The following is a 144,179-nucleotide window of genomic DNA, read 5'->3' as shown; positions in this document are numbered from 1 at the left end:
TGATGGGAAGTTTGAGCGCGCTCGATTTAATCTAAACAGTAAACAAAAAAGTTGTTTGACCTTAAACCGTTCGGCAATTTCATTGGTCTAATGAAAGCTTCATGCCACCAAAAAACAGAGCACGTCACAGAATGTGTTTTTTTATTTTTATTTTGAAAGCAGGAAAAATACATATATTAGCCGCTTCATTGTTTAAGCCGCGAGGTTCAAAGCGTGGGAAAAAAGTTGCGGCTTATAGTCCGGAAATTACGGTACTAAAATTATAATCAAATTTAAAATTAAAGCTAAATAGAAATATGAAAAAAAGACAAATAGCATATAAAATTGTTAAACTAAATTTAAAAAAAGATTAATAAATACTTTAATGGTATTACTAGATAAATTTTAACTAGTTGCCGAAGCAACATCTCTCATTTTTCTTTTAGTTTTGGTTGAAGAGCTAAAATTATTCAAATAAACTTTAAAAAAAACAAAACAATTACAGGCATATTTATATATATAAAAAAAAAAGAAAAAAAAAAAAGCTTAAATTAAAATGAAAATAGAAAATATAGATAAAATAAAATTGATCAAATATTTAACAAAAATTAATATTTCCAACACATTACTTTTGTAATACTTACAAAAAAAATGGCATCCTGAAATAAATGAGTTGACAGTTTTCCCAAATTATAATTCAGTATTCATAAAATGTTAGTTTGGTTCTACAGGTAGGTTTGTGAAGGAACTGCAGGACATTTTGGGAGTCCCTACTCTACATGATTAGACGTGACCTTACGATGCCTTGGAAGACGGTCTGAAAGCAGTTTCCTCAGCTTTCTGTGAAGTCACTGGCTGCCGTTGGTTTCGGAGACAGCCATGAGCGGCACTGACCGACTAAGCCAAAGCATTCAGCTCTACTGAGAGTTTGTGTGCAGCCTCCCGCTGGCTTTGACCTTAGAGATGCGATCTGGTCTCTCTGATGAGTGTGTCATTACAGCTCAACACATTCCTGACCTAATGAGCCATCTCCTCCGATCGCATCACATCAATCACTCGCAAAGACGCCGCTGAAGGACAGACGCAGCAGAAATCCACACGTAACCATCAACACGACATCCCTTCAGCTTCACAACACTGTTTATTTTGCCATAATGATCGGCTGATTGGATTTTGGGGTTCAAAATGGGTTCAGGATTACAAGTGCAACCACACATACACAACTGTGTGTGGACTTCAGTATGTTTGATTTCCCTTACTGTCAATGACGGCCTCTGCTTCAGCTCTGTGACTTCACTGTGACATCATTTCTCCAGAACCTGTAATAAAACACACGAGGAACAATTAGTATAACCGATAAAAAAAATAATAAAAAAAACACATTACTCCTCTTTTAAAGGTGAAATGTGTGTTTTTAACCCTGTTGAAAATCCAGCATATGCTGGTTAGGCATGTTTTGAAGCATGGCTGCTGGTTTAAGCTGATCATGAGCTCATCCTAAGCTGGTCCTGAGCTAAGGACCAGCTAAGCAGCAGCTATGCTTCAAAACATAACTAACCAGCATATGCTGGATTTTTCAACAGGGAAAATACATAAGGGATGTGCTGGTAAAGCGTAAATACGGCCATATTATTGCTCTGCTTGTTTGAGCATCAACATTATCTAAATTTAACTTTTATTTACGATATTTTGAAACTTTTACTGCCTACAAGACACACACACATTTTTTTGCTGTGCATTTGCCTCTCATACACTACAAATCAGACCATTTATACAACTTCCTCCTTGTCCTCCGGTCAGTCTGTCAGTTTCTCGTGAAGAAATACATGAAGCCACATGTATTTTAACATCTGTAATTAATCTTTCTTACACAAACCATTCATTTACATCTCAAAACTTCAGAGAGTAAAAATCACAAGGTACTAAAATCTTACAAGGTACTAAAATACTTAAAAGGAATAATTCAAACCAGAAATCCCACTCCAGACAACTACAAAAAAAAAAAATATCATCAGTGATAAAAATCGTGTTAATAATAGTCAATAGGGTTTCAAAACGTGCTGAGAGGAGACGGTGCAACCACAAAGACACCAGTTACAGAAGTGTCAACATCTTCATGAACTGAAAGAAAGGTTCTTTGTCACAATGTCTCAAGATGAAAAGTGAAATTTCTAGTGGGCCGAAATGCCTGAAGATTTTTTAAAGACAAGCTGAGCAAGCTGAACCTTCTCAGTTTGGATTTTACACACTGCCAGGAAAACATGACAAAACGGTACGCAAAATAACATTACACTTTATTATATTTCAGAAAGTATTTTTTCTACTCATTTTGTTGAACATTTCTATATACTCATGTGCGAGTTCAGGGTTTTGGTACTTGTAAATTTCATGGTTCAAGGTACTTTAAATATACACCGTGTATGTGTACGCTCCTGAAATAAAAGTTCAGAAAGATGTGATGCATTGTTTTTGTTAATATGACTCATCATATTGAGTCTCTTTTAAGGGTATAATCAAGTTTTTTTTCCATTGTCTAGTCTTTAATAAGCAAAAAAAAACAAAAACAAAAAAAAACAACAAATTGTAATATCGAATCGCAATAGTTATATATAAAATCACAATAATTAATTATCGTAATATACAGGGTGGGCCATTTATACGTCACGACTTTATATGGATACACCGTAATAACATGGGAATGGTTGGTGATATTAAAGTCCTGTTTGTGGCACATTAGTATATGAGGTAAGAGGTAAGAGATTGGTCTCTGACCATCATGGCCTCCTAATCATCCCCTTACACTGATTGACTTCATCACTCATTCTCCTCTCCACCAGTAAGCTGGTGTGTGGTGGGCGTTCTGGCGCACTATGGCTGCCGTCGCATCATCCAGGTGGATGCTGCACACTGGTGGTGGACGAGGAGACACCACCCCTCACAATGTAGAGCGCTTTGAGTGCTTAGAAAAGCAGAAAAGCGTTATATAAAATGTAATGAATTATTATTATTATTATTATTATTATTATTATGTGAGGGGGCAAACTCCTCAAGATGGGTGGTGACCATGGTGGCCATTTAGAAGTCGGCCATCTTGGATATAACTTTTGTTTTTTCAATAGGAAGAGGGCCATGTGACGCATCAAACTTATTGGTAATGTCACACGAAAAACAATGGTGTGCTTGGTTTCAACGTAACTTTATTCGTTCATGAGTTATTTACAAGTTTCTGACCACTTCAAAATGTGTTAAATGTGTTCAATGTGCTGCCCATTGTGTTGGATTGTCAATGCAACCCTCAGTGTTGTCAAATTGAAGAAGCTGTTCTCTTAATTTGCAGGTGTTTTTTCTATTAGCAATGCGTTGAGCTCTCTCGGCCACCGTAGAAAACAGATCTTTCTCATGCTGAGAGATAAACAGATGTACGTGTGTGACAAAATATCATATATAGTGTTAAAAATAAATAAATGACAGTGGATGATAAGAGCTCCTATTCTCTGTTTTTATTTAAGCTCCATTAGATGAGGCATGTTCGGAACATTCTCTTGCCGTTTACTGTTGCTGTCAGGAACTATGTTTTAGCGGAAGGACAGCACTTACTGAACTTGCTTAAAAAAAAAAAGCATAATTTCAATACATACATTTTTGGTTTTCTTCATTATGTTCATTTAGTGTGGAAATCATGCCTAAACTTAGTTTAAGTTTAGGATTTTTTTAAAATAAGTTAGAAAAACTAAAACACGTATATTTTAAAATTAATTGTGTTATTTATTTACATATTTACAACTACAGTAGTCAACATTTGAAGTGGATCAAAAAAGTTCAAAGTTGTCCTTGTTCGTGCACTTGTGCGTGGTCTTGCAATGACTTACTTCTTGGTTGTCATAAAAGTAACAGGTGTGCTAACAGGGCTTGCAGCAGGTGAATCAGTCATGCCATTAACGTCATCACTACACAATTTCTTAGTAAAACCAAATTTAATTAAACTGCCTTTGTGTTCTTTTTGCCATGGTGGCTATATGATGCTAACTGCAGAATGGATTTCAAGGACTGCTGCGCAGATCTACGGCCAATTTTGAATCTAAAGTTTATATTTTTTCTACGAATCTTTGAGTTAACATGCACTAAACATGAGTGGAATGAATTTGCACCACATCTCCCCCACACCTTGATGCTCATGACAAGAATAGCATGTATAGTTATCTTTATTGAAGTGAATTAGGTTTAAAATCGCCGTCATGCATGAATGAATGATATTTTTGCAGTTTTACAATAATCCATGAGTATCACATTACACAAAACTGAAACTGCACGTCAAAATAAGTCTATATTTTTTGAGACCCCCCCCAAAATTTCGCAAATCACGTTTTCAAGGGAGCCCATGTCTTATTAAGGGGAGCCGAGCTCCCCATAGCTCCCCCGTAGTTCACACCCTGTTGCTAAACACAAGCAGCTAGACATATTAGGGGGAGGGATATTTCCATCCTACAGAGCATTTCATTGGATAACTCATGCTGATGTGTGCATGACGAGCTATTAATATATTTGCCCACAAGATAAAGCATGCAAATTTCAAATTCAAAAACACAGCTGTTCATAAGGAGCTTGTTTCCCGTTAAGAAGCTCCGCATTAAGACAGGTCTTTACTGCCGGAATATGACGGAAGGACTCGGTTTCTTTTATGAAGGCCATGTTTTATCCAGTGCTGGAGGTCACTGCAAAGAAAAGCTCTTTCCACTAACTCTTTGAAGTGCAAAGTTAAAGACATGGTTTGAGTTACAGATCGCCTCGCTGCCATTGTTAAATCAGAAAGAGAAAGACACAGTCTTCTCATGAGACAGGACTCATAATGATAGTAAGGCACGGCTGTTGAGAAAAGAAAGACTTTCCTGTTCATCCACACCCCACCCACCTTTATCTCCAACAGACGTGATGGATTATGAGGTTATATGACTTCCTGGTGACACAGGAACAATATCACACTCGGACCTTTCATTTCAAGATTTTATGTTTGAGTTCTCCACCTTCACACCTGAATTGACCTGAAATTCAAGAATTCAGTGGCACTTTCACAGACAAGTGCATAAAAAAAAAAAAAACTGACTGAGAAGATCAAATATATTATGTTATGCACTCATTGATATACAGTGACACTACCAGATTAAGTCTCATTTGTGACCCTGGTCCACAAAACCATTCTCAAGTGTCAATTTTTCAAAATTTATACATAATCTGAAAGCTGAATAAATAAGCTTTCCATTGATGTATGGTTAGGATCGGACAATATTTGGCCGAGATACAACCATTTGAAAATCTGGAATCTGAGAGTGCAAAAAAAAGATATATAGATATAAAAAAAAAGATATAAAATAGAGAAAATCCCCTTTAAAGTTGTCCAAATGAAGTTCTTACCAATGCATATTAGTAATCAAAAGTTAAGTTTATATATTTACGGTAGGAAATTTACAAAATATCTTCATGGAACATGATTTTTACTTAATACCCTAATGATTTTTGGCATAAAAGAAAAATTTATAATTTTGACCCACACAATGTATTTTTGGCTATTGCTTCAAATATACCCCAGCGACTTAAGACTGGTTTTGTGGTCCAGGGTAACATTTGTTCTTCTGTTCACACAGAGTTTCTAAAGCTTGATGTAAATGTGACGGGTACCAGTGAAATACAGGCAAATATAAGAGGAGGTAGTGCCCCCATAGCACTGTAACTGGCTGATTAACCTTTCAAAGCCTCTCTATCAGTGTGTTATTTTAGTATACACTATAAAAGTTTTTATAGACTATTAAAATTTCAAATAACTTATGTAAAAATAAAATGTCAAGATATGGGTCAAAAACTAATGTTCTATCAGTGTACAAGACATTTATATAAAAATAAAACACTTATTTTTACCTGAACTTATTAAAACACATTAAAGAAAAAAAGTGATCAAACTAAATTGTATTATATTTTAAAATATCAAAAACTTCTTAGTGATAAATGCGTAAAAACAAGTGGTTTAAAAGGCAGTGGCAAAGACGGGTAAAGATTTAAAATCACAATTAATGTGTAATGTGTTGCTGCACTGATCCTTAGAGTCTTTTAATGCCATCTTGTGATTCTTGTTCTAAATATGGCTGACAAGATTTATTGCTATATAAAGTAATGTTACATTGAATATTTATTTTCTATAAATCATGGTAAAAATAATTTTTGCTCAGAAAAATTTAATTAAACAGGACACATTCTAATGTCAAAGAAATAACTAGGCCTAAATTTAAAGCTGTATTAAACTTTAATTGTTTTGATGCTTGAAAACCCCTTTTCATCTTTGACCCATAAATGACTATAAAGTAAACAACTCGCACTCATTTTTCTCCACTTTCAGTTACATCTACATTGAAAGACCCAGAAAGGGGACTTTGGCCCCTCATTTTCCACCACACGTCACTGGCTGATCATTTTGAGAGGATATCCAGCTTTCACACATTTCCCAATTGCTGAAATCTGGCAACCAAGCTGACATTTCTGGCAGATGAACTGAAAAGACCGGTGGTTATGAGCAGTGCGTCATCCTGTACTTCCATCTGGATTAACACTAATAATCACTTCATTGAAAGCAGGCTACAGATGAGCAAAAATGTTATTTTGCAATTTTGGATTATTCTGTTCTGCTTCTTCCATTTTATTACAACTTTTTTCTTGCCTGTCAACACATCAGATAGGAAAATAATACATCCCATAACTTGAAATATATAGTATATTATTATTATAAATAAGAAAACAAATTTTACACTGATCTTCAGCTCCATCTATATAACTGACACCAGAGTTAGACAGAAAATTTGATTGTGTTGACAAACATGATATTTTGCATATTACACGTATAAAAATGCAAACATTTGTTCGATGAGGCCTCCACTACTCTTTATAACCTTTAGGTTTCAGATGCATTAGTGGTGTTTTTTATTCTCATGCACGCACGCTTAAAAAGTAAAAATAAGGCACAATGTACTGCATTAATATGAATTTAAGATATAGATACGTATTGATATGAATTTTATATATTGATTTTTCTACAGGTGTTTTACCTGAACCTGTCTTTTAGTTATTGTGCACTGCGTTGTGTTCGAGGTTTTATTTTTAAAAGCAGCGTAATCTCTTTCATTTTGCATTTCACTGCATTTATTATGTTATTTATTTTAGTATTATTTTTATTTTATGTAAACTGCACATCACTTTATACTCCGTGGTTTTTAAAAGTAAAAAATAAATGTATAAATTGATTGGATATGAATTGCTACTAAAAACAAAATTTTAGTGATCATTTCTGATTAATTTCTAACTGGATATTTCCACTGTCATTAACTAATAGCTGGCAAAATTACTGGACATGCGTTACCTCATCCCTCGAGAGTCAGTGAGTTATAAATCAGATGACATGCTGCTGTAATCTATGGATAAAGACCTGTGTTTGTGTGTGGATGAGGTAAACAGCTCACGGAGATCTGCGGTGTAACGCCAGTAATTACGGAGTAGAATAGATCCGCAGTGAGCAAGGGGTTATTAACAGGGCCGCAAGCTTTCAGAGAGGAAAAACAAACAAGAGCAGCACATTTCACATACAGGTCACCTTCACATGAATCTCCATAATGGGACGTTCACACATGCAGCGATCTTATCTCTGCAGGTCTGTTCTTTTGGCAGTTTCTTCCTAACCTTAATGGTCATAAAATGTCAATCTGATCTAATAATCTATTAAAAATTTATATTCTGGAAGAGAAAGTGTGAATATAATTACAGCCATTCAAAATACTGAATCAAACTCACTTAGGATGCGCAGAATCAATTTCTGATCTTTTTCCGTGCATTTTTTACATTGTGCACGTGCACAGAGACTTGACTTTACTTTACTTTTAGTCATTTAGCAGACGCTTTTATCCAAAGCGACTTACAAATAAGAAAAAGTAACTAAAACTGAAAGTTAACACTCGTAAAATGCGGAAATCTCTCATATTTGACACTTGATTACAATATCAGACATGATTTAACGTGTGCTCTGTAGGGCTGAGGAATTTCAAGAATTCATAATAGATTTGCAATGATTTTTCAGGTGATATAAAATTACAAAGTCATAAATGAACAATATTATAATGTCTTTTTAATTTGCTCATTCGAGCTTCCTAAACACGGTGTCATTAGACTCCAAATGCTGAGGTGTTTCAATAGCATCTCAAATTTAAACATCAAAACTAAAAATAGCTTATTTGAACTAATAGTTTATTACCGTTTATTGCCCTTATAAACCAGCTACAATCTTATACATTACACAACAGTAAATACAAGTTAATAACAATAAAGGCTGAAAAATTCAAGATAATGAATTAAATCTAATAATACTACTACTACTAATAAAATGTATATTATATATTACAATATAAAGTATATATATAATTAAGAGTGAAATATCTTCACTGATTTTTCTTACCAGGCATTATTGCAACTGATAGCCTATGACAAACAGTGCCAAGTAATAAATAAGGTAAAAGAACTGCCTTTTAACATGAGCTCTTAACACCACAGGAAGCCTCAGTCCCTCCCTGAGCAAAGGACATGTGACATCCATTTACAGCAGATACTTAAGTGACAGACAGACTGAGAGAACAAGAGAGAAGGAAAAAATAAGTGTTAGAGGGAGATGGTCATTGACCATGTTTTTAATGTCTCATGCTGAGAAGGGTTGCACTTAACCTAGTATCACATAGCTAGACCTGTTACTAACAGCATAACATCTGGGAGGGCTGCACAATTAATCAAAATAATACTGAAATAATGTTATGGCTTTCTGAGATTATCAAATCACATGGGCTGTAATTTAATTAAATAAATATATGCGCTGCATGTTTCAGAGTAAAGTGCAGCACTGTGTTCATTTACACGCGAGTAGCTCATGGTCCACCAGTGCTTTCAGCGTCTCAGAACGACTTGTTTCACAGTAAATGCTGCTTCGCACAAACTCCATCTCTGCATCTGCACTGAGTTGGAGACGCTTTAACATGCATTTGGTAATGTAACATGCACCAGCCATCTTCCTATACTTCTAATGAGAAGCACTTTAAGGGCACCATGCAGTTTATCATCAAAATAAAAAAAAAGTTAGATTTTTTGACATTTGAAAATGAAGAAATTAAGACAGCTATAAATACTAGTATCGTAATTTTACAGTTGTAATGCAAAATAAAATTGTGTTTTAGTAATTTTTCTATTTATATTTAGTCAAATGTAAATAATATCAATATAATAATAATAATCATCATTAATATTAATACCATTATTATTTTAAACTTTGCAGATATTATTAGGCTAATTGTTATATTATTATACAGTCATATTCATATATAAATCACAAAAAAAATTCAAATTGTGAAGTCCTATAATGAAACACAGCAAACCTGGATTTAAAACCAAACAAACAAACATAAAAAAAAAAAAAATCACTATGACAATTTAGATCAATAAAAGAAAAAATAAATAAATAAATAAATATATATATATATATATATATATAAAAATGTATTTGTATTTTTATTTATTTAATACCATGTCAGCTGCAGGGCTATCATCATGGAAAAAACAGAATTTAAGGTTATACTAGACAACAACAAAAAATACATTCAGGAGATACCTCTTTAAATGCATCAGTTAAACATCTCTCTGGATAATATCATTGTCTATGCATGTAAAAACAAAAGTACAGAACATTTTTAATAGTCATTGTAGTTTGACAAAGGAAGGCATAATAGTGGCAATAACGTAACCAGATTATTATAAAAAAAAATTTTTACCTAAATTGTGCAGCCCCAACATCTTGTCCATTTATTCTGGTCAAGAACAGTCCACTTGTACATGAAAAGACATTCTGACTGACAGGTAAAGTGACCAAACACAATTTCTTTTGTGTTCACATGCCTACCAAGCACCTCAAACAAAACTAAGCATCTTCTGAACATTAAAAGCAAACCCAAACGGACAAACCCCAGCAATCCTGTTAGTGACTAGTGCACTCAACGCCTAGAAGTTGCTCAATGTCAGACAATCTGAGCTTGCAGTTTTAACAAGTGCTTTTCAGTTGTGTGCATCATGCATCAGTGAATAGATCATGGGCGGCCGTGGGTGTGCCGTCTGAGACTGAGACTATACTTAACTCACAAAAAGACTCATGTCATGTCTGCAACCTTCCAAAACATCAACCAGAGACAAAGAGGAGATATTGAATTATGCATTCAAAGCCGTGTCACATTTATTCTGCTGCACTGGGGGCCTAACTGCTGTCTTCAGACCCCCAAACGACTCGGCAGAAGACAGACCTCCCGATTCCCCCTGCAGGAGCCCAGCATCCTGATTAATGAGCGTAAGATTGTGGAAGAGCGAGCGAGAAGTGAAAGATGGATGGTGCATTGCAGACGCAAACTCGCATCAGGAAAACTGCCCTAATTACTGACGGCCCTGTGGTTCATTTGCTTTAAATGCACACAATATTCCCCCTTTTTTTCCCCCAATGACCTAATTTTCCACAGCACAACGATTAGTCATTCCCAACCAGTAAAACATGTACATGGACTTCCCCTCCAAGAAGACCTGTACACATGACAAAACGAATGCATGTACTATGTCGAAGTTAAATAAAGGGTCTGTTTCAAGACCAACCAAAAACCTAGTCTCACATAAAGACTTTTGACGACCTGTAAAAAGTCTTGTCCAGTTTGCAACTTTCTCTGGCCAAAAAAAATAAAAATAAAAAGGCTATTGAGGCTGGAGAAGATCACCTGACCAACATGAAAAGCAGCCAATCACAGTTTGTTTTCATATGCCGTTTATGACCTGGGGCCTGTTCCATAAATCAAGTTTACCAAATAAGCCAGATTTATTTCAGTTAGTCTGACTTATTGTAAGTTGATTTGGTTAAAAATAAGTCGGACTAACTGAAATAAGCCTGGCTTATTTGGTAAACTTGTTTTATGAAACAGGCCCCAAGTTTATTTGAAACTGCCTGCACAAGGGCTGCATGATTTGGGGAAAAAGTTGTGATTATATATCAATATAGCCATAAAAACAACAAAGTTTTTTATGTTAATCAAAAACAACAATAATAAATTATTAGTTTTATTATTATTATTATTATTATTATTACTACTACCACCACTACCACATAAATATCTAAAAATTACTAAACCAAAATAAAAAAAAATTACTTTACATTACAACACATGATCGATATAGGCTAATAGTCTCCATTCACTGCAACCACAAGCTGCAGTGTTCGTTCTGCACTGAAAATGCATGCGTGCATATGTGTGTAACATTTTGAATAATCAGAATCTGAGCAGTGATTCAGCTAGCATTTAAAAGTGCTGTTTCAAGCAGTATTACTGTAACCTTGAGCTAATGTTGTTGCCTGCCAGGAGAGCAGAGCCTGATAACATGCAGCACAATCAAATGGCACAGTGTTATTTTTCATTCCCTTAAATACCAGACTATGATGCAGAGCGGTTTGTATTCATGGGTGGTTGTTGCACTTTCAAGGATGGCAGTTTTGAATAAATCTGTGTTGACCTTCTGACTGTAACTCTGCTTTATTATTTGAACCTTTGACCAGATGAATTCACAAAACTGTCAGTATAATCTAATCTAACTCCCCCCCCCCAATCTCTGTAGGTCTTCCAGCTGTTTAAGTGATGCATTTCAAAAGCAGGACCCATCTGTGTATGTGTCTACGTGCTTTACATATTTAATTAGATTCACAAGTCAGTTAGGTTGTGTGGGTGAATCTAACGAAACCTATCAAGAACATGTCCAGGTACCAAATGGAGAAAAAAAAAAATATATATATATATATATATATATATATATATATATATATATATATACACACACACACACACACGCATGCCTTTTTGACGAATGATGTCATATTCATGACAATTAAGCACATAGGCCAACAAATGTTAATTACTGTAATGCAAATAATTTATTAAACAAATATTAATTGATATTACATTAATATAATATCAAAAGGTGCTTAATTGTCATAAAATTATTATTTCACTATACAAAAAAAACAAAAAAGTATTTTATTGGGGCGCAAAATATTTGACCTGAAATGATGAAGGATCTTATTTATAAAAAAATAAATAAATAAGTGAAGTGACATACGGCCAAGTATGGTGACCCATACTCAGAATTTGTGCTCTGCATTTAACCCATCCAAAGTGCACACACACAGCAGTGAACACACACACACAGCAGTGAACACACACACACAGCAGTGAACACACACCCGAAGCAGTGGGCAGCCAATGCTGCGGCGCCCGGGAAGCAGTTGGGGGTTCGGTGCCTTGCTCAAGCGCACCTCAGTCGTGGTATTGAGAGTGGAGAGAGCGCTGGACATTCACTCCCCCCACCTACAATCCCCGCCAGCCCGAGACTCGAACCCACAACCTTTGGATCACAAGTCCGACTCTTACCATTAGGCCACGACTTCCCCTAAATAAAGGTGACTTGACACGCTCTTAATTTTGTTGTTTGTGAAATAACTTCTTTTTTCCCCTTCTCATTTTGGGCAAAAAAAAAAGACCTAAAATGAAGGATCTTATTTAAAAAACTTGAGTCTGTTTCTAATGTTTCCGAAAGATCAGAACACCGACACCATTTTGGCACACTTTACTTTTATTACTTCTTCTGCTGTTGTTAGTTCTTGCATAATAGCATCTGTACTTCCTCTTCACCTCACTGTGACTAAACCTAATGTGTATTGCTATGCACGTTTTCAAAGGCCAAAAGATCAAGAAAAACGAAATTCCCATGAAACATGAATTAACACATAAAAAGAGTTGCTGAAATCAACAGTATATACCTTGCCTGTTCTACAATTAGGTCATGTTGATTTTATTACTTACAAAATAAATATACAATACAAAAAAACTAACGCAAGAGTTTCTCAAATGATTCTGAGAAATGCCTCAGAAACCGGTTTCAGCAGTGAGAATAAGAACCTTTATCACCGAAGGCTTTGTTTGTGAAACCGTGTTTTCCTTTCAAGTTGCAAAATAAAGGTACAACCACAAAACAAGTCCTGACAGCTGTAGATTCTTCCCGAAGCCGAGATACAACAAGTACATCACAGGCTGCTTTAGTGTTCAACTGCAGCTCTACAAAAAACCAACAATAGACATTTTGTTTGCACTACAAAACGTGAGTTTGAGAGAATGTATTAGTATAATCCATGTCTCCGACTCCGAGTGTGTGCGTCTAAGCAAGGGAAGAAAAAATGAAAAGAAGAGGAGGGTCTTTCTGTTCCTTTCAATTCATTTCCACTAATGGCTTCCAAGCATCTTCACACAATCAGGCAGCTGCTGCGAGGTCGATGCATCAGCATGGACGAGAAGAGATGCGCATTCCCAGTAGAGATGCAAAGAACAGCAGACACTCAGCAATACAGCTGCTCCCGTGCATTAGCTCAAAGACACAAATGCAGAACTGTGCTTTAAAGCATTTACCATCAATAACAACTATCCTGAACGATGCTCAGACTAACTAAAAGTAGCACTGCCTCAAACTTAAATACATATTTCAGTAGTGTGACAGTAGCTCAGCTGGCTTCTTTTTCAGCTTTTCAAACATGCATTCTAATGAGTCAGTTTGCTCAGACAGAATAAATAAAAAAAAAAGATTCACATAGATTATTTTAGATCTTCAGTGTCTTATGCAGCAGTGCCGAGACTTCATGCAGCTGGTATTGAGAGCTCAAATGCGGCGAGATTTAAGCTCATTTCACGGATCTCTTGTGGCTTACAGCACAATGTCATGCTGTTAGGAAGACGCTCGGATCTCTGGCGTCGTCCGTTCAGCCGGTGTCACCAAAGAGCGGAGCATTTGCAGAAAAGAAGAAAAAAAAAAAGGCAAAGACAAACGGAGAGGGAGGGAAACACACAGAGCGAATCTCACAAACTGGTCCAAAGTCCCAAAATCAAAAGGAAAAAAAAAGCTGAATTTTGACATTTTCATGACAATTCAGCTCCAAATTTTTATTACTGGACTTTGTAAATCCTATTATTCTCAAAAGCAATTCTCCTTACTCTAACCCAGTCTTATTTATAATAATAAAACTTTTATCTTTATGGCCAATGACAACAGTCTTGGTCACTGGACTGAATCTGAATCACGTCTTTGGCTTGTGAGATCTCAAGGTCTGATCACGTGTGCCATTGATTTCTCACTGTCGACGAATCTCTATACAAGCAAACACAAGTTCAAGAGGTCAACTGAACATTACAATAACAAATAACCATTTAAATAGCGATTATGGAAGCATGTAACACTTCACAAGTCAAACAGATCAAGGTGATCTGGCTCAATATGGAAACTCGTTTCAACAACGCATTGCTTGCAAGCAAGCATGCGGAAAAATGCATCACAATAAAACTGATCAGGTTACATAAACATGGCACTTTCTCTAATGCATGAATCAAATCATAAAAGACCAACATTTATTTTCAAGATACAGACAAGTTTTAATTATTCCCAATCGCTAAATTACGCATTAAGACATTAGAATATAATAGGCCTATCAATATCAAGACTTTATGCACCACCATCAGCTAAGTTTGAATTTATCTAATAAACAAAAACAACATCTAGGGAGGACAGTCATATATTGTAGATCCATGAAGGCTGAAACATCAAACCTCTCCCACCCAGCTGTTTCCTTTCCTTTCGACTTGATTGATTTGGCTAATGCCTCCATAGAAACACATACAGCAGCAGACCAACAGATAAACAACTTTCTGTCTGAAAGCAAAGCAGAGTATTGAATACTGTGCACAATTTCATGTTTCTCCCCTCTAACTGCAGTCGACATCAAAGATGAGAGTTAAAAGGAAAATAAACGTATTTTTTGCCTAATTCTTTTTTTATTATACGCTCTCTTTAATTAATAGACGCAATATTTGTACTTAAATACCCATCAGTCATATAAGTTAGCAAACTAGCGAAGACAAATTGATGTCTAAAATTAAACAGCTTAAGATACACACTTAATTACAGATTTCCCTTATAATATATTTCATTTCTGGTTTTGAATATGAAAAGCATCATTGACTTGTCAACTAGTTAACCCATTAACCAGGTGATGCTAGTTAACCCATTAACCAGGTGATGCTAGTTAACGTTACACAAAGAGCACTTGACATCCCTGTCATGACAGAAAACTACTTTAAAGCCGCGTTTTAATTGAAATACTTTGACAAGTTTGATATACAGTCTATACCCGATGACTTTAACAACAGATTGAGATCAATAAGCGATCTTTTGGTGAGTTTGTGACCGTTTTCAACCGGATTCAGCGCGCAAACAACAAACAGCAAGTAACGTACTAAACACAAACCAGGACGCGAGGTCTCCGTCAGATTAATGAAATAACTCACTCACCTTCTGCTTTCACTGTGAGATCAATCATCCAGCGACCTTGTAAAAGAAAACTGATAATTTCCGACCGTTTTCTGAGGAGTCTCTTGCTGAATCTTTAACGGCGCGCGGACTGAAGCTCTTCACGTAGAAGGAAGCGGCGTGACGTCACCAGAGCGCTTGTTCATGCAGAACCAAACCGAACCGCTTTCCGTTCATGACGAGTTCATATCACTGTTTATCACATTATGAGTTACCAGAATTAAATTGCGTCTCTCTATTGTAGGATTGACTTGGCTATTTCTTTATTATTAGTATTATTATTATTGTTATTATTAGCCTTTCAGAAACGGACGAAAACAACAATGGCAAAAAATAATAATAATCATTATGAATCTTTATTCGTTTATTCCTTTTGCATTTTAACCGACTTAAAAAAAAAAAAAACAATCATGTGACACAAATATTACTTTTTTCAAGTAACTAGTAAAGTAACGCATTACTTTTTAATTTACAAGAAAATATCCGAGTTACTTTTTCAAAAAAGTTACTTTTTTCCCATTTATTGACTGACAGTGCGCTGTGTGAACATGTTACTGTAGTTCTAGACTAAATGTGACTGAGCATTAATTCATCTCACTCACAAAAAACAGATTTAGTATTCATCAAAATTAAAACGGTGAAATGCATAATGTTAAACAACACAAATGTATCTAATCCCATTTTATTAACCAATGTCTTTGCTGCTGACCTTTAATGATCCAGTTCAACCATACTAATAAGCAAAAATGACTTTAGATAAATTAACAATTGTGCTTCATTGCTGAAGAGTGTTGAACCTTCTTCTCCTGTGTTCTACTGAGATTTCAGTTAGCAAAAAAATGGCCACGTGCTTTAGTTCACATTTTTGAGAGGGCATGGAGAAAAGAAAAGCAAAAAATCCTGGAGGGTATCAGTCAGATAAAACAGCACTGGATGTGACATATCATGCAGTGAGAACACCTGACTTAAACCAACCTGACCAGTTGACAAGTGTCCAAAACCCCTCTAAAACCAGTTTAGCCAAGCTGGGAGTCCAGCTAAGCATTTTAGAATGATTTAAAGCTGACTTTCTATAATCAGTTGGATTCATGAATAAAGGAACATATTATTAAAAAGCACCATTGCTTGGAGAGAAAAGAATCATGGCTGAGACTAGTACACCTTTATATATTTAGACTGCTTTACCAGCACAAAATGATGTGGTCGATATATTTTTATGAGAAGGTGAAAATTACCAAGTTAACTGTTAAAATATTGATATGGTGTTTTTATCCACAGGGCCTGTGATTTCACACCTCGCTCCTGTTAACAGTAAGAGACCAATTTACTGACAAAGTCACTCCTGAATTAAAGATGTGAAAAAAATCCTTATTCAGCTCGCAGAATTTAAAGCAGGTTTCCGTGGCTGTTCACTCTCCTGCGAGTTCATTGATTTTACCATCGTATTCTTTTCACTGAGGTTTGTGCGTTGCTTTTGGAGTGGCGTCGGGGACCAGCTCGCCTGTTTCTTCAGATGCATTTGTCACAGCTGCGAGATGCTGTGATTTTAATTGTATTGGGGAATCTTGATTGGGAAAAGCAGAGGGGGAAGCGAAACCTCAAAGCAAATTCATTACCGCAGAGGCCGTGCATACCGAGCTTTTCTGCATGCAGTGAAAATGTCAGCCTCACCTCGGTCATTTGTAAAGTAATAAGCAGAAGCACAATGACAGCAAGGCGCAGCAGAGCAACGGGGGGAAGGGCAAATCTGCCTGTCGCCTTAAAAAGGATTTTTAAAAGAGTCTTGATTAGAAAGTATAATGAGACTGAGAGCAACGCTGCACACTATCTCTCCAGAGGCTGATGGAAAACAAATTAATGTAGCTATTTTGTTTTAATTCCTATTTTTCCACATTAGTCTGCGGCGCGTCCTGAGGAGTTGTCATCATTGTCCACCAGAGCCCATGCAGCCAGAGTTATTGATTTTCTGTAGACACATCAAGGGAATGCAGAGAGTAATCTCTTTTTTTCCTGAAAAAACAAGAGCCATCCAGCATAAAAAAGAAAGGAGATAAAAGGGAGGGTTGAGGGAAAACATTGTATTCCACAGATGTATCATTCTGGTTCCAAACCTTTTGAACGTAGTGTAATTTGATCAAACAGGCATAAACCAACTAACACATCACAAAATGAATAAAAAAATTATCCTTTGATAATATGTTGCCATTTCCTGGAGGATGATGATATTGATTAACACAAGATGTTACTTAAAAGAATAGTTCACCCAAAAATGAAAATTTGATGAAATTTGATGAAAATCACTCTCGGACCAGATATGTAGATAAGTTGGTTTCTTTATGGGAACATATTTGGAGAAATTCCATCACTTGCTTACCAATGCATGCTCTGCAGTGAATGGGTGCCGTCAGAATGAGATCCAAACACCTCATAAAAACATTATAATAATCCACAAGTAATCCACACCGCTCCAGTCCATCAGTTAACATCTTGAGAAGTGAAAAGCTGCATGTTTGTAAGAAACAAATCATTAAATTGTTTTTAACTTTAAATCATCGCTTCTGGACAAAATACGAGTCCATAATCCATAACAACACTTCATGCAGTGAAAAGATCCTCTCCTATTGTCTCTGACATCAAAATCTGTTTTGGACAGTTTTTGCTTGTAAACCGTGCTTGATCTGTGCATATTTCTCACCTGATTCAGAAGAGATGACTTTTTCACTGGAAAAAGCAATATTTTGGATTATGGACTTTTGTGACCGCTTTTGGCTTCACAAAACATTAACTGATGACTGGAGTGGTGTGGATTATTGTGATGTTTTTATCAGCTGTTTGGACTCATTCTGACGGCACCCATTCACTGCAGAGGATCCACTGGTGAGCAAGTGATGGATTTCTTCAAATCTAATGAAGAAACAAACTCATTTACATCTTGAATGGCCTGAGGTGAGTTAATTTTTAGCAAATTTTCATTTTCTGTGAACTGCTCCTTTAAGATGTCATAAAGATGCTCACTAAAACAAGTTGTTTAAATCATTTGGATTAGAGAAAGAAAGGAATGACCCGTCTTCTTAAGCAGGCCTCATAGCAGTCACCAAAGAATTAAACAGTTGATTTCATTTGTAAAAATTTTGACCTAAAAAAGGCTAAATTAAGGAACACAATCACACCATTTGTTTGCTATTGAGCTATTAACCTGCATTAAATTAAAGACAGAGTAATTGTGGCTTTGTCTCACAGGTAAATGTTCTCTTAAATAGAGTAATTGCTCTTATTGCAGATGAATCTGACAGTGGCAGGAATGAATTACTGTCAGATTGTAGAGTGCGTATCATTTAGATGGGTGACTATTCAGCTGCTTGCTGACATGGAAAATATATTCAGATATTCATCTCTCAGTGGTGGTTTTGTGTTTGTTTTATTTAATATTTTTATTGGGAATCAAAGAGGGATGAGTGTGAAAAAAGAGCATTTGTTTAGTTTTTTTGATGGAAAAAATCATTACTCATTTATATTACCTAAAACATTATGTGAAACGCAGAGAAACCAGATTCTGACCTTGCAAAACTGACAGAAAAGAGATGTCAGGTTCAGTGACCTCTCAGACAAGCCTAATAACCGTCTAATTGTACTGATTTGTAAGAGAATGAACAGTCAGCCGCTCATATTCGAAACCAAAAGGTTGATCAGAACCTCAATGCACTAACCAAATACATAAATCAACAGTTGAAATGTCCTTACACTGAAAAGAAAATGGTAAGCTTCAAATGGTAACATCGAAATGAATTTTAAGTTTAAAAAAAAATAATAATAATTATATACAGTGTGTATGTATGTATATATATATATATATATATATATATATATATATATATATATATATATATATATATATATATATATATATATATATATATATATATATATATATATAGCTAAATGATTAAATGTAAATATATATTTATAAATTATGGGCTTTATCAGGTAGAAATAGGTAACAAGTGTAGGTTGCCGCTTTTTACGGTGTATTATGTGAGAAGAAAAAGGATGAGATGTGAATCTAGAAATAAAAACATGGGCTGCTTAAAACTAAATACAAAAAACAAGTGATGACATATAACTGACCTTAGGCACAGAGTGGCCACTGGTGGTGATGAATGTAGTGATATTTATAGATATACTGTATCATCCAGGACAGAATCCATTTTGGAAACCTGTGTTTGGTTTAATTTTGCCTTGAATAACCAAGCCAGCTAACAAAAAAAAATCTAAGAACATTTTTTAACGTTCCCATTAAGTTATGAAAACATTATTTCTGAATTTTATCTGAATGTTCACAACGTTCCGTTTTTTTCTTGGTTCCTTTTTAATGGAACATTCCATTTTGCAAACATTATGGGAATGTTACTTTTGAATGTTCTCTGAACATTCTGACATGAGCAGTAAGATCAAAAAAACCTTAGATGAACGTCCAACTAAAACATTTCAGAAAAAAACATCCTATAAACGAAGTACAGTAAATAATGAGTAACGTTTATAGAAAATTATGAAAGACCAGATATCTTTGAACAAACATTCTATTAATGTTACTGGAAGTTCATAACTTTAAGAGAACGTTCCCAGAACATTAGCCAAAGTTCAGAGAACATTCACTGTTACCTGGGAACACTCACACACAAAACTGAATATTATTGAGACAAATGACTTATTTAATCTTCCAAATCAAGAGAACAATCAAGCCAAGTGTTATCATATGACCCTGGAAAATCCCCAGCTTCTGTCAGACAACATTAAGACCCGAGAAGGAATGTTCCATTAAGGAAACACACATCATCCAGCAAACAGTGAGAACAGTGCTGATTTGACAAGAGGAATGAGTGCAGGATCACAGGACTTGTATTTTGGTTCCTTCCGTGGCTCCTCCAGTGGGCGGCCGTCTTAATGGTGCTGCTTGTTTTGGCTCTGTTAATTGGAGCATGTTCACAGATGAAGGCCATGCCGGAGATGGTAGAGCACAAGACCAGAACAAAAGGAAAGAGAAGCACTATTGTTAAGAAATGATCATCAGCTTAGCTCGACCAAACGAAACAAAAAGAAGCAGATGTGAAGGGAAAACTCACTTTGAATGATGTTTTAGATATTTTAACTTGTCCTGATTAGCTGTTTGTCCTTAAAGCAGCTGTGCATTTGTCAGCCTCAACTGCGCATTAGAGGTCTAAAGCCACAAATGTGTTCTCAATACATTTTGTAAAGCATATGTTTCCTTTCAATTTTTGGATTAGGTCTATATTGGTCTAAATCAAATTATTCTTGAACCTGCTCCGAAGTTCCGATCTAAATAAATTAATTCGCAATACGCACACTGTAAAAAAACTTAAAACTTAAAATTTTAAGGCAACCAGCTTCAGCAGATTTTTGAGTTCTCAACATCTTGTTTTAAGTTTATATGACAAAGTTGAGAAATAAGTTGAGAACTCAAAAATCTGCTGAAGCACTTTTTTTTTTTTTTTTTTTACAGTGCACTCCAAAGTCCCAATCTGAATCAAATAATTTGTGATACACACTCCAAAGTCTCGATCTAAATCAAATGATTCGCGATCAAGTCCCCATCTGAATAATGATTCGCGAACCATCATTTTAGATCATGACTTCGGAGTGTGCATCACAAATCTTTCTGATTTGCGAGCTCACTCGATCCAAAGTTCTGATATGAATCTAATCTAATAACTAAATCTAAAACAACTGATTCTTAATATGCGCTCCAAAGACCCGATCTTAGTCAAACAATTTGTGATACGCCACCGAAAACTCAAAACAGCGCTTCAAAACAGTGAATCGTTTTGCAACACAATAACTGATTCAGAGTTTTGAAAAGCTCAATTTCACCCATCACTACATGCTTTTTAAAACAGGTACAAGCAATATCATGTTGGAATTCGAACTCTTTTGATCTGGTTTTTGCTAGTGAATCGACTTTGAATCAATCTGAGCGGTTCCAGCGTATATGACTCACTCAACTGAATCGATTTGTCTGTTCCTCTGCTGTTTGCACCTTCAGCCATGTTTATATGACACTGTCAGTACTACTCTTAGCTTAAAAGGTGACCAGTTGCTGACTAGTGAAAACACTCCCATTAATATGACGAACTGCACCTCAAAGTACATGTTAGATGGAAACATTGTGCTTTATGATTAGTTGGTAACATACATTTTCAGCTATGGTAGCCAACATACTCATAATTAATAAAGAGCGCTTTGTTTTCATATTAATCGGACAATAATTAAAACTAATTTTGTTAAACCAATATTACATCAGCATCAGAGTGCTGGGTGTTTTAATTAGGCTGTTTATCCTATTTAGGCTACATATCATTTTATTTAAAATGAATGGGACCAATGACGATTCTGATAGAAAACACGGCCGGGACCCTACTGTTGCTATTGTTTGATCAAAGTTATTGCTAGAAACAATTTAGTAGTCATTGGATATTGGTATGGACATGTCCCTAGCATCTCTATTCAATTCTTCGCCCTTGATAGTTTTGCAGTGGTGTTTTTTGTAGGTCAATCCAGAAGTTCCCTCAACAAAAACCCAGTGGTACTTTTTCACTGGCTTTAAGAGTATTGCTGAAAATAAGTTTACCTCTTTGACGTGATGGCTCTGGTGCTCCTTGCATGGCGGTCAAACTAGTTTGATATTTTATTTAATATTTTATGGTACAAAGTTATATTTATGCAGTAGTTATAATCCATTTCCCCCTTTTTTCTTTTTTACTAACTACTTTTTGAGCACATACCTGAAAACGAAATTTACATCTTAAAATCGCTGTAAAAAATCATGAATGCTTTGGAGCAAAGACTAAAGTTTGGTCTCTTTTTAAAGTTTGTTATGAAAGAAAAAATTATATTTTCAAATTTTACATGAAACATTTTACAATTGGGTTGGAAAGAGGCTGAAAATTTTCGGTAAAGTTCCAGAAACATTCCAGAATTTGTGGAAACTTTGGCAATGGAAAATTTAGAAAATCTTTGGATAGTTTCCTGGACATTTAGCAACCTTTACCAAGTTTTGTACCATTCCGATGAAAAAAAAAAAGGCAAAAATGACCAAAGAGCACCAGAGGTTTAATGTCCCCGACAACCTCTGTAGTCCCATTTAGACACTTGCTAGCAACTGCCTTTTTCAAGACAAGTAAAATCTGTCATGGCGTTCTGTGTGCAAACAGCATATTGTCTTAACAAAGGATGTGAGAAAGCGGCACATGTCTGGTGGTGTGCACACAGCGTCTGGCATGCACATTTCCATGCCAGCTGTCGGTTTGTGTCTTGTCATATTAACACTGAACGCTGTCCCTTTTAATTAGCAGTGTCAGGTCAGCGCTAACCTTTTCTTCCTTCGTGCATCAGCATGAGAAAGCGAGAGATGTGCAAACGAGATTCCTTCTGTGTTATTTGATCAAAAACAGGTCATTATAGCCATAATCATAATAGTGGCAGCCTCGCCAAAATATATGCTCCTCTGTAACCATCCATCTCCTGGACAACAGCAAAGTAAAGAGGGAGACGGAAGACAAAAGCAAAGGTCTGTTTGAAAAATCAAGCGTCGTGCGACACCGTGTAATTAAAGCTGGTGGCATAATTTTAAAGGACTGACTTTTTTTGCATTTGTACCAAGAGTTCAATTAATCATGCAAATCATACAATTTGAGAAATGCAATACAAGATACACATCATACATTCATTTCCAATGCTGTAATAGTTAATTAAGCAGCAGGAGGGATTCATTTTTTCATAGTATGAAATGAATCAAACAGTGGAAGGGTCACCAGATGAGCAGTAAATCATCACAAATAAACAGCAATTTACTTAGGATGGAAACAGGAGTCAATTTAATGAATGAATCAATCAATGAAGTCTATTTTAGGCCAGTTAAATTTTTGCATTATGACAATTAAAACATGTTTGTTTTTTGTTTTTGTATTTTCCATGAGATTCTCTGCAATGCAGTAATTGTATGTTACAAAATTATTTTAATCATTATAAATCAAATGTAGTACATCAAACACTGTCATTATGTACACATTATTTGAATTATGAGTATTATATAGTATTTTTTCACATTACAGTAACGAGAATTAGATGGTTTTACATTATGGTAATGAAAATTTGTGGGGTTAAAATATGCTTTATTATTATGAAATTAATTAATGGCTGACTGATATGGTTTTTTAATATCTTAATGCCAATACAGAGAGAGCAGGATTGCTGATGCCCGTACACATGTAAAACAATATAATGATGACAAATAGACATACACAAAATTGTTGAAAAATGCACTTAAGTTTTACATTTAATAAGCATCGAAATTTGAATATTTAAATAATTAAGACAAATCTTAAAAAGGATTTATATAATTTTATATATTATAAAATGATTTATATTAACAATTTTAGAATTTTTTTAATTTAAGCAAAATTTTATTTCTTCTTTCATTTGATCATGGGGTAAAATATGATTCACTTTTGTGAGATTTGCCCTTGTAAGAATGCTGCTGCCCAGCTGAAATCTGAAAGAAAAAACGGACGAGTCACTCAAGGGAAACACTTCGGTTTGTCTATTGTTTCATTATTTGTCTATTGTTTCATTATTATTATTATTAGACTCTGTCTCTTTCTGCAGGAGGCTCCCCTCCGCACTGCCCATTTCTCTGAGAGCAGCTATTGTGTCCCTCTCTAATAAATTAGGCTTTGTTGACCTGGCTTTTGTCATGTCCTAAGAGCTCCAGACAGCAGGCTGAACCCTGGGAAAAGCAGAAACCAGTACAAATCCCAAAACAATCCTCAGCTGCCTGCAGTCTGACAGCATTTCTGCTCTTCACACCCACAAAACCCTAGCAACAGCATAGTAACATACTGATGACTACTCAGAACACCCTGGCAACCACATGGCAATTGCCTGGAAACCAAACAGAACACTCTAGCAACACACTAACAACCACTCAGAACACTTAGCAACCACATAACACCTTGGCAACCAAACAGCAATATACCGACAACAACCACAACAACCCCTGGCAACCACATAGCAATATACCGACAACAACCCCTGGCAACCACATAGCCACAGAATAATGACCACTTAGAACACCTTAGCAACCACATGACAACACCCTGGCAACCACATAGTGACACAAAAACAATCACAAAGAACACCTTAGAATATGGCAATACTCTGTCAACATATGGCAATGCTCCCAAAAACCCATAGCAACCACAAAGCAACACACCAGCAACCACTCAGAAAACTTCAGAAACACACCAAGAATCTCGATAAAGAAAACTTTTGAAGCCACATAGCAACACCCTGGCAACCACCAAGAACACCCTTGTGTAAGAACATAGCACCACACTTACAACCACTCAGAACACCCTAGCAACACACCAACAACCACCATAAAGAACACATTAGAAACCACATAGTAACACAAGCAGCCACAAAGAACACTAGTAAGCATATAACAACATACTTACAACCACTCAGAACACTTCAGCAACACACCAACAAGAGCCATAAAGAAGTTCAAGTTCAAGTTTATTTGTATAGCGCATTTTACGATACAAATTGTTGCAAAGCAGCTCTACAGGAAATTAAGTTTCCACAATATATTTATATATTGCAGAACCTTAATATATTTAACTTATGGCAAAATTTGGTAATTCTGTATGTTGTCTGAGCGTTGGCATCCTCTGAGGTCCTCTGAGGGGTTGGCATCATCTTTTCTCAGGTGTTCGGTCATCTCAGATCATTTAAGGGTTGGATCCAGACTGAAGCTTCTGTAATTCCTAGTTACCACGTGATGTTAATCAACAGAGAAACAAATAGAGACATAATTAGCGTAGCTGCTGTTCCATCTAAGCAAAAATTATTTGTTCAACCCAAGCTAAAGAATAATAATAATGTACATTTGATCAGATATAACTGCAAGATTATAAGATGAGTATAATCATCGCCCGGCTCGCGTCTTCCGCTGCTGGTGCACCCAGGGTCCGTGGTGTCCCGGCGCCGGAGTGAAGGACATCTGGGAAGATCGCGTCCTGGGTGCACAGGGCCTGTGCAGAGAAACACAGGGAGTAGAGGTGGTGGGAGTGTTAGCAGCATGCTGTATACTTACCCCAGACTTGTGAGCGTCAGCCCGGGATGTTTCCAGCGCGGCTCTCCGCTCTCTCAGCTGGGCCTCCTTCTCCACCAGGTCGCGGATCTGCTTCTCCACGGTCTCCAGCTACACCGAATGCCTGTGAATAGAGTATTAGCAATCTAAGCGAGATTAGCGGCAGCCGCACTGCCGATGTTAACGGGCTATGAGCTAATAGCAGACTCGAGAAATCAAAATAAAACTAGTGATAAGGCGCTCTGATTGTTTTTTTTTTTAGAATGCTATAGGGGATATATTCACACGTTATAGAAACAAAAATGATAGTGTATAAAATTGTTTTTAAGATAAAAAATAGACTATAAAGAATCAATTTGATGGAGCTCAAACTCAAAACACGCAGTCACAAATCAGCGCATGCGTAAAGAACACCTTAGAAGCAACTTAGTAACACCCTGGCAACCACATAGAAACACAAGTAACCACAAAAAACAACTTAAAAGCCACATACTGTATCAACAACCTAACAACTGCATAGCAACACCAACAACTACATAGAACACCTTAAAAACCACATAGCAACACCCTGGCAACCACCAAGGACTCGCTCGTAAGGAACATACTAACAACAACTAGCAACTACATGGCAAATTCTTCAGCACTGTAAAGCCCTGTTCACACCAAGCATGATAACTATAAAGATAATGATAAAGATATAGTTGTAAAAATCGTTCTCAACATTAAAGAATAGCACACCACAGCTATAAAGATAAAGAACAGAGAAACTATATTGTTTGAATCACTTTCAGAACAATTTTTTCCAGCTGATGAACGATACAAAAATTGACATCCAGTCAGAATCCATCCTGCTGTAAGGAGCTTGAGAATTTAAAGCGGAAGATGAGTGTGCACTTAGAATAAACTTATAGTTATCGTTCTTGGTGTGAACGGGGCTTATCAGTGAGTTTTGCACATGCAAACACCAAGTCTAGTGTTTTCTAAGGTTTCATAAGACTGGATACAAATGCAGGAAGCACAAACTAAAGTGTGTGTGTGTGTCTTCAGGTGGACTTTGCCCTGACAGTTACTTACAAAATGATCCACTAAACCACACAAGAGATAAGAACAGTGTTTCCCATCAGCACAAAGGCACAGTGAGATATTCAGTCTCTCTCATCAGTTCACAATAGATTCATAATAGAACAGCAGGACATGCCTTCTCCACGAGGAACAATACAGTTTTTGGTGTAGCTGACTAAATGTAACTGACATTTATTTTAATAGTTTGTAGTCTGAACAACAACATAATCACATGAAATATGATGAATCAGATTTCATTACTTACAAAATGAATCAGTCCTAAAGACTGGATTTGAAAAATAGATTTGTGTGCAGTGTGAAGCCTAATTACAGTCATTAATGTTTTGCTTATTTACCACAAGTGCAATAAAAATCAGACTTTGTGTCTTTCTAATCGTCATAGTTCCTCATTCCATCTTGCAGCTGAGTTTGGCGTTGTTGACGTGACTACAAGTCATTACTAATTCACCCAACATAAACATAAAACCCTAGAAATATGTGCAAGGTGAGCGCTTTCAGTTCCTGCCAACAGCAGAGTGTTTTATCTGTGGGAATCTGTGTGAAAGAGGAGTATCATTGGCTTCTTCTGAACTCTTTTACCCTTCACTGCGACCTGTGGACTTAGGAAAAAAAGACACAATGACACCAGCAGCTTCCTTACACTTCAACATCCTGATCCAGACTGGACACACATGACTAAAAGACATGAACTTTCACAGATAACTGCATTCTTTTTATGAAATGACCATGCCCTGAAAACCACATAAAATCACACCAACAACCACAAAGTACACCTTATAATCCATATGGTAACACCCTGGCAACCACCCAGAACAAAGAGCACCTTAGAAACCACGTCAATGCTCTGGCAACTGCACAGAAAACCCAAGTGACCACATTGCAACACACCAACAACCACTCAGAACCACATAACAATGCCCTGGTAACAACATAGTAACAAACCAACAAAAGATCACAAAGATCACCTTATAAACCACATGGCAATGATAAGGTGAACCCGGCAGCCACCAAGAATACCTCAGTAACCACATAGCAATACAACAAGAACCACTCAGATCACTTTGGCAACCACATAGATTCACATCAACAACCACAAATAATCTTAGAAACCACATAGCAACACCATGGCAACCACCCAAAACACTCTAGTAACCACAGATCAGCACGACACCAACCACTCAGAACACTTTAGTAACTTTTACAAATAAGAACTGCATTCTTATTATGAAATGACAATACCCTGAAAACCACATAAAAACACACCAACAACCACACCTTAGAAACCATATGGCAACACCCTGGCAACCACCCAGAGCACCTTAGAAACCATATGGAAACGCTCTGGCAACTGCACAGAAAACCCAAGTGACCACATAACAACAAACCAACAACCACTCTGAACCACATAGCAACACCATGGCAACCACCCAAAACACTCTAGTAACCACAGATCAGCACGACACCAACCACTCAGAACACTTTAGTAACTTTTACAAATAAGAACTGCATTCTTATTATGAAATGACAATACCCTGAAAACCACATAAAAACACACCAACAACCACACCTTAGAAACCATATGGCAACACCCTGGCAACCACCCAGAGCACCTTAGAAACCATATGGAAACGCTCTGGCAACTGCACAGAAAACCCAAGTGACCACATAACAACAAACCAACAACCACTCTGAACCACATAGCAACACCATGGCAACCACCCAAAACACTCTAGTAACCACAGATCAGCACGACACCAACCACTCAGAACACTTTAGTAACTTTTACAAATAAGAACTGCATTCTTATTATGAAATGACAATACCCTGAAAACCACATAAAAACACACCAACAACCACACCTTAGAAACCATATGGCAACACCCTGGCAACCACCCAGAGCAAAGAGCACCTTAGAAACCATATGGAAACGCTCTGGCAACTGCACAGAAAACCCAAGTGACCACATAACAACAAACCAACAACCACTCAGAACCACATAACAACGCAATGGTGACCTCACAGCATCACACCAACAACCACAAAGAATACCTTAGAAACCACATGGCAACGCCCTGGCAACCACCCAGAACACCCTAGTAACCACATAACAACAAACCAACAACCACTCAGAACACTTCAGCAACCACATAAATACACCCTGACAAGCACATAGCAACGAACACCTTAGAAACCACATATCAACACCATGGCAACCACCTAGAAAAACCTAGTAACCACATAGCAACAAGATAATCACTCAGAACACTTTAGCAACCACATGGCAACCACATTGGAGCACCCTAGCAACACACCAACAGCCATAAAAACACCTTAATAGAAACTACATAGCAACACCATGGCAACCATCTAGAACACCTTCACAAATCGCAATCACATGATAATTCCCCATAACCACATACCAACAAGTTAACAACCACAAAGAACACCTTAGGAACCACATATTAACACCACCATGGTAACCACATATTAACACACAAAGGTCATGTGTCCAGTCAAAGTCTACAATATTTTTGCACAAAATTAATCCGTTTCTTGATATAATCTAGTCAGATTAGACACATATAGACATGGACAGTTAGTGTGAACCTGAAAAATCCTGGTGATACCAGATCATTTAATTATTTCTAATTCTAGAATTTGTAAACTCCAGGTTTGAGAAGTGGCCTGAAATCTCCTCTCTGATTGGTGTACTGGCCTGCACAGTCTTTCAACAGGGATGATCTCATGAGTCACAGCGTCCTCTAGTGGTCATCAGTGACAACCTGTAATATGCTGATCAGAAGAGGAAAGTCAAATCTGGGTTGATCACAAAAAATACTGAACCTTAATGAAAGCACCTTCATGGCTGCAGATCATCTGGCAGTGAATTACTAGAGTGTAGGGTATACTTACTATTTAATAAATACATTTATACAAGTTATTAAACAAATACATTTAACTAGATAAATAAACAAATGCATTTAAATAAATAGAAATTACTAAACAAATACATTTAAATGAATGAATAAATGTATTTATTTAACAAGCCTAAATAATCTTACAAGTCATATTTTGAGGATTTTTATTATTTTCACCAGTGCAACTACTTTGGAGATGTTAATGAAAAGCATTATACAATTTAAAATTCTAATTTATAATAAAATATTAAGAATATATATGTTGCTACACTATAATAATATAAAAAAAGTAAAATAAATTTAAGAAAGCTTTAGGTTTTGAGAAGAGTTAGTGTTCTTCTAAAATAATTCTTATTTTGTATAATGTAATACTGATTGCTGAAGCTTATACTGTGTTTTTCCACCAAATTGATGACCGCGACAACTGGCTGGATGGAAAGTGACATTGAGGACACAGGAAAAACCTATAAAGTCGATTATCAACCCCAAATTGCGTGCCACGGTGGTTTAAATACAAATTTGTATGTACAGGCAGTCATAATGCAGCAGCAGTCATAACATGGCCAAACATGTGCATGCGAAGCAGCTGGAGATACTGAGGGAAACTGACACTTTCAGGGTAGAACAATGACAGTGAGCTATAAAAACCCCAGAGGGTAATTCATCTGCCCTCAATTAGCTGTCCTACTTCATCCTGATCGCTCTCTCATTACATAGCCAGTACACACATTTATCTGCAGCTCATCTGGACACAAACGGCTGCAGCAAAACCAGCATCTTCTGTTTATTTGCACGTGGAGAAACTGCGTGCTAATCACTCTGCGTGTCTGTGTTTGCCGACACGTCTCAGGAGAGTTGAGCCTGAATTTGCTCACAGCAGCATTCAAATCTGAGCTATTAAAAGGATCATGCATGTATTTCAGCATATATCAATTATTTTTGTGTTTGGTTGTGTTTTTGGTTTCACTAAAAAACAGAAAACTGAAATGTTTGACAAGTCTTTATTCATTTTGAAAGACCAACACTTGATTAGTTTCTCTATGGCTTGTTGTTCACATATGGACAAATAAAGCCTTAATGTTTACACAAGTAATTCATAACAATATAGATACAGAAGACTGTTAGTGGCAAACCCAATCATAAACAACAATTACAACATCATTAAAAAAATATTGCGATTGGCAATCATAAAGTATTTGTATCTACAAACTTGAGGTGCTTATACAGTGCTAGCAGTGACAAACACATATTTGTAACCTTTTCAGCTGAGAAAGACAGAAAATAAATACTGGTCCTACAGCAGAGGAAGAAATTAGGGATGCACGATATTGGATTTTTGCTGATATCCGATATGGCGATATTTTTCCTCTAATTTTGGCTGATACCGATGCCGATATATTTCCTTTTGTTTGGAAACAAGTCTCTCCTGTGCAGAAATTATAAGCAAAATATTTTAAATTTTGGTTAGTTTTTAACAAGAACTTATTTAATAGAATTAAATAAAAGATAATGAAGGTTTTTTGACAGTACATTGAAGCTTTGAAAATAACTATGAATAAACTATATCAATCACTGCATTTTTCCCCCAGGAAGTAACCCTAACATTTTTTTTTTTAAGATTTAACATTTGTAGATGGTCTAAAACAAGGGTTTAAAAAATTCAGAAAATCTTTTAGATTGATGCGTTTAAAAAATAAAACATTACACATTAATGAATAAACCAGTATATATATATATATATATATATATATATATATATATATATATATATATATATATATATATATATATACACACACACACATACACACATTTTTTTAAGTCATTTAATCATTTAAGCTATAGCTTCTGACCATTAAATCAAAACATTCTCATTATTTTATGACATCAATTAATGCTTTGTTTAATCAGAAACACAGGCTAAATGTTATTTGTGTTGGCTATTTTACTTTTAATTTAATTAGAAGTAGGCCAACAGCGCCCCCTACAGATTAAATATCTTTACTGAGCGGGCGTTAGGACCCGGGGGAGGCTGCACTTCTGCCACTGCACCTGCTATTACTGTTTATACACCGAACGCGTCATTCTATACCTGCTTTTACAGATTAAGTGCCGCAATCTAAATCAGTGAATCTAATTGTCATTCTGACAAAACTTTACTTAAAGAATGAGCCACACTGCTGACGTGATCTAATCACTAGCACACCCTGAGCACATGAATTAACCCATTCCTATTATCAGCAAGACTATCGGCATAATTTTTCATATCAGGCCGATGCCGATATTTACATTTAAAGCCATTATCGGCCGATTCTGATATCAGTCTGATAATATCGTGCATCCCTAGAAGAAATCTGACCAAACCTACCATTTTGTGAATCTCACAACAAAAACAGACAAATTTGGCACATACAACATTAACAAACAATTCAAAGTTTTGTGATGAGGACAAAATTAAACTGAATTATGACTGAAACTTCAGTCTGTTTCTCATTCAAATCTCACACAAATCAACTTGTAGTGCACAAAAATATATGGCAGCATATATGGCCTTTTCGGTGCTAGACAGTGGTCTCTATGAAAAATAATTTTATGGAAAAGAGCTGCAATCAATAAATTACTAATTATTCCTCAGGAAAAGTTATTATTATCTTATAATAATAATTATAATAATATTAATAACAATAATAAAAAAAATTCTGATTAAATTTTCAGGCTTGGAACAGCCTGTGGACATGATTAGCTTTAAGGACTCAATGAAACTTTTCATAGAAGCGACACGTTGCAGCTCAGAGAAAATATTAGTAAAGCAAATAGAGTCACTAAACAGCTGAGTCTTCAAGGAGAAGAAACAGATAAATGTGCTTAACTGTCCTGCGTAATAAAAGCCCAGCAATTTATTTCACACATGGCATTCAGACAGATCATATTTCCTCACACAGCCCTCCATTCCACCCCAGAGAAAGAGATAATTTTAGTCACGACTGCCTCGTTTTGTTCTGTGTGGACCGTCGCGGAGGAACCAGTGAAAAGGGAAGAGTTCACAATCACCCATGAATGCCTGCTGCTTATTCTCACCTGGGCACGGCTGAAAAACACTAAGGTACCACCTCGATTTCTTCAGCTTCTACCAAGCAGGCCTGATCGGAGGAAGGGGATCTGAAGGGTGGATGGTACTCGATCAGGTTCAGGATGGATGAGCCTGGGTTGTTTCTTTGATGAAAGAACCAAACCACTGCAGAAACCACCAGTATCAGCACCACACTGATGATGACCAGAGCTGACAGAAGAGGACTGCCCTCTAGAGATGAGGAAAAGGAAGAAACAGAATCATGAACACAGATGTTTCTGATGGTTTAGATGATTTACAATGAACATGCCCTCAAACTAATTTTAACACAATTATGGTCAATATCTCTTAGAAAAACTCAATTTTGTACAAGATCACAAAAAAAAAAAACACATAACAAAAATAAGATCATGCTTACTAGGTGGGCTTATCCAGGCTGCCTCTGAAAAACAAACCACAAAGAATGAAGGTCATATTACACTAACATTTTTAAGGGCAAAAAAAACCAACCTAAATGTTATGTTCCATAACGTTAGAAACCATAAACATACATGAGTATGTTCTTAAATGTACCATTTTATATTACTTTAACACAATTATGATGTTACATCATTCACTACACCTGAAACCTACGAAGGGCCGAATTACTCAAAAATAAATCATTAAATAAATATTTGCACATGTAAGAACTAGAAAGTCCAAATAAATTGAAGAATCGTTTGAAAGGTGAAGTTCACTAATGTCGAGTGACATGCCGACAACTGTATACAGTGCCCTCCAAAAGTATTGGAACAGTAAAGACAAAATTGATCTGTTGGCTGTGGAGTCAAGACATTTACAAATATGATTAAAAGATGAATATGAGACAAAACTACAGAATGTCACATTTTATTATTGGGTGATTCAGCACATAGATGTTTTAGCAGCTAAGAAGTTCAGCACTTTTAGAGTTCATCCCTCTATCTGATGTGAGCATAAGTATTGGAGCAGTTGCCTCACAGGTCTTTCTAAGTGATCAGCTGTGTCCTGTTGCATTCATTCTTCAGATATTAAAAGCAGGGAATGTGTCGTATCAGTTATATCCATTACTTCTGTATTCTGAATCTTGCATTCGATGATGACACACAAACCAGGATGAAGACAAGCGAGCTGACTTTGAGAGAAAAGCAAGCAATTTGGATGCTAAAAGAAAAGAGGAAGTCAGTTAGAGCTCTAGCAAAAACAAAGGGCATGAAGAAATCAAGAGTTTGGAAACCACCAGCGACCAACAATGACCTGATCAGGTGAGAAAACAACAGTAGTTGATGACAGACAAATCATAAAAGCTGTGAAAATGAACCCTAAAAGACGTGTCTGTAAAATCAGCAACAACTTCCAGAAAGCTGGGGTGATGCTCTGACAATCTACTGTCCTCAGGAGACTTTGACACAGAATTACAGATGCTTCACAGCAAGATGCAAACCTCTGACCAGCACCAAAAATAGAAAGGCAAGAGTAGAGTTTGCAAAAAAACACAAAGGTGATGTGTTTATGGACCGATGAGACAAAGATGAACCTTTATCTAAGTGATGGGAAAGCACTAATGTGGAGAAAAAAGGTGTAAAGGATTAGCCCTTATTTTAATTTAGATTTTAGGGAATCTATTCTTAAGATTCGATATTGATATTTACTTGATAAATCGATATTAATTAAAACGTCCAACTTATACCTTGTTAAAGATACCTCATTAACGACTTGTCCAGCAAGCGTTAAAATCAGTACGTTATCTCTTAACAATTCAGTTTTATTCCTGTGGCCACGATAATAACACAGAATTGATTAGGTAATTTTGAGCATAGGTAATGCAATCTTTGGCAAATAGTTTAAGTCTTGAAAATCGCATAGCACCAAAGATTTCTTAATAAATCAAAGTTTATTTGCTACTCTACAACACTACTAAGCTAAAATAACACAAAACAGAATACGTATACACAACACACACCTTGCAGCCAATGAACTTGAAGAAAGCTTAAACCAGCACTCTTTTGCTAGTTACTGAAAACTTTGCCCTGAGGGAATTTCAAACTGAAAACTTGTCTGTCTTTGCTCTTAAATTACTTCAACCAGTTTCCAGCAGAATTAAGGAGATTTGTTTGATATTACTTGCTTTAAGTTGAGTTTCCGTTCCTTTCCTGGTCGAGGGAACCCCGGGTGCGGATTGGCTGCTGGTCGTAGCGTGATGTCACAGGGAATGCCCTTTTGCAATTGGTTGGTTTCTCTGCGGAGTGATGACGCTCTTAGGAAGTTTGTTTCAGTTCTTACGGCTTCAGATGTTAAAGTTTCTTTAGAAGTTTGACTAAGTCTTGATAGTTGTTCAATGCTCGGCCAGATGTTAATGGCTGGGAGCGCTTAAAAGCACGATCAGAGGAGCCGAAGTTTCACCAGGTCAGCGCGTGAGCAAGCAAAGAGAGCGACGCACCAAAGTTGGGTGTCTGTCTTTATTGGGCTGATTTCAGTCTGCCCCTTTTGCGGTTTGATCCAATCACAAGTGTTTTTGTAGGGCAGAGCCCCACCACACACGGCTCAGTTTTCCATGCGTAAATGAAGAATATGTCCTAGAAGATCCCTATAAGCGTTTTAATCATACATTATGATGAGAAAAGTCAACTTTCATCCACACCGAATTATTGCTGACGCAACTAGCTTTCATTCAAAATCAAACAACAGGTATTTAGCATACACAAAGTACATACCTTAATTCTATATACTACATGAGTTAATGCATCGTTTAACATGCTACCTTCTAAATAATCACACCAAGTATATGAAAGACATAAGATACAACGTTATTATGTATTGTCTATTGAGTATATTGTTTTAATAGAAATATGAATAAAGGAATATCTGTTGGCAGAGTGTCAATAAAAGTTCGGGTGTTCTTTGCACAAGAAAAAAAACGCATTTGGGAGGACGAAAGGGGGAGCTGTCCGGGGGTCATGAGTGTCTCGTTGGGCATGTATCTCTGAGACTTCAACGCCCAGTCTCATCATAAAAACGTCTCTCCTGGTTGACACAATCATTGAATTACATGTGCTAATCGGTCAGGAGATCAGGGAGGGTCTCTGCTGGAGCCTTTCCAGATGCCAAGGTCTTCGTCCTGTTTATGGTTGAATTGTGCTTAAATGATAAGAAACAACCGTGAAGTCCTGTTTTAAATACATTCCAGATTTTTCCACACATATATCCTGTTTTAGGGGTCTCGTGAGACGTTAAGGAGAGCAGAGCAGGATGCTTGGGCGCGGTGCTGGTCGTTAATTAATTTTACGGCCACAGATAGTGAAAAGAGCAAATTTCTCCAGAATGTGCTGTCCTGTTAATAGGTGTGTGTGTGTGTTTTTGTTTCGACAAAGTTCTACAAAGGGAACTGCAATGATCCCAAGATTACAGCCTCATCTGTAAAGCATGGTGGAGGTGGTGTCGTGGCATGGGCACTCATGGCTGCCTCTGGAACAGACCCTCTCAACTTTACTGATGACTTAATGTATGATGACAGTAGCAGAATGAATTTGGAAGGGTACAAAACAATCTTGCCTACCAATATTCAAGAAAATGCCACCAGATTCATTGAGAAGTGCTTCATATTGCATCAGGACAATGACCCAAAACACCCTGCCAGTTCAGTCAAGGAGTTTATAAGGGCAAAGAAATGGAAAGTCTTAGATTGCCCAAATCAATCTCCAGATTTAAATCTGATTGAACATGAATTTCACCAGCTGAAGAGGAGAGTAAAGGCAGAAACGCCCCAAAACAAGAAACTATTGGAATTGACTGCATTAAAGGCTGGGAAAAGTATTTCAAAGGATGAGAGCAAGAGTCTGGTGATGTCTATGGGTCACAGACTCACTGTGATTGTGCGCAAGGGATCTGCAACTAAATAATAGCTTTTAATCTTTTATATCTGCCTTATGTTCAACTGTCCCAATACTTATGCTCACATCAATGAGTGGGATGAACTCTAAAAGTGCTGTTCTTTTTATTTGGTAAAACATCTATGTGTTGAAACGGCTAATAATAAAATGTGACATTCTGTAGTTTTGTCTCATATTCATCTTTTAATCATATTTGCAAATGTCTTGACTCCACAGTCAACAGAGCAATTTTGTCTTTACTGTCCCAATACTTCTGGAGGGCACTGTAGTCCAAGTGATATGTGAAAATAATGTTCACTTTTTCATAAAAGCATGAAACTTGGTAGACTTGTATAGTTTGCGGCCCTAAACATTTTCAGAAATGGAACCATCACAAAAACACCTCATGGTTGCCATGGCGACCATTTTACTTTCTGCCATAACCAAATTATGTATTTTGTGTCCTATCTCCTATAAAATAAACCAAACATGATAACACAGAAAAGGTACCCTATGTTTTGATGATCAAGGAATACAATGATACCATATACAAAAAGAAACTGTTCAGGTGAAGAGTTAATGGTGAAATTAGCAATGTGAGAAGAAAATCACAGTATCTGAGCATCACAGCATTTACAAAATTTCATATTATGGCTATTATTTGTTTTCTTTCTTTGATAATTAACTAATATTTTGTTCAATAATACATTAAAATATTGTTTTCAAGAATACTATCATATATTTCAGAGTTATTAAAAAAAATTATGTATTTTTGCTTACCTCTCAGAGTCAGGTAGCCGGTAGTGTGTTTCCAATACAATAGTCACTATTATTTGTATAGCGCTTTTGAATAAATTAATGAATGAATGATGCATTTATATAGCGCTTTATTGCTGTACACCCAAAGCGCTTTACAATCATGTGGAGGGGTCTCTCCTCAACCACCACCAGTGTGCAGCATCCACTTGGATGATGTGACGGCAGCCACACTACAACAGCGCCAGTGCGCTCACCACACACCAGCTACAGGTGGAGAGGAGAGAGTCATAGAGCCAATCAAGTGTATGGGGATTATTAGGAGGCCATGATAGACAAGGGCCAGTAGAGGGTATTTGGCCAGGACACCAGGGTTACACCCCTACTCTTTACGAGAAGTGCCATGGGATTTTTAGTGACCACAGAGAGTCAGGACCTCGGTTTAACGTCAAATCCAAAAGACGGTGCTTTTTGGCAGTATAGTGTCCCCGTCACTATACCGGGGCGTTAGGACCCACACAGACCACAGGGTGAGCACCCCCTGCTGGCCTCACTAACACCTCTTCCAACAGCAACCTAGTTTTCACCGGAGGTCTCCCATCCAGGTACTGACCAGGCTCAACCCTGCTTAGCTTCAGTGGGCAACCGGTCTTTTGGCTGCGGGGTGATTGATCTTGTAGATTGCAGGATCTCCAGTGGAAATGTCCTAACAGTATTGTTTCTAGCCCTTTTGTCCTCAGGTATAAAATTATATCCCACAGACAGAACTTTGGGAAAAGCTAGGATTCATACAAGGGTTAAGATTGTTTGAAGGAAGACATGCTAACGTCGCTATTGAAGAACTGCTATACTACCATCTTCAATAAATTCTTCTCCCCACAAAATGTTTTGGCCAAGCCTACTTAATTTTTAGTATTAGAGAAATCTAGTACATTGGTGAGCCACCCACAAGACTGCTCAGCAAAAATACAGTAAAGACGGGTTAAAAGGAGTAGTATGCACTGGCCAGTCTAAACAGATATGGTCTTGACAAGGAGTAAAAGTGGATCATAAAGTGTCAGTTGCTGTATTTACATCCAGAGATGAGAAATTGGTGGATGTGTGTGTGTGTGTGTGGGGGGGGGGGGGGGGGGGGGGGTGACACAACAGAGGAAAGATGGAGGGGTGAAAGGGAGTGTAGGTTTTGCATAAAAGTAACTGGTAGAGGAATTGGTGGCACACAGGTAGTAATATGTAGGCTAAATGTAATAAAATGAGCAGAGATGTCTAGGGGTTTTACCAAATGTTGTCTGTGATAAAACTGCATGTGTATATTAAGTCAAGCTGGTTGTCTGATTTGTTAGTGCTTGTGGGTGGAAAGCCTTTTGATATCAAATGAAGCTAGGAGTGGAAGTGGAAGTCTGCAGTGTAAGGTTTCTCCAGATGGATTTCAAAGTCACCAAAGACTACAAGTGGACTGCCATCCACAGAGAATGAGGACAGCAGCCCATCCAACTCCTATATAAAGATGCCCAGTTGATCAGAAAGGCAATAAAATATTACAATCTGGACTTTAACAGGAGCTGTTACCATAATAGCATGAAACTCTGAAATGAGAGGACCAGTACCCTTCCAACCTGATGGGGTGTGTGAGAGAAAGGGAAGTTGTTAGAGAGAACAGCAGTGGTTGATGAATCTTCTGGACGAATCCAGGTCTTAGTCAAGTCCAAGATACTAAGAGTAGACTGAGAAGCAATGGCCAAAATGAAGTTTGTTGAAAGCTGACTGACAATTCCAGAGACCCACAGAAAATGACAGAGGTGCAGCAGAAGAGGTGCAGATAGGACGCAGTTTAGCAAGATTGTGTTGCCGTCAGCGTGTGATATTAAAGCATTGTTGAGAGAGAACAAGAATGTATTGGAAACATACTACCGCCTACCCGACTCTGCCTGAGAGGTAAGGAAAAATAACCTTATATGAGATTATTTTTATTTTATTTCTCTGAAATAAATGATCGTATTCTTGAAAACAATACTATTAAATAAAAAATTAGTTATGCTGATGTGTGGTGGGCATTCTGGTGCAATATGGCTGCTGTCACATCATCCAGGTGGATGCTGCACATTGGTGGTGGTTGAGGAGATTCCCACTTCCATGTAAAGCGCTATATAAATAATTAATAATTAATTTATTAATTAAAACAATCTTTTATTGTACTATTGAATAAAATATTAGTTAATTATCAAAGAAAGAAAAAATGATAGCCATAATATGGACTTTTGTAAATGCTGTGATGCTCAGATACTGTGATTTCCTTCTCACATAGCTGATTTCACCATCAACTCTTCACCTGAACAGTTTATGTTTTTGTATATGGTATCATTGTAGTCCTTGACCATCAAAACATAGGGGTAGACATCACCTTTTCTGTGTTATGTTTGGTTCAGGAGATATGACACAAAATATATAAGTTGGTTATGGCGGAAAGTAAAATGATCACCATGGTAACCACGAGGTGTTTTTGCAATGACTCCATTTCTGAAAATGTTCAGGGCCCTAATCTTTACAATTGTACCAAGTTTCATGCTTTTATGAAAAAGTGAACATATAACTTCAAATTTTGCACATATCACCTGGACTAGTAACTTGAAATTTGAATGCAAACAAATGCTAAATTTATTTGGTCATTTCATAATTAATTCATTTTTTAAATGTTTTAATTACCCATTTAATTATTATCGTATTAATCATTTATTTAAAAAATGTAAACTTATTTTATTTAATCAAACCGCCAAAGCTACATTTCTCATTTTCATTTAGTTTAACTAGTAGTACAATAACTAGACTAAAATTGAAATAAAAAAATATATAGAATAAATAAATAACTATAAAAAAAAAATACTGAAACTTTTTAGTAATGTGAATGAAAACAGAAAAACAAAAATACAACATATAATAAAAAAAAAAAACTAAAAAGGTATAGTTGTCCTAATCCAGGAATTGTGAACTTACTCGTTTTACACACTACTCCGTTCTCAGGTTCATCTGTGCAGCTGACGTTTTCCCACTTCCCTGTGTTGGAGTGAAGAACGACACACGTGTCCAAAAGAGCCAGATCAGTGTCATCAGAGCTACCGTCCTCCCAGTTACTGTAGCGCAACACGCCGTTATCGTCATGCCACTTAAAGACATCTTCTGCAAGACACATAGAGACAGACATGCTTTTAATAAGACATATTATAAATAAATTATGCACTCAACAATAAGGATCAGTTCAGGATAGTTCAGATTTTTACTTGCCTTGCTATCATTTTCACAAGTTCATCTGCACAAGTTATAATGAAGGTAAACCCATGAGCTTGATGTCAAGACTCGACTTGATCACTAAAGCCAACCTGGATACTCAATAATGCACTAGCAATAAATTCTGAATTAAAAGGATTTGGATTTGGAGCAGCAGTGATGCAGGCAGCTGTTTATATATTCGTTATGATGCGTTATGATTGACAGGATTAGCTAAACCATTTAAAACTCAATTTGAAAAAACAAAAACAAAACATTCATGTAACAGCATTTTCTTTACCTAAACAAAAACTATATATAAAAAATATTACATAACTCGCATACACGCTTTTGCTGGAAAACAATGACGTAGTGACTTGTTTATCATTTTCAACCCATTCAAACTGATGCTTCCAATACAATCACAACTCATTCTTGCACTTTCAACAAAACCTCAACCTAGATGACATTACATTAATGACAAAGCCAAATGTTTAAGCTTGACACGGGATAAAAACACATGTAAACACCTGATGAATGAAACAGTGCAGCACTGGCCCGAATCTGTGTCACATCAGGTCATTCCTACTGATCCATGAACACATGATCAAAGTTCACATTGTCCTCTGGTTCATTGTTCAATAACCAAGTGAGGTCTTTCATCATGAAGCCTAAACAGACTGATGCAAACATGTGGCGTCTGGAATATGTTTCTATAGTTTTCACTTGAAAGCATCTGGGCTCTGGGTGTGGATGATGTATTCTTTGAATCCGTAACACCCCCCCAATCAGCCCCTAAAATAACAGGATTTCCTTGTGTTGTCCGACAACATGTGAAAACTGCACTACAGCAAGACATCTCAAAAAGTGAATGTGTGTTTACATGTATATTATGTATGGAAAACTGATTTAACCTGAAGATACAGAGGAACTTTAAAGGGCCATCATTTACTCACCATTTAAACCTGTCAATGTTGTCAAACCTAAACAGCGTTTTTAAAAAGCACCATTTGAATTGAGAACAAGCTCAAACAGCTTCTGCCTTAAATCTCATTTTGCATTTCATGTACAAAAGAAGAGCTCAGAATAACATGAGAATGAGAAATGGGTGCCAAAATGTTTCTTTTTGCATAAACTGACCCCTTAAAACTTAGAGTGTGCATGATTCACTCAATTAGAAGTAATACAAGCTGTCAGCAACTCCAGAGATAATGCTCAAATATAACTAAACAGACTGGTCAAGATTTTCCAGAGCACTTCTCCTTTGACGGTCTCAGCTAAAAGCACTGACAGTCTGGTAAACAACTCTTTTCCAAGGCCTCTGTTTTTAACAGATTAGTCAAGTTCAGCTGCATTCCAGTGTAGAGACGCTGGACCACGTCCAATAATCTGCTTAAACATGCACTGCATACCCATTAAAAAAAAAAAAAAAAAAAAGTATTAAAATATTTTTAGATTTAAATTAAATAGTAAAAATGTTTCCCAAACAATTAAATAAGATTTACCTACTGAAGAACAAAAAAGAAATAATGTACGCAGAAAAATACAAACATTTTTATGTAAAAATGGACATCATTCTTTCGAAAAACCTTTTTATGGATTTTTTGTTAATTCTGACATTTACTCATAATTTCTCATTTATATTTAAATTCCTAGTCAATTTCACACCAAAATGTTACTTTGTTGGCAAAAACAACACTTTAAAATCAAAATGAAATTGTATTTGCAACCCAATTTACTTTTGTAATCTGATGCATTTCTGAATAAAACAGGATATTCAATGAGGAAAAATTTAAGTCGGGGCTTGAATTTATTCAGGAAATTGATTTGCTCCTGAAAAGTGGGTGTTACTTTCCAGATTGAAAGGGGGGGGGGGGGGGGGGGGGGTAAAATGGATTTGTGACGTCAACCAAAAACTAAAGTTGTTTCAGAGGTGGAGCAAGTGATTACTGTTCATTGTGATGAAAGATTATGACATTTTTTTTCTGTATTGATGAAATGCTCACAATAACATGCTGCATTAGAAAAGCAAATATATCCAATTCTGAAGTTTAAAGATGGACATCACTAGGTTTTGAGACGCAGGCATGTTTTTGGATGGAAATCAAGCTTACCGTCGCTGTCGTAGAACATTCCAAGCCAGACACTCATTTTACCTTTCCATACCGAAGGACTGTACTTAACGATGAAGTCATTCTCCTCAGCACTTTTTACTGTCAAGAGATCTAAGAACATAATAGAGAAGGTTAAACTGTAACATATAGTGCATTGGTCTCAAACTCAATTCCTGGAGGGCCACAGCTCTGCACAGTTTAGCTCCAACCCTAATCAAGCTCTTCAGGATCACTAGAAACTTCCAAGCAGGTGTGATTTGGAGCTAAACTGTGCAGAGCTGCGGCCCTCCAGGAATTGAGTTTGAGACCAATAATATAGTGCATAAAAATAATACACAAGTTTAGATATTGCACCATATCCTCTGCACATGTCTTTTGCATTTTCAATGGAGTAGCTTTTGGCGACGTCCTCCGCTCCGTGGACGAAGTGATAGCAGTTGAGGCTGAATGGCAACCACGTGCGTCCATCTGCAGGACAGTCTGAACAGATAGGACTTTGAAGTTAACATCTCAACAAGAGTCCTAAGGCAACAAGTGGTAAAAGCTCTCTCTTCCATGCTAATTTGAGGTTTTGTTTGAACCGGCTATGAAATTAAAGAACATTTTGATGACATTTTGGTTCAATTCCGTGCACGTCTTGCTGAGTAGCTCTGCCCACAGTGAAAGAATCACTGAACATCACATATGTACAGTAATAGTGTGACACGCAGAATTTGAGCTCAGCAAAGACAGAATATTTTTTTCATGGACTACATAAGACATTTTGATCTTAAACAACAATTCATGGTGTCATTTATCAAACACACACACACACACACACTTTAATCCATATGAGTTATTTACTATTTCCCCAAATGTTCTGAAAAAATAAAAATAGCTTTCATATCTCTCAAATCAAATATAGTGCCAGGCAATAGTTTTGAATAACATTTGGTAACAAGAAACGCAAGAACTAATGATGTCTGGATAATGTCATTAGGTCTAAAGTTATCGTATGACTTCAGTAATATAGCGCAAACGTCGTATGGCAGCATACGGATGCAAGTCAATTTATGTAAATTTAATGTAAATAATAAGTTTTCATTTTTTCATATAACTATAAAAAGATTTAAAGACTGCAGTCTATTACTTCAAAAATAAAGACTTAACTCATTTCAATTACGTTTGCATGCATGAAAAATCATAATTTCTCGAAAAACAATCTCTGATATTTCCAGAAAGTTCTGTCTGTCACCAAAAACAATTAAAAGTGACAGAAAACTTAAAGAAGCTCTTTAAGAAATTCATTATGGTTTTACAGTATTGATAATTGTAACAAAACAACATGTTTTGCTCGTGACAGTGATGCAGACATGAAGTGAAGCTATGATATTTAGTTCCAGAACCTTGAAATATAATTCAAAATAACAATAAGCAATAAACAATCTGTGTTTTGTTTTTCATGGTGAGTACGCGCAACTCAGTAACTCGAGCACGCGCTGAACTTCACTGTTGTTTGCATCGCCAAACCGTCACGAGCTTTGCATTAAACACTAACCAGATCAAACACTCGCTAAAACAAACCACTCACCGGCCGTGTCCTCTCCTAGCGCGAAATTGCACGTAAGAGTCAGAAAAACGATGTAAAACAGTGTAAAACGACAAGAACTGGAGTCCATGTTTTCAACACATTCCACAGATCATGGCTGCGCGCGCTCGACGCGTCACATAGACACAAACGTGCACGCGCACACACACAATGACAACAAGAAAGTTTTATTTTCATCATTATTGGATTTAACTTGGCGACATTTTCAAAGCAAATAAACCACGTACAGTACATAAATAGACCATATAGAAGACAAATAGGGAAGGGTAAATAAAATAACTAAAAAAGAGAAAATGTAAAGTAGAAACTGCGCGGCTAAATACATATTTATTTACTATGTATGAAGTATTTTTACACCTGAAATTAGTTATTATAGATTTTAGGTCGGGGAAATTAAATAAATAAATAAATACAGCCTAAACTGGTGTGGTAGTCTTAGTTGGTTTTAGATGACCTCTATGATGACCCATGCTGGTCTGTGGCTGTTCTAGCTGGTCCCCCAGGTTGAAACCAGCTATCAAACCATCCTGACTAGCAAACCAGCTTTGTTGTTGTAGGTTATATGATGTGTTTTTGTTTTGTGGTGTATTGTGCACATGCAATCTGAGACTTTGTGCATGATTGAGTTTTATTTCTGTATATTAAAGTACTGAGAGATGACTGATGAGCTTTTAAATATTATTTTGGCACTGTTAACTAGTTTAAAGACTCCCCAGCCATCAAATCCCACAGGAATGTGTATACGTGAGCACTGAGCCGTGTCTCCTTCATTACACTCCACAACACAAGAGCTCACACGGATACAACAACCTGCCAGACCTCCGAGAGAGATCAGACTCTTATTGTTTGTTTGCCTATCATTTTTAAATGTTGAGTAACTAAATACAGAAAATATAAGCCATACAAAATGAATGAATAAATAAACAAACATTAGAAGAAATGTTTATTGTTCTACTCAATCCTAGGGACATACAGATGCAAATTCTTTTGTAGGTGTTTACCATTTTGAATTAACTTGTTTAAAATGAAATGAGAGTGGATAATGCATTATAATTATATCATAAAGGATTACATTTATTCAAGTAAAATGACAAAAATGCATTATTCATATGTTCGATTAGTGTCACTCCAGTTTCGGGGTCAACTGAAACAACAGCACAGTTTTGACTTGTAACTTACACAGATTAGGGACATGCTTGAGATTTTAAACTAAACTTTACTGAATAAACTTTCATTTGAAGCAGACATGGAAATATTATGAATATTATATATCAAATCTGAGATATGTAGTGCAAAAATAAGCAGAGTTACAGTCGTTTAAACAAACTGAAAGACTCTCGTTCACCAGACGTCTTTAGAATAATAACAGGAATAAAATAAATGTGTGATCATTGCCAGCTCAGCATTACTAATACAGTATTGTGGTGAGAGCTTCTTCTTCATCTTTTTTTTTTGAAGAAAGGTTTTGAAGGAATAGTGTAGACCTTGTGTAAAACTGGGTGGTGTGTGTCTTTGAAAACCTGCTGATATCAGAGCATTTATAAAAGCAAATGAAAATAGTGTTGTTGGTTACACTTTATTTTAAGGTGTCCTTGTTACAGTGTAATTATAGATTTAAGTACCGAGTAATATTTTGGGGGCAGACCTGACCTGTTGAAAAGAGATGGTCTTCATCCCTCCTGGGGTGGTGCCGCTCTTCTCTCTAGAAATATGGCACATAGTCTTAGAGTTTGTTCTCGACTAACTGGGGCCCAGGTCAGGAAGCAGACAGACTGGCTAAACCGACAGTCTGCTACCCACCTCACGTCACAGAAGTCAGTTAATTCTCAGCACATAGAGACTCTTTCACCTAGATATCACACTATAGAGACTGTGTCTGTTCCCCGAACTAGAAAATACAGAAAACGTCCAAACCAAAGTAAGAGTAACAATTTAATTGATGTTCAACAAATAAAAAACAGATATAATACAGATAAACAAATGATAAACTTGGCCTATTGAATATTAGATCCCTTTCTACAAAAGCACTTTTTGTAAACAATATGATCAGTGACCATAAACTAGATGTGCTTTGTTTGACAGAAACCTGGCTAAAACCAGATGACTACATTACTTTAAACGAGTCTACCCCCCAAGATCACAGTTACAAACATAAACCGCGTCTAAAAGGTAAAGGTAATTGTTGCTATAATTAATAGCAATATTTTCAGTATTTCTCAGAGGTCGGGTTTCAAGTATAATTCGTTCGAAGTAATGGTGCTTCATATAACGTTATCCAAAGAAACAAGTGTTAGTGATAAATCCCCTGCGATGTTTGTACTGGCTACTGTATACAGGCCACCATACAGACTTTATTAAAGAATTTGCTGATTTTCTATCTGAGGTAGTGCTGGCTGCAGATAAAGTCTTAATTGCTGTTGATTTTAATATCCATGTTGATAATGAAAAAGATGCATTAGGATCAGCATTCACAGACATTCTGAACTCTATTGGTGTTAAACAACATTCTGTTAGTTTGCTTCGCAAACCTTATCATCTACAGTGCATAACATCATCAAAAGATTCAGAGAAACTAGAGAAATCTCTGTGCGTAAGGGACAGGGCCGAAGACCTTTGTTGGATGCCTGTGGTCTTCGGGCCTTCAGACGACACTGCATCAGTCATCGGCATGACTCTGTCATTGACATTACTAAATGGGCCCAGGAATACTTCCAGAAACCACTGTCGGTAAACACATTCCGCCGTTCCATCTGCAGATGCCAACTAAAGCTCTATCATGCAAAAAGGAAGCCATATGTGAACATGGTCCAGAAGCGCCGTCGTGTCCTGGGCCAAGGCTCATTTAAAATGGACTGTTTCAAAGTGGAAAAGTGTTTGGTCAGAGAGTCCAAATTTGGCGTTCTTGTTAGAAATCACAGACGGCGTGTCCTCCGGGCTAAAGAGGAGGGGGACCTTCCAGCGTGTTATCGGCGTTCAGTTCAAAAGCCAGCATCTCTGATGGTATGGGGTTGCATAATTGCATACGGTATGGGCAGCTTGCATGTTTTGGAAGGCACTATGAATGCTGAAAGGTATATAAAAGGTTTTAGAGCAACATATGCTCCCCTCCAGACAACGTGTATTTCAGCAGGACAATGCAAAACCACATACTGCAGCTATTACAACAGCATGGCTTCGTAGTAGAAGAGTCCGGTGCTGAATTGGCCTGCCTGCAGTCCAGATCTTTCACCTATAGAGAACATTTGGCGCATCATTAAACAAAAAATATGTCAAAGACGACCACAAACTCAACAGCTGGAAACCTATATCAGGCAAGAATGGGACCAAATTCCAACAGCAAAACTCTAGAAACTCATAACCTCAATCACCAGACGTCTTCAAACTGTTTTGAAAATAAGAGGAGCAGCTACACCATGGTAAACATGCCCCCGTCCCAACTATTCTGAGACCTGTAGCAGGCATCAAGTTTGAAATGAGCTCATTTTGTGCAGAAATTTAAAAAAAAAAATCAGTTTAAACATTTGTTATGTTATATATGTTCTATTGTGAATAAAATATTGGCTCATGTGATTTGAAAGTCTTTTAGTTTTCATTTTATTCAAATTTAAAAAAAACGTCCCAACATTTCTGGAATTCGGGTTGTGCTTACTATATGGTTAGGGTTAGGATTAGGGTTTGGTTTAGGGCTACTTGCATGTAATTATGCATAGTAAATTGTTGTTATAATAGTAAGTACATGTAACGTGTAACAAGGACATCTTAAAATAAAGCGTTACCGTGTTGTTATTTTAAAAGTGTCTTCAGAACAGTTTTTTTAGTATTATCTTTTTATTTTGTATTCTTTGTTTTCATTTTAATTTTAATGAAAGTTTGAATAATGTTTTTGTTTTTTTGTTTTTATAACAAAAATGTGTCTAGATAGTTTTTATTCATTTTATTCCATTTTTAAGTTTTATTTTTTTAGTACATCAAGTTAAACTAAATGAAAATGAGAAGTGTAGCTTAATGTAGCAATATTTTTTAGATTTGGATCAAATGTTTTTTATTTTTTTCACCTGTAATAACCCTGACTTAGATCTCATGTGAGACACTAAAAAAACGGTGGATGTCATGTAAGTCCTGTAGATGTCGCTGCATGGATTGATGCAGTGCTTCTCAAACTTCTCCATCACTGCACAGTTTCAGTGCTCCTCATCAGACACACCTGATTCAACTCTGATTCAGCAGATCATTAGCAGAGCCTGCACTTTGAACTGGGTGTTTTCATATCATCCCTCGAAGCAACAGAACATTTACTGGACTGACTCTTCGAGGGTTGATATGAAAAACACCCGGTTCATCTTGCAGTCTCTGCTAATGATCTGCTGAATCAGTGTTTGATTAATTATTTACGATCAGCAGTGAGTCTTACAAAGCAAAGTTCACATAATTCTTGATCATTTTGCATGAAAGACATTTGCAGCGCTTGTTCTTCTGGCACCTGAGAGCAGAAGAAGCTGAATTACACTCTTTATTTTCTCTGTTTATTCTCCAGTTGTTCAGAATGCAGCACTGCATTGTGGAAGTGCTCACAGTATCAGTTCCAAAAGTAAAGTTCATCAAGTTTTGCAGAACAAATAATTATTTGGAGGAGTTTTTAAGAGATCTAGGCCTTGCGAGTTGGTTGCTGTGCGTTCTGGCTTATTGTTAGGGTCATGCAAAGTGTTTACTTGGGTGTTCTGGTTGATTTTTAAACAGCTCTGGAAGGAGGTACAGCCACTGATTTGAACAATTTTCTATATAGATGAGTGGGTAAATCAGATATACAGGCAAATGTGATTTTACAGATTTAGTATATTGATTTTGATTTCACATACTAAAAAGACTGTCAACTCAGTTTAATATGTTATATGTTTAAATCTGTTCCAGGGTTACACAGATTTTTCTCACATTCATTCAGTCATTTGTTTGTTCATTTATTTATTTTACGGCTATTGTTTGGGGACAATTTAAATCTGAATCTAAAACTAAATCTGCAAAAATGATAAAACTACAATTATTCAAGATAATTTTCGGTAATTGAAATAAGGCTGAAATAAAACAAAATATTAACATTAGATTAAAAACTTAAATTAAAAAAAGTTATTATTAAAAATGATAAATATTGCCTTAGCAAATACAGTAATAAAATGAGTTAAAAAAAAAAAAAAAAAAAAAAAAACTACAACTACTAAAAGCTACAAAAGCACAAAATCAAATTACTAAAACGTAATAAAAAATGAGAATGAAAAATAAAAGCAAATTCAAATTTTTTTTACTGTCATATAAAGATAGAAATAGTATTAAAATATATAAACATTTCTAAATATTATATAATTATATAAATGTATATTACTAAAATAACATTTATATACAACAACCCCCCCCCCCCCCCCCTCCTCTTCAACTGATTTAGACAAAAGGCTGGTTTTGGCTTTTTTTGCATGAAACACAAGAATCGGATGCAGAGAAGATGCTGTGTGTCAGTTTCTCACTCCAGACATTCACAAACCACGCCAGAACTTCTGAAACACACACACACACACACACACACACATACACGCACGTTGGTTTTTGTGGTTTATGGGGACTCTCCATAGGCGTAATGGTTTTTATACTGAACAAACTGTGTGTGCTATTGCCCTACACCAACCCTACACCTAAACTTAGCCCTCACAGGAGACTTTGTGCATTTTTAGATTTTCAAAAAAACACCATTTAATATGTTTTTTAAGCCTTTTGAATTACGGGGACATAGGCAGTGTCCTCAGAAACCACCTTCATATTGTAATACCTCTGTCATACCCATGTCATTATACACATTTGTGTCCTCATAAACCACATAAACATGCACACACACACAGTAGAAATACTATGATGTGTTGAGTATGGGCAGTTTACGTGATTTCATCAACTATTTTCTGTTGTTTTGAACAGCATTGAACTTCTGTTTGTTTTGGAGTCTGAAAATAAGAAACGAATGGAAATGGGAAATATTTTTCAATGGGAAACTCCAGATCTGAACTGCTGCTGTAATTCTGCATCAGAAACAGACTTTAGAACAGACTGAAAATGAAAACCTCTGGAGGACATGAAAGAATTATAAAGAGAGAGAAAGAGACCGCTAATGATAGAAAAATACCACTTTCTTTGATCAATTAAAAAGCACAATGGCTTCTCTACTATATAGTGGGTGTATGATTTCACAGCCAATCCCTTCACAATATTCATGACAAAACTCATCATCCCTAATAACAACCTCTTATTTCTGCCTTAATAATTATATAAGCATTACTTTCAATCACATCAATCACTTTGCATCTAACAGTAACAGTGTTATTTTAGTATTATTTATATACTAGTCTTTATTTTTATTTTTAGTTTAAGTTTCAGCAATTTTGACACTGAAAACAAATTATGCTGTGAGACTTTTGCTAAAACACTGACACCTGCTGGTCGAGATGAGCTACTGCTGATCACCAGGCAAACAGCAGAAAAATTTATTGAAAATTTATCCAAAAATTGACTCAACTTATTCTGTATTCAAGAAATTCCAATAAATGGGATTAACTTCTGTAGCATTATCGATTTAGTTTTTATTGCCCAATTGATCTCACCTTTTGTTGATTCTATAGAGCATAATTCCAGTTTAGCTCAATATAATAATATTCAAAGAAAAGGTTTTGCGCGGTATGTTATTGTCAAAAATGTATTTCTAGATGACTGGTACTTTTTACTTCTGAAACCCGTCTGCTGTGCTGTATAAAGCAGAAATCATAGTGTTTCTCATCTTTTTATAACTATGCAACAGAATAAACCTGTGAAAATCCCAGCCGCACTCGAATACTGACAGAACTGGACATGAGCTGCTGAGAAAAACCAATGCAAAAAATCACTTCCTGACTGAATACAATCATCCTGTCAGTACATCTGTTCTGTCATGCTTCAGGTTAAGCGCTTTATGTGACATATTATTGTATATAGGAAAGAAAATAATATACATATTTGTATGTTTCTTGAACACTTAACTATGCATGCATACATCAATCTAGAGAAATAAATTGTATTTCAAGCTACAGACAGCTAGAAAAATATTCACTACAGGAACGTCCATGACTTTTTAGTATTTTAATCTCCATGATATTTTATTAATCTCCATATCAGATATTTTAAGATCGATGTGTTGAAAATAGATTTTTCTATTTAAATAAAATAGAAAAACAAGATATGTAATATGATTTTTAAAAATGTAATGCTAAAATAAAGACTACACTATAATGTCTACACTATTTCTAGATCACTTATGCAAGTAAACCAGTGTCACGTGACTCTTTGTAGAGAAGGCCAGATATTCTTTGAATCATCTTAAATGATTCTGGAGAACAATAATCACGTTTCTGTAACAAGTGCTGCTATCATTAAAGCAAAAACCACACACCAAATACTGACACCTTTTTTTTAATGCTAATAATATAATTTCTAATGTATTAAATCAGACAGGAATGTTCTCAAACGTTTGGTCTGCAATGAAAGACACGACATGAATAAAACAAAAATGTGTTTTTATTCAAAAGTTCTCAAAGAAATGAACAGAAATAAAGCTTAATTAACAATCTACTAGAAACAAAGGGGAAAAAGCTTTTTTTGGCTTAAACACTCAGAAAATAAAAGAAACAAATACAGAGGAAGGTTTCTGATAAACCAAACATACGAGATACCACTGGCAAGTGCGTGGCACGTAAAACAAAGAAATTACAAAACCAACTCTCATATAGACATCTCTATGAAAATCTTTTTATTGTTTGTATTTTTTTTTTTTCAAACAGTCTGTACAAAACGTCTCTCTTCATAAATTATTACTTTTTTCATATAACTTAATGGCTGTCTAGTACATGATTTTTCATATTCATGAGCAATTTCTCTCTGCACAACAAGTCTTTCCAACTCTTTGACCCAGACACAGATTGGCACTTCGGATTCGGATGTTACTAGCAGCATGAGCCACACAAGAACTCCACAGAAACACACACACACACACACACACACACACGCATGCGATGCGTCAAGAATGGACTCGGCTGTGAGCCGAGCACCGCGGATTACGCCGCTAAAAGTCTGTCTGGACTCGGTCTGAAAGCAACAGTATGGAAGCTGGTTTCATACACGGGATAAAAAAAATTAAAGGAAATTGCGATTTTTTCTCTCACATTTTATATCTAACAGTTTAGACTTTTTTCTTGCAATTGCAAATTTACAACTCACAATTCTTTTTTAGTTCACATTGTTCTAAACTCATAATTGCAAAATTGCAATTTCAAAATTCTGACTTTTTTTTTCGCAATTCTGAGAAAAATGTCAGATTTGTGAGATCATTTATTTTTCAATCCATGATGGAAACAAATTATGTCTCAATTCTGGGTAAATAACATAAATGCAAGGTATAAAAGAATTGCAAGACAAACTCAGATTTCCAAGAAGAATAGTTAAAATTGCAAGATGCAAACTCTGAGGAAATTCTGAGGAAAAAGATAGAATTACGAGAATTAAACTTGCGATTTTGAAAAAAAGAATAGACGGAATTGTGAAAGTCACAATTACCTTTTTTATCTTTTATTTCCTGGGAGCGGAAAAATAACAGTTCTGAGATATAAACTCAAAATTCAAAGAAAAAAGTCAGAATTTATCATTTCCCAGACAGCAACATAGTTTTGGCCCAGATCCGGCCCACATCTGGCCCGTGTGAAATCCATGCGTGCCAGATGCGGGCCGGATTTGGGCCGACACTGCTTGCTGTCTGGGTTCTAACTACAAGATATAAACTTGCAATTCTGAGAAAAACAAATCAGAACTGTGGGATAAAAAAAAAAATTCAAACAGTCAAAATTCTGAGATAAAACAGTTTTGTGAGACGTAACTCAAATTCCGAGGGAAAAAAGTCAGAATTGTGAGAGAAAAAGTAGCAATAACCTTTTTTTTATTTGTTTTATTCTGTCAGAAACGAGCTTCCACACAACAGTGGTGTCTCTGGAAAACCGTTTTCAGCATCGCTGTTTCTCATTGGCTCCTTCTCTCTCTCGTGCGCACTTTCTTGTCTACTTCCTATGGACTACTGGAATATCTTGATGAAAAGCAGCAGTTTTTTTGCTTTTGAAACGATGCATCTGAATGCTAAACGACACGTTCAACGCACAACTTTCCTTATAACAATAAGAATAATAAAAAAAAAATTCTGTTTGAAGAAGAAGAGGATTAAAGTATTTAAAAACAAAAACCTGAAAGAAATCAAGTGTACGTGGGCAGCTCCTGAGCTGGCCGTTTGGTCTGGAGGGGCGGGCTGAACCTGCTGCCCGACCAATCAAAACAGAGGACAACAAAACTCTGAGGTAGATAACCGGTCAACAACACCCACCAGGTCAAAAACACAGTCTTTTGGAAGACAAATTAATGAGTAAAGCCTTAATAAACTATATTGTGAGTTTAAAAGAAAACAAAACCTTTTCCTGTAATGGATGCGATAATTATTTTAAAAGCCGTGTCCTAAAATCTAGTGAGCTGCCAAATGTATTTTTCAGAAAATCATGTTTTTGTTAAATTGCCTGAATCATGTATTTATATATATAACAATTTATATGATGCAATTAACGTAAAGCATGCAAAACATGTTTATAATGAATGTTTTATACTTAGATTTTTCATTCCTCATCTGAATTTGTTGTCTGAATTCTTACATTATTTCTCAATGTAAGAATAAAACTGTGACTTATCTGTCTTTTTTCTCTCAACAATGCAATTTTGACCCGGTGTGACTTATATATACACCAAAACAACTTATATAATGCAGTTACATAATGCACCTGTATTTTACATTATTTCAGAACGTAACAATATAATTGTGAATTATGTGTTTTTTTCCCCTCTTAACAATGCAATTTTGACCCAGTGCGACAAAATACGGTGCATAGACAGTAAGTGCATTACTTTTGCCAAATTCTAGGGCAGCATCACACGTAACCTTCATGGAGAAGGCAAATTCATAACGCATTTCGAGTGAAAAATCCATCCAAAAATTCTTATAATTTATTCAACACAGAAAAGCAGCAAAATAGTTGATTCTAATTAAAAACTCATGTTTTTCTGTGCTTTGTACTGTAATTTTACTGCAAACGTGCGAAAGCAAAAGTCATGTAGAATTAATGCGTTATGATGCTCCCTTAGAAGGCAGCAGACTATGTTGGCAGCTCACTAGGGTTTCGGAACGGAGCTGTCGTTTCAACCTGTCCTCGTTCTGCGTTTTAGTTTCAGTTGTCTCCGCTCTGTAGTGATGTCTTCGTTTAGTTTGTGGCACTTGCTGGGTCCAAATCGTCCTTCAAATCGGTGTCCGCACCTCACCAACTAAAGACAGCTGAATGCATATGTACAAAGAAGGCACATTCTCCACAACTACAACCCAGTCTGTTATAAAGTCTCAGCGTGGCCCGCCTCGAGAGAAAACGACATCACGTCTGCACGATCCGCTCGCCGACTGTCTTTGGTGCAGTAAGAGCCGAGATCTGTTTGCCTGCTATAGTAAAACGAGCACTAAAATCTACACGTTCACCTCTCCCGAAGAAGCCCGCTGGCTGCTGAAAGTTGTCACGGGAGGTTGCACTCTGAACGATATTCGATCTGACTGACAGGCCACGCCTCCCTCCCGCCCCCTCATTAGAATACGAGTCAAAGCTCCTCCCCCTCCCACACGAGTTCATCTAAAGCTAAGCTACAACACCGAGATTTATAAACGAAAAGGCAATTATCAAAAATGTGATCGTTCAGCAGAATTTCTACCACATTCAAACAACCAAAGACTTGTGGTCGCCTTATTATAAAAACATTAAATCCTATTAAAACTCCATCAACGTTATCACTCGAAACGGTTTGTACTCTAAAGATCGGAAAAAGCAAAAACACCGAAATCCAAGCGCTGCAGAAATGTTCCTTTGCGAGATGCTAAAAAAGCCCTATTCAGCTGATTTACAAGGCAGCAGCCGGACGTCTTTTCTTCGGCTACTGTACGGGAAAGAGTTTAAGGCAAATCGTATAAGACGGACAGATCGGTCAGACCGAAGATGAAGCACACAACAAAAACACATCAACGACACTCACACCGCAAGCACAAACGCAATCTTTCTCAGGATGTCCGGCTGATAAATCTCTAAAAACTAACGTCTGTTTCAGTACAAAAGAAAAGAGACAGAGAAAACAAATCAGAAATCATAAAAATAAGAAGAATCCTCATGCACGTCGAGTCGCATGATGAAGTTCCTGCATCTATGTGACGATCCTTGGTAAAAAATAAGCGTTGTTTCCTTAGTAAAATAAAACTTTTTCTTCCCATTTCATTTGTTTTTTCTTCGTTAGCATCCTCTGATGAAATGAATCCTTGATTTGCACCTAATGGAACTTATACCAAAATAGTTGAAGTAGTTTATTATAAAACCGAGGAACTCATCGTAGAACCTGTGCAAAATGTCGATTCATCGGTAGAGCCGGTCCTTCAAAGGAAGCTGTTATTGATTTAGCAGTCGTCTCCTTCTCTATCGAACCACGACAACCCTATGATAGAAACAAGAACACTTTAAATCAATTGTGTGTCCAAATGTGAACATTTATTCAGCAAGGATGCATTAAATTGACCAAAAGTGACCGTTAAAATCATTTATGATGTTAAAAAATTAATTTTAAATAAATGCTGTTCTTTCGAACTTTCTACATATAATCACAGTTTCCATAGAAATTATGAAGCAGCACAACAGTTTTCAACATTGATAATAATCAGAAATGTTTCTTGAGCAGCAAATCAGCATATTTTGGAAGAATTATGTGACTCTGAAGACTGGAGTAATGATGCTGAAAATACAGCTTTGATCACGAGAATAAAAAAACAAAAAAAAAAAAAATAATAATAATAATAATATTATATATATATAAAAAATTGAATTCAAAATATATAAAAAAAAACTATAATAGTATACTGATACAAAATTACTGGATTTGAGCATTACTATAAAGATGTATATTCAAAAGAAATTTCCAGGCATGCGAATTCCAACTTTACATTTTTTTTTAATTTTTTTTTTCACTCTCATAATTCTACCCCCATATTTTTTCTTCTCTCTACCAGCCTTTATAAATGTTTTCAATTATGTTCAATTGAAAAACAACGCCTTTGGATGAATCACAGCAGGTTTTAAATGAGTCATATGACTAATTTAAAAGTTCAGTCTAAAGGAATAAGTTGTATTGACTATTTTTTATGATGCTTTTTGGATCTCAACAACATGATTCAGCGTCCATTATCACTGCACAGAAAAATATATCTGAAGAGAGAAAATAACACTAGTCTGGAATGAGTAAATGATGACAATTGTATTTTTTTTGGTGAACTATCCCTTTAATTCAGACACGACACACGGATCAGGATCAGAAAAGCAGGACTGCAGGTGACACAGAAGCACTCAAACTAATATCGCATCTGTTAAACCGGTTTACACTGCCAGACCAATCCTTTCAAACAGATGTAAACCAATAATGCAGCAACACTTGAAATGACCTCTAAACATTTAGATAAAAATTATGCACAAGGTTTCATCCTCCTGGAGCCCAGAAAGGCATTTTGATCTTCTGTAGAGGACATTTGTTTGGTGAATGTCTCTGAGAATATACATACAGTCCTGGTGCATCTTAAACAGGACATCCTGAGCTTTTCACATATATCAGATAGATTCAGTTTGACTTCTCTTTGGTTTTTAAAAATGCTGACAATTTCCAAAAATTCAAGATAAGAGGAACAGCAAGTTTATTATTTAGTCCTGAATGATCAGTATATATATATATATATATATATATATATATATATATATATATATATATATATATATATATATATATATATATATATATATATATATATATATATATTTATTTTTAAATATATTTAGGATTTTTGTAAAAACAGCTGAAATGTAAAAAAATGCTGTATGTTTTATTTCAAGCAACAATTTTTATAATGGTTTTATGTTTAGTTAACTATAATAACACTAGTCCTTATCAATGTTAAAATGGTTTATGGTTTATATAGAGCTTATGGTAGAATGACACACATGTGCAGGTATGTGTGTGGACAGGTGTGATTTAGTTACCTCCTCATCACTTGGCCTGCTGATAGGTATAAGGTGAATGATCATTGGACGATTCCACATGAGGTTGTGGACTGTTCTCCTACAACAAAACATGTGTATTACTTTCTCGCATTTATGCACCAAACTAACACAACCAGCATCATCAAAACAGAGATCTGCAGAGCTAATCTAATATAAGTCAGAAATATAAATAACTTAAAGTAGTTTTCTTCACATCTTTCAATGATTACATGTGCTATTAGGGATGAATGCCACAAAACATTCATATTTCACCCTAAAATAAGATACCATTAGATTTCACATTCAGTTTTTTTCTGTATTACTTTAAAACATACTGTAAAAATAAATAAATAATAATATAATAATTTAATTGCAATACTTCATTATAATAATTGTTGTTATTATTATTATTATTATGCATCAGAGGAATAAGGATTTGGGGAGAAAGTGCTTAATTGTCAAAAAATAATCTGGTTAACTGTAAAAATAAATGATTACAATACAGTAATTTATTTTTTAGCATTATATATTTTTTCATATTTTATTGCAGAAACGAATAGAAATTAAAGGTTCAAATTAAATAATAATTTACTGTTATTGTTACAGTAATGAGGATTTAGGGAGAATTATCTTAAGTGTCATGAAAATAATCTCTCAGTGTAAAACAATGTCATCAGTCCTAAAAATAAAATAATACTAGATTCAAATGGAGTATTTTGCTGTATTACTGTAAAAATACTGTAAATGTATTATTATTAATTATACTGTAAATTGTATTATTTTAATATTTAATATATTATATATTAGGCAATGCATGAACTATTACCATAATGTATAAATACTTCAATTTAAATATTACTATTATTGTTATTATTATTATTATGATGCATCACATTAATGAATATTTATGGAAAAAGTGCATGAAAATAATCTCAGTGTAAGAAAAAAAAAAAAAAGTTCTTAAAAATATTTTCTTCCAAAAATTCTATTTTATTTCTTTTGTTTGATTTAGAGTGAAGTTTAGTGATTTAGGGTGATTTAGAGTCCAGTTCCCTGGAGATGTTCTTCACAGGTTTTGTGCGGTTCACTCCAGAACATTTCAGCACAGTTGCACAAGCCCAGTCTGTTCCTGAACTTTTCTCCATTTATGGTTCTTCAGTTCTTCAGTGCAGGATGAGGTTAAATCTGTGTCTGGGAAAGAGTTTTTCGTCATGAACCCACCTCTACTGAGACGGCGGTGGTCTGCATGTGAGCGTATGGAGAGATATACGGCCCCTGGAGAGCTGGACTGGCTGGCATAAACTACACAGAGAGATGAGAGAGATTCACATGAACACACCAACATATGCTGCTACAAATCTGCACACACTGTGTTTTGTGCTCTCATTCTGTCAGCAGTTTTATATTTGCTTGCTTTTGTGAAGTGACATACTGCCAAGTATGGTGACCCATACTCGGAATTCGTGCTCTGCATTTAACCCATCCATCGTGCACACACACACACAGCAGTGAACACACACACACACCGTGAACACACACACACCCGGAGCAGTGGCCAGCCATTTATGCTGCAGCGCCCGGGGAGCAGTTGGGGGTTCGGTGCCTTGCTCAAGGGCACCTCAGTCGTGGTATTGAGGGTGGAGAGAGCGCTGGACATTCACTCCCCCCACCTACAATCCCTGCCGGCCCGAGACTCGAACCCGCAACCTTTGGATTACGAGTCCAACTCTCTAACCATTAGGCCACGACTTACCAAATAACTAGCACTCCCCATCGGGGAATCGAACCCCGGTTTTGTGCATTTCTGCCGAGTTGTGCATGAGTCATGTGTTGCCTGCATGTGTTTAAATGTAAACATTTTTGCAGCCTTTGTCCAATATATGCACAATGATCTGTGTGTCTTTCGTAACAAAAATATTATTACACTAAAATTTCCAACATAAAACTTTAAATTTTTCATTATGTACAGAAAATGTTTTTCCATTTTCTGTTTTAATTGCAACTTGATTATTCACCAGTAGGTGGCATTCAAGTTGTCATGCAGCTTGCTATAAATAGCATACTAATTCTGCAGTATATAGTATGCATACTGTGCACAGCATGCAAATTTGTATGCATGCATATTTGGACCTAATGCATTTGCCAAAATGTGCAGTATACAATAACACAGTGCACACTTGACAAATAATATCACAATTGAATTTCAATATTTCTATTCATTATTTGGGGTTGCCAAATGTTAGGAAATTAGGAAACTTTAGGAAATTAAAAATGCAAATGAAAACTATCCCTGCATACAAAGCATAGAAAAACTCTCATATGCAAAGCACTCACTTGACTCAATGCATTTGACCTTTTAAAATGTAATGACAAAAGTAAGTTTGCATGTGTATTTTAATAATTCTATTTTGATTCATTATTTGGGTTGCCAAATGTTAGGAAATTAGGAAAGTTTAAGTAAAATGCAAAATAACTTTTTATTTAACAGCAATTTACCATACTAATTTTTAAAATATATTATATGGTGCCTACTGTTTCGCAATTTAAAAAAATTGTAGGCAGTATGCAGTGTATACTGCAGTATGCAAACGCCATTGCATTCTGTCTGTATTCACAGACACAGACTTTAACAGCTGGAAATGAGTTTGCTGATCTCGAAGGAAAACAACACATATGTAAGCACTCAAGTGTTGACTGTGCTCACCGTTCCTGCGCTGCCCAGAGAGAGGTGACCCATCTGCTGAGCAAGAGGACCCATCATGGACGCCTGTTGCAGAGACATGGAGTGATCTATAGAGGGCGATATCACTGCTCCCTACAACACAACGGGAGAGTTACAGTACATTTATTCATTTAGGAAGAAAAAGCAAGAAAGGCACATACATACATTTCCTTTTAGAACTGGCCAGTTTGAAATAAATCAAAATAATTGTGATTATTTTACTCGATATGTGTGTGTACTAAGTATTTTCAAGCATTTGCAGTAATGTGAATGCATTTTCCAGTTTTGTTATCGTTAACTCAAACTATAACAATTTGTTGTCATTAACTGAAATAAAATAAAAATGATAAATATTAGATAAAAAAAAAAAACAGACTTAATGTGTTGTTTTGGCTAAAATAAACTATTTTCTATTTTCAAGCATTTGCAGTATGAATATAAAATAAAACGAAATTTAAAAAAAAACCTAAAAATGAAAAATATTGTTTGAAAACTAACTGAACAAAATAAAACAATAATTAATAAGTATACTTGACTATTTTACTCAATATATGTATTATGTATTTTCAAGCATTTGCAGTATGCTGACGTACATCTTTTCAGTGTCGTTATCGTTCTCTAAAACTATAATTATTTAAATTGGTTAACATGAACTGAAATAAAGCTGAAATAAAATATAAAAGTTATATAAATATAAATCTTAAATATTTGGCAAATGATTGTATAAAAAATAAAATAAAATTTAAAAGAAAAAGGTTGGAAATAAGCAACTTAATAATTGGACGCATTTTTTATTTTTTTTTTGTGAATATTTTTTGCTTATTTCACTAATAAACTAATTCTCTGTATTCACCAAAAAAGTACCAAACTAATACTAGTAATACCATGGTATCCTTTGATATTTGGGATAAATTATGCTTGTGATGTTTAATATGAAGTAAATGTGATTTATTTGAGCGTTCACGTGCCCTATGATCTCTTTTAACATGGCCATGGTGATGAGTCCTGGTTTCTTACGCTGAGTCAGATGCTGTAAATCTCTGAGCCATCAGAGCCATTACTCGCCTTTAAATGCCACAGTTTCCTCATTTCTGATTAACGACACTCAGCTCTATACGTCCTGACTCACACCAGTCATTATAGCACACATTACTGAAATACGTTACACACCCTCTCGAAAACAAACAAACACACACACACACACACAGAGTCTCACTTAGACTCTCCCTGTATGACAGAGTCATTCATGCAGCTTCACTTATTACCATCGCTGATCTCACACACACAGTAATCCAGTATCTGGGTGTGATTCGGTGTTAATGCATGTATGCAAACACACACACACACACTCACACCAGTGTTTCCTGCACAACAGTGACGCTGCTGATCTTCAGATGTAGGAAACACACGTCCCTTATCAAGGACAAAATGTCAACTGTTTCATTTTGTTATAGGCAATGTTGCTTCTAAAAGCAGCTTCTCAAACAATGAAACTACTAAATGAAATATATATATATATATATATATATATATATATATATATATATATATATATATATATATATACACATACATACATATACATATATACACACATATATATATATACACATACACACACATACATATATATACACACACATACATGTATATATACACACACATACATATATACACATATATACATATATACATATATATATACACACATATATACACATATATATACATATATATATAAAATACACACACGCACAGTGCCTTGCGAAAGTATTCATACCCCTTTCATTTTTTCACATTTTATGTTGCTGCCTTATGTTAAACTGCTTTATATTACTTTTTTAAAAAGTAATATAATATATTAAAGCTTTGCAAATTTATTAAAAATAAAAAACTTAAATGATTCCATTGCATAAGTACTCATACCCTTATCTGGGACAGTTGGAATTTAGCTCAGGAGCATTCATATTGTGTATGATTTGGAAAGGCACACACATCTTAATAAATGGTCTAACAGCTGATAATGCATATCAGAGCAAAAAACAAGCCCTGGGGTCAAAAGAACAGTCTGTAGAGCTCAGAAACAGGTTTGCATCAAGCCACATATCTGGGGAAGAGTTCGGAAAAAAAATTCTGCTTCATTGAAGGGTAACAGAAGCATGTAGTCTCGGTTACCCTTAATGGAAGAAGTTTGAAACAACCAGGATTCTTCTCAACTGATGGAGAACTCTTTGGTTAGAGTGGTGATGAAGAACCTGATGGTCACTCTAGTTGAGCTCCATGATCATATGTGGAGATAGCAGAAACCTACAGAAGGACAAACATCACTGCAACACTCCACCGATCTGGGCTTTATGGCGGTGGCGCCAAACTCAATCCTCTCCTCAGTGAAGACAAAAGAAAACACACTTGGAATTTACAAAAAAGCACCTAAAGGACCCTCAGACTCTGAGAAACAAGATTCTCTGGTCTGATGAACCTCAATTCCAAGCATCATGTTTGAAGGGAACCAGCTCTGCTCATCACCTGCAGAGTACCATCCCAAAAGTGGAGCTGTTTTTCAGCGGCAGGGACTGAGAGACTCATCAGAATAGAAGAAAAGCTCAATGCACCAAAAATATTGAGAGAGCCTTAATGAAAACCCAGTCCAGAGCATTCAGAACCTCAGACAGGGCAGAAGGTTTACCTTCCAACAGGACAGTGACCCTAAGCACACAGCAAGAATGGCTTATACATAATGCTGTGAATGTCTTTCAGTGGCCCAGCCACAGCCTGGACTTGAACCCAATCAAATATTTATGGAGAAACCTGAAAATGTGCGTCTGCCCCCATCCAACAAGCTTGAGAGGTGAAGAGGTGAGGAGACAAATGGCAGATAATTGCCAAATGCTGATAATGCTGATAATGTCGCATCAAACAAAAAAAGACTTGAGGCTGTAAAGGTAATTCAGCTAAATATTTAGTTAAGGGTATGAATACTTATTTGAATGCAAAGTACTTATTTGAGTATTTTATTTGTAATAAATTTACGAAGTTGTGACAATTCTGTTTTTGCTTTGTTAATATGGTGTATGCATGGAGTGTAGACTTATGTGGGGGAAAAAAGTAATTTAAAGCAGTTTAACATATGGCAGCAACATAAAATGTGAAAAAAATGAAGGGTTATGAATTCTTTCACAAGGCACTGGTTGCTTATACGACAGCCTATAGTTAAAGACACATACATGAGTTTTGTTGTTATGGTATTTTTATCATATAAAATAAATGCATTTTAATTTATGAATAAGACAAAAATAATAAAACACAATAAAATAAAAAAGTAAAAAATAAAAAAATAATAAAATATAAATAAAATAAGAAATTAAAAAAATAATAATTAATTAGTATAGCCAGTTATTATATTAATACTGGCATGTAGAAATAAAAAGAAACATTTCTTTATAAATGCAAACTTCAGACTCTTTATTCTGATTGCATGCATACCTTTGCACATTCTTAATGATTTTATTTGGCATAAGATTCATTCTGATTACTCCGAATGAATCCATAAATTGCTGTGGTTTCTGCTTTAGTATGTCTGTTTGGACCCTCTCTGTGCCCGTCGCCCACACTCTCAGTCTATGAGCAGTCATGATGTAGTTCAAGTGAATTTCTCCCACACAAACAAACAAACAAACAAACACTGCTCAGGACAATCAGAGACGGGCAGTGCTGAGACTCACCGGATGCTGCAAGATGTAGGGCTGATGGGTGACCCAGGATGGATTCTGTACCTGAACAATAAAATACAGATTATCAGTGTCCCTTAAGACAGTTCTGATGCATCCATCTCTGAGACTCCTTCGGTCTGTGAGCAGTAGAGTTTGATATTACCTGGTATGTGGACACAGGGGACATGTATGGAGAAATGGGGGTCTGTGTGATCATTCTGTTTGTAATACTGTAGGCAGTCGGATAGAATCTGTAGAAAGATAAATTCAGTATATTTAAGCAATAATTTATGACAGGTTGTAAATATAGCATGATAACCTTGAGTATGATTAAGCTGCATTCTAAGATATCTTGTTATGTAATTATATAAATATTAATACTTCTCAGTATGGAATGAATTATAAGTACTTAATTATTTTACTCAATATGTGTGTGAACTGGGCATTTTCAAGTATTTGCAGTATGAATCTGTAGATAAATCTCTTTCTAGGGTTGTTATTGTTAACTACAACTATTAAAACTAAAATTGTTCTTATTTATTGAAAAAAAGCTGACAATAATGAAATGAAACATTTAAAGTTTAAAAAATGTGTTGCCTTGGCAACTAACTTAAATATACTAAAAAATAAAATAAAATATACCCTTTAAGAAAAGAATAGAGTTGAAAATAATGAAACAAAAAATGTAAAACTTAAATGAAAGTTAGAAATGTTGATTTGGCATCTTAAAATAAGATAAAATAAAATAAAAATACCCTCAAAGAAAAAAAATAGAGTTGAAAATAATGAAATATTTAAAACTTTTTAAAAACTTAAATAAAAATGAATAGAAATGTTGCTTTGGCAAACTAAAAACAAACAAACAAATAAAATAAAATAAAATAAAATAATAACAAATAAAATAAAATACAGTTGGAAATATACAATTTAATGACTGGATGTTCCCAATTAAAAATACTAAAAATTTATCAAATTACTAAAATCAAACTACATTTAAAATTGAACTAAACTAGTAAAATTTAATTTAAAATAAAGCTGAATTAAAATAATCAAACAAAAAATTTTAACCTAAAAAATTTTACATGCAGAAGCATTAAAATGGCTAAAATAGAAATAAAACGCATAAGCTAAATAGAAATAACAAAAATAAATAAAGCACATAATAATAGCTAAAACATTAACTAAAATTAAAATGAAAAGAAAATATATAAAAATAAAAGCCAATTAAAAAAAAAACAAAAAAAAAACAAATCTATAAATACTACAATAGTGTATAAATAATACTACAATAACACTGGCTCTTTCTCAGCTCTTGTTGTCTCGTACCCATTTTGCATAGCAGCTGTGGTGGGGTCATACGTAAGTGTCATGCCAGCCTATGAGAGAAAGAGAGAGAAATAAAACATAATTATACACCATCCAACTCAAAGCTGCTTTTGAAGTGTTGAAAATGAAGTCAAAAGTGTTGTGCCACTTTTAGCTTGTGAATCATGTGAACCTGAGAAGAAATGACTTCATATATCTTTAACAGAAACTAAGCAGAAATGACGTTAGTTTAAAAGTTAGTGAAGAAAAAAAAAGCTCCTGCAGCATTTCAGCACAGATACACACTTGCTTTGATATTTTGTTATCTAATGCAATGAAATTATGTCATTAAGTGTGGCGCAAGTGTCTTTTTGTGGCTATGGTACTTGTCAAAAAACATAAACCTGAAAACAAATGACACTACAACTTTTCCCTCGAGTCTGTAGCCAAATGTTTAATGCGGTCACAGCCATTTCAACATGTGGAAAAGCTTTTAATATTTCAGAATCCGACACGTCTGTCCAGTCAAATTCTGTGACATGCGCGGATAAAACCTGTGAAACTGCTTAATGAAAGTTTAATGAAATTATCTGGCGTGACAGAAAACACATCGCGCTGTAATTACATGCTGTCTACGACCTTCTCTCTGCGTGGCTTGTGCATGATAAGGAGAAATAATGAAGTAATTTTCATTAGAAAAAACACAGCATTGACTCAATGAAGTGATGTGATGTGATACATTTTACTTCTGATTTTCTTTATGAATGGTCATGTGACACTGAGAACACAGGAACATGACTCTGCTCCAAAACCAAGGCTATACAGGCTGTATTTTAAGGCATCATATCTAAAGGCTGTTAATGCTTTGTTTTTATCTATTGCAATCCCAGAATGCATTGTGACAAAATCAACTGAATAGCAGATAAAGCAAAAGAAATGTTGATAATAAATATGGATAATTCCATAATTCAATGAATATATATATATAATTTAGTGCTGTCATTATTTTTTATGTATATACAAGTACATATATAAATACATGCTATATTTATATATTAAATGTATTTATATATATAATATAAATTATATGAATATATACATGTAAATATTTTCTAAATATATACAGTGTGTGTTTGTATTTATATATACAGAATAAATATACACAGTATACACACACATATATTATGTAAACAAAAACTAAAAAGTAAAAATTAGAATAAAATAATAAATAACAATAAATTAAAATAAAAAAATAGGTTATTATATTAATACTGATTAAATCACCTCAAGATGTCAGACAAAGCAAAATAAATACTGATTATAAATACAATTAATTCAATCTCAAAAAGTAGTGATCAAAACATTTACAGTTTTACCCAATATCTGTGTGTGCTATGGATTTTTAGACTTTTTAGACTAGTATCACACCGCTACTAAAATCTTCTGAAATGACCTCTCCCGTCACAAATCAGTCACTTAATAAGGGTACATTTCAGTTCCCTAGGTTTTGGAACAGCATGAGTGTCATGATGGGAAATGACAGGTGACTAAGCAGTTTATACACACACACACACACACACACACACACACACACACCTCAGTATCACCTCTGTGGTTCACATAATATATGACTTTACTGGTGTAGCTTGTATAAACACACACACACACACACACAGCCCTGCTGTCCATGTGTTCACTAACAAAGCTGTGGCAGGTGATATATGACCGCAAAAAGCGATACGGGCACACAATATGGTGGAGAGAGGAAAAGAGCAGTACTCACAAGTCTGGTCTCTCCGTCTCTGGCCCAGGCTCGTCCGTTCTGCACATATTTATTTTGACTCTGACGCCTCTTCTGGCCTCCGTCCGCAAACTTGCACAGCAAGGGTTCTGACGGGGCTGCAGACACACACATGAACTCTCAGCATGATGTTGACTGCTCGCTCATAGACAGCAGAGCGGAGCGCTCTGACCAAAGCCATCATAATGTGACAGTAGAAATGGCTTGAAATTTTGTTGAACCCTAGCAGAAGTGCTTTATGTTATTTAGTGCATCAAACATGGAGGGAAAATACAGAGCAGGACGCGATGCAAGACATTTTAGAAACGACTTTCCTTTTGGATGACATCACAAATGCCTCTTATTTGTAAGCCCCTCCCCCTCTCACTCAATTCTGGTACTGTACGGTATATAAAGCCAACTTTTCACAATCTGATCAATTCCTGATAGTGATGCACAATATTTCAGCACCATGTCTGGTGAATATGGCCATTGATTGATTTAATTTGTTTCTGCTTATTTTAAGATTTAAGATTAATTTTCTAGCACTAACTTAAAGTGATAACGACAAAGACTTAACCCTTTAAGATTTTAGTGTTACATGACGTGCTCATAAAAGGAAAGTGCTTTAGTAAGTTATTCCGCCACATAAGAAAATATCATGCTTTGGTAAATCATAATTATGAGATTAAAAATCCATAATTAGGAGATCATTTGTAATTATGACAAAATGTCTACATTTTGACTATGTCATAATTAAGACTTTTTGGCAATTTTGACTTTTTATCTCCAAACTTTGACTAAAAATGTCATAATTTTCATAATCATGCTATCATAATTTAGATTTTTGGACAAAAATTACTTATTTTATCTTATAATTTTTTTAATCTTATGTCATAATTTTCACATTTAATCTCATAATTATGACCTTTTATCTCATAATTTTAATTTTTGATATCCTAATTATGAAAATTATGATTTTTTTCTTGTGTGGTAGAAACTACAAAATTATTTGAAGTAATTTTTTATTATGTTTTAATATTTTGTTCTTTTACAAAACAAGACTTGCAACATCTCTCACTGATTGGTTTTCAGCCATACATTCACTGTCATAATTTTGACTTTTTATGTAGTAACTATGACTTTTCATCTCATAATTTCAACTTTTTATGTCCAAAGTATGTCATAATATCAGTGTTTTTTTCATATGTGGTGGAAATGTCCAAATAATATATTGTTTATAATGTTTCATTAAGTTATGTTTATATTAAGTTATGTCTTTTTAACAAATCCACATATATTTACAATATCTTCCATTTATTGGTTATCAGCCATAACCATAATTATGACTTTTTCATTACTATAACTTTGTCATAATTATGAAATTTTATTTCATAATTATGACTAATTAAAAGTACTTTTTTCTTATGTGGCGGAAATGGTTTTTCATAATTTTAAGTTTTATTGTCTTTTATTAAGTTATGTTTTCTGTGTCTTTTTCAAGATAGATTTGCAATATCTGCTAATTACTGGCTTTCGGCCATAACATCTAAATAATTACAGCATCAGCCACAGTTTCAGTATTGGAGCATCCCTAATTTCTGTCGCATAAAACCCAGTATTTTTCCACACTGAATACCAATGTTGCATGAAAAAAACCCCCCCATCTAATTATGGGGTAAAATGGGATTCACACATTGCCTTTAATTCTGCAAATTGCGATGTTGCTTTGCTGCTAGCTGAGCAGACTTGTTCTATTATATATTTTCAACTTTATTCTATGTTTCTTTGTTGCTCATGTAAATATGTGACTCTTTCTACCACAGCATAAACGGCCCAGCAAAATCTCCACCAGTTATATGCCGTCATCTCAAGACCCTCTGAGGCTATCTGGCCCCATCCGCAATGACTTTCCCACAATGCTTGGGGAACAGGCATCTAATTTGGACTCTGTCTTCGTATAATCCCCTTCATTCCTTTCTGACATGGTCAGTGGAGACTATTTCAGTCTAATAATCCAATTAAAATGCTTAGAGAGGCCACGCCAGGTCAGTAAGAGAAAATTAGCACACATTGCTTTCACTTGAGCCCCAAACGAGCCTCCAATAAGCTGCATCATGCTCCTCCCAACTCTGTAATTTCAGCATTTCGTGCAGCGAGTCTAAATCTACATTTGTGCGAAAGCCGTTTGGTATGGCTGAACGGTTGCACCACATGCCCGAAAGCCTGTTTCCATTTAGACCCCATCCGAGGAGAATCATTACCAGAGAATGAATGAATGTGCTCGAACACAGCAGCGTTGTCTTTATGCTCAAACAAAACACACATTAAAAGGAGTAGTTCACCCAAAAATTACAATTCAATCATTTACTCCCATTACATGGAGAAAAGTGGCAAGGATATCCTTCAGAAAAGTACCCTCTCCTTTTATGGAAGAGAGAAAGTCATACAGGTTTGGAAACAACATGAGGGCAAGTGAACGCAGACATATTTGAATTTTTTTCATGAACTATTGCATTAAAGTAGATGTTAAGCATGCAGACGCACACTTACCCATAACTCCAGCTGGTGTTTTGAGAAATTTCCCATTGAAGTGAGAGATGACAGCTTCGCATTTCTCCGTCGACTCCATCCTAAAGAAACAGATTACCGGTTTAAAGGTTTACACATTTCACTCTCGGTTTGAGTATAAAACACCTTTCCCATCACATGCACCAGGTGTCAATGAATGAGAAACATGTTAAAGTCATATGAAGAATATCTAGGGGATTTTGCATTACATAAAGCATAATGCACTCATTTGAATGCATTTCATTTTGGCTGGTCATATAGTTTCATGATCCTTATTTTTCTTTTCCTGACAGATATTTTAATAACATCTCTCATTTAAACTTCAGTTAGAGTTGGTAAGTTTGATTCATTTCAGTGAAGTTTTAAGTTCATTTTAGTGAATCGGTTCAAAACTCAGATTCAATGATTAATGCGTGCACTCAAACATGTCTCTGCATGGTATTTTTATGTATTAAAATGTTTAGCAAAAATATATGTAGTGAAATATTGCTGTTAATTTTCATATTTTCTTATATTCGTGCGTATAAATCCTGATTCAGTTCATTTAGAGAGGAAAACATGTTTGGATCATTTTAAACTGCGAACAAATACATTGTTATCAATTTCAGAATAAATAGAGATTTGTACTGAATATCATCAAAAGGTGGTACAAAACTTAAATTTTCATAAATGTTTAGATATGTCGAACTAGAAAACCATTGTTTTGCCAATCTACTTTGTGGTTATTATTAAAAATGACTTTTTGAAACATATTTATCTGATTATACAGGAATAACCCTCGTGTTAATACAGTCAAGTAATCAAAAAAATTGACATTTTTGTGAATGTTTAGATTGCATTTATCAGTTTATCATGAAAATCTCTTTTCAATTTTTATATTTATGTCATTGATATTTGAAAAGGTACTTCTCGAAACACATTCAGCTGATTAGATGAACCAGTTCAGATTTCTTTCAGCGTTTTTTCACTCAAGTGCGTGAGAATAATGCTTCGGTTAGTACAATCAAGTTTTTACTTGTCACAAATTTACAAAGAGAAGTTCAGAGGGTTCAGTTTTCTGGCTTTGCCGTGCTGATATGTCAGATACACAGCTATATTTTCAAGGAACTGACTGGCACTAAGAATCATGGGAGGGTCTGAAGTGTTTGTGTTGCGGCGGGCAGAACGCCAGGGGTTTTCCAGGACGTCTGATTCCCTGACGGACGCAGCAGTCTTGAACCACGGTTGGTACATTGAGGGGAATTCACAAAGAATGATAGCATGACAACAGGAGTTGATCTGGTGATTCAGAGTCAGATACTAGACCCTCACCTCGCAAATCCGACCCCTCGGCTGGCTCCGTTGGTGTCCCGCAGGACACGAGTGGAGACGACCTGTCCGAAGGGCTTCAGCATGGCCTCTAACTCCTGTTCATCCATGGTCAGCGGCAGGTTAGATATGTACAGGTTAGTGGGGTCCTGCTCTTGTTGCTGTCGGAAGAGAGAAAAAAACAAAAAGTGAACTTTTTGCCATTTTCCTGGTGAAAAGTCACTGATCAATAGCATCACAATGAGCTTAACTCATACTGAACCTGGAACATTTGTGTAAACAAGAATAATTGCTGTTATTTTTAGCACAGGTAGGTTACACACCTGTAAAAACACCTCAGATGCCACACACTGCCACAGTTTATACACACTTTATCAGTTAACGGAAGAACACTTGGAGATCTGACAACAGAAATCCCTGACCATCCACACCTGCCAGTCAATAATTGGCCTGTTTCAAAACCTAGTGAGCTGCATGCATGGATGCCCATAATATAACCACAGCCAATCCAATCCATGCAACCAATAACATTTCCTGTCATAATAATGTATAATAGGCAATCTAGGCATTTGTTAATTAGACTAAATTTACATACATACTACATTTTTATACATATTATATGCTTAATATCTTGGGGAATTGAGTATACTAATATAAACAGCATAATAAGCACAAATATGAATCATATATATATATAAATACTTAATATTTATTTTTTTGTATTTAATTATATATATATATATATATATATATAAAATATACTATAATAGTCTAATATATTTAATAAAATTAAATATTTAATAATATTATTATATAACTATATGTAATATTTATTATATATCTGCAAAATAAGACCTAAATGTACACACACACACGTTTGTCTAATATACACAAAAATTTTAAAATATAAACACAAAATATTATATATAATATAATAACAGTCTTTTATCTTTGTGAAACTTTCACAAATTTCACTAATCACACACACACACACACACACAATATGAAATATTATATAATATAATAACAGTATTTAATATTTGGGAAACCTTTTCACTAATTTTGTCTAATGCATTATGGGATTGCAATCTCTGCAAATGATACCTTCAATGCTGCCTACCTTTTAGAACAGGCTTTGTGTCAATGCCTTAAAATGCTCTCTAGATAGGCAGCTCACTAGGTTTTAGTAGAACTGTGATTGAAGACAATATCTAAATACTTACATGGTACAGGTGAATTAAATTCATAAAAGAGGTTAAAGTGAAAGCATGTCTCCCTCTCCGGACTCGCCAGCTAATATAGGGTGAGCATTAATATTGATGAGCAGCTCATTTGCATGCGGCTCTCGGCCACCCCCCCCATCATCCAAGCGGTGAAACCTCGACTGATTTCCTGCCGTAGTTTCCCTTCCATCAGCAGAAACGGAAAGCCAAGCAGGCAGAGAGCGAGAGAGAGACTCTCTCCGGGGACAAAAGGGCCGCTACATTAATATTCATTAACATCCTACTGCCTTCAATCTCCACCCCTAAGAGATGGAGGAAAAATGAGCAGAACAAAGAGAAGACAAGGGAGAGGCGGGATTGGATTACTAAAGTAATACGCTGACAGAAAAAAATCAGCATAGCGTGATTAGGAAACAATGGCAGAGGGCCGGCGCTCAGCTGTCGAACCATCATGGGGAACTGATGCAAGAGCAAACAGGCGCTGGAGATCCTAGAGAGTCTTCAAACACGATGTTTAAAAAAATATTAGCTATTAGGAATGACAGTGTCCATAACTAAACTCTGAAGGACGAACGCTGAAGCTAATAGCGGGTGTTTTATGGGCCTGTTTTTGAATGGCAAATAAATTCACGATGTGCTTGGCTTGCTCCAGAGGGAGAACTAAAACGCTGGCGTGCTTTTAAACAGTCTTATCCCAACCGAAACCTAATACCAGAACCACATACCGGTGCTAGCCCTGCTCAGCAGGGTCAGGTTACAGCAGCCATACGCAAACTCTGGGAGCAAAATAGCATGGATTAAAATGTAATACCTGACTAAAATATGCTAAATTGAATTTTAAACATGCATTTAGTGCAGGGATGTTTTCAACTATTCAAAAGTGACAGTAAAGACATTTACTTTGTTACAAAAAAAAAACTATTTCATATAAATGCTGCTCTTATGAACTTTCAATTCATCAAAAATTCCTGAAAATAAAAATATTCCACGGTTTCAACAAAAATATGAAGCAGCACAACTGTTTTCAACACAAAATGTTTCTTGAGCAGCAAATCTGCATATTAGAATGATTTCTGAAGGATCATGTGACACTGAAGACTGGAGTAATGATGCTGAAAATTCAGCTTTGATCACAGAAATAAATTACATTTTTCAATATATTCAAACATAAAAGAGTTATTTTAAATTGTAATAATATTTCACAATATATCACTGTATTTTTGATCAAATAAATGCAGCCTGGGTGAGCAGAAGAGATTTTTCTGTACCAACTGAATATATATAACACATGAAAGTATATATTAATATTAAATCTATAATATTTGGATATATAAATTCAAATATAAAATATATGTGCATTTTGTAGACAAATATTAATTTCTAAATTTATTAATTTCTTCATAAATCTTACATTTTTGTTATATAAAAATTATCTAGATTAGCTGCAGTGTTCTTTAGTATCATTGATATACTATTATACTTAAGTTTTTGATTAATTTGATTTTTTTGTTTTCAATTTAATATGTGTAGAAGTCTAGCAAATGTATGGTTTGTCATTTTTAAACATTATTAGTTTTACTTATTTTAGTACTTCAAGTTAAACTAAATGAAAATGAGTAATATTGCCCTGCCAACTAGCTAAAATAAAATAAGTTTATTTATTTATGATTTTTTTTCCCCAAGTAATAAAAATGCTCAAATTTTCTATTTGTTCCAAGCGTGCATGATTTCCAAAATTTCATTATTTCATGACATTTTAAAGACTATTATTCAAAAACGTGCTCTAAAAAAAAAAAAAAAAAACATGCTACACCTAGGTTAAGTAATGCAGGGCTGGTGCATCTGGCCTCAGATTACCGGACAGAGCGAGGCTGCGCAGACATGGAAATCAGCTCAGCGCTGGAACGTTCTGACACTGAGCTGATTCAGGCACGCAATTCTGAATTACATCTCTCAGGTCAGGCATTAAGAGCTTTACGCTGATATCAGTGTACAGATGCTGAGAAAAGCGGAGCTTTTCCCTTTCTATCAATCTCACACATGCACATCCCAATCAGCTGATTACATTAGATGCCAAATACCAATTTCCAGCATGAAAACGCAACATAAATCAGTGAATCTTCAAAGAAATCAAGTGTTAAATATTCCACTAGACTAGTATGAACTAGAATAGCAGTGCCGCAAACATTGGTATCTGTGTGTGGGCTTGCATGTGTGTCACCTGCTAACAATTTACTCAACACGAACCATTTGACTTCGATAGAAAAAGCACACAATATGTGTGTGGAGTAAGTGTGTGTCAGACACAGATGGTACGAGAGAGAGTGAGAGAAAAAACTAAGTGTATATGTGTGAACGAGAATGCATGGGCATATGTGAGAGTAAGAAGAACAGCATCCCAATTCTACTATTCCTGCATTATATAGTATGCATGCTGTGCTCAATATCTATCTATATGCACAGAATATCTGGATATACCTACTATGCATAAATGTGCAGTACACAAGAGAAAACACAATGTGCAATGCAATGTGCTCAGCTTGACATTATCTTTAAAGCAATAGTTCACCCAAAAATGAAAAATTGTTGTTTATGTTAAATGTTTTTCACTCTTAGCCCTTTCAAGATGTAGATGAGTTTGTTTCTTCATCAGATTTGGAGAAATACAGCATCCATCACTTGCTCAGCAATGGATGCTCTGCAGTGAATGGGTGCCGTCAGATTGAGAGTCCAAACAGCTGATAAAACATCACAATAATCCACACCACTCCAGTCCATCAGTTAACATCTGGAGAAGTGAAAACGTGTTTGCAAGAAACAAATCCATCATTAAAGGCATTTTTTAACTTCAAACTGTTGTTTCTGACTAAAATATGAGTCCATAAGCCATAATAATGCTTCCTCCAGTGAAAGTCTATCACCTGTTGTCTTTGACATCACAATCACCCACATATTGGTTTAGAGTTGTTTTGGACTGTTTTTGTTGTAAACGGTGCTTGATCTGTGCAGATTTCTCTCCTGATTCAGATGAGACAACTTTTTCAGTAGAGAAAGCAATATTATGGATAGAGGACTCATATTTTAGCCAGAAACATCAGAATAAACTTTAAAAATGCCTATATGATGATTTTTTTCTCTCACAAACACACAGCTTTTGGCTTATCGAGACATTAATTGATGGACTGGAGTGGTGTGTATTACTTGTGGATTATTGTGATGTTTTTATCAGCTGTTTGGACTCTCATTCTGACGGCATCCATTGACTGCAGAGGATCCTTTGGTGAACAAGTGATGCAATGCTACACTTCTCCAAATCTGATGAAGAAACAAACTCATCTACATCTTGGATGGTCTGAGTACATTTTCAGCAAATTTTAATTTTTGGGTGAGCTATTCTTTAATGTATATTTCTTGACTCAATATTTGATTAAAATGCCAAAAAAGTACAATTTTTCCACAAAATTGGATCTAAAATGCAATTTTTTTATATGATAGCTGTAAATTAAACATGCAACGTCATGAAATCATTTAACAGCAGTGCAGTATAAGACTTTTTTTGCATTTTGTGTTCTGTGTGTCTCATACATATTTTTAAAACACAGTAGGAAGTATAAAGTACATTCTTAAAAACAAGTCAGTTTTTCCATTGCAAACAAAGCCAGAGTGCAGGGTTCAGACACAGTGCCATGTCACCAGGTTACTCCAGGGGCTTCCTGTCTGAGATATTAATGTCTAACCATCTGTTTATATCATAAACAAGGTGAAAGGAAGATACATCCAAGGACAACAAGCCAAGATGTCTGCGGCAGAAAAAGAGCATGACAAATGCATGCCTCTCGTCCGAGCAGCTCCATTTCTAATGCACCGTGCACGGAGGAAGAGAGACAAACCTTCCAATTTTTTAGGTGAAGTATTTCTTTAAGGCAAAGCCTTATTTAAAAATATAACTGAACTCTTATTTCCAGCCAAAAAAACCCTGTTAGTGCTGATACAGGTTATTTCCATGCCACTTAAAATCTACAATTCTATTTTAATTATGCACTTCCCCTTTAAATAAACATGCATGCAAATACTGCTGCTCTGTTGCTTTACAAATTTATTGGTGAATTGTCACAAAAGACCAAGAATAACAAGTCAGGGAAATGCTATTTCAGTAACACTGATATACTATTATAGTTTTTGTTAATATTTTGAGTGTTATTTTTTTTAAATGTATTTTTTTTTTTTTTTGATTTTATATTTTCACATATTTTTAGTTAGTCTTAGTAATTTTGTTGTTAGCTTTTGTCATTTTTATTGATGTATTTTTTTAGTTTATTTAGTTTGTTATTTTAGCACTTCCAGTTAAACAAAACAAAAATGAGAAATGTTGTCTTAGCAACAAGCTGAAATAAAGCTTTTATATATATATATATATATATATTTTATTTCAAGTACAAAATATATTTTTTATGGTTTTGGTTTAATTTAACTATATATCACTATAACAATAACCCTAAACCTCAAACTATAAAGTCAATATGAGTTCTTTGCATTTCTTCAACAAAAAACTCCAGACTTAAACTCTAGGCACATATAACAAAACATATTATATTTAATTGGAAATAAATCTGGGGTAAGAAGGAGTGAGGACCTTAAAATGCAGTGTATGCAGGCAGCTCACTAGATTTGAGAGCAATGAGACACACCCTGACCGAGGCTTTTATAGGGCCTGATCGTCATGGCTTCAGACAAGCCGTCACCATGACGACCTCCAATTATATACTTCCTTTTCTTCAGCACAGAAATGCAATCCACACAACTGCAACATCTCTGCCTTTATATATACATTGTGCAATATGATATTATTTTCATTACAACTGAGATCATTTTATTGCAAGTTCTGCCAAAACAAATTCAAAAGTTGTTTTTTAATTTACCATTATTCACAATAGAGATTTCTAGTATTAATAATAATGAGCTTAATTAATATATAGTTTTTAATAATATCCAGTACTAAAATGATTCTGGAGGTTTTTTTTTTTACTGGCCGAACAACAAAAACATATATATTACTTTTTTTTATGTGCATTATAATCATGAGAATTTGGTTGAAAATGTGTTTTATTGTCAGAAAAATGTCAATGTCACAATGCTAACTATTTTAATGATCACAATTTTCTTTATAGAACAAATGATTTTTACATAATATATGTATGAGTATTGTGTTTATTTATTATGTATATATAAATACACACTCATTAAGTATATATTTTGAAAATATTATTACATGTATTTACATTTATATTATTATATTTAATATATAAACAACATATTTTTCTTAAATATATTCATGCATTTTGTATTTATATATACATAATAAATATACACAGTACACACTATACAGTATATTATGTAAACAAAAACTTATTTTGGATGCGATTAATCGTTGAACAGCACTAATAATTTGTAGTGCCATAAAAGAATCATAATTGTGCATTATGATTATTAGTTCTCAGTGCATTTTTTTTTATTATTTTAATGATATTATTTTATTCATTTATGCCAAATATTTTCATTTTTTTAAATCTTTTTTATATTATTGCCATTTTATTAGCAAAATATATTTTTTATTAGCATTAACAAGTTAAATAATTGTTGTTTATTTAAAAATTATTTCCAGTAATAAAATATTTTTTGGTTATACGATTCTTGGTTAAACAACAACAACAAAAAAGTGTTTAATTGTCATGAAAACATCTGTCAAAATATTAAATATCTTGATAATCTAGAAGGCGGTCTTCATTTACTCAGTGGACGATATAACTTCTAATAGAATTAGTTTGCTGTTGATTTTAGTGGTGAAATGTGATCTGGACAGGTTCCTGTTTGTCTTTCAGTCATTCATCCGGCTCGTCTGGATGCTGCACCTGTACAGGTGTGTCCTCCTCACACTCTCAGGCATCTGCCTCTGACGTCACAGTCTGCTGATGTCACATGACTCAGTGAAGCGTGTCAGACGGATCTGGCTGCAGGTGACAGCAGGAACAGGTGTGTGCAGGTGTGTTCTTACCTTTGCCATCTGAGCCTGAACTCCGCTGGTCTTCAGAGCGCTGACGGCTTTCTGAGCAGCAGCAGGGCTGTCAAAGTCCACAAAGCCATAGCCTGAGAGAACGACAAGCACGACGTCAGCTTAAATACACAGCACACATAAACCGAGAAGGGCAACACACAGTTTTGACCTGAACAAACAAGGTGTACTACAGCAATAGCATTTCAGCCCAAAATAATTATAATAATAGAAAAATAATCTAGAGAGCAAATTTTAGGACCAATAAATATTTTAGATATAATTTTTTAATTAATATTATGTATTATTATTAATATTTTTAAGTAAAAATTAATTCAATAAATATGTAATATATATTTAATAATAATAATAGAAAAATAAACTAAAGAAAGCACATTTTATCAATAATTATTTTAGATATAATTTTTAAATTAATATGATATATTATTAATATTTGTAAGAAATAAATAAAGATAAATAAAATTAAGCATATTTTAGGACCAATAAATATGTAATATATATTTAATAATAACAATTATTATTAATATATTAATATTTTATAAATGTTTTTGCATTACATATTCTGTTTTGTATATTTTTTTTCCCTTTAATTTATTTTATTATTAATAAAATACAATTTAATAAAAAAAATTAAATAAAATAGAAATTTAACAAAAAACCAAACAAAATGAAATGATAGTTAGTCCCTTCTCATGTGATCTTACATTAACAGCTCAAGTATTTATTTGATCTTCCATTATAAGATACTTTTGATTGTAGGACAAATTAATAATGTGACAAATACAGCCGTAAATTGAGTATTTTGTGTAAAACTTTTGTGTAATGCTGCATCCAACATACAATTATTTAGTTCACATTTATCCATGCAAAATGTTTTGGAAAGGGTTAATGAAAACTGAAACTCAGTTACTGAAAACGTAAAGGAACTTATGTAACAATAAATTATGTGATTTACAGAAAAACACAATTTAGCAGAAAATAAAAATGCAAAACTCAAAGGATCCTAAATGAAACCATCTAATGTGTACACTGATGTTTTATAGATGCACAAATCAGCAGCAGACACAGAGCCTCCCGTGAGAGTGTTGCAATTACAAAGTGTGTATTGGGCAAGTAAACGCAAGTAAACTTTTATATTGTTAGTAATATTTCAAGATGAACACTTACTGGACTGAAGTAACTTTTAACTTGTTTTTTAGAAAAATCATGTTCAAATTTGACTATGAAATATGATCGTCAGGCTTTTGAGGAAAGTTCATTTGTTCATCTCTCAATCATCATTGTATTGCATTGCATTAGATATTTTGATCATAAAACTTAGCATTTAAATATCACCTTAAGACATTATTGGAGAGTGATGGTTTGGGCCTCTGAATAGAACTGAGCTGTTTTTTTCTCCAAATTCTCACTATATCATACTATATGAGCCATAAAAGCCTAATGGATCAAATATGATACTTAACAAATGCACATGCAAACAATTTTGTCTAAATGTTCAATAAACTATTAAAAAAAATGACACTTTTCTGACTATTATTAACCAGACTTAACCAACTGAACTGTAAAACCAGTCCAAGCTAGAATCATTAATCAAACAAAAAGTTAATTTTTACATTTGCAGCAAAATCATGTAACTATACGAGCTTGAGCAGTTTGATGTGAAAGTGAAAGTCAGGCTCCGCTGGTTAAACTATGGGTTGGGTCGGTCGTTCAGTCACATTTAGATCATTTGCATTCGTGCATCACTGTGATACTCTGGGTTAATATTTTCCATCTGGCTTCTTTAGATTCAGCAGGGTAGAGGGGAGCCGGACTGAAGCCGCTCCATCAACACCCTCCTCCTCGGGCCCGACTGAAATTACTCAGCACATAAATAATCCACAGCGCTGTGACTAAGCCACAAGCTCCGAGGCAGTCGTGCCCCCGAGGTGCCAAAACCAGGAACGGAGCCAGATCCTGGACTACAGCGGCCTGGAACAAACCCCAGAGTTCCTCAGTCAAGACAGGGAGGCCAGGACAGGAATAACAGCGAGGGGTCTGGGAAGCAGTGACAGACTGACTGGATATCGGTTTCCTGATACACCCACGCCAGCATAGCTGCACAATGACGAAAAGCAGGGCGTGCAAACACACACACACGCACACACACACACACATAAACACTCACACAACACATAAGTGTGCTTACAGATGAGAAACTCGTATTTGCACGCACTTATATAATATATTGCAATGCTTTTGTTGGCAATATAAGGATACCTGTTTCTGCCACATGATAAAAAAAACCATAAAAAAAGGTCATTTTGACTTTTTAATCCAATTTTGACCTTCATTCTGTCAATTCGGACTTTTAATTTCATAATTATGAGTTTAAATCTCACAGTTACCAAATTGTAGCAATAGCACTGAATGTCTGCGCTCAGTTTCAGATCCGTGCAGACTGCATTTATAGTTAGTTAGACGTGTAACCAACATGAAAACCAGAGAGGTGTCTATGGGTGAAAAACGAGCAATTGTGAAGCTGAGAGAAGATGAAAAATCAATCAAACCATTGCACAAACACTGGCAATAGCAAGTACAACCATTTGGAATCTCATGAGGAAGAAAGAAACCACTGGTGTACTAAGTAACACCTAAAACGGGTAGATCAAGGAAAACATCTGCAGTAGATATCACGTATTTATTCCCTTTTGGGGTTCCATAGTAGGCTACACTGCATTTTCTTTCCGAACACGGTACTGGGATGCAGCACTTTGCGGGGGGGGGTTGGCGTGGAATCACAATGCCGGCTCAACAATATGATGTCTATCAGTCATCGGCGATCGGCCCAACCTTAATCCATACAATGTGATGATTCTGAATTTACTGAATTAAGCAGCTCTCAGAGGAATATGACATCTCATCTTAGCACAAAACACTAAACTGCACAAATTCTGAGCCACAGAAATCAGAACATACATACCTTTGCATTTGTTTGTGGTTTTGTCTAAGATGGCCTTGGTTGATACGATTTTTCCATATCTATAACAAGAACAAACAGAGATGGGTTAAGAATTTTGAAACACACACAGATATAAATGGCTCAGTTTGAATGTTAAACTATATGACCCACGGTTATAATCTAACTAAAACATTTTCATGACTTAAAACAGTTTCATTACAAGAAAATAAACATTATCTGAAAATAAATAAATATATATATATATATATTTTTTTTTTAATTGCCAAGGTAACATTTCTCATTTTTGTCTATTGTAAGTTGAAGTACTAAAATAACTCAAAATAAATAAATACATTTATAAATAATTATAAATAAAATAATTAATAAAACAAATCTTAATAAAAACTATACAGACTTAAAAACAAAAAAAAAACTTAAATTCAAATGAAAACTAAATATTATATAAAATTATTATATAATATTTCTATTATATTGACACTATAATAGCATATAAAATAAAAATACTGATATGTACTTGCATGCGATTACTGAAGAATGGAAACTGCACAATTAAATCATTCACAAACTGCTTAAATTTGCTAAATATATTGTGAATATATTTAATATGTCACTAGTTTGAATGCATTTCTCTATCACAGTTGCTAAGTGAACATATAAAATACCTGCAACAATATTTGAAACAAGAAGATGGTGAGCAAATGACCAAACTATCTCTTTAAGACTTTCTGCCTAAAACACTGAAAACGGAAAAGAAGTGAATCTTTAACAATGCTTCGTTGTATTCTGGTATATTCTGTACACTTCGAAGGCAGAAAGGAGCACTGCAGGAGGAGAACAGAGCGGGCAAAGGAGTCCTTGGGGGGAAATGTGATTGATTTATGAGGAGGTTATAAAAACTGCAGTGGAATGCTGTAAGGCACATGCGAGTGAAAACATGACCTTTGACCTCACAACAGGGGCACTAATACAACCTCACGAATCACAGCCACCGATGATGAGAAAAAAAGGGTCATTAAGTGCTTTTAATTAATAACCAAATAGGAAAGACTTCATGAGATTTGAAATCCAATTACAGCAGATGACTCTTAAAGCCTGTGCCGGTCTCTCCGGGGCCGCTCTGATTCTCCTGGGGGATGAAGGGTTTGCACCAATTGACCTGATATTAATCAATTACGAGGCTCTCGCATCTTCCTCGTCCTCTTCCTGAGCCGCTTATGGAAGCCGTGCTTCAATCAAAAGCTTGAAGGCGTGAAGTGGCGGAAAGAAAGTAATTCAATGCTTTTTAGGCACTCTGAGGAGACTTTTTTAATGTCTCGGTTCCGCAAGCATTTTTCCCATTGGGATTTAAAAAGAAAGACTTTGTTTCAGAGTTTCACAAGCCAAGATCCAAACCAACCAGCTGTGAGGAGATTTACAAAATTACACAACTTTGATCTAAAGCAAAAAAAGTGCTTGAAAATGTTATTTTGGCTATAATGTCATCTCCATCTAGAAGAGAAAAAATATTAAATAGAAAGACAAAAGGCACAAGACTGCTACAACTGTGAACTTTTTGATAACCACTATAAACATTCACTCCATATATATATATATATACACACACACACACCTAAACATTTTTTAATTTTATATTATAATATAAATATTTTTTTATAATATTAATAACATTAATATAATAATATTTTGCAAATGTACTGCACATTGATATTTTAATATTATATTATTTTACAAATTTATAAAATAAATGAATAATTATGTTTTACAAATTAGTCATTTTAACAGCGCATTATCATTAAAAAAATTATTTACAAATTTATAAAACATTAAATAAATAAATATGTACCATAAATATGTTTTGCTAAATGTTTATCTTAAACTACACAGTTATTTTTGTTTGACAAATAAAATAAATAAATAAATAATATGGCATATGCTTGGTTTGTAAATGTTTATCTTTGCCTACACATTGTCATGAGAATCAACAGTTTAAGTATGTTCACATTCATTTTGTCCATAGGGATTTTACAAAAGGTCTTAGTTAAAGCAGTAAAAACCATGAACCAGATCACAACATTACAAACTCTGGTTTGAAGCAAAAAGAAGTGTTTGAAAATTGGACAAAGACAAAGGCGCAAGACTGCACTTAACAGTTTTAGTGAGGGAAAGAACTACAATCCCATGCAGCACTGTGAATGACATAAACAAAAACAGCTAAATATATAACTACTGATGTAAAGATGTCAATTATCCATACAGAATCCAAACATTTTGTTTATATGAAGAATATAAACACAATATTTAAGAAGTTCTTTTTTAGTGTGATTTGCTTGTTTCCATGAAGATTTCTCTGTAGAATCATGGGTAATGTAGTTTTTCTGATGTTAAACACTGTTATTTAAAAAAATAAGCTTAAATAATGTGGATGATGGCTTCAACAAACGCATATACCATCGATTAACATCCTCGTAGCTGGGTCTGTCTTAATGATTTATAAGTTACTGTTCAAAATCAATTCTCCTGTGGAGAAAATTAATGAGATTTTTACTTCCAGAAGCTGACTGTTGCGCTCTATAAAAAAATAAAAAAAAAAAATAAAAAAATCACAAAAATATACAGCATCCACAAATATTGAATAACTACATTTTTCATACATAAACGCTGCATTGGAAATTAACCAAAGCAGGCATCTTTTGCTCACTAGGTTTTGTAACAGTGCGAACACGTTATGAAAAGTTGACAAATGTCATTCATTAATCTCGCTGTCCAGAGAGACGTTTATGGACCTTTTTATGTGCTTCATCGCCCGGTTTACCGGAAAACGACGAGGCCATCAGGAGGAAAAACCCGTCCTAATAGGCCGCCTCTCCATTAGCTGCCGCTGAAAATCTATTACAATTGAATTGCAGCGGCCAGACGGTGGAGGAGAGGCCGAGAAACGGATAGAATGTCGTTCTGAGAGGAGGAACAATGTGACTGGTGTTTCACCTGCCATTTCAACCCCAGTCTTGATCCCATTATCGAGCTCCAGTTTCCCTCCACCAGAAGCTTATTGATCTCCATAGTAAGAGCTCAGGGCTGTGTTTCAGAACTTGGCTTAAGCAAACATCAGAATGCAGTCTTTATATTGGTCATATAAACACATGCTGAGATTAACAAGAAATGCACAATATTTGGTGACCATTACAGTAATGGTATGTTAAATAAACAATACAGATTTACAATACAAATTTAATTTTAGGTCATTCACGAACACTGCATTAGGATTTTTTTATTTTAAGTATTGAGCTCAAATAGTCTCAAAAGTAATGCATTCACAAAATATAGAATTCGCAAATGCAGATTCAACAATCAATTCAGATTGTGAAACTAGTCAAATGACACCGTTTTTAGCTAACAGCACAATAAAATCAATATTCAGAAATGTGCAAACATACTCGCGTATTTATGAACTGTGTTTTGCATTTTTGAATTTTACTTTCAAGTCATATGGATTATGAATGTAAATTTGGTTTTGCATTTGCAAATTGTTTTTCTGAATAGTTTATGAGCTTGCAAATTTGCAGATATAAAAGCTTTTTTGTGAATGTGAATTAGCATATGGATTTTAATTATTCTTATTTTGTAAATACATAAATCAGAAAAATATTTGGAAAAAAATTATTAATTGAATTCACAAAATTTTTATTAAGGTAAGTGGTTGCAATCAATTTATTTTAGCTCCTTTTTTTTAATTAAATGTAGCTAAAATAAATAGTTTGAACATTTTTTTAAGGTAAGTGCAGGTCACAGTGTAAAATAGTTTTATATATATATATATATTTTATATATTTATATTATATATTATATATACACATACATACACACACACTTGTTGAAATAAATTTAAATATATTAGTTTTATTATTTAATATTTTTTCTCTTCTAGATGGAGATGACATTATAACCAAAATAACATTTCACTACAAATCCAATTATTTAAATCTTACGCTGTAAAGATGTGTAACAGTCCAAAAAGCGACATTCCATCGTGAACAAAACCATCATGAACAAAAACTGAGAAAAGTTTGGCTGCAGCATCCTTCGCCAATGCAATTTTTAGAGATGCATTTTTTACTTTCAAAAATCCTACTTTATTTCAAACTGACCTAGCTCTTTCCATATCCTCAACATCACCTTAAACATCATTATGCATCAAATGCTCTGCCAGAGCTTTCTCTAGTGTGCAAGAGATCTATATGAGATCTCATGACGCTGCAGAAGTGGAAACAAAGCAACCAGGAAAATAACCAGTCTATGGACAGGACAAGACACAACTCAGATGAACCAGGAAGAGTTTGCTTTTATCTAGTCTCATTATTGCACCACACAGTGTAAAGTGACCCTTGAAAATGGTTGAGGAATTTTTCATCCCTGGTTTTGGTTCATTTCTAGCTAGACAGCGTTTCCTTAAGGACAGTCTGCTCTAGTCTGGATATATGCAGACAATAGGATAAGGTGAAAGTGTCTTGAAAGCCATATCCTCTGATTTGCATGATAAATGTGACTTACAGACGCTCATGTTAAGTGGATTTCCTTTGGAGAGTAAAATCCTCTCAGCAATAATTCACAAGAATAGTTCTCATGCTTTTGTGCTATCTTCAATAACATTCAGGGTAAAATGAAAATCAAAAATTATTTTACATCCCAGCATGCTTTTTAAAAATACAGAGAAGCTGAATATAACAAAATAAATATTATCTATGCAATTGGGCTTTAGAGGACAGTAATGAAGACAGTATCCAAAGATTCAAGAAAATCCCCAGCAACACAAAGCAGACTAGACTGATTCCTGTAACAGATCATCTTCACACTGTGTGTGTTTTATGATGCCAGTTTCTAGGCTGCCAAAACATACATATTCAGCATATATAGCATCATGTGCAAAGAGATGCATCGGCCCTTCTGAATCTTGATTTTGGCGCCTTCTGAGGTGTTGCAACCAAAGCCTATGCTAACAAAAGCACCAAGACAAAAACTATCTGCATCCTATCTATCCATCCATCCATCTATAAATATAAAATGAGACAGACAGATAGATAGATAGATAGAAATAAAGGAATGATAGATGTTAATTTAAAATTACATTTTATTATATATAATATTTAGTATACTATTTATTATGTTTAAATAATTTATGCATTTATTCTATATTCCTATATAAGTACATTGGCTGGATTTGACTAATATTTGACATAATGAAGATCTATATTGAATTGAAATCTGTGGTCTCTGTAAAATCTGTTTTTCCCAAATTTTTCTAGGGTCCATTTTTAATTTGGACTGTTTTAATGGTTAAACTAAATTTAATTAATCAAAATTGAAATCATGAAATTTATACGAGTTAACAGCAATTTATTTAACAAAAAATATTTTTTTTAGGGCCCTATGACATGAATTTGATTTTTTTAAGTTTTATTTTTCCCTAAATTCTGTGTTCTCAATTTAATTTTTCTGGATTCCATTGGAATGGTTTAACAAAATTTTATATTATTTAATACATTTTCATAATTTTTTTTACAACAATAGGGCCATGTGTTTTTTGTGTTTGTGTTTTCTTATTATTGCTTGAAAATAAAGTTTCAATCATTTTATTAGTAGCAGTAGTAGTAAGACATACACATTCTACTGAGCAACAGTAATACATTTCTGTCACAATTTCTTCAAGTTAAATTGCACTTTTATTTTAATGGGCCGTGAAGAGGTGTGTGTGTGTGACTATGACAGTAGTTGAAACGGTCAAATGCTCATGAAGTGACTTAATTTTGCTGATATTAGTCATTTCATTTTCAATCTATTTGACAACACTGACTGTTTGACTATAATGATGGCTGAAAAACAAATCTTTTTAAAATTTCCGTTTCAGAGGAAATACATCAATATCGAGATGCAGAATATCATCAAAAGGCTGGAAAATACTGAAGCATATAAAACTATATTGCCTAGCAGGCCTTATAGAATCATGTCAACAGTCGTCTACAGCCAATGAATGGAGGATCGACTCACTCAACACACTGATGTTTCATGATCCAGCATATTATTTGATTCTCCATAAACCTGTGTTATGACAATACCTCTGACCTCATATCGTTCCCATTGAAGTGACCGGGAAAAGGTTACATCCGAAACGTCAAAGGGCAAATCGCTTTAGGCATCAGGATGAGATTAAGCTAAATACAGCAAAGGGTTAGACGATCACACCACTGAACCGCCGATGCAAAGCCCAGCACTAATCCAGAGCCTCAATCACAGCCATACATGAAACAGCTTTCTAATTAAAGACGCCCATTCAACTCCTTTGAGGACAAACCTGTGAACATCACATACACAAGACATACAGTCTGGGATCTGAAATTTTATTTGCGGTGATGCAAATAGCCAAAGCTGATTTCTCAAAGAAGCAAAGATACATTGACCTCTGCATTTAATAGTACTGATCCTATAAATGTGTCTCTGCTGCAGATGCTTGAGAGGCAGGACCAGGACACTTTAGGTCACTATTAATTATTCCAAAGAAAGACCACAGGCTTACAATGTGATGTGCAGAAGCAGTTTAGATTACTCAAGGTTAAAAAAATAAGGCCATGAGTACATGAATGCATGTAAAAGTAACTATTGCCTAAAAAATATAAAAAAATAAATAAAAAAGAAAATATATAAATAAATAAGCATGACATGATATACATCATATAAATATATAAATATAGACATCTATATTTTCACTGGCGAGCAACATATTTTTAGGTATATAACCATATTTGTTATAAAATGTATAATATTTAAATTAAAATGTATTTATTTAGCAAATAGGTTTTAAAGCTGCAGTCCGTAAGTTTTGCCATCTCTGTTTGAAAACCTGGAATTGCTTGCGTGGGGTTGAGAGTCGGCACGGCTGCAGCGCGGATAAATCTAATGTTTTGAGGAGTCTGTGTAGCTGTCAGTCACCGCACCGGTGTGGATGTTTACTGTACTTCACAATCACAGATTCTAGCATATGTCTTGGAAATATGACCCAAATAAGAATTTTCACCGTATATCGTCATCTGAACAAGCAAGTAACAAGTCTGCCACGTTTGTTCTGCCCAAATGAGGAAAGCATTACCATAAATTGTGCTACCAATGGTGATTAAATCTAACAATCGGTTAGCTCACATCACATCAAACCGTGCAAAGTATTATTATTATTATTATACTTTGTTCTCAAATTGTTAATGTTAACAACATCAGCATTGCATGACACTGAGTATAGTGTAGATTTCTGTTCAGTCTAATATCTAATTGTCATACTATTCGAAATTCATATTAATAAATTATTTTCACCCAAAAAGCAAACTATGCTCCCATCGAACAGGTTTTCTTCAAAAAAACAAATCTTGTGTAATTCCAGGCTATCGGTAAACAGAAGCATTTAAAACTGGAATAGAATTAAATTTCATTCACATGTGTTTCATAAACAGATAATACTTTCTGGATCAAAATCTGCCATCAAAATGATAAGTTTAATTATTCTAGCTGCTGTGAGAAAAGGCTATAAGCGATCTGCCACCTGCAGGATCCTCACATGTGATAGCCTACTAGCCGGGACAACTTCTTTATGTTTACAGACTTGACGTAATGACACAGCGCCATGCTCGAATTTCCTGTGAAAACCCGTACCACTCAAATTAGAAAACATTATTTTAAGCTAACCGTTGTGAATCGGGCTAAAGGAAGGCGATGGTTTTGAACATGGATGGTTATGTACTTGCTCAAATATTGATTTTGGATCATTTTTAACCCAAAAAAAGTTACGGACTGCAGCAGTATATATATATATATATATATATATATATATATATATACACACACACACACACACACTAGGGGTGTAACGATACGCATATTTGTATTGAACCGTTCAGTACGAGGCTTTTGGTTTGGTACGCATTGCAAACCGAACGATTCGTTGGACTAATCCTATTACCTTTGTGAAATATAAGTGCCACTGCGCTCAACAACGCAGCCCAAATCACGTAACAGGCATCATGCTGTTTGTCCCACGATAAAACCCACGATTTCAAAAACAACCCATTTAAGATGAAATACGTTTCTTCTCTTTTTTTCTTTTTTTCAGTATGTACGGGCCACAAGAGAAATATTAAGGAAATAAATGAAAACAGCTACACCGTTATCAGCATATGTTGAAGTAGATTCGTCTCTCTTTGGCTCTGAGAGAATAAGCGTCAGATGCTGAAAGCTCCGTCATTACTCCGTTTTTCCATTTTTACTTTCACTTTCTGCTTCTAGTGAATTGACTTAGATTAAGACGTTTACCAGCATAAATCTTGCGTAAAGTTTGCATGTGTGCAAATCCTGGTGCAAACGCGTGCTTGTGTGATATCCATTGGCTCGCATTCATGGTTTAAAACAGAAATATTTCCAACATTGCCCCGCCCCCGTATCGAAAACGCACTGAACCGTGACATCACTGTGTCGTATCGAACCAAACCATGAATTATGTGAACCGTTACACCCCTAATATACATACATACTGTATATAGTTACTTAATATTTAAATATTACTTTATTTATAATAATATAATAAATTAAATTAATATGTATTTGTTATTATTATTTATGTAAAAATATACTGGCAGGGAACCACAAATCTGCCACTATATAAATGTACACACACACACACACACACACGTATAGTTGAGTCCTGCTTTTGTCAGAGTTTTTCTAAGGTGTGTGTGTGTGTGTGTGTGTTTGTGTGCGCACAAAGTGGGAGGAAGTTTGATGAAGGGCTCAGAGGAGGAAAATGAGACTTCAAAGTCACATCATTGGTCTTTCATCCAGTCTCCATCCGTGATTCAGTAACTGGATCATTCTGTGCTTCTGCTACAGTGATGCACCAAAACAAACCAATCCATCTCTAAAGATCTTGCGCTTGTTCTAAAAGTTTGATCTGGGTGGGAAAATGGCACATACTGTACAATATGACCACAAAAACATTTTGATTTTGAAGACTTTTCTACACCCTTTACACCTTGATTCACTGACTGGACTGCTTTACGTAATTTACATGTGACAGCAAAGAACAAATATAGAGTACTCAAAAATTCAGAGCGGGACGCGTCCTAAATAAATCAAGAGGAAGAACTGTTGAGGAGTGTTTGAACTGCTCCTGTTTTATAATATTACTTTTATGGTTTTCAAAATCCACATCATAAGGAAAAGAATCAATAGACGAAGCAAGTTTCATTTGTAAATTACAAAATTGAGTATTTTTTTTATTCAGTAGTTTTATCAGGTAAAGCTGTTTTTGGACTAATTTCAGTCTTCAAATCCAATCAAAATATAAATTCACTTTTCATTTGTAAATTATATAACAGAGTATTTGCTTTTGCTTTTTTACTCAATCTGTTTAATAATCTAATGGCGTTTATGGACTTATTTCCAACTTCAAATCCAATCAAAATTCCAATAAAACTGAAAAGAATCAAATGAGAAAGTATCTTTCATTTGAAAATTATAAATTTGAGTATTTGGTTTCTAACTCTATTGTTTCATAATGCAAAGCTGTTTTTGCACTAATTTCAGACTCCAAATCCAACCAAAATACAAATAAATATAATAAAAATGAAAAAAAAAAAAATGAAATGAGACTAATCACCTTTCATTTGTAAATTATTTAACTGACTATCCTACAAAAATATATTTTTTATTTATTTAGATATTTTATTATTTAATATATAATGAATATTTAATCTTTTTTTCTGAATGATTCACAGATGACTGTGGGGTAGGATAGTCAATTAAATGTATGATTATTTTTAAATGAATATTTATATAAGATTTTCGCATTAACATTCAGCAAACATGACTAGCTACCATGATACACAGTTACTCACAGCATTTGGTCATCCCACCCACCCTATCTCAGACTCACAGCACCATGTTCTTTCTCACATTGGATTGTTCTGTTCTTAAGTGTCATTTCTGTCTGACTCTGCAGCAGTGCAGCATGGTCTATCTGTCAATCTTCTCACTCACAGGAGTCCTCTGAGGACCGGTCCTGTGATTCTGCTCGAAAATCACTTCAAATCATCCAATAGACTTAAAACGACACAGCATACGCCTCATCTTTTATTGATGGCATTCATCCCAGAACTCTTAGAGGGGAAAGTCACCCTGCAGCCCTTAACACACAATGACCGAAATATGAGAGTTCATTGAGCCACAGTGCCAGGCTGAGTGAGATTACAATACTAAGACCAAAGAGCGGCCGGTGGGGCTTTCTTTATCCAACACCGCCCCAGATTCTCCTAGAAAATCCTGCATGAGCCAAATGATTCAGGTTCAGTCAATGTGAAGGACTATAAGCAGCATTTGTGGCATAATGTTTTGTTGCATAATCCTTTAGTTTGTAAAACAGCATTACCTACATTTAAAGAAATTACAGAAGAAATTATTTATTATCTATTTAAAGAAATTACGCCTAAATGATGGATTTGTTTCTTACAAACATGCAGCTCTTGTCTTCTCCAGATGTTAACTGATGGACTGGAGTGGTGTGGATTATTGTGATGTTTTTTATCAGCTGTTTGGACTCCCATTCTGACGGCACCCATTCACTGCAGAGCATCCTTTGGTGAATCAGTGATACAATGCTAAATTTCTCAAAATCTGATGAAGAAACAAACTCATCTACATCTTGGATGGCCTGAGGCTGAGTACATTTTTGGGTGAACTGTTCCTTAATTTATTATCCATTTATTTATATATTTCGGTACTCTTAAGCGAGGCCTTCTGAGTATTCAATCTTCACATTTGGTCAATATAAGGAGGTACTCACGGCTGGCAGAGCTTGACCAGGTCATGGTCGGTGGTGGTTGGTAGTAAACCACGAATGTAGAGGTTTGTTTTACTGAGCTGCTCCCAGCCGGCTGTGCTGCTGCTGCTGCTGCTGCTGTGATTGGTGCTGCTGTTGGTTCCAGGACTGGGCGGAGCCATCGGGTAGGAGGCGGGGCCAACAGGAGGCTGGAGGGAAGGACACAAAACAAACTGCAGTCAGAGTAGAACAAGGTCAAAGCAAACAGGGACCACTTTTAATGCTATATAGCACAATTTTTTTGTGTAACTTTAATAAATATTTCCCAAACTTTGGCAGAAAATCACATGGAAAATAACAAAATGTATAAAACAGCTGAAATATGTATGTTAAAATACTAAAATATTTTACATCACAATAAATTAAAGATAAATAAATCAATATATTTTTCCTTAATTTATTTTAAAATATGCCTCGTTTTAATAAACAGTTTCCTACATTTTGAACAGAATCAAACGTGTAAAATAGCTAAAATGTGTTTTAGTCATTACTGAAAACTACAAATGATTCCCAAAACATAATTTCACACCAATGAGCCCAGCTGCATAACAAGAGACACATTTACATTTGTAGTGAACCGCTGAGACTCTGGTGACACACCTTGTGAAACTGGGATTGTCCCAGGGAAACTGGGACGTCTGGTCACCCTATTATGAGATGAGATTATGAGATATCAGAGGAACAAGAGTGTCAAAAGCTGCTCAAACCTCCTTCTTAAACAGTTTCAGCACATTTTAATGCAAACTCAGTGTAGAAATGTAAACATGTTACCAGCCTAGGCCAATTAGACAAGCTTCTTTTAACAGATTCTACAACCCTAACAAAGAGCAACTCCAAATCTGATCTGCAAGAACAAACACCAAGCATCAGCTTTATCTGAGGACTTATGCAGAAGATAGAATACTGTGAGCAAAACAGGAAAGTAGAGTGGTAGCTCTGATAAATCTGGACCTAAAGGAAGTGTTTACAGGAGTGATGGGAATTTACAGCCTCCTCACAACAGGATTCAATTTTGATTCAAAGAATCATGATCAGAATCCAAAACTATTCTTGATACATTTCAAAGTTTCAGCAACAGTGCATGAATGTAAATCTTTAGCAAGTGAAGATATATCGTATGCACAAATTTTGTAAAGATTGCAAAACATGTCAGATATAAAATATGTCTGTTCTGACACACCAACAGAGTACGTTTCGTTTTGCATATGTTTTCCAATAACCATAATTAATTTTATGAACAACACCCTTTCGGTTTCGTTTTTTGGCTAAATGAAAGCGGCAATTTTGGTTCCTGTAAATAATTAATTTCAATACATCATTACAAATAAGTGTTACTTTTACAAACTCTACAACCAATTCAACACCAAACACGAGCTTTATTCGAGAACTTATACAGAAAACAGAAGAATAAAAGCAAAACAGGAAAGCAATTTGGTCATTTTTAGGCCCCTCACAGCTGGATTTGATTTTGAAACCGAAACAATTCTTGATACATTTCAAATTTTCAGCAACAGTGCATGCTTAAAAATCTTTGGCAAGTTAATGTACAAATTTTGTAAGGATTGCAAAACATGTCAAATATAAAATAATGTCTGTTCTGCCCCACCTATATAACCCTTTTCAATAACCACAAATAATGACTAATTTTATAATTTTTGAGGCTCAAACGAGAATCATTTAAGGAGAGATGAATCAATGAATCGCTATAGTGTGCAAGATTTGTTTCCTGAACCTCCTCAGCTCTAAAGTTACACTGCTCATGTTTGTCAGTGCGAGGATGAGTATCTGGCAGCGCTGTGATCCATATCTGCAGTGCAGTCTCTTCTTCTTCAGAAAGCAGTTGTCAGCATAAAGTGGGTCCACAAGGGCCGGAAGCTCTGACCTAGGAGCACGGCTGACGGTGAGGATGCTTTGAGAATCTAAAGGAAGCGAATGTAGCATGGAAGGCCGAGGGGTGAGCGCTGAACATTTCTATGCGCTGAACCCTTTTGTTAAAGCTTTGTTCTTAGATGAGCTTGACATGCAACAGACCTAAAGTCAATCGTTTTATCTCAATGCATGTGAATTCTGCAGGTAGATCTGCAACAACTTAAAAGATAAATCATTATTCATATGGTAAAAACTCATTGTAATTTGCGCACACAAAGAGCCTATAACTGCATTTTATGTCATTTTGGGATGGGTTGAATTTGCAATATTCAAAACGTCCGCCCCGCTACACCGCTTGAGCTAGAGACTTACGTCCCATTTCTCACGGGAAACGAATACGCCTCAAGGACTCGTGTTATGAAATCTAAATATTCTCAGTATTTCACATTTCAGGTAAAACCTTCAAAAACTATTTTCTCATGAAACACTCATCCAAAGCATACAAGTCTCTTTATACATTGTTGGATATACCTTTTAGGCAAATTTTAAACAGATTTGTTGAGAAAAATATACTCCTTTTATTTTACATGATATTCAAATGCTGTGAATATCATAGGAACTTCACGTTTTCACTTGTCCCACGGACTTGTCACATCCACAAGAACCAAACCTCAACTCTATGAGGAACTGATAATAATAACCATTTCCTGAAGGGATGACCACCAGAAAAAGTCTAAAATCATCCACTTGAGTCTTTCTCTCCGGTCCAGACAACAATTTAAATTCAGTCATAAGTTTAAATAAAACGGATGCAATACTAAAAGATCATTTTTGATGAAAGCGATGTAATACAGCACGGCAGCTGTGAAGTACTACAGTCCTGTTGCAAAAGACAAACTTGAAATAGAGAAAAAAAGTATTACCTTTTGAAACAGCTTTTATACAAATGCAAAATTTGAAAAGATTTGTTGATATTTCATAGATCTAGAAATTAAAACCGGAGACCATCAATGCAACTGCACAGACTGTAATATTAAATGTTATTTTAAGAAAATGTTTTCTCTGGAGTCTTCGATTTCACCAAAAGCCATAAACTTTTGCATTTGCATTTTTTTGGTATACTCAAGATATTTTTGACTCAATTTGAATCGATTTGTTGAGATTTCATGGATCATGGATCAAATTAAAACTAAAGACCGTCACTCTATAGATAGACTGTAACATTAAGAGTAACTTCAAGAAAACATTTTGAAGTGAGTGATGCTCCAATCAGAGGCTTTCATTTTACCACAATCTAAAAAAGCACACAAACAGGATGCCCTATACTTTAGCATTTTTTGGTTCTCAGGGATGCAATAAAGATATTTTTAGTCATAATAGTGGTGAAAGTGTTATGGTTGTCATGCATGTTTGGACAAAATCCAACAATTCTCTGAGCAAAAGGGAAGAAGTAAAACAAAACCCTACTGCACAAAATACTCAAAACACTGATAAACTGTTGCACAGTGAGAACGGGAACTTTGGACTGATTTGTCACAGATAGATATTTTTGGTCACAATAGTAGGGGAAAGTGTTATGGTTTATCACGCATGCTTCATACACATGCAATATCCAGCATTTGCTCATGGCAAAAGTGAAGGAATATGAAATAAAACACAAAATACACAAGCCCTATCAGGTATGAAAGAGTGCGATTAGTCATTGTACAGTGAGAACTGAAACTTTGGATTGATTTCTCATGGATGAAATAACTGAATTTAATACCTGATATAATAACGGATTTGAAATAACTGTTTTTGGTCATAGTAGTAGTAATAAAAAAGTTGTGATGTATCATGCATGTTTTGTACACATGCTAAATTTCTCAGAGCAAAAGAGAAGCAATATGAACAAACTGAAACAAAAGTCAACACAAAATACTCAAGCTCTATCAGGTATGAAAGTCTGATAATATGTACAATGACTATTTTGGATGGATTTCTCAAATGGAAACACCCAAGCTCCACTGCTACAAACATCAAATAAATGTTACGCCGATCCATACCAAACTTCTGCCTAATCAGAACAATTTAAACCCAAAATGCGAGGCCAACGGCATTGAAAATCGTCTGGAATTTCTGAACAGGCTGCGGATCTGTTGAGCTCAATGCTTTGCTGGCTTCATTCTCCGTGCTATAAAAGAGTTCTTGTGTGGTAAAGACATCACTTCCGTCCTGTTTGTATGGACACAGATGTTCTGAGCTGCGGAGGTCTTCCTGCTCAAGTGCCCTAGCAGTTCAACTGTGATTATCCCGCTCGCTCTTTTGTGGAAGTAACAAGGAGGAGGAAGCGTTCGGAATCTCTGGTATGCAGCAGTGACACAGTTCACTGGACGAGATCCAGAGAGAGGAAAACGGTCCTCCAGTGTTCCCATCCTGCCTTTTACGCAACTTCTGAACCACAATAAAACTAACAGAAAGTTCATTGTGAAAATACATTCCATTTGTTTTATATGGTAGTGCACATGATATTATTTCACGTCACATGGACTCATCATCTTTCTATCAACAAGGATCTGATCTGAAGGCATAACCTTGTTCTGAAGGTACATTGAATATTTGGTGTTGGATTATAACACAATGCATTGAATTAATTGAAATTAGAACGACTGAGATAGTATATTTATAGTTCCAGTAATCTTTGGGAACTTAAAAAAAAATATTATTACAGACATCAATCTTCCGCTTCTGTCTTTATCTGCAGTCCTGAGATCCATTTAAACTCACAAATAAGTTTAGTGCAATTGATATTTTTCAGTCACGTGACCGGCTCGAAGACTTTGAGGGCAAAACATCTATAGAACTGCTGCACAAGCGTGTCCATTTGTTTCCCAGCCACAAATATTTAGATCACCTCTCAAAAGAATAAAAGATATTTCTGAACAAAATGCAGGTTCTGGCCATTTGCAATCCATATTAAGCACCCGCAACAATATTTCAATCATAAACAGTGCGACAAAACATTGTAAAAACACTGAAAGTGCCATAATATATTTAAAACGGTAATATTAAAAGATCAAAGAAAATGATGCATAGTTTACATAGCCAAGCAAATGAGGCCGGAATATGAACACAATCCGATTAACGGTTCAGTGTTTTCCTTCTAACTGTTTTATATGGGAAGCAATTTAATGTGAAACTTTGCACATTCTGTTAATATTCTGGCTTCATTTTCTTGCCAAATATACAAATATACATCATCAATAAGGTTTTTACTGAATCTCGCCTTTAAATATCTGCATTTTACTACATTATTACTTGATGCAATCTGCATAAAAATAACTGGCGGTCAGTGGAGCAAAGCTTCGTTTTGCCCTCCAGGTGGACGTTCCTATAAAGGTGTGACGTCACGTGAAAACTATCAATAGAGGCAATATTTGATTCAAGAGATGTATAAAATAATCTTAGCATGATTATTCATAGCATGTTATTAGGTATCATTATGATTCAAAATAAATTGTAAATATAATTAAGTTTCTAAAGAAATAAACATGTAACATGACCTGGCTTAGCAGAAGAAAGTCATTTGGGAAACCAGTTTTAAAAAATTTTCTGCATTATGCAGTTTATATGCAAATACAAGATTTTCATTAGAGAGCAAAGGACTCTAAATCAAGTTCAACACTCATAATAGCATATTAACATTGTTTGTACTTCATATGAGGCGTATAAGTCAATTTAAATATTGGGAATAGTGCCATGGGTTTGTTTAGATGAATATTATTTTATATTATGCTGTCACTGAGGATTGCTGTTTACATCTATTACTTTGACTCACATTTAAAAGAACAACTCACCCCAAAATTACAATATTATCATAATTTACTCACTTCTAACCTCCATGGACTTCTTCCATGATTAAAGTAGTTTATATGATATATGTGCAACATTTTGTTTTCTGAAGTCATGTGATACTATTTGTAGTTTTTAATGTTTTTTGTGTGTCTTTTTTAGGAGTGCGACAATATAAATCACCATCCACTTTCATGATTATGGAAAACAGAAGCTTGGATATATTCTCCTGTCATGTTTCACAGAAGAAAGAAAGTCATACAGGTTTAGATGGACATGAGGGTGAGTCAGTGATGACTGAACTATCGCGTTAATTCCCACACAAAAGCAGTGAAAATGGCCAAGATTGGCAAGTGCTGAAAACCACAGGCCTGAGCTCCATGAAATCCAGTAGTGCTGAACAAAATATCATTTCATTAAAGGTTTACACAACAAAGCCAGCATTTATGGGTCAGGACAGAGTCAATGTTCTATTGAAATGGCCTGGCAACCCTTTGGCTGCTCTTTCTGCTACTGTCTAACGCAGTTGCGTAAAGACGTGAAAACAAGACTGGATAAATAAGACAAGCTTGAGTTTAAAAAGGCAGCGGTGGATTATTAAAGGTCAAAAGCTGCACTAAATCTCCCTTGATATGGATTCCTCCAACACTGCTGATACTAAACATTTAAGAGGGCGATAAAGGCCTCTATCAGTGGTGTGTTGTGACTTCTGAAAGTCTCGTGGTTTTACATTCTGGTTTAAGGGCATAAGGAACAATTTTACACATTCAACAAGCAACCCATACTATGCATTTTAATCCATGATTACATCCCTGTTTCTGAAAGCCATTTCTGCAATGTATCCTGAAAATTTCTTTTTTTTTTTTTTAATGTTTTAAAAATATTCTCCTCTGGGTTCACAAAACATAAGGGAACATTCCATTATATCATTCTTCTAATATTACTTTTGAATGTTCTCGGAATGTTCTGAAACAAGTAGTAACATTTAAAAAACTAAAATGTTTAGAAAAAACATTCCAAATAATAATAAATAAATAACAATTTGTGCTAATGTTTTGAGAACATTAATAAAGACCATATACCTTTGAACAAACATTGTATTCATGTTACTGAAGATCGTTTCTTCATACCTTTGAGAGAACCTTGCTAGAACGATCTGAGAAAATTCCCTGTTTGCTAGGATTAAAGTTAATCAAGTTTAACTCAAGTTCTTATGCACTTCTTGCATTGCTTCAAAGGAATTGAATACAAGAATGCAGTAACAAGCACAATCGGTCCATTTTAGCCTGTATTCACACCACACTAATTACATTTGCTCACGCTAATGTGAAAATAATGAACTAAAGGCGGCAAGAGAGATGATTTACTTGTTAGTGTCACAGTGAAAATCGAGTAATTATATGGTTTTTGCTTTATTCGTGTACTACTTTTTACTGTATTATTGTAGTTTATTTTTCGGAGCATTTGACATGATTTTAAAATTCCGTATGTTAATATAAACATTAATAAATGCATAGTACTGGGTGCTTGTTGATTGTGCAATGATGATTTCATTTTGGAGCTCACATTCTCATCCAGTTTTTTTCTGAGAAGTCACTGCCTCCCTGGCCTCGGAGAAAACGCCTCTGATTTCTATTTTAGATGAAAATAAACTCGTCATCCTGTAAAGCACAATGAATGCTATTAGTCAAGTGTTCTGAGAGGATACACTGGAAAACGGCACAGTTAGTCACGTTGCCGGTCAAGCGGGAAGTCCTTGAAGCGTGCTAATCTCTTTAAACGCTCACAGGATGAATAGTTTAGCAGCATCATATTTGGACATCCCAAACTGCACTTCATGCCACATGAGATTATTTTGTCGAATTTTTCCTATTAGAACGAAAGCTGTGCCACATTTCTATTTATTTCAAACAAATATTGAACAACATGCACTTTCCAAGAAAACAGCACGTCTGTTTTTCGACTTCAGGACAGACCTCAAAAACAAAACAAGACAGCTCATCTGATCTTTGCAATGGAGAAACAGCCGTGCAAACAGGAAATGAGGCACAAACACGGCCTAAAAGTGGACAAAGAACATCTTTGAGGACGAGAAGCCAGTGCTTCCCCTCGAAGGTCCTCTGCCCCGACTGAAACCCACACATTCCCAGAGTGGAACGGGCTTTTCTTAGGAACTCAAAGCCTGTTTGTATCTCACATCTGTTTGACTATTCAGCTCTGCAGGGAGAGACTGGCTTCTTATCAGAGCACCGCAGACCTAGTCAGCCCATCATATCCGTGCTGGAAATACGCTGAACTTCCAGTAACCGCCCTCACCCTGTGAGAGATGCTGCTCTGCTGCTAAACTGCCTATGAATATATGCATAATCCTCTCGAGTGACAACCAAACCCTTCCTCTTCCTCCCCCCTCACCTTCCTCTTCTATCAAGAAGTCATTCTCTTAGCGTGCTGCTGATAAATAAAATTTCATCATTAGGCGACACGCTATAAGCGTGCCATTCGCAACACACGGCTCATCAAGGCTTCCGCCGATGCTGCAGGTCCAAACAGCGACACTATCTAAACCCATCATGATGCGCTGATATGACAAGGTCACCTAATCCCATCTAAACCAACCTCACAGTCACCTGTAAAAGAGTGAATCGGATGGAAACACCAGCAGGTCATATCTGACCCCAAAATCATCTTAAAAATATACTGCATAAAATTCATTGAATGCAGACACTACTTTGCAGCTCCTTTATAATTCCTATTATTCTTATCTGTGGTATATTAATTCTATGTTAATGTTTTAATGCATTATTGTGGGAAAGTGTTCTTTAAATTAGTTACAACAAATACTAGCATGAAATATAAATGTCATTGCTTTTTGGCATTAAAGTAATGAGAATCTGAGAGGGAAATGTGTGTAATTGTCATGAAAATTTGCCATTTTCTTTATGCAAAATCTAAACATATGGCTGAAGTATGACTGGATGAATCTTGTACGTTCTCGTCATTACAACGTGTCATTTTCTTTATGCAAAATCTAAAAATAAAATGACTTTGGAATGATGATTTTCACCTGTTTACAAATATGTAAAATTCTCACTATTTGGCCAGAATTGTCAAAAATCATCCCGGGGGTTGAATAAATTTCTACCAAATGTTTCCATCTTGTATGTTCTCATCATTAACATTTGTAATTTTCTATATGCAAAACCTAAAAATACGGCTTGGATGTGTTCTCTTACAAGTTTCACCCATACGATTTATAACTGCACAAATAACCATGAGAACCACAGTTTAAGTCAAATAAGATTTTTACCTGTTATTATGCAACGTTCTCACTGCATTGCCAGAATTTGTAAAAATCATCCACAAACAACCGATTAATGAATAATCTTTCACCAACTGTTTCTATATTATACATTCTCATTAAAATGTTCTTTATGCAAAATCTAAAATTAGGCTGAAATATGACTTGGACATGTTCGATTATAGGTTTCAACCAAAAGATTACATTACCGCAATTTAAAGAGCAAATAACCATGAGGGCCACAATTAAAGTCAAATATGATTTTCACCTGGTCATGATTATGCAACATTCTCACTGTGTGGCCAAAATTCGCAAAACAAATAATCCTCAGCAACTGATGGATGAAAAAAATGTTTCTGCAGCAAATGTTTCTGCAGGTAGTGCATGTGATAAGCATGTATGGAGTGAGATTAGGAAAGGCTTTAATGAAGAGTGTCATATGAGAGGGTGCATTAATTTAGCGCTGTGACTTTTGACCATTACAGCAAGGTAAAGTAGATTAACCACTGAAACCGAACACTCCATCAGAAGAACAGACAGGCAGGGCTGTGAAAGTATATTCCCATCAGAGGAAAATGCAGTGACGTGCATGAGACACGTAAAAACTTGATCAAATAGAGGCCTATTTTTAAACTGGTGGGACGGGTTTGATCGGGAGGGGGGAAAGGTGCGATAAAATTGTGAATGAGAGCCGGTGCCATAACACAATCAAATGAAACGCTAGCACAACAAAAACACACCCATCAGAGGGGAGCGTTTGATTGGAAGGGAACCAATGACAGCTATTCTTTATGGATTAGTTTCATGGAAGTGCTGCTTTTGGACACAAGTAGTCTTTCATCCGTCGATCATCATTCGAACGTTCCATTTATTGTTATTATCACAAGAAAGAACAAATAATAATTTCCACAAACACATTAGCACAGATCATTCTGAATTAGGACTTTAAAACAACCCTTTAGACAACAAATAACCATGAGGGCCACAATTCATGTCAAAGAAGATTTTACCTGTTTACGATTATGCGACGTCCTCACTGTGTGACCAGAATTTGCAAAAATCATCTTCAAGAACAGAATATCCACCGACGGATGAATAAATTTCTACCAAATGTTTCTATCTCGTACGTTCTCGTGTATCCAGGAGGGTAAAGTTGTATCTGTGGCTCTATAAACCATAGAGACCGAGCAGAGCTGTCACAGAGTCTCACTTTGATGTATCTTTAAGACCGAATCGTTGCGGGGGAGAAATAATAGGTGTTGCAGAAGGGTGAGCAGCATATATCCCACGGACGCTCCCTGTAGTCGGCTTGCCCAGCCCGTCTGTTTCGCTCAGTTCATTGATCTGCGGTGACTTCTCCATAGAACTACACCTCCCACTATGGAAGAAACCACTGCGCTCTGTTTAGAGGGGGGGGGGGCGTGCACACAAACAACACTCAGAAACATCACAAATCACTCTTCACTCAAATACCAATGCATATTGCATGTAAGGCAAGTATGCATGCATTTACACGCACCACGTAACATGCACAATGCTCTGGTTTTTAAGAGAGAGGATATTACATTTCATCAACTCCCCTTTGGCTGCTCTTGGTTTCCTTTGGCCCGAATACTTCACATTCTTGAGTGAGGCCATCAGGTTTTGTGGTTTTACAATTTCATGTGTGCTATACGGACTGATTTAACACTGCGTTTAGAACGAGAAGCCAAAATGAGTGTAAATGACGTAAAAACAATGACAATGAAATAAACATATATTCCAAAAAAGGCCATTTTATAGCTATCCAGTGTTATCTAACTGCAGGAAGAGCTGGTATGTAAACTGACTCTCCTCTACGGGTGGAAGATCTGGCTGTGTAGTTAGGGTGAAAAGAGGGAAAACATGTTCAGGTCAAGCTTAACCTTGTAAAGAGAAGGAAGAAACCAGAAATTATATTTTGCATGAATTAAATGAAGCGTATTGTAGGACTATTAAAGCTTATTTGCATTGTGACAGAATTTTCATGACAATTAGACACAGATTTTTCACATTTATTTTAATTTAAGTGATTTTATTATATGATAATTATTTAAAAATACTTATTTTGCACTACATTTAATCAATTATAAAAAATATTAAAATTATATTATATTTTACTATAATCTTATTTTTATTAAAAGAAAAATAATAAAACATTCATATTAATGTTGAATATATATACACACACACACACAGACACACACACACACACTATGCACACACAAACACACACACTATACACACACAAACACACACACACACACACACACATATATATATACATATATATAATAAAATAATTTACAATTTATATATATATACCTCTATGGTATCGTGTTGCCACATACTTTATTTTAGTTTTTTTTTTAGTAAATTGAGACATTTAATTGATAAATAATATCTCAGGGTAGTAAAACTCAAACACTAATCAATGAAAATATATATACATATAGAAGTATTTTCAAAAACTTTACATTATATCATCAAATGTATTTTAGGAAAAAGACATTCGCTTTTCAAGATGCACTATATTTATCTGATCTTTGACACAATCGCGTGCAGCAGTGCAAAGTTGATTTTGTGCTTATTTGATCTATTTTATGTTGTTTTTTAAAAAATGTTGTAGCAAATGAGAATCGCTAAAATTAATGCATATACAGTATTTTGAGACAAAGGTCTTCATGATTTTCAGTTTTGTATAAGATAATTAAAACAACAGTTTTTAAATAATGAAAGAATATGTAAAAGTATGGTATTTGCGGTAAGAAGCACCCCTGCTGTTGGGGCTAAAGGCGCAGTAATTAACATAATAATTAATAGATTGCAGACTTTTCCATTTGTTGACATGACATGGTTAGATTCAGATGACAAATATCACATATTATATTGGGTGTCCATATTAGAGATAATCACCATGTTTAGAATGAAACCATCATGATATTAAAAACATGATATTAATCATATCATATAATAAAATATAATTTGTTGTTACTACTGTAAATATATATTCAATTAATATTAGATCTCCTTCAGAATCTTTACTTATTAAAATGATTTTGTTTCTGTATTTTAAAATATATTTTTTATATAAACATTTTAATGACAGTATATTTATTGAACAAAAATAAATGTTTATTTTTCAAAATAAGCAGAAAATAGTAAAAACTTTGCTAAAGTGATTGTTTCGAACTATTATTACTTTAATTAAAAAAAACAGCAACATTATTTTAGCTGAAGTATGTGTATCAATACCGTGTGCCTTTTACCCCATGCTGGTGAGCCTTGTACTCCGTGTGTGGGGTAAAAGGCCCCCCTTGACACCGCATACATTTATACGATTTTTAAACAAAATAAACAACTTGAATGATTTATTTTCACACAAAATCTGTTGCTCCATTAATGTTCAACACAACATATATTTTTTCTGCAATTATACATTTTAGGTGCAGCGAATAGCACATTTTTTCTTAAGGTGGGCCCGATACATACACACACACACACACACACACACACACATAATAATTTAATATATATAAAATATTTTAAAATTTATTTATATAAAATCAAGTAATTTGATTAAATGATATTCAACTTTATTAAAAGATACATATTTAAATAATTCAATATTATTTCAATAAAACATTATTATTATTATACATAATTAATATTCTATTATTTATCTGCCTCAACATTAAAAATTAAGCAGATGCAAAGTTGACATTAAATGTTCACAGCATAAAAATTGTTAAATCTTTAAATATAAAACTGTTTCCAAGCCTATCAATTAAGAAGTTGATGTTTCTGTAGTACTGATATCAAGACTTATCTGTCAAATGTAAAGCAGAGATTCAACACACACCAGAAACCACATTTTAAATTCTGACATAACAGATCAAAGGAAGTCTGGGAATGATGTAGTGACCAAAACATGTAACACAAATGCAAACTCTCCTATATTATATGAGCTACTTCCAGCTATTCTCAATCTGGAAATTCATCAACCAACTTCATCCAGTGCATTAATGAAGGAGGACCATGCATGATGAACACTTGATGATGCTTGTTCTTCACTGTCTGCTGCTACCCATCCATTTATACACAAATAGAAAGAAATGTAATTTTCTAAACACACAGCACGTCTTGTGTTTCTCTGTCGCTCTTGCTCGGTTTCTGAGGCTGTGATGAATGTAAGGCTCGTCCTCACACCTAAACACTGCATTTCCTGTTGTCTTCTTAAATAACTTCCTCTGAGCTCATCAGTTTTCGATTTCACTCTGCTGTTTTGAATATAAATTTGATCTTAGGAGCAGTGAAAACACCTTGTGGTATCAATAATCCCCAGCTCTGGCTGATCGTGCTTAGAAAGCAGTTTACATCAGATAGTTAGGATGTAAACAGGTCATTTACAATCCCACAGAGAGCAGGAGTAAGATCTTTGCCCTTGGATCCTCTCCTTTTCCTGTTTGTGACCAAAAAATCAGACTGGAAAACATCTGCTATTCAGGACAGAGCAAACATGAGTGTGTCAACACCAGCCACAGATCAGATGAGAAACAAAGCAGTCAGGCATCAAAGATTTGGCTCAATTACACACAAAATAGCTTCTGTCAAAGCTACGTCAGAAATAAACCAGTTCTCAGAATAAATGCCACAAAAAGAGATAAAATCTGACTAAATATTTAAAATACGGGGGCAAAAGGGTCATTGTAGTCATTTGATGCATTTGAGACATCAAAAGCATTAAAAGTATTTAATTTAATACTTACACAAGAAAGGATGCATAAAATGTATCATAAGTGACAGTAAAGATATTTATAATGTAATAAAAAATCTATTTCAAATAAATGATGTTCTTTTGAACTTTCTATTCATCAAAGAATCCTGAAAAATAATATTTTTTTGCTGTTTTTTGCTGCTGTTTTTGACACTGATGATAATCAGAAATGTTGGTTGAACAGCAAATCAGCATATTAGAATGATTTCTGAAGGCTCATGTGACACTGAAGACTGGATGAATGATGATGACAATTCAGCTTTGCCTCACAAAAATAAATTACACTTTAACATATATTAAAATATAAAATGGTTATTTTAAATTGTATTAATATTTCACAATATTACAGATTTTACTGCAATTTTTGATTAAATAAATGCAGCCTTGGTGCAATCTCATAATGTATTCTAGCTAGGGATGCACGATATTATCGGACTGATATTGGAATTGGCCGATAATGGCTTTAAATTCAAATATCGGTATCGGCCTGATATGAAAAATTCTGCCAATATGTCTTGCGATGTGTCTTGCCGATAAGAGGAATGGGTTAATTCATGTGCTCAGGGTGTGCTAGTGATTAGATCACGTCAGCAGTGTGGCTCATTCTTGAAGCAAAGTTTTGTCTGAATGATGATTAGATTCACTGATTTAGATCACTGAACGTAATCTGTGAAAGCAGGTACAGAATGACGCGTGATAGAGTAAACAATAATAGCATGTTCAGCTGCAGCAGTGGCAGCAGTGACAGCCTCCCCCGGGTCCTAACGCCCACTCCGTAAGGGGATTTAATCTTTAGGGGGTGCTGTTGGACTACTTCTAATTAAATTAAAAGTAAAATAGCCTACACAAATAACATTTAACCTGTGTTTCGGATTAAATAAAGCAGTAATTGATGTCATAAAATAATGAGTATGTTTTGATTTAATGGTCAGAAGCTATAGCTTAAATGAAAAAAAAAAATCACAAATATGACACTTGTAAATTAAATAATTTTATATATACCGATTTATTCATTAATGTGTAATATGTTTTATTTTTTAAACAAATCATGAGCTCTAAAAGATTTTCTGAATTTTTACAACTCTTTTGTTTTAGACCATCTACAAATGTTAAATCTTAAAATAAAATGTTAGGGTTACTTTCTGCATCTTTCTGGGGAAAAAATGCAGCAATTGATATTTATTTATAGTTATTTTCAAAGCTTCAATGTACTGTCAAAAAACCTTCATTATCTTTTATTTAATTCTAATAAATAAGTTCTTGTCAAAAACTAACCAAAATTAAAAATTATTTTCTTATCATTTCTGCACAGGAGAGACTTTGTGTTGTTTCCAAACAAAAGGAAATATATCGGTATCGGCATCGGTCAAAATTAGATGGAAAATATCGGCATATCGGCAAAAATCCAATATCGTGCATCCCTAATTCTAGCAGAGCATTAATTCTGTTCTGCGACCTTGTGCATCCTGACCCTTAGCTTAAACATTCTGACATTTTCAAAACAGACAAAGTGATACGGATGAATTTGAAAATGTTACATAAGAAGAGAGGTGGAATAATGTGGTTTTCTGCACTCAAAGGACACTCGGGGTCATGATGGTGACCTGCTGGCACCTTTCGCTCTGCCGTGTACGTGCTTGTATGAACGATGGCAGCATGTCAACAGGCAAATGAGGTAGCAGAAAGGGCTGATTCAGCTAAAGCAGAGGGTCAGAGTGCAAAATTAAATGAGAAGGCAACAAAAGAGAGAGCAAAGAGGCTAACATAATATATATATGTATGTATATATATATATATATATATATATATATATATATATATATATATATGTATGTATATATATATGTACACACACACAATAAATAGTTTAATACAATAAATGCAATTATATATATATTCACATGTATACAAATGCAAGTTAATGGCACATAAATGCTTGGTCCCAAATGGCACACCTTTTCATTTGCAACCATTATGAGCCAGTTCGGACTTCAAAATATTGACTTAAAAATGCTAAATATTGAACAAAAACTCAACTAAAACTACTCTTATCTTTCTTTTATTAGCCTTTAACTTCAGACATTTAAACACTTAGTGGGATATTTCTTACTGTATCAACTTGCCATTTTCAGCAAAATTGAAGAAAATAAAAACATAATTTACATTATCAGTGAAAAATAATTTTCACTGAGGAAAAATACAAGGCAGGAACTGATTTTATCTGCCAGCAAACGACTGCATCGTGCATCGAGAGCTGAAATAAATGATCTTGGTGACATCATCCAAACTGGAGAGTCGTTTTAGAAAAAGTTACATTTAGATAAAAGATTAAGAAGTCAAATGTATTTGTATAGTGTTTTTCACAATACACATTGTTTCAAAGCAGCTTTACAGAAAATCCAGATGTTTGTTTATTATATCCTAATATCTTCACGCCTTATATGTGCGTTTAGCAGATTAGAGTTGGGCGATAATATAGTTTACAGTTTGCAAAGATACCAGCAGAGATTTGCTATATTATATATCGCTTTATGTAAAAATACTGTATATATGCAGAAATAGTTGAACATAGGCCTACTTGTAAATCCAACTTTATTTTAAAGAGCTGGACGATACATGGAAGACTGTTTCTATGATGGATATAAAAAATAAAAAAGGTAATTGCAACTTTATCTTATAATTCAGACTGTTTCTCTAAATTCTGAAAGGAAAAAAAAAAAAAAAAAAACAATCAGCGATATATAGACAGACATAGGCTAATTGCAAGATATCAGCTCACAATTATGAGAAAAATACTGAATTATTCTTGCAATTCCAAGTTTTACATTTTTATTCCAAGATTATATGTTTTTCTCAGAATTGCAAGTAAAAAAATCTGCTAAAATGTTATGTAATTACATATTTATTTTAATGACCTTAGTGGAAACGGGGTTCCATAGAGATAATATAGTTACATTTTGTGATGATATAAACAATCACGCAGCTGAGATTTGCTATATAGTATATCTTGCTTTTCCATGCATGTACTGCATATGAAGTAGGATACACTTGTAAAGTACCCATACAAATATTTATCCTTTGGAATAGCATGTGAAATATGAATTAGGTCGATATCAGGACATTTTTGTTGACATTGCATGATAAACATCAGAGTCCAGAAGCGAAACCAGTTAAGAACCGCTGGTTTATAATAGCAAGGATGTTTAACAAAATCTAGAGGAGCTTTAAACCTACAGGAAAGCAGCCCACAAATCAGCCGTAAAGTAGCCCTGCTTGACATGGTACAGCTGTCCATGCTGAATGTGCAGAGAAAACAAATGAAGAGGAAAGCGTTCGCCTCCCCCACAGGCGATCAGAGCGACTATATATCACACTCCAACCTGCCAGCATGTGAGCACACATGCATGTGCATAAATCCATGCACACTCATGCACACTGTCTCTCTCTGTACTGTAGTTACAGTGCCCTACAAACACCTTTGACTGGTAAACGAGAAGCTTTTGAACTCCAATGCAACTCTGAGACGTCTAAAGCGCCACGTTACTGCGAGCGTGCAACTTGCCCAGACCACATTCTCGACATTCTCCCTGCCTTCCACCGTAATGGAGAACTGTGACTTCCTATCTTGTTCGGTCTCGGTCCATTTGCTCTGTATAAATAAAATGCTGCAATTTGCACGCTGTTGAAACAGTGCCGTCCTACGTACCTTCCTGCCTCTGCCGTCTGGCTCGAATCGAGGGCCCCATCTTCTTGGCAGGGGCCACATTGTAGTCGTCAACAACGACAGCTTCGAGTTTGTCACGGCAGGCACTCGCGCACTATGAAAGCAGTGTGTTTACATGTGTGTGTGCGTCTGTCGCACAGGAAGACGCCTCTTTCACACGGATGAGAGAGAAAGAGAAAGAGAGAGAGAGAGAGTTTGGATGTGTGCAGGGCTGCTGGGAATGAAACACTAGCTTACTACTTACTGAACTTACTGCACAGTATGCACTGTATACTGCCTACTATGATTCAAAAATAGTGCATTATGCAATGCTAAATGTTGACCCTGGAGCACAAAAGCAGTCTTAAGTCGCTGGGGTATATTTGTAGCAATAGCCAAAAATACATTGCATGGGTCAAAATTATCGCTTTTCTTTTATGCCAAAAATCATTAGGATATTAAGGAAAGATCATGTTCCATGAAGATATTTTGTAAATTTCCTACCGTAAATATATCAAAACTTAATTTTTGACTAGTAATATGCATTGCTAAGAACTTAATTTGAACAACTTTAAAGGCAATTTTCTCAATATTTAGGTTTTTTTGCACCCTCGGATTCCAGATTTTCAAATAGTTGTATCTCAGTCAAATATTGTCCGATCATAACAAAACAATACATCAATAAAAATCTTATGTATTCAGCTTTCAGATGATGCATAAATCTCAGTTTCGAAAAATTGACCCTTATGACTAGTTTTGTGGTCCAGGGTCACAAATATTTAGGTCTCATGAGCTCATCACGATGCATAACCTCGATGAGCTTATTTTGTATAGAAAATACATTTACGTTTATGCATTAAGGAGATGCTTTAATGCAAACTGACTTTTATTGCATATAAAGGGATAGTCTGCACAATAAAAGAAAATTCTGTCATTTACTCACTCTATTTTTCATTTTTGGGTGAACTCTCTCTTTAAGGTACACAGTTCTATTATTTCTTGCTTTCCCTGGAAAAACACTCAACTTTTTGCAGTCCAAGCAAATGAAAAGTGACGTTAAAACCATGGCTATATTTACTTCCAGTTCATTCACATCACATTAGAAATGAAAGGTCAAGTTGAGGGCATTGCATTGTGGGATATAGTATCCTGTGCATTATGTATGCTTAAATAGCAGCCGTTTTTATGATATATATAGAGAGAAGGTTACCAATATAATGCAAAGGCTTCAAAATTTTATGATCCCTGCTAGATTTTAGCCTTATTAAAATGAGTGAATTTTACTGTGAATTCAGTGTTATTAAGAATGTAGTCCAATCAAAAAGAAGATTAGAAAACGAGTAGACCAGAAGATCATAATGCTCAGAATTTATATGTGTAATTTATTTGCATATATCATAAGACGGCATGCTGAGACATCTCTGATTATAACAGGAGTGATCTAGTTTCATTCAAATACGGCATGGATGTTGTGCGTGTTAGGTTGCAATCTTTGGTGTATGATTTTGTCTAAATTGGAATTGGAATTGGGCTCTGAGAGAGATTCAGTAAAATGAGATCCTTTAAAATTCATGACTGTAATATGATTTGTGTATTTGCATGACACAAAACAACATTTCGCTCCCGCAACCCACACATGTAATTTTGAAAAGATCACAACACACAAGACATTTCTCCAAAGTACAACTGGAGATTGAAAAATTATGAGAAGGTGATTATGAAGTTTTTTTGCAATCACAGCATTAATATTCCCGCAGTCCTATGAAATATTCATATGTATACTGGTTATTTGCAGAAAATGAGGGTATGTAAATTGCTCTGAGGGAAACACTGTGACATGTCAGTTGTGATGCTTTCATAAACTCTGATAATGAATCAATCATATATGGATAATACAGTGAATTAAATACTTCTTATTTGATCATTTTGTCTTTTAATTGGAACTTAATGTACCAAAAAACAAACAAACAAACAAATTATTGATTATCGACAACAAATGAATGAAAGTTTTGATATTTGGGCAACAACAGCTTCACATAATTTAAATAAATAAATAAATAATAATAATAAACAATAAAACTAATATATGCAATAAAACTAAATAGCTTTATTTTTGATTATGAGCAAATTAAAATGAATTAAATACTTATTTTTTTGAAAAAGAAAATTGCACAAAAGCTTGATCTGACATTATGAAACACTTCAGTAAAAACAAAAACAAAAAAACATTTAAGCTAATATTATAAAACAAGATCAGCCTGTAAATTCTGACTGAATGAGCCTCATGTGATAACACAAAATTTTACAGTAATAAAGCTTCAATGCCATCACCCGCTAACGTTAATGCTTTGTATTGTTGTTGCATCACTTTTCTTCATCATTCCCACATGTATATGGTATAAAATCATCCTGTCCACTGATACCCACACAAAAATAACTTCCGCTATAGCAGAAACTCAACCGGCTGTCAGATTTCACTATATACCGTCATCCGACAGTCTTCAAATAGCCTCTTTCATAGCGAACCTATTTTTACCCCATTGGGTCTTCACATATTTACTTACACATTTACTGAATTGCCTGTTTACACAAACTAACAAAGCAGGTCTATTAATACCAGACGAGTCTGTGTGGCTCTCATTGACCTTGTCAGTTAAGCTGAAGGGCTTTTTCCAGCTCTCCGCCTGTGTTTGTGAGACAGGCCCTTGGCAGAGCGCTTCACCGCCGTGGTGGGTATTATTGTGAGCTGCTCCCTCATTTTCCTCATGTCAAAAAGTTCCCAGAATGACTATCATAGGAGAACAATTGGAATTCTTTCAGCTCGGCACACACATAATGAGGCCGCCATGGTGCTGGTTAATTGTGTACATTCCGCTGCCAGGCAACTCTTCAGACTTTATTGTAAACATTGTATAGGGCTTTTTAAGGCCCTTCACAATGGCTTTGTTTGCAGGCTCTGTGTGTAATGTCCAATGGCAGTTAATGTGCTAAAACCCACCCCTCGATCACAGGCTCATGTTGACACGGCCAGCCCACCTACACGGATGAAAAACTGGTGCTTTTTAATTATTATTCATATTAACGATGCATTTTTGAACACTGGTGATAATGCACCAGCACATCTCTCTTGACTTGTAAATTTAACATGAATAAATTGTTACAGTTCAGTTGCTTCTCAAAGAGCTACATAATTCCCAGTCCATTTCATGCATTCTCAAGAAATTGCATACCGCAATCTCACTAAAATATGTCTGGGTTTAACATCAAAATGCTGAGGGGAAAAAAAGGAATTATAGTTTGCATAAAGAAAATTAAGCTTATTTTACTACCATTTATATTAGTTGCACATAATTTTCATTACAATTACAGTATTAAGCAAAAATTCCCCCACATTTCTCAGTCCCATAATGCAACTGAATATACATTTGATATATACTATTTACTTTTGCACAGACTGTGCACTTACCGGATTATGTTTCCATTTTCATATACATTTTTAAATCCTCATGCACTATACTGACATTTGTTCAATGACAATAAATTGAATTTAATGCAATCTAAAAATGGCAATAAATGGCTGTTGCACAATAACTTTTATTTTAATCAGCATAAATTAAAAGTAAATACTGCTATGCATTACAGTAAGCATTATTTGGCAAGAAATGTGCTTAAAAATAATATCATAGTGCAAAAGCTTAATCGTCCTTAAACATGCTCCATTTTCTATAAACAAAATATAATAGTGTGATATATGATAGGAAGATTTTGACCCTTTTGACACATCAATTAATTATATTTTCATCTGCATATACTATTATAAACTAATATTCACTGACATTTGCTCAGAGTAAAACGGATTTTTTTGTCATCTAAAAAATCTATTTTCTTTAAACAAAATATAATAGGGTGAAATACAGTATGATGGGAACATGTTTTTGACAGGTTTTGACCCTTTTGACACATCAATTTATTTTATATCTATTTGCATATACAAATATTTACTGACATTTGTTCAACGACAACAACATAACATTTAATGTAATCTAAAAATGACTATAAATGGCTGTAATACACTATTTTTTATTTAAAACAAAAAATACTGCTATGCATTGCGGTAAGCATAAGTTGGCAATAAATATGCCATAATGCAAAAACCCCAATGGTCCTAAAACATGCTTCATTATATGCAAAATATAATAGTGTGAAATATGTGTTTTTGACAAGTTTTGAGAGATTGAACCTTTTGATACATAGTTAATCACAATCAAATCTGCTCAAATTGAGTGCATATGATTTGTTTGTAGCTTAAGCTGTACATTATGCTGTAAACAGTCGGGTAGAACGCCATATAAATGTGTTCTACCTCTCCGCCTCTCAAATAAAGACAAAAGCTGTTGGCTTCCAGCCTTGAAAGAAACCAAGCTGCTGTAATAATAAAAAAGGCCGTTCCTCCCTTCCCTGTCAAAGCTTATCTTACAAAAGCATCTCAACTTGTTCCAAGCTCCTACAAGGGCATGTGCCCAAAAATAGCAAAACAGTCGAAAAAAAATAAAAAATAAAAGACACTGGAAACTTTCTGAACCAGAAATATTCTAATTACAAAAATAAGAGATGATGGAAGATGAATGGTGTGGACTACAAATGTGGTCTATTTATTCTGGCCACTTCACTGTTGAGTTTATGGACTCTTTCCTGTATAGCTGTAAGTATATTACAGTGGTTTAGGACGCTTTTGTATATACTGCTGGCCCCACATGAAGTCAACATGCTATATACAACAATGCAAAGCTTCATAGCATCTCCTGTGCAAACCACATCTTCCTTGACTCTCTTCCACAGTAGAATGACTGATATCTTTCTATACTTCCATTTCAGTCAACTGGTACAAATTAATTTAAACAAATCAAAGATGCAACAAAATCTAATTTGATCATATTTACTTCCTGCTCTTTGTTGCATGTCGGGTTTTCTGTTTTCCCCTGTGACTGTTCCGTGTCGGGTTTTCTGTTTTCCCCTTTGACCTAGTTCAGTTTGATTAGTCATTGTGTTCACCTGTCCTCCCCAATTATCTGCCCCTTTATAAGTTCCTGTGTTTGTTAGTCTGACCGTCGGTTATTGTTGCTATTATTGATGTGTGTGCACTCCCCTGTTTGTATCTGCTCCTGGAATCCTGATTAAAAGAAGGACTATTGTCTATGCTCGTCGTGCGCTCTTTGTTCCGCACAGCATCATAACAGAATAACCGACCGAAACAGTAAGATTGTGGCGTGTTTTTTCCCCGTTTTGTTTCCCGTTTTTTGTCAAGTTTTTTATTTTTTATGGATCCCGCTGTCCTCGTCATCCTGCTGGAGCAGGGGGACCGCTCTCTCGAGGACCACACCGAGGATTTTTTGTTCCTGGCCAACTTAACACACTTCCCGGACTACTGCCTCTGCACGTTCTACAAAGCTGGACTGAACAACACCACACGTGGGCAGTTGTCCGGGGACGGTCCTCGAGAGAGCCTCGCCGCATTTATCGAGTGGGTGCTGGTGTCTTGCAGATCACAACTCACCGTGGACATCGCAGATAATGACACCAGCCCCACTCGGGACCCAGTGCCCAGTCCGCTACCACCCCGCAGCGCGGAGCTGCCCGAGCCCACCGCAGACGGAGAGCCAGAGCCTGCCGCGGTCGTTGAGCCATCTCCATCTGGAGCGACAGAGCTACCGATCGTCCCGGAGCCCGAGCCCCAAGTGTCTGACCAGGTGCGAGAGCCGGCAGTTCAACCGACGGTGGATGAAGCTGTGGAGATCGCGAGGGCGATGGAATGGAACGCCCCGCCCACGGTGCCACCGCTGAGGGTGAGCATGAACTGGACCTGGGAAACCTCATTGACTTTCACACTGACACAATCATCCTGAAGCCAGCTCCGGTGTTAGATTTCTGGGAAGTTATCCCACCCAACCTCCCTCTCCCACCGCCTCTCACTGACCTGGTCCCTACTCCATCACCCTCATCACTGGAGTTCGTCAGCCCCTCTGCTCACCCTCAGCTCACCATCTGTGGCGTGGGCTCGCCGCTGGTCTGCCGATCTCCAGTGCTGTTGGCGTTGAGTCTGGAGGATCCCTCGTCTCCGCCCTCAGCCTCCGAGACCCAGACTCCGCCTCAGTCCGGCGACCCTGCGGCTCCACCATGCCTTCAAGCTCCCTCGGCTCCACCGGATCCCATCTGCCCACCAGCTCCACCGGGCTCCCTCGTCCTTTCGGCTCCGCATTGGTCAGTCGTCCCCCTACCTGCACCTCAGGACTACTCTCCTTGGGCTGCGCCCCGTCCCTTCGTCCCTCCGGCTCCGTTGGGCTCCTCCTTCCCTCCTGCTCCACCTATGTCCTCTGTCGCTCCGGCTCCGCCGCGGCCATCCGGATCTCCGCCTGCGCCGAGGTCGCCGAAGACATCTGCTCCGCCTTGGACCTCCGGATCTTCTGCGTCACCCTGGCTCTTCGGCTCTCTGTCTCCACCTCGGGCTCCACCACCACCTGCTCCGCCGCCGTTGGTCGGCCCCATGGAGTCGGCGGTCACTCCTCCACCATGGCTCCTCCCTCCGTCGGCTCCCCCGTGGGCCACCATCTGGACTGTGGCCTGGGTGTTCATCTGGCCCCTCCTGTTCCTGGATCCCCCTTGGCTCCTCCCACCCTCCACTCCCCCATGGACTTATTGTTTGGATTCTATTTTTTTTTTTTTTTTCTGCCACCCTCCTGTTCCACACCCTCCTCCAGAGCCCCCACCCTCCCTCCTCAGTTGTTATGTTACGGCGTGAGGTCACGCCTTGCCGGGAGGGGGCGAAATGTTACATGTCGGGTTTTCTGTTTTCCCCTGTGACTGTTCCGTGTCGGGTTTTCTGTTTTCCCCTTTGACCTAGTTCAGTTTGATTAGTCATTGTGTTCACCTGTCCTCCCCAATTATCTGCCCCTTTATAAGTTCCTGTGTTTGTTAGTCTGACCGTCGGTTATTGTTGCTATTATTGATGTGTGTGCACTCCCCTGTTTGTATCTGCTCCTGGAATCCTGATTAAAAGGACTATTGTCTATGCTCGTCGTGCGCTCTTTGTTCCGCACAGCATCATAACACTCTTACTGTACACAACTCATAAGTGTATATTACGGTAAAGAATAAATATTTAAATATAAAAAATGTTTATCCTTGCAAAATCAATATCAAAATGTAATTTGCTATGCCACTGAATCAACGTTTATTTTTGGATGACATCATTAATGCTAGGAATGCATGATGTGGAGAAAATAAAAATCTGATAAAATTATTTAAAATGCGAAAACATTAAAATTCCAGGTTTGCTGTGCTTGCACAATAGGTCCAAAATGTGTGATTATATATCAACATAGTAAATTAATAATGATAATCATCACCATCATTATTATTGTTATTACTATATAATGTTTTAATAATAATAATTTGTATTGCTATTAATAATTAATTATATTAATAAATAATTATAATGTTATTAATTACCTAAGCATTTACATTTTATAATTATAATTATTATTATTAAATATAATGTAAAAATGACTAAATGAAAACAAAATGAAATTTCATATTGTAATATTCCACTGTAAAATACAAAGTTGAGTATTTAAAAATAATACAATATATTTTTTTGCATTACTGTAGGATTACAGTTTGACCGCCTTAATTCATTTTCAAACATTAACCATCATACTTTTATTCTTAACAGATTTTTAAAGATTTTACTATCTTTCTTTACTAAATTCTCTATGAATAAGTCCGGTCTTCAATGTTTCCCTTAGAAATACATCAGATTACGATGGGTTGACGCATTGACTTTGATAAGAGTGAAATATGAGGCCTTGCAGGAGACGAGTGCATAAATGCATAAAAACATTCTAAATCTGATACTCATCTGACATTCACAGTATTCTGTCAGCATAAATTTTCATCCACATCCATATTAAGGCAAACCAGTCAGATCAAACAAGCAGCCACTGCATTAACTGTGAAATGCAAAGTTTTGATTGACAAAAACTTAGCATTAAGATTTATGTTTCTTCAAAATCAATACTTTCATAAAGCTCTATGAAACATGACATGTTCAGAAGAAACTGGATCTTTTGATAAATGAAACCCGATTAGCACCATATCTACAGTCAGGCAGTATAATGGATGTGCTCCACCGATAGAGCGCCTCAGTATTGATCATCTGTGCTCTCTCTGATAAACAGCAGCTACCTTCCTCTCTGCTCTCCATCTTTCGTGCCAATTCTCATGCTCTTCTTTTAAAACAACTGAAATTAAGCAGTGTGAAAACTGCATGTCTAATTTAGCATGTAAAAAAATCTGAAAATTAGACCAATGTCGTTTTTGATGAAAGATGCTGATGGAGGGTGGCATACATGTGTAAATATATGAATTTTGTATAATATTTGAAAACATTACATGATTTGGCCAAGCAGCTAACTCTAGGCGTAGTTTTCAGCTGAATGCACTAAAAATGTCAAAGTATTTAGCTGATTGCACTAAATATCAAATAATGCACCATTTAAAATAATAAAGAAGATCAAGACCAATCAATCAGCGAATATTTGACCATTTAAAAGATTATCGGCCAACGTCTAGGCCTTAATGACTTGAATGACTTTGCTGAAGAAAGTTTCAGTTTCAACAACATCTAACAATATTGTTAATGGATCAAATATTTTCAGTTTTGTTTTTAAATTTGAGAGAGAGATATTGTAAAAGACTTATTTAATAAATAATATTCATTTAATAATCAATATATTTTAACATTAAGCATTTTATCTCATACTCATAGTTTATCTATTAAATTGAATTATCTACAGCTAATATATCAGCCATTAAGCTTGCTCTGAATTCTGCATGTGCCAAAAAATCAGACCCCTCATTTTTAGGAAATAGAATACTAAATGTTCGTTTAATAAGCAATATCGGTAATTGTACTATCGGCATTACTAGCCTATATCGGGCATATCGGTCAACCACTTGACTGCGTGAACAAACAACATAACCTGTCTCCTTACAATTAAACTATTATTATTTTGAACTACATATATATATATATTAATTCAAAAGTGGTTAAACTAGTATGATAAATGCACAAGTTCACAGGAGAATACTACAGTGCACACACTATTGAGTTCACTGAGATTGACTTCAGCCAGCGCGCGATGTCATGTCACAGGAATTCACGAGCAAAACATTTCATAACCACGACCACAATGAGTTTAAACCAGCACTGCATATAAAGCAGCGACTGTTAGGTTATATCTGGACTTGACTGTTCATATCTGATTAAAAAAATTAAAACTATTTAAAATGTTCACCCGAAAATAATCCCCTCAAGTACGCAACAAACTTACAGCAGAGCTGACTGTCTACAGTATCAGCCGATTCCCAAAAACATGCGCACAATGTCTAATAAAACATGACATACAGGAGTCAGATTTACAAACATGAGGTAAAACCTCTTTTCGTACCTTGGCTTGCAGGTAAGGGGGGTAATAGTAGGTATATTGGGGGTACATCTGCCTCCACACCTTGCCCATGAAGATAAGCGGTAAATTTAGACGCGGATGTCACTTCTGCCAGACCAGAAACCCAGAGAAAACCAACACCGACCGCTGCTGTCGACGTCCAGACGCTGGGACTGGAGAGGAGAGGAGAAGAGAGGTGGGCGGTGGAGCTGCAGTGGAGCAGAGCAGAGCTCCCTCCCTCCGGTGCACACAAACTCTGCTGAGAAGTCTGCTACACAGACTAACAAACAGCAACCAGACACTGTACATCTAAAGCACCTGTAAGAATTTGTCAGAGTCTGTGATAAATGTTTCAGTGTTTTTAATCTAGCAGTATATGGTTAAAAAATATGATACACAAATGTTCTAGGCCGATTAAGGGGCTGAATTATTAGTGCACATATTGTTTTTAGATAAGACACAAAAAATATATGCTCTGCATTTAACGCATCCAAGTGTACACACAGTAGTGAACATACACCCGGAGCAGTGGGCCGCCAATGCTGCGGCGCCCAGGGAGCAGTTGGGGGTTCGGTGCCTTGCTCAAGGGTCTCACCTCAGTCGTGGTATTGAGGGTGGAGAGTGTTGGTTATTCACTCCCCCATCTACAATCCCTGCTGGACCTGAGACTCGAACCCATGACCTTCAGGTTACAAGTACAACTCTCTATCCATTAGGCCACGACTGCCTGAAACAAACCTTGAAAACTTAATTGAATATTTTTAGAATAGTTTTATTGACTGGGAAAACAAGATAATTTAAAATGCTGACTAGGCTTTTTGGCAAAATGTTAATATTTAAACAATTAATAAACACAGATATATTTATGAAATGGCAAAAAGGGTCATAATAAGAGAATAATATCAAATATCAATATCATGTAGCCAAATATTTCACAAGCGCTCAGAATCGAGCGATCATTATTCTAAATCATGTTAATATTGATAAACCAACGATTCAATGTAAATCAATGATAATTTCATGCAGAATGTAAAATAAGGAAAATTCCCCAAGCAAACTGTCTAAACAAAGCCTTTATTCATGCCAAACAAATTACATGACAAATGTAAAATGAAAAATGTATATATATATAGTATGTGTGTGTGTGTGTGTGTGTGTGTGTGTATGCCTATTTAATAGCTGATAGCTCCTCTGCTGATAGGCCAATGACTTTTGAGGAGGGTTTTTGGCGGGACATCAAGGCTAAAGGTCAAGTTTATCCTCCAGAGCATCTCCAATGGTACATGCTTCTGTTTCAGATTAATCCTTATTTTATATTTTTGTCAGTAGTTTTATTAAATACTGACATTTATTAGCATCAAATCACTGTTTTATCAAGATTGACAACATTTTAGAAACATGACTGATTTTGAATGCCAGTAAATGAAACTCTGTTCATGCAGAGGGTTAAATGCAGCTTTCGCAACATTTCTGCAGGCCTCTAGTTTGGAGTCCAGCCAGATGCTCATGTGAGTGATGCTTCCTGTTCAGCTTCAGGAGGCAGGAAGCATCACGCGTGTCTGAGCGCCCTGTGAAGAAGGGTTGGACCAAAGCCTGCTGTAAAAAACCATGAGCGAGTGAATCCCCTTAATCTAGACGACAGAGAGAAAGAGAAGCAAAAAAGATGACTAAAGCTATAGTCATATAATTAGGCGCATTATACACCTGAAATTGAATGTTTCAATGAATAGCTGTCCCTTTCCAAGTTTACATGTGACCATTGTCTTAATTGCCTTGCAATTAGTTTCAGACGGCACTCCCATAAACTTGTCTGATGCACATTGCACATTGCACTTACTTATTGTTGCAAACTTCTATTATTATTTGATATGCATTAAACCAGTTCAGAGTAGCTCCTCATCTGTAGCCCTTGCTATCGCATGCTTGTTTTTGTTTAATGTGCAATAATCACAGAATAAGATGCAATGTCGTCCTGTGAGGCGTGGGAAGGGCTTCTTCAGCTCACCTTGCGATTTTTTTTGTTCCCGTTCTGCTGCTGTTTCTTTGCCCTGATACCAGCTTCCAGATGGAGCGTGTGACGCAGTCATTTATCATAGAAACATTCGTTGTTAAGATAGAACACACACATACACTTATTTATTGCAAAGAGATGCTCATTTGCTTTAAGTTCAACAAGAAATATTTAGTAATTTCTGAGTGAAACAGGACATCTAACAAGAAAAATGTTAATTGTGTCTATTGTGAACTGATTGGATTGTGGAAAGTTGCTTGAAAGCCAGTTCATCTCCTACAGAGACTCATGGTATTATTTAATGTGTTTCTTAAGCTCAAATCACCAGGTTGGTCCAGCTAATATGCAGGTCTTTTATTTGTAAGGGGAAGATTTCTCCATTCATACCTAAGGACTGTCATTGATAATACTATAATACAATACCTGGTCCAACAATTTCAGGTGAGTAGAGTTTAATATGGAAGCCCGTTTCTGCCATGGGATAAAAATAAAAAAGGTAATTGCTACTTTTTTCTCACAATTCTGAGATATAAAAATCAGAAATGCAAGCTATAAACTGGGGCAGTCGTGGCCTAATGAATAGAGTACTTGTAACCCGAAGGTCGTGGGTTCAAGTCTCAGGTCCAGCAGGGATTGTAGGTGGGGGGGGAGTGAATAACCAACACTCTCTCCACCCTCAATACCACGACTGAGGTGAGACCCTTGAGCAAGGCACCAAACCCCCAACTGCTCCCCGGGCGCCACAGCATTGGCTGTCCACTGCTCCGAGTGTGTGTTCACTACTGTGTGTACACTTGGATGGGTTAAATGCAGAGCACAAATTCAGAGTATGGGTCACCATACTTGGCCACACACCACTTCCCTTTCCCTTCCCTTTCCTTTTTTATAAATCAGAATTGTGAGATATATACTCGCAATCCTGAGAAGAAAAGTCGGAATCGTGAGATTTAAACTCTCGTAATTGCCAGAAAAAAGTCACGATTACATTTTTTAAATTTTTTATTTCATAGCAGAAACAAAAAACAATTGCGAGATGCAAACTCAGAATTCAGTGAAAAAAGTTAGAATAGCAAGGAAAAAAAGTTACAATTCTGAGTTTATTTGTTGCAGTTCTTTTTTTTTCTCAGAATTGCAAGATTATATCTCACAATCCTGACTTTAAAATAAAAAATTTTTACTTTATATCTCTAAATCGGAAGAAAAAATAAGAATTATGAGATACAGATGCAGAATTGCAAGACTAAACTCATATTGAGATATTGAATTGAGATATATAAGAAAAAAGTCACAATTGCCTGAAAAAAACTAAAAAAAAATTGTAAGATGTAAACAGAGTTCAGTAAAAAAATAAATAAAAAAAAAATTAGAATTGTGAGGGAAAAAGTCAGAATTCTGAGGGTGTATCTCGCTATTTTATTTTTTTTGCAATTCTGCATCTACAGTATATCTCACAGGTCTGACTTTATATCTCACATTTATGGCTTCATATCTCAGAATTGCAAGGAAAATGTCAGCAATGCAAAAAAAGGTACAATTGTCTTTTTTTATTGTTATAACAAGTTTCCATAGTTTAAGGCCTTAAATGCATTTCTTTACGTAATTCAAAGAAACATTCATAAAAATTAAGCAAACTGAAAATTACATTAGATGCACAGAAATAGGAAAGAGGAAACCCACCAAACAAACTGCATAACAAACAAAGTTAGACAATTACTGTATATGGGTAGCCATATATTCTAGACACCTGAACACAATCAGAGAACAAAGATATCACATGGTTCTAAAACAAGGACTGCAAAATAGATGTTTTACATGAACACATCCAACAGGCACATGAAAAAATGAGACAAAAAACATAGTATTAAATAATTCAGCCTATGTCATTAATAATTTTGCATGTTGTTGGGACTGTGCAGTTTTTGATAATATTAAATAAATTTTATAATTGAATATAAAGACTTATTTTTGGTTGATAACATATGATAAACTATTTTGGTGCTTTTTTGGTTCCTCCACATGATGTTCAAAGTAAAATCTGAGTGCTGACTTGAAATCAGTTGTGAGCCATTGAACTAGATGAATTAAAGCACATCTAAATGTAAGTTTAAATGCATTTTATTAGTTGCTGATAATTCAGACTTATGTTTAATGACCAAAATAGACCTGGATGTCACACAGCATATACATTAAATAACTTAAACTTAGAAGATGTGTTGGTAGTGGAGTAATTGAATGAGAAATTACTTTTGATTGCAGACTTTGCTATCTTTGGTGAATCTGAGCATAGTTTGAGATCATTGTTGAGACGTGACATTACTCAGGTGTTTTTCTCAAGAGAAGTTGTGCAAACATCTCCATTTGATCTTCATTTCATGTCACTGCTGATCTTGTTAGTGAATATATGCAGGATCATATTAAGTGTCAAGGTTCACATGAAGAAACGGCTCAGTGAACACATGAGGACGTTCATTCTGCTGACCTGTGCTTTGTGTTGTCATGGCTTTTTGCAGAGCTCTCATTCTTCAGCTTGTTTTTCTCTCTTGTCCATCAACTCTGTGACCTTTGTGATGGTGCGAGCTCATTGGTCAGCCCACTTTGTAGCTCCGCCCCCTAGGAAGTTTAGAAAACAGCAGCAACATTTTTGGACAATAGAACAATGTGTGAAAGGAAATGACTGTAGGGAAAATCTCAGAAGAAAGCACTGACTGCTCAAGTTTCACTTTAACAAAAATATTTTTGGTATATTTGTTTAAAAAAAAAAAAGGTTAGACAGTGATGAGATTTGCTTAGCTATATAAATCATAATTCAGTAAGTCAAATTACTATTTTTTTTAAATATATATTAATATTTATTATTAATGTATTATTTATTAATATAGAAATTCAGAGCCAAAACCGAAAATAGCTTTTTTTAAACTTATTTTAAAATATGTTTTGTATAATTGTTTTTATATTCTTAATTAATGACTGTAAATCAGTTGTATTATTTTGTACCATTAGTTTTATTTGATTGTCTCTCAAAGTGCTTTATGAGATTCATTCATAATATAATTTAAATGCATACATTATACCATTTTTAATGCCTTTTCATATATATTTCGCTTCAGATCAAGTATGATTCATCTCAGATCTGATTGTTTTGGTTCATGACAAAACTACTGATGGTTTTTAAATTCCTAAGAAGGAAAGAGTGGGGGAAAATACTTGCAAAAAGGACCACAGATTATCTCAGCAGCCTTGGTTACATTAGTATTTTTCCAGTTGTGTTGCGCTATATATCAGGGAATTTTAAAATGGTAATTCCCAGTGGAAATTGGCTAAATGTTTCCACATTTTGGATATGAATTTCTATTACATTTTCTTAGTCATGCACAGCGAAACATTCACAAAAGATGAACATTTATTATTAAGCAAGAACATCCATGGACAAAATTCAAGACAAATAGAATTTATTTGGGTGAATACAACATAGTTTACAATATTACATACATTTAAACTCGTTTAACAAGCATTTTAGAAATAAAAACGGCATATTTAGAAGTAGCGTTTTAATTTAAGTGTATTCAACCGTTCTCTGTCAATTTATTTTATTTTAATTTTTTTTTTTTTTTTTCCGAAATAGTGCTAATTCTCGTGCCGGTGTGTTGCTGAAATCTGAGCCGGTGAAGGACTGCTGTTCGCGGGGGAACTGCAAACTTTTGACCGCGGCCTTTGTGTTGCGTTGCGTAAAAAATAATATACGTAATTTACACCACATTAAAGACTTTATAAATTAAATAAAATGTATACAAACCTTTATTTCAATTGTCGACTTAAAAAGACCATTCTCTCGGCAGCTGCGTTGTTGAGAAGTTTCACCAGAGACAAGCTCAACCCAGCGGTAAGGTAGGAAAAAATAACCCAATATTAAAATGACCCAGCACCTGGGTAAAAATATAAAAAAATAACCCAATATTAAAATGACCCAGCACCTGGGTAAAAATAAAAAAAAATAACCCAATAAAATGACGCAACAGGCTGAACACAGCATTTGGATTAAAAAAAAATAACCCAGCATTTTTAGAGTGTATACACACATGCAATGTTTGTGTGTGTATACAGTAAAGGAAAGGACTTATTATTACATATATTGTGCGATCTGGGCTTTAGTTTGGGCATGTTAGCATAGGATACTCTAGTTATGACACAAAGAAGTGAAACTTCTGAGCAATATGATGCCAGTTGAGTCATCACCAAAAATAGACGTTCAAATCCAAGCCAAATGACTAAGTTCCTTAAGTGTTTTTTTTTTGAGTGTACTTTTTCTCTGTAGAGTGTACTTAAATGTCCACCTAAGTAAAAGCTTTATCTTCCCTGACAGAGGAGATCAGATTATCAGGGACTAGTATACAAAATTCACCACCATGACTCTCACAAAGGTGTTGATATGTGGTTGCTAAAGTGTTCTCAGTGGTTTGTAGTGTGTTTCTGTATTGCCAACATGAAAAATTAACATATGACTGCCCACATTTATGCGTCAGTGTCTATTCAGTGTTCAGAAACGAGCAGGATAGATACTATTATTCCTGAACAGCAGGAGAGCTAGTGAACATTCCCTGGGCTCATCCTGTGGGTCTGTGAAATGTGATCTTCTGTGTTTCCTCTGCATTCCTGAACAAGATTCCTCATTACGTCTCGCTCCCGTGGGACAGCCGGCTCTCAGCCATGCCCTTTGTCTGATCCCAGACCTACAGCAGTCTGTTTATTCTGTGGTCTCAGAGACATGTGGGGGAAAGCAGCCGACGTGCCAAAGATTTACCAGCTCTGGCATGTCATTCTGCATCACCCTGACTGTGCCTGTAAAGAGCGAACAAGAGAGAGAAAGACAAGATAAACAAAGAGATAGAGACCCTTTATTTTCTAAACACGTTAATTGCTGCTTTCTTAGTTTACTCTGCATTTTTCAGTGGCTGATGCCAACATGCCACTCAGGCGTACTTCCTTTAGTCAGTTCTGTTTTTTGCAAGATCGTTATATTTATTGAAATAAGAAATAGTACTTCTTCTTCACTTGATGCTTAAAGGTTTGGCTTTGGAATGATAAAAATGTGAACAGTTTTTGATTAAAATTGCGTTGTAATTTTCTTTTTTATTTTAATGTTTATAAACTAATGTTTGTAAAACGTAATGTTTTATGGTTGTTTTAACATCTGGCCAGAAGACTACAGTTGACAATTAGCCAGTTGGCTAGTACTGGTATATTTACAGTAATGTTAATTAATATGCATTGTCCTCTTAAATAAACTAACTAACTAACTAGAAATGATACTGGATATGCTGATACACAAAATTAAATATTTTCTTTATAACCATTGAATGAAAATTTATCAGCCAATATGACTGTCAATAGTAATTAAAAAAATAAAAATTAAAAGTGTTTCTTAAAGTATACTTATCTATTTAATATGACTTTTTATTCATTTTAATCTAAATTTCTGATTTGCTTATTTTAATGGAATATTTCACCAAAAAATTCAAATTTGCTTAAGATGTACTCACCCTCATGTCATCCAAGTTGTAGATGAGTTTGTTTTTTATTTATCAGAACAGATTCCAAATTATTATTAAGACGTTTTTATCTTCAACTGTTGAGTCTTTTATCTATAATACGGCTTTCTCCAGTGAAAAGTCGTCTCTGAATCAGGAGAGATATCTGCACAGATCAAGCACCAGTTACAAGCCAAAACAGTTCAAAGCAGCTCTAAACAAATATGTGGGTGGATTTTGATGTGAGAGACAACAGGAGATGAACTTTATCACTGGAAGAAGCATTATTAAGTATTATGGACTTGTTTTTTGGCAAGAAGCGAGAGTTTGAAGTTTAAAATGCCTTAAAAATGGACTTGTTTCTTACAAACACACAGTTTTTTGCTTCACAAGATATTAACTGATGGACTGGAGTGGTGTGGATTGCTTGTGGATTATTATGATGTTTTTATTAGCTGTTTGGACTCTCATTCTGACGGCACCCATTCACTGCAGAGGATCCATTGCTGAGACAGTGATGAAATGCTAAATGTCTCCAAATCTGATGAAGAAACAAACTCGTCTACATCTTGGATGGCCTGAGGGTAGTTTTATTTGCACTATTGCTAGTTAGCTTATTGTTAGTATTGTTAGTTTACTTTGCACAGTGTCTGATTGAACAGGCAGTGAGAAATCTGTAACTATACAGGACTAGAGAGAAAAGCAGTCAGGCGTGACCCTTTGCTAACACTCATGTCTACCCACGACTTCAGAGGAACACAATGTAATCATTACACTAACTAGAACCCTACAAAAACTCTTGAGTCACACTGAGGTCCATGAACTGATGAGGCCTTTTCTCAACAAAACTGTAAAACTAGTGAAGAGTAAAAAAAAAAAAAAAAAAGCATTGCACGTAATTTTGATCCGCTTTTGAGATCTGTACTGATCAGTGATGTCTCCACGTTTGAATAATTAAGATTTCCCCTGGAAAATACCTATGAGCAATTACAGGACCTTTAGAGCTGATTCGTCATCACCTGACCAGGCACTTGAGAACAGTCCTGTCAAACATGATACCCTACAGAGTATAAATTCAGCTCCACGTGCAAAAAAATGCATGTCAAAGAAATGTGACACGTAGATGTCAAGTGGTAAGGAGAGCTGGTGATCTCAGGGTTGTGGTCGTGGTTTCACAGCCGCTGAAACTTCACTTCAGAAAAACACTGTGGCAAAGGGAGCAAATTGTGATTTAGCATTTTACACATGACAGAGTTTAAGGAAAAATGCTTTCAAGGACGCATTTAATACATAAGAGCACAGTTCAGTTGAATGCTAAAGTTTACCCTCTTAAACTTTATGATGTTCATCTGCTTCTCCAATTTGCTCTTTTTACATTGACTATCACTCTACAGCTATAAACTACAGGGTGAATTCAGCTAAACATTTTGGTAAATGACTACCATCAAATAAGCTGTGCATGAGATCTAATGATATACTTATAAATTAGCATGGGTCTCTTAAATATATTTATATTGTTTAAATGTGAAAAAGTATAAAAGTTTGAAAATTATGAGAGTATCAGCAGGTACCTTCTTGAGCCACGGCACAGCATTCAGGTAAAATGGGCCAGCTGTTCAGTTAAAATGGGCCAATATAAAAAGAGAACAACACGGGTCATTTCAGCTTCAATCGTTTTATTTTTAACAGTAAATTGACACTGTTGTCTTTAGTGTGCCATAGCAACACCATAAATGTATTTCATTAAATAGAAAGTTGAATGAATATTTAATTAAACAATGCAATTAAAAATGAACTGATCATGTTGTATAGGTGTGTGTTTCTGTGCATTGGTGTCTTTTGTGTGCATGTATGTGTGTATGCTTGTATTTTTTTTAAAGACTGTTAAGATTTTGTATGGATACATATCTACAGTAGGCCTATAAACTTATTTTCACCCTCAATTTCTGTGTAAAAATTGTGTGTGTGTATGTGTGTGTACAGCCCATTTTACTGACATCTTCCTTTCTTTGCTTGTCCTCCTGCCATACTGTCTGCAATGCAATTTTTTTTAAAAGACTGTAAAGATTTTGTATGGATACATATCTAGGCCTATAAACCTATTTTCACCCTCAATATCTGTCTAAAAGTATGTGTGTATGGGTATGCAGCCCATTTTAGCTGAAAATTGTGGCCCACTTTAGCTTAATCAGCCATTAAATGGCCTTTTTCACAAAAATAAAAGTTTCTTTTATAAATTAAACTTTTTAATTTGAAAGAGCATGTCAAAACATTGTTCATAAACCTTTGCTTTGTAGGTAAGCTTACTTATAATTGCTTTAGTAGTGATTAATGAAATTTACTATGTCAGGCTCTATTACCTTACAATTTCTCTGACAAGCTTCATGTAACACTCTGCCCTGCCCGCCTTAAAAATTCTCAGACCAGTAAAACTGATTGTTACATGTCAACAAATGTTGAAGCAACAATGCAAGATCACTTATTGTGATTTTCTATTAAAAATGTAAAGAGATATGATGCTACAACCTTACTTGGCCCATTTTACCTGAGAGCCCATTTTAGCTGACTTCACCCTACAATAATTTCTTACAATATATTTTGATAAACTGAACATTCCGCTTCAGTGGTTTGAAATGACTGGATCCTTTCAACTGATTTCCTACTGAACTCTCACCAACTGAACTGCAGCGGTCAAACTCTTTCAAATATAGTGAATTCAGCTACAAACTCAATCATAATGCACAATGTTTCCATCAAACATGTATTTTGAGGTGAAGTTTGTTTAGTTAGCAGTAGCCTAAGCCTTCTTAACTGTTTGCAGATTTGTGTTGGATATTATCTTTGGAATGGAAATATGGATATTTTATTTGTAAACATCATACTTTTTCGCTTATTTCATTTAATGTCAGAAAACTAAAGAGCTAAGCCAGTGATAGTACATGTAAACATGCCTGAAGATGTGAAAAGAGGGACAAACTGAATCAATTGAGTGAGTCATTTAGGCCGTGACTTTGATCATTTAATTCAAGCAACAACAAAAAAAGAGCATTTTACAGCTGTCGCAAAATGATTCACTGTTTCGAAGCACTCTAATTGGATCACGTATCGCAAATAATTTGATTCAGATCGGGACTTCGGAGCAGGTTTGTGAATCTTTTTTTGTTCAGATCAGATGGAGCGGGTTCACAAATCTTTTATTTAAGACTTCAGAGCGTAAAACAGAAAAAAAAGAAAAACAGAAAGTGTTGAGGGATGCTGCTTTTGTGAGTCTCTCAAATCAGGCTAAAGGAGAGCAGTAACACCGTGATCTACACACACACACACTCCTGGTTAATTACAGGGAAGTGAGTGTTAGTGTGAATATGTGAGTGTGTGTGATGAAAGCATGCGGCTGTGTCCTGAAGGAAGGGTGGAGGAACGCTGTGGATGACAGGGCAGAGATACTTGATCAGGAAAACAGCAGCAGGGGCTGGCCAGCAGGCAGATGGCTGTGTTTGTTTGCAGTAACGAATCACAGCACGCGGAGCGTTCTTCTGTCAGATCACTGATTGGGACACTGCTGTCACGTGGAGAAGGCACTGTGTTATTCACAGAGGAGTTTAGTGATGTTTCCCAAATGCATTGACATCTAAGACCTTGGAACTTGCAACTTAAAAGTTTCTTTCACAGTTTATCAGAGATAAAGAACTGGAAATAAGCTGTTTATACATTTCAATTATTGCAAAGTCATTTAAGATGGGTTTTAGATAAAAAAGATTGGCATTAAAAAGATTAAAAACATCCTCTGCACTTCAGTAACTGTCTGGTTCAGCTCAGCTACCAAATCTGACCTCAGAAGACTACGGAGAGTAGTCCGGACTGCTGAGCGAATCATTGGTACAACCCTCCCCACTCTCCAAGAACTGTACTTATCCAGAGTGAGCAAAAGGGCTGGTAAAATCACTCTGGACCCCTCACATCCAGCACACTCCCTCTTTGAACTATTACCGTCTGGTCGACGCTACAGAGCTCTGAGCACCAGAACGACCAGACACAGAAACAGTTTCTTCCCTCAGGCAATCCATCTCATGAACACTCAACAATAAACGTTTTACAATAAATAAACATTTTATTTGTATTTCTCATTTCTAATTTGCACATACTTGACCTGTACATACATAGTTGTCTATATTATATATTGTGTTTTTGCTGCTTTGTACATTGCCTATTTGGATATTTGTATATTATTCTTTTATTATCTGTGTCCTGTCCTGTTGCTGTCTTTCTATTGCACTGTGGAGCTTCTGTCACTACAACAAATTCCTTGTATGTGTAAACATACTTGGCAGAGGTGAGTAGAGTAGCCAAAAACTGTACTCAAGTAAAAGTAAAAGTACTTGTAGAAATATTTACTCAAGTAAAAGTAAAAGTAATAGTCTGAATAGTTACTTGAGTAAGAGTAAAAAAGTATCGGATAAAAAAACTACTCAAGTAGTTAGTTACTAGTTACTTTGGATCATATACTAAATATAGTCTATTTTTATTTAGATATATAGATATTTAGATACAATTTATACACACACACACACACACATACATACACACTGCCGTTCAAAATATTTTTTTTAATGTAATTTATTTCAGTGATGCAAATCTTAATTTTTATTAGCCTTTACGCCAGTCTTCAGTGTCACATAATCCTTCAGAAATCCTTCCAATATGTTGATTTATTATCAATGCTGTTCTTTTAACCTTCTATTCATAAAACAAAATCCTTAACAAAATGTCACATGTTCCAAAAAAAACTGCAAATCCCTGTTTAAACAACCAGCATATGCTGGTATAGGTATGTTTTGAAGCATGGGATGCTGGTTTGAGCTGGTTTAATGGTCCGACCAGTTTAAGACCAGCACATGACCAGCATAAACCAGCATCCCAGCTTCAAAACATACCTAACTAGCATATGCTGTTTTTTCAACAACACTGATAATAAATCAATATATTAGAATGATTTCTGAAGGATCATATGACTCTGAAAACTGGAGTAACAGCTGATAAAGATTCAGATTTGCATCACTGAATTAAATTATATTTTAAAGTATATTAATTGTTATTAATTATATTATTTATATATGTATATAACCTCTGACACGGAGAAGAGAGAAATCTCCTCACATGACCGCTACAGAACATCTGAACATAACGAAATTAATGCATATGATGGATCTTCTTCCATCTGTTCCGCAAAATGTAAACAAATGTCGCCTTTATTTCTGCAAGCATAAATATTGTGAGAATATCAATTGTGTCTAAGCAAAGGCATGCCTCCTGGAACTAACGCGGTTTGGCGGGTGTTCATTTCATACTCTGTGACAGCTTATTTAATGAATTAATTCTGGATTGTATTTAATGTATAAGGTACATTTATAACTAACTGGTAATGTCATAGTGGTATCGTGTAGTCAGTGCAATCGAATCTATAGGCTACCTGTGGAACCGACAGCACTGTTCATCTAATAAAGATCTTCATAGCTAGCAAACCATAGCCTTTTCAGATTTGCTTTCACTCGACTGTAAATCCAAAGCCACGTCTTCATCGCTCTTGATGTTCTTAAACTTTCTGTTATCTGAGAGAGAACCGCTTCAGACGACACTGAACGAATCATTCAAACTGATTCACGAACCGATTCACTGGTTTGCCAACAGGTTTGTTCGAGCCTTCGAACAGAATTGACTCAAAAGAATGAATCATTGGCGAATGGGCATCGTTCATTGCCCAGAGAAAAGTAGACGGCGCGTATGGAATAAATTGAAGCATTTTTATCTTTATTATTACGTATTGCATTAAGATAAAGTAACGAGAGGAGCGTCGCCCACAGTAACTAAGCAAAAGTACCGTTTTTTCACTAAAAATGTACTTGAGTAAGAGTAAAAGTAGGCTACCCATTTTTAAATATACTCTAAAAGTATTAGTTACCCAAAAAATGTACTCAAGTAAATGTAACTCGTTACTACCCACCTCTGATACTTGGCCAATAAATCTCATTCTGATTCTGATTCTGACGGCACCCATTCACTGCAGAGGATCCATTGGTGAGCAAATGATTTCTCCAAATCTGATGAAGAAACAAACTCATCTTGGATGGCCTGATGGTGAGTTCATTTACAGCAAATGTTCATTTGCGGTTTGTCTTAAAAACAATGTTGCACGTCCCATCATTTTATCTATGCAAAACATGATTTCTTGTTTTGTCATAGGTAAAATGTGACATGGACAAATTCCTGACATGATTTATGATGTACAAAGGAAGTGAACATGTCTCTGTTTTAGAGCTCAAAACACACTTCAGAGGCCCATTTCATGCAAGATGCGTTTTATTGCCAAATTTGTGAAGCCAAGTACTGGCCTTTATCCTGCTAACCTCTCACGCTGCCAGAATGTTGTGCCAAATGCTGAAGTTGAACCCGGTGACCTGGCACTGTTCTCTCTGTCTACAGTTCTCTTTGCAGCAGTCTGTCTGTACCGTCACCCAATTCAACCCCGATTAATGGCTCTTAATGTCCGTGGCTTAATGATTGACAGGCCTCATTGATGGCGGCCCACACTGACTTCAGACGGTCCTACAGGAAGACGAGGATTTGATAGCGCATCAGTGTAGATTCCGGTTAATGTGTGCTAATGCAGGTCAGCTGGCTTGGTTGACTGCCAAAACAGACTGAATGTACCTGATGAGTTCAGGTTTTAAATGGATTAGTTTCATTTTAGCACAAAGATTAGAATTTGCATTGCTCTGTAAATATTTAATTTATGCAGTTTCCTTAAAGGGGACCTATTATGCAAAAATCACTTTTATAAGGTGTTTGAACACAGTTGTGTTGCCGCAGTGTGTGAAAACAACCAGCCTATAATGGTAAAAATCCACCCACCTTGTAGAGACAGCCCTGAGTGAGAAGCAGCAGTCCGCCTCCGCCATTACTGTTTACTTGCTGTAGCTGCTGGAGATATACAATGTCAGGGCCAAAGAGACATTTCTAGTGTTGTGTTTTGGAACATAGGAGTCTCCATAGACTCCCTCCATCTGAGCCGCTGAGGACACTGTGGTGAAGTTTCATTGTCTAAGGAAATGTCCCAGAAAAAAATCGGTAAAGGCCCCAATACCTGTAGGGATCAATACCAACACTTCGTGTGTGAACATCAGCTCCAGACAAAGTAAGTACCACGCGTTTGTTTTACAAATTGCCTTTCTGAAAGAGCTTCTTGGCACTCTGTAAGGCTAATGATGCTAAAGCTATCATTGTCGCTGCCTGTTTTCACTGGTGCTGCTTTCTGTTTATTTATGCATTTATTTGATGCCATCCTAGTGGAATTTTAGAAATATTTTTTAGAATATTCATTAAGAATATCATTACTTATAATGCATATTATATGCAGTATTTACTGTATATTTATATAAATAATTTGTATTTGTACATTATAAAAACTAAATGTTCTAAATGTTTATTCGTTTATACATGTATATGCATAAATAAAGTGATTTAAATGTATACATACACACAAACAAACATATTTTTTCTGATTGTGTTTTTAATTAATTTATCTTTTTAAAATATTTTATAATTTTATATTAACAATTTGTTATGCTTAACAAAAAAAATATTAATAATGTGAAATAAATATTTTTGTGTTCATTATTTCTAGTTGTAAATACGAACTTCCATGAAGGCAGAATCGATTGAGTCACTTGCACATACAGTATTCAACAAATGTATGCACACTAGTACAAGTTCTATCATAGAGCAGCGCTCAAATGGTCATTTGGACACATTAACATTCATGCTGACACAAAGAGAAATACGGCTGCTTCAGAGAGCCAGACCTCGCAATTTATCCCAGTACTGTAATGAATTATTCAGGATGGCGTCTCAGACAGTATAGCCGAGGCGTCAGACTCACCTGCTGCAGACTCCTGGGCTGTTAGAAAGACGAGCAGATCTTCACTTACACTGCCATCAGTACTGCATCTGCAAGGCCAGAACCCTGCAACACTCTGAACCGCAAGGGGAAAAATAATAATACAAAATGTAAATTATGACCCCTTTTTTCAGCTGTCAAAAATAGCATATTTTTTAAATGAGTACTTACTTCTGGGGTGGTGATGGCGCAGTGGATAAGACACATGCCTTTGGTGTGAGAGACCCGGGTTCGAATCCACTGTGAGACACCAATGTGTCCCTGAGCAAGACACTTAACCCCTAGTTGCTCCAGAGGCGTGCGACCTCTGACATATATAGCAATTGTAAGTCGCTTTGGATAAAAGCGTCAGCTAAATGAATAAATGTAAATGTAAAATTATGTAAATAATTTAGTAGCATATACTTAAGTGAAAACTGAATGTAATGTTTTCAGACACTTAAGTGCATGTTATTCACAATTAAATCATCATGTTTTACAGTTTAAATTGATATTAAATCTAGTAAACTTAAAACGTCATTATTACTTCTATTGTCTTTGAAATAAGTGTGCTGCTGAATATACTGACAAGCATTTATATACTATAACTACATGTGGAGCACAAAAGCAGTCTTAAGTCGCTGGGGTATATTTGTAGCTATAGCCAAAAATACACTGTATGGGTCAAAATTATAGATTTTTCTTTAATGCCGAACATCATTAGAACATTAAGTAAAAAATCTTGTTCCATGAAGATATTTTGTAAATTCCCTACTGTAAATATATCAAAACTTAATTTTTGATTAGTAATATGCATTGCAAAGAACTTCATTTGGACAACTTTAAAGGCGATTTTCTCAATATTTAGATTTTTTTTTGCACCCTCAGATTCCAGATTTTCAAATAGTTGTATCTCAGCCAAATATTGTCCGCTCATAACAAACCATACATCAATGGAAAGATGATTTATTCAGTGATGATGTATAAATCTCAGTTTTGAAAAATGTATGACTGGTTTTGTGGTCCAGGGTCACGTATGTTATTTGAAACTTTTGTGTCATGCATTTAAATATATTTGTAATGATGAAGTTGCAATGTAGTACATTTAAAAAGAGTAAAATTTAGTACACATTTTGATACAGTTTTACATGTGCTGGAGCATGTCAGTCAACACATCAAAATAAGTTTACTTCTTCAAAGCACAACAAAAGATTATTAAAACAAGACGATTTAGAACGCATTTTAAAATTATACTTTTAATTAGACATCATTACAAAGTGCAATTTTTAAAAGTGTAATTAAAGTGTCTTTTAAGTGGCGTACTTAAGCGGCTTTTTCTTTTATTAATATTATATGATCTGCAAGTACAGCTTTTAAAAAATATACTTGCAAGATCTGAAGTACATTACAAGTGCATATTCACTACAATTAAGTGCACTTCTTTTTGACAAGGGGAAGTATTTGCTTTAAGAAATGCATATGTTGTCATTTCTGCAGCACAGCGTCTGTGTGTGTTAAAAATAAAAACTCCTGGGCATTTATAGTAACTGGCTTCCACACGAGCCGAATTCACCGAAACTGAGACGTCTGTCATCTGTGTGCGGGTGTCTACAAGGGAATGTTTTACCTTCAAACAGCAGCTTGTATGATTGAATCGCACTTCCTGTCAGTAAGAGCAGATCTTTCAGTGAGATTGTGCCAGTGTGTGACAGGAATGTCAAGCATGTGAGGAGTGTGTGTTGTTTAAACGTTTGGTCTTAAGGCGGCTGAGGCGGGGCACATTCTTCATCTTCATCGCACATTCCTGTTTGTGTGAGACCTTTCTATTGCAAGCTGATAAAAGTGGAGTTTCACAGGAATGCCATTAAAGAACTATTTTTGGTTGCTAAAGTATTAGTGAACAGTGCTTAAAAGAACCATTTTTTCTTAGTGTGAAGAACATTTTATAATCTAAAGAAACTTGTTTCACTTTAAAGAACCTTTTGTGCATCGAAAAAGTTCTATGGATGTTAAAAGTTCTACATGAAACTGCTAACGGAACGTTCTCAGAACATTCTGTCAAGGTTCTCCCAACAACATTTTGAACACACTTTCTTCCAGTAACGTTAATAGAATGTTTGTTCAAAATTATCTGGTTTTTAATAATGTTCTCAAAACACTAGCACAAAAATATTATTTATACATCATTCATGGAATGTTTTTTTTTTTTTTTCTTTCTGAAAAGTTTTAATTGGACGTTTGCCTAACATTTTTTTATGTTATAGCTTGTTTCAGAACATTCAGACAACAGTCAAAAGTAACATTCCTATAATGTTTGCAAAATGATAAAATTCAATGTTAATGTTTGTATATCCAGGAAAAAAAAACATTCTTAAAATCTTAAAAAATGGAAAATAGAGCATGCATTATCAAGAATGATAATAATACTTAACACTTGTGCAGTGCTGAAAATCCTTTACTTAATTTGGTGTTTCCCAAAAATTGCCTGTAAATCTCTCACTATGCTATATTGTCACCAAATATCAATCTTTTTATCAGCTTGTTTTCTTTCAGTTAGCACAGGTTTTGTTTTTCTTTTTGGCATTGATTGGTCGTAGACTTCATTGAACTGAACTCATGTACCTCAGTTTCTGAGTGAAAAAAATTATTATTTTTAGACACGTTCACTCAGAAACTGAGGTGCATAAACTCAGATCATTGAGGCCTACGATCAATCAATTCCAAAAAACAATACAAAAACTGCACTAACGGAAAGAAAACAAGCTGACAAAAAGATTGAATCCCAGGTTTAGTAATAATATAATAATAAGAAATATATAAGCCGTTTTTTGCCCGGGAACTGCACAAGTGTAACAGCAATTATCAAAACATTTTAGTGAAGTTGTTATACCCTGTGTGAGCAAACAGAGTTAGCTTTAGTTTAATGTGATAATGTGTTTTATGTGAAAAAGGACATTTTCTTTGCAAAATGATACCAACATCAGAGTTGTAATGCTTTTCTGAATATGAAAGCTGGATGTTGAATTATTTAGCAGGTTGTAACTACTTACATAGCAAACACTTGTCTAAACAGTCGCCTTAGGCAGTGCATCTGTCCCTGGGAGAACAGGGACGGGAAATAAACCTGGAAAGCCAATTAATATGCAACTGCCAAAAAGCAGGGCATAAACAAAGTAAAAGAGGGACGTCATACACCTCCAGAAAAAAAGGAAAAGAGAAACGCAAGGCAGCAAAACCAAGCCTCTTTCTCCATGTGCTGACAGCAGATCTCTACAGCGACGTCAGATACGTGTGAAGTCATACATTAATGCATGCACACATCATGTCTATGTGTTGTTAAGCACATTCTGTGGTGAGAGAGTCTCATCTGAAGAATGCAAGCAATGCAGAGCTGCAGCCGGATGCTGTTGGAAATATTTTGCTGCACTGGATCACTTTTAATAGCTGATTGATTTCCAAAAAGGCACTTTTAACTAAATGCAATACTTTTCTTATAGGGTACAGTGGGGCTAAAGGCCCCTTGGGATGAAAGACATGATTTCATGAACTGAGAATTTTTTCTGAAGCATTTTTTAAGCATTGTTACTTTTCAACTAAAAATAAAACCATTAACAAATTTTTGTTACTTAAAATAAAATAAACGCCAACAAAATAAAAATAAAATATATTAAAATTAGTATATTAAAAATATATTAAAATAAAATAAATCCTTAAACCCTTTTTATTCCAGCTTAAAAAATAAAATAAAATAAAATAATAATACATTTTATTGTTTATTTTAATATATATTATTTAAAAATGTATAGGCATATTAAAACACTAATTACTAAAACCTTTAATTAATTTAAAATGAAAACAGAAAAAGTAAAAACTGATACAAAACAGTAATGAATGTCTCTAAAATAACACTTAAAAAAAAAAATCTTATTAGTTTAAATTAATAATATGTGAGTCTAAACTTGAACCCGGAGTGATGCGGTGTTATATATAAGTGAGATATTATCATAGTTTCTGTTCATATTTTGAGTTGGTTTTAATTTTTTTTCTTATAATTTTAGTTAAAATTTTAGACATTTTGTTGTGTTTTTGTCAATTATTATTATTATAATATGTGTATAGTTTTTTATTTTATTCATTTTATTTCTGTTTTTGTTATTTTAGTACATCAAGTTAAACGAAATGAAAATTAGAAATGTTTCATTGGAAATAAAATCAACTGAAACTAAAGTTTTTATTTTATTTCGATTAAAGTATATTAAGATATATTTCCAAGTGGATTTAGTTTTAGCTCACTGAAATAATTCTGATGTGACGCTAACATGAGCCACACTGCCATCTAGAGCTAATTTTACTGGCATTGCTTCAGAGTCAGTAAATGTCGGCGTTGTGCCCATTTTCGACTCCCTGCCAAATTATGACCCCCCTCGTTGAAATCTCTACCTAATTGGCTAATCCTATCCCCTCCCCCACACCTAACCCTAAACCTACCAATATTATACAGGGGGTAATAATCAGAACTCTGAATCATGATGAGCAGGCCAAAGAAGCACAAATGCAATGAAATGCATGTTATTTGCATAAGTTAAAATCCCCATCTGAATAAGATTAACAGTGCTTTCACTATGAACTCAATCATTCCTCTATGAGCCTCTTTAGGCTTTTAGAGTTACTTTAAGATGACTGCAGCAGAATCTCTTCTTTATTGAAAACTTTTAACCATATGATTTGAGAGTGCAGCCGGTGATGAAGCTGTCAGGCGGGTAAGTTGACAGGATGTGACTGTCGTTACCTGAGCCCTACATTCTGACTGAGTTCCTACATTCCTACATTTCACTGCTGGTTATACTCTGTATAATTGTGTATGTGACAAATAAAATCTTGAATCTTGAATCTTGAGTGACTGAGTGAATGTACGGATGACTGCATGGGGAAATCTCAGTTTCCTCCACACAAAAACCAAACAGCTCCTGTCAAAGCTTGATCAACTCTCATCTATATTTAGAAAAGCCTATTCTTCAATTCTGTAGCATTTTGAACATCATAGGGTTAATAAATTGCATCGTGCCATGACTGTAATATACAGTATGTTGTGACATAATTGTGCTTTCAGAACTTTTGACATTTTTAAATCACCTCCTACCGACAAATATAAGATAATATATATCTATTTGTACTTGATTTCCTGACAGGATGATGATGATGTTGTTTTGACACTTTTGGTGATTTTGATGGAATATTTCATTTTAAAAGAGTGACATATAAAATATAGTAAGTAATATAATATATATACAGGATTTTAAGTAAAATATAGTACATACAGGTGCAGGGTTATTTCAGTAGCCTATCATTAAGATACTATTACTGTTTTTATTACTATTTTTAATTTGTTTTTATTTCTATCTTTAATGTTTTCATTTGAATTTTTAAAAAAACAAACAAACAATAGCTTAAATATTTTATTACATTTTTATGTCTGTTTTAATTTTAGTCATTTTAGTCCATCAAGTTAAAATAAATGAAACATTTTTAACATTTTATATCTGTATATATAGTATATTTAGATGTTTATAGAATAATAAAAAAAATAATAATAATTAAAATGTGCATTTTTTAAATATAGCAATGCAAACTTGGATATACAAGCATCTTCATGACAAAATAACATAAATTATATATTAATAGAATTAATTCACTGTATATTTTGCAAATGTGTATCAGGCATTAGATAGTCTGTTCTATGATTATGAGGGACAAAATAGCATCAAATTTCTACATTGATGACTCTTAAGAAAGAAAGAAAGAAAGAAAATAGGCCTACATTTGACCTCTTGAGTAAAAACTACAAATGACACACTAAAAATCATATACATTTTTAGTATCATATTAACAAACACCCATATGAGCATGCTATAGTGTGTTTGAGCAGCTCAGACTGGATACACAGGCACAGTGATACTTTGTAACAACCCAAACGCGCGCAGACACAGGCACAAAAGCACACTCGCCGCTGATTGGCTGGAGCAGCGGCAGGCGGAAGTCGAAGTCTTGGGGATTCCCCGAGGGAAGTTCCAGCTCTTTGTAAAACAGACAAGATGTTCATTTGTACGAAATAATCCATTTCCTCCCGTTAAACGCGTAGATATGCGTGTAGCAGCGTCGCGATGTCCAAACTGCGCGTAGCTTTAAGCGTCTGGGCTGTTTTGGAGTGAAGGTAAGTGAAGGCACTTCATTATGTTCAGATATGAGGATGTTTGACGGGTCGCTTTTGCTTTTAGTTGGTCGAAAACTGGAAGTTTGATTGTGTTTGCTGTTATATTTCTGTTTCTTACTTGTTTTACTAATATTGAATGTATAAAGTTTGCTGGAAAACTTTGTTTTGAAACACACCATTGGTATTTAGGCCGGGGCTAGTTGTCACATGGTCTATATATTAAATACTTTGTTTAGTTTTGAGTCAAAACTCCAGTTACATAAATTGTCATCATGTTCTCATCTGTTGGCTAACAAGTGAGCACAATAGACAAGAAAAATGAACTTGAACTCAAATAGTTTTCTTTTTTTTTTACATAAAGCAGTCAGATTAGGGCAGGCTGTCCATATGTTTTGTATGTGGGGAATATATATACATACAATATTAATCGGCCAAAACAGTGGTGCGTCATTTTGGCATGTTGCCTGTTACATTTCCGCATTTTAAAGAATAATTTTGTGTGTGAAAAGCTTAAAGTAGGTTCTTTTAATGTCAACTTACCCCATATAACCAATATGTGTGTCAAATGAGCTGTATGTTTTGTCCTGGGTGGAAAAGTTCAATATGTTTTTGTAGACGAGACTTTAAGGGCTGATACTATAAAGACATTGGCTTGAAGAAGCAAACTTAGTTTGTGAAATATTAACTGGAATAAACATGTGACAACTAGCCCCGGCCTCCCTGTAGAACCTGATATTAAAGTTTATTTTAAACAAATTTTAAATGATTCCTTATGCTTTTATAAATGATTTCGCCATGTCATGTTTGACATTTCTTTCCGTCTCTGCAGTGTTTGGCAAGACAATATTGAACTTAAACTGAATCTGAAACTGTTGTTATTATTATTAAAAGCATAAATGTTACTTAAAAGTAAAAAAATAAAAAGTTTATTCTGTGTGAAATGTAAAAAGTAAAAAATATATATTTTTAAATAAAGCATACATACACTAGTTATGTATTTTTTAAATTTTATATTTCTTTTTTTTTTTCAATGCCTACAAAATAAATCTCAAGCGTTTATCCAGAAGCCTTTAGATCAAAAAGTTTAAACAAACTTCAAAAAGAATACATTTATTTTTGCATGTTACATTTCTGCTTTTTAATGATGAAATTGTGTAAGAAAAGCCTACAATAGGATGTTTAATGTCAAGTTCCTATTGTGACAACTTGCCCCACAGCCAAGGTGTGTCAAATGAGTTATTTAATGTTTTGAAATTTAATATTATAGTATATAATAATATTTACACTGAAGCAGTGATGTAGAGCAGGTGCAGGAAAAATAAAGGACTTTCGTTTGTCAGGTTATCAGGTTTATCACGTTCATGTGATGTGGGCATAACATGAGATGTTAAACTGGCGTTTTATGCTTTTAGTGTCTCTATCAGCGAGACTGGCTTTGAAAATCTGTGTGTTGATGAAGCTTGTGTGTGTTTGTAGCCGTCACTGACAGGTCCAGTGCTAATCACGCTCCTGAGTTAAAGAAGGGGTGTGTAAGTGTTTGTGTGTGCCTGGGACTAGGGCCCGGGACCGCCCAGTTCGGAATGTTACTGAAGGCCCCGGAATGGACAGGACCATCAGTGAGCAGCTCAACAAAGCCTTCGAAGCGTACCGCAACGCGTCTATTGAGAAAGAGTTGGCCAGAAAGGAACTTCAGCATAAGGTGCCGTTTGTGAACTATCGGTTCCATCAGAAGCATTTAATTTGAATCGGTTCTCTATGTGTGACAGTGAGCAGACACTAACCTATTGCTTTTGCAGACCGAGCAGTATCAGCGGCACACTCAGCAGATGGAGAGAAAGATAGAGGAGCAGACGAAGACCATCTCACATCTTAAAGCTGAGCTCAGTTCCCTTCGTAAACACACATCAGGTTGGAAATACGATTTATCATTACATCTTCAGAACTAAATGGCACACAAGACTTACCCATGCATATTTATTGAAAGTAGAAGAATTGCCTTTATTGTTTTTTGTAAGTCTTCCTTGACTGTAAGACATTTTATTAGAGTACCCTGCTTTAAATGTTACTAGGAAATGTTTTTACTTAATACATCAATTAACTTTTTTTTTTAAGTTTGTATTGTATATAATTGTTTTTATTTATTATTATTTATTATATTTGTAAAAATAACATTGTTCCAGTTTTTGTATGCAATTCATTGAAAATATTGTTATTAAGACTATTTTAAATCTTTGCCATAAATATAGCCTTAGATTCTGATATGGGGTAAAATAATTAATAAATTAATATAAGTAATTCAACTAAATGGTTTGCTTAGTATACACTATAAATGGATTAAATCAACTTGAGGCATAAAAATGAGGCAGTGCACACACCTCATGCTAATTATGACTATTTGCACATTTTCATATAATAGTAGAGTCATTAAAGCTGTCAAATAACACAAATGTAAATATGGGAACTATCTGATGTTCAAACTTCAAAATCGACACCCTTTGTCTAGATTTTCTTTAGTGGTGCTTTTTTTTAACGTTTTTTTTTTTTGACCATTTATTTTTATATACAAAACAAAACTCAAGTGTTTAAGCAGAAGCCTCTATCTATCTGTCTGTCTGTCTGTGTTTATTTATTTATATATATATATATATACACACACACACTTAAACATTTATCGCATTTATTAAAATATACTTTTATTAGCATTAACACTGTTTAGTCACATTTTAATATGGAATGATTAAATTTACATGCCATGCTCAATATGAGTCTTTTTTTTTTTTTTTTTATCATTCTAATTAATGTCTTTTTATATATATATATATATATATATATATATATTATATAAATTTGAAACTAATTTGCTCTGTATGCACTATATAAACTTAAAACGCATCAGAAAATTAGACAAACTGCTTTTATATTAAACTGATTAAAACTTATAGTAGTATTATTTTTAAAGCACATATGTGACCCTGGAGCACAAAAGCAGTCTTAAATCGCTGGGGTATATTTGTAGCAATAGCCAAAAATACATTGTATGGGTCAAAATTATCGATTTTTCTTTTATGCCAAAAATCATTAGGATATTAAGTAAAGATCATGTTCCATGAATATATTTTGTAAATTTCCTACAGTAAATATATAAAAACTTCATTTTTGACTAGTAATATGCATTGCTAAGAACTTAATTTGGACAACTTTAAAGGTGATTTTCTAAAAATTTTGAATTTTGTTTGTGCACCCTCAGATTCCAGATTTTCAAATAGCTGTATCTCAGCCAAATCAATCTCAGCCATTAATGGAAAGCTTATTTAATCAGCTTTCAGATGATGTATAAACCTCAACTTTGAAAAATTGACACTTATGACTGGTTTTGTGGTCCAGGGTCACATAATAGATCATTAAATTAGGTGGTATGTTAC

General features: G+C 35.3%; 3 protein-coding genes across 9 annotated transcripts in view; 1 reads left to right on the top strand and 2 right to left on the bottom strand.

Annotated features, from left to right (window-relative positions):
* Window positions 1-25,053: 25,053 nt before the first annotated feature.
* LOC306877015 (CD302 antigen-like) lies at window positions 25,054-44,437 on the bottom strand. 3 transcript variants are annotated; one of them, XR_013784862.1, is made up of 8 exons: window positions 44,308-44,437; window positions 43,092-43,217; window positions 42,738-42,848; window positions 40,354-40,536; window positions 33,138-33,161; window positions 32,715-32,950; window positions 25,443-25,772; window positions 25,055-25,322 (listed from the first exon to the last, which is right to left on the bottom strand). XR_013784862.1 is itself a non-coding variant. In XM_079428530.1 (7 exons), exons 1-6 carry the CDS (start codon window positions 44,393-44,395, stop codon window positions 32,748-32,750), a joined length of 735 nt encoding a protein of 244 aa, XP_079284656.1. In that variant the 5' UTR covers window positions 44,396-44,437; the 3' UTR covers window positions 25,054-25,772; window positions 32,715-32,747. The 3 variants fall into 3 exon arrangements, 2 of the variants coding, with proteins under 2 accessions (XP_079284656.1, XP_079284655.1); XM_079428530.1 differs by having other exon boundaries at window positions 25,054-25,772; XM_079428529.1 differs by lacking the exons at window positions 25,055-25,322; window positions 25,443-25,772 and having other exon boundaries at window positions 32,602-32,950.
* A 7,451-nt stretch (window positions 44,438-51,888) lies between these two features.
* Window positions 51,889-119,296, bottom strand: LOC306877383 (RNA-binding motif, single-stranded-interacting protein 1-like). Of its 4 annotated transcripts, XR_013784887.1 has the most exons (15): window positions 109,581-109,755; window positions 92,046-92,230; window positions 81,173-81,231; window positions 78,193-78,284; window positions 70,921-71,078; window positions 69,592-69,671; window positions 67,042-67,157; window positions 65,280-65,329; window positions 64,117-64,204; window positions 63,966-64,016; window positions 60,226-60,336; window positions 58,743-58,823; window positions 57,522-57,600; window positions 53,128-55,935; window positions 51,889-53,073 (listed from the first exon to the last, which is right to left on the bottom strand). XR_013784887.1 is itself a non-coding variant. In XM_079429140.1 (14 exons), exons 1-13 carry the CDS (start codon window positions 119,150-119,152, stop codon window positions 57,529-57,531), a joined length of 1,212 nt encoding a protein of 403 aa, XP_079285266.1. In that variant the 5' UTR covers window positions 119,153-119,296; the 3' UTR covers window positions 51,889-55,935; window positions 57,522-57,528. The 4 variants fall into 4 exon arrangements, 3 of the variants coding, with proteins under 3 accessions (XP_079285266.1, XP_079285267.1, XP_079285268.1); XM_079429140.1 differs by lacking the exon at window positions 109,581-109,755 and adding an exon at window positions 119,084-119,296 and having other exon boundaries at window positions 51,889-55,935; XM_079429141.1 differs by having other exon boundaries at window positions 51,889-55,935; window positions 109,581-109,729.
* Window positions 119,297-140,566: 21,270 nt separating this feature from the next.
* Window positions 140,567-144,179, top strand: part of LOC306877410 (TRAF family member-associated NF-kappa-B activator-like) — a 15,028-nt gene continuing 11,415 nt past the window's right edge. The window contains exons 1-3 of one of the 2 annotated variants that reach the window (XM_079429186.1): window positions 140,567-140,757; window positions 142,234-142,456; window positions 142,554-142,665. In XM_079429186.1, the coding sequence (XP_079285312.1) occupies window positions 142,358-142,456; window positions 142,554-142,665 (211 nt within the window). In that variant the 5' untranslated portion in view covers window positions 140,567-140,757; window positions 142,234-142,357. The remainder of the gene's footprint in view (window positions 140,758-142,233; window positions 142,457-142,553; window positions 142,666-144,179) is intronic. The other variant, XM_079429187.1, reaches the window with a different exon arrangement.

The sequence above is a fragment of the Barbus barbus genome (assembly GCF_936440315.1).
Source record: "Barbus barbus genome assembly, chromosome: 11".
Taxonomy (NCBI): Eukaryota; Metazoa; Chordata; class Actinopteri; order Cypriniformes; family Cyprinidae; genus Barbus; species Barbus barbus.
This window is presented reverse-complemented; position numbering and strand designations above follow the sequence as displayed.

Excerpts from the sequence above, each read along its gene's own strand:
- LOC306877015 (XM_079428530.1), bottom strand. The coding sequence starts at position 44,395 with ATGGACTCCAGTTCTTGTCGTTTTACACTGTTTTACATCGTTTTTCTG. Across the intron at positions 43,218-44,307 it reads GCTAGGAGAGGACACGGCCG|ACTGTCCTGCAGATGGACGC; the intron begins GTGAGTGGTTTG and ends CTATCTGTTCAG. Across the intron at positions 32,951-33,137 it reads AGCCTGGATAAGCCCACCTA|AGGGCAGTCCTCTTCTGTCA; the intron begins GTAAGCATGATC and ends CCTCATCTCTAG.
- LOC306877383 (XM_079429140.1), bottom strand. The coding sequence starts at position 119,152 with ATGGGCAAGGTGTGGAGGCAGATGTACCCCCAATATACCTACTATTAC. Across the intron at positions 92,231-119,083 it reads CCCCTTACCTGCAAGCCAAG|CCTCCTGTTGGCCCCGCCTC; the intron begins GTACGAAAAGAG and ends CCTTCCCTCCAG. Across the intron at positions 78,285-81,172 it reads AACCACAAACAAATGCAAAG|GCTATGGCTTTGTGGACTTT; the intron begins GTATGTATGTTC and ends TCGTTCTCTCAG.